This window comes from Juglans regia, chromosome 16, assembly GCF_001411555.2.
Source record: "Juglans regia cultivar Chandler chromosome 16, Walnut 2.0, whole genome shotgun sequence".
Classification (NCBI taxonomy): Eukaryota; Viridiplantae; Streptophyta; class Magnoliopsida; order Fagales; family Juglandaceae; genus Juglans; species Juglans regia.
This window is the reverse complement of record NC_049916.1, coordinates 21,903,452-22,005,805: the sequence shown is the minus strand read 5'-3', so window position 1 is coordinate 22,005,805 and position 102,354 is coordinate 21,903,452. Positions and strand designations below refer to the sequence as shown.

Genomic DNA, 102,354 nt, shown 5'->3' with positions numbered 1-102,354 from the left:
TTTAGTCATGAGTATGATTAATTATCATACAATGCTGTGATGATAGAGTTGGTGTTGATTCATGGGAGGCTGTAATGAGGGATCTAAGAAAGTGGACTTCATTTTATATGTGGAAGAAGAGCCTCTTGATGTAGGTTTCTTCATTTTACTTCATTTTCTCATGAGTCAAACAACTAAAACCACAACAAATTCTAATTCTGAGAAATACTGTTGTGTTGAACCCATTTCATTTTCTTTAGGTCATATCTGCAACATGTATCTATCCTCCACAACAATAGCCCATTTCATTTTATTTACTCAACGCCAAAACTTATTTTTTCTTTCGTTTTCTCATGAGCCAAACAACTAAAACAACAATAGATTCTATTGAAATAGGGAGAAAAAAATCAACAAATTTCAGAAACTTGAAAACTAATTGAACCAAAAAATTAAAAATACCCATAGAACTCCAAATCTATAGAAAAAAACCCACAAAAGCCATATCACTTGTCAGATCCATGTAGAAATTTCTTGGGAAAATAAAAACTCGAAGGCAAAAAAAACGAAGGGAAAGAAAAAGACCCGTGAGATTGCATAATAAAATTTCCAGGTCAAGTGTGTCGACATTGAAGCTAGCTTCCAAGTAGTACTTGAAGTGACCAAGAGAATCGACAATCTGGTGAGTTGCCAAGCAAGCTATTCTTCATGCATTGTCGGAGCTAGAGAAACGGGCCGAGAGCTAGGGTTGGAGATGGGAGGCTAGGGCCGAGAGAGTTCTGGAGAGTTGGAGATGGGAGGCTAGGGTTTCTCATCCGTTCATGGGACTTGGGCGGCTAGGGCTAAGAACTGAAGAGAAGTGAATTTTTATAGTCAAACGGGTTGACACCTAAAATACAAACTCGTTACTAATCGGATTGGAGACCCGAGCAAATAACAATCCGATAGAAGCTGGTTCGAATCGGGCCATTTTAATCAGGCCTAACGGGTTGGCGGGTCATATGCACAACCCTACCACCAGATATACAAGTGGGAAGGTTATATGATTATGATCATCGATGGCTCAATTCGATCGATCTCTGCGATGTCTTAATTAGTTTTTTGTTTTAATATGTAATTCACACAAAGATAGCGTGCAAGTTGTAGTATGTGTGGTCTTTTCACTGCTTTTTGTTGGTTACTTCATATGAATATGCATGATACCGAGAAACAAAGCTATCACCTAATCTGTTTTAAAGCTTGCTTTTGCCTTTTGCATGTCGCTTCGTGCATGCTTAGCTTGTGATTCAATTTAATCTCTCTCTCTCTCTCTCTCTCTCTCTCGTTATCATAAAGCATATGTCAGGTGAATGACTAAACGCAGATAAATACAAATTCTTCAAATTCGTAAGTAAAAATAAAAAGAGGGTTGGCCTTTTCCCTTGCCAAAAAGGAAAAGGAACATAATTATTTGATTTCTTCCTTATCCCTATTTATAATGTGGAGAAGGTATAGATCAGACTGCGTGTAGGTGTACGCCATGCATTTGGCACGGCTCTTAATTTCTCTGATTATCCTCTCTCCACCTTTGCTTTCAAATCCAAATTACCCTAATTAATTTGTGTTATCTAAGGCGCTAAAGTAATGGGGCATCTCGCATTATGCCTTCGCTAGCCCACCACGTGTTCTGATCTGTGATCCACAGCCTAATCCAAAATCCAACGCTCGATTTACAATTTTTTTAATAATTAGCTCCTTAATTCAATCCGCATCCGATACATTTTTAGGACTTATTTGGGATTGCGGTTAGAATCTTAAGAAGTATTTAAATAGTTTTAAAAGTTTTTTAATAGAAAAATTAGCTTGTTTGGGTGTAACGTATTAAAGTACTTTTAATCTCAAATAACCTAACAAGTACGTTTGAAGTTTTGATGTTTTTTCTCAAGCGTGTTTTTTCGGATAATGCAGAACGCAATTCAAATTTTAAAGAAATTGTTAATGGACGAAAATACTCATACAACTCTCAGATAATTACAATTTTTAAATTTTCTAGGATATGGTCATAGTTTTTAAAAATTTAAATAATCTTCATTCCTACCTCAGAAAGTACTTTTTTAATTTATTTTCAAACAAACGTAAAGTGTTTCAAATGTATGGTTATCAAACAGTAAATAACTTTTTAATAGTATAATTTATTACTTAAGTTATAAACTGTAAGCTCTAAAGTTATAAGCTATATTTTTTACTACAATCTCAAACATGGGAAATAATAATAAAATCATAATCTAATTGGAAAAGATCAAGAATTATTGCGAGATTATCGAACCAATATTATTGAAGTGAAATATAATTTAAATGTATTACGTCTTTGACCCGCGAGTTTGATTAAACTCGTTTTAAGTTAAGGCATGCACGATATGCATGCCTCCTAAAACAATATCATTAAATATATAAATGTAATAAATTATTAATCATGTTTGTCAATTGTCACTTAAATTGACAATTAATTTTAGAAAACAATTAATTTCATTAATTATATAAGAAAAATTAATGTATGTGTAATGATACATTTTAGATGTCAAACCGTACGTATTTGCTGAATTATTGACATATATCCAAGCGCAAGGAATCATCGTGTGGTACGTAGTATTTTCACCAATAATTTCAGCAACTTAATTAGGAGCAAATAAAATTCATTTGTTTATAAAAGTATGTTAAAAAATGAGAATGAGATATTGGTAAACTTGAGATATATAGTCCAACCAAGTTAGATCGATGCCGTGCTGTTTTTTGCTACTACTACTTGTCGTCGTTGAAAAAAAAAAAATATGCTGATTGAAAGCTTAATTGGGATTAAGGTCATGATGATGCCTATAATTTTTTCTCGAATTATTTGGAGTGTCGAATATAATAATCAAAGTTTTGAATACTGTTTTTGCGATTGTTTCGATCAAGACACTCAAACGAAATATTTTGGTATCGATACCATTTCGAAATAGTCTATATATAGATAAATTAATTATATATGTATAAATTATATTTTAAAATAACATCAATACAAGTCTTAAAAAGTTAAAACACATATTTATAAAACTCAATAATATTTCTAAGTTCTCGATACAACTATTAAAAAAATTAATCACCCATCTTCATCACGAAAAGGGGAGTAGAGATTTGATTTTCAATCCTCAAGAAAAGAGGATAAAAAAAAGTTAAGAAAATAGTTTTCCGATATGAGAATTGGAGTAAAAATTATGAAAATACACTTAAAATATAAAATTTCGGGCAGCACATTGAAAACAGGTTGGTATTGACCAAAACGTATCAAAATGACCGATATTTGATCCGGTACGAAACATCTAGCTCCTCCGTGTTGGTTAATGGTCCGACAAGATAAATAATGGTCGGTATGGCACGGTATTCAAAACCTTGCTAATGATGAATATGTCTTATTAAACTCGTGATGAGGGATTGTCTTATTATATTTATTATATATTGTTTATATATATATATATATAATATTCATGGTTGTTTGGTTTCATCCATAAGAAACCTCTTATAAAAATAAATTATAGTTTATTGCCGATTGTAGGTTATATTATAATTTTTTATGTAAAGAATATATGTCCTATTACATCTAGTAAATTTGATATTTATATAAGAAAATATTACCTATATTTTTATAATCATGCTACTGATGCTTGTGTCATCTATTAAAATTTATGAAAATTTTAAAATTTAAATTAAAAAAGAAAATACTTAACCGTCATTCGTAAAAATGTACACGGCTTCGTTAGATTCCCGAACTCAGCTAAGCTCAATTAAGTTTAGTCTAACTTTAAGCTGAGTCTAACATCTAAATACTCAATTTTCAAACTATTAAATTCATCTCAACGCAAAACTTTTTTACATGTAGGACTCATAACATTTTTCAACTTAAAACATTTTTATACGTGGGATCCATAATCTTTTTTAATTTCTTATAAAAAGTATTAAATTCATCTTAATATCTAAATACACTTTAAATTTAATTTAGATAAACTTCACATAATTTTTTCTATTACTCAATTCATTATTATTTATAATAAATTCAACTTATCTGAGTTGAATTCAACGTCAGCCTAAATTTGTTTATAAAACTAACATTTCTAAATTAAATATGGGAATAGGCAGTGGACCATGTGATATTTGACACTTGGCATATATTGTTTCCTTAGTGAGCACGCAATTTTAGTTACGCCGAGTCCGAATAACGGAAGGTCGGCTACGCTGATTTGGAGGGGCTATCTATTAATTTGGTAGGTTGGCAGCATGAATAGAGTCCCTAAACTTCCCTTTCAACAGTTAATACAGTACCTTCCACCCTGTCCTGTTTTACGGTCCTACTTTCTTTCTCGTCCCTTCCAGAATGATCCCATACAATATACGTATCAGATATATATGCTCTTTATCCTCTCTCATTTTTCCTGTCTTATTTTTTATTTTATTGCATTAATTATTAATTATTTATTTTAAAAACTAATAATTGATAACATATCATCATAATAACATAAGCGTACTACTATTGTGCTGCCTTACATGCATTAAACAATTGTACGTTAGGAATCTTAGGATTTTGAGTGATACAAATTTATTTATTTGCTGTTATGAAATGTGCTTCGTAATTAATTGATTTAAGGAATATTTGAAGAATGAGATGAGAAAATAAATTAATAAATAGTAGTGAAATGGTTTAAATTATAATATTTTAACGGGTTTTAAAAAATATGAGATAAAAAAATTGAATAAAAATATTATAAAATTGTTTGAATATTATTTTTGTTTTAAAATTTGAATAAGTAGTATTATATTTTCTGTCTTGATTGGAATTTTTATAAAGTTGTAATGAATATAAGAAAATATTAAAAATTAAAAATTAAAAAATATTTATATTTTAATAATATTTAGAAATAATATTAAGAAAATTTTTAAAATAACACAAGATGAGATGAAGTATATATTTTCCTACACATCTCCTTAGTTATTCCAACAAAAACTGGACACCCAAAATCTTAAAAGATAAATAGTTTCCTAATCTTAACCAATAGATGAGTGCCACGTATTTGTCAAAAATTAATACGTTACTTCAAGTCCCGCCACATATATACCCAATTCGTTTAACTTATACCCACTGATTTAAGGGTACTGCTCAAAGGGGATACGTTGGGCCCTCGAGGTATGGCAACTTAAACATGACCACTTGAATTCGTTTATTAATATGTTTGAATATAAAACGGATGAGTAATTCTATGAGTTTTAAAATCTTGACCTATATATTAGGTACGATGTTGATGGCCTCAAAAATCTAAATATAAGGTAAAATATTTTATAGTTAAAAATAAATTCACAAAATCACGTGACTGGACATGAGGCATTAAATTTTAAATTTTTTTTTAAGTAAATCTAATTAATCAAATAAAATCGTTATTTATAAATTTATTTTTATATAATATATTTATATATGTAACACTTCTCAAATAAGTAGGGGTTACTTCAACACAACACGCCCAAATTATAAAAATGTAAAAAAAAAAAAAAAAAATTATCCAAAAACATATTTAAAAAAATTTCTAAATATTAATAAAAGGATTTTTCTATACAGGTTCCTACACTACACATCTCACGTGTTTTAGGGGGTGAATGGAAAGTGGGGTAAGCATTGAATCTTTGAAAAGAAAAGAAAACATGGATGACATCGTCGAGCGTTTTTAAAAAAATTGTTTATTTGTCGTAAGAAAATTAATCATGAACGTCACCGTTTGAAGTGAAGGGAATTGTTAATTTTACGGCGACGTGACAGCACGCCGACGTTTTCACGATCCTTACGCGATCCAAAATCTAGAACTCTTGGAATTTCAATAAAAACGTTGGGGAAACAAAAAAAAAAAAAAAAATTCCCAACGAGTGATGATCATAATAATAGAGTTCGTAGTGTTAAAGAAATGATTTGGTCAAAACACGAGAATTCAAAGAAGAGGGGCGAGAATTAGATGATCAGCTGTAAAATGGCAATTGCTATATGGATAATCGAAGCACTAGTCTTTGTAAGCAACCAACATATATAGGAATTCTTAATGGGGGCAAGTGTTCCCACGATGTGAGTTTGGACGGCTAGAAATTAGTGGAACCCCACTAACTTAAGACAGGTTTGAATTAAATAATCACTCAATCTATCTTATTTTATTATTATAATTTTTTTTAATTTTTACATAAAATATAATAAATAATTTAATTTTTTCAAATCTCAAAACAATAAAATGTATCATAATTTTTTGTACAGATTTTGTTAACATCTTAGCAATATAACCCTTTTTTTTGGAGGATATAGTCGTGCAAGAAAATATAAATACAAAAGAAATACGTAACGAAGAAATAAATATAGCACGTGCCTCCATTCATGATTTGTTAAGTATTCTATGATCATAAGATATTGAATATAAGCATGTGCCTCATTTAAAATTTAAAATTATTTTATAAGATATGTATGTTTTATTAATTTTCATAAATAGCGTACATGCACATACTTACAAATTAAATCAGGTTAGAAATGATTCCATCATGATTTAGGGTGTCGATTCTTATAGTTGAATTAATTATAATATGGGCAACATGCAATAATACTATTATATTTGACAGAATTTAAGAAAATGATCTTATCAATTATCTTTAGAGCTTGTTTCAAACATAGATTGTTTTTTTTTTTTAAATAAATCTTCATGTAAAGTCTGTTTTGAAACCATTTTTAACCCTAAATTGAAAACATATGAGAAACTTTACCTACTTCCTCCACGAAATAATCGACTTCAAAAGATTGTTGCGCTCGTTATGATTTCTTATCATCAATTTGAGTAGATGATGCAAATTTTTTCTTGGATAAATATGCCTTTCAGATCGACCATGGAGACGTCTATCTTGATCTTTCCCTCAATTATATTGCTTTCATCATTATGTAAATATATTATTCTTAGTGGATCTTAATTTATTGGATTTGGATCCTATCAAATTAGTGTCTAAACCAATGTTTTGAATGTCATATTGGTGACCGTTTCGGTTGAGATATTGAAATGAGATATTTTGATATCGGTACCGTTTTGGATACTGTTTCATAATAGTCTATATATAAATAAATTATATATATAAATTATATTTTAAAATAATAGTCCATATGTATATGAAAAAAAAATGAATGTCGAAATATCGACTAGTACGGGCCGAAATATAGCCAATACAGGTTGAAACGGTCAAAATTCTGACCGATGCGAAACTATACCTTTTTTTGTATCAGCTATGCTGCAGAAATAATATATTTCATCCATACTAGTCGATACGATATAAAATTCAAAACTTTGATCTAAACTATAAGACCTAAAGAAAGAGAGATACATGCCACTTATAACTGTCCTAATGAATTTATTAGACAACATTAAATGCTTAATAAATTTTATGAGTCTTATTTTATTTTATGTGTCTACTTTATTTTTATACAAGATTTATACTATACTAATATCTAATTATATGTTATTATACATTATTATTACATGTTATTATATTTGCATCGTCTAATCATTTTAAATTTTGAATTCTCATTTTTAAATTAGTGGATGGTTTTTAAATGAGCTAAATATTTTAAAACCTTTCAAATATTTTAAAAGTTTAAAATTATTTTAAATGAGATATTTTAAGTGTTATTGAACCAAATCTAATTTTTAAAGGTTAGCCTCTTTAATTGTTTTTAGCCCAAAAAATAATATAGTTTTAGAAAATTATTTTATTTAAATTATTTTATTTCTTTAAGAATATTATTTAGTATTCCTCATTTTATTTTATGTTAATAACTATATTTATTTAGATGGATTTATTTATCGAATTAGAAATAATTATTAAGACACTTCATTTTACTTTACATGAAAAATACTATTTTTTGGATTTGGAAAACAAAGATGGATTTTTATTTAGGACTAGTTTAGATTCAAAGATGAGATGAGATAATTTTATATGAAAGTTGAAAAAAATATTGTTAGAATATTATTTTTTAATATTATTATTATTTTGAGATTTTAAAAAGTTGAATTGTTTATTATATTTTGTGTAAAAATTTAAAAAAGTTGTAATGATGATATGAGATGAGATTAGAGACTTAGATTGCGTTTGGATGTTGAACTGAGTTAAGTTGAGATGATAAAATATTATTAAAATATTAATTTATAATATTATTATTATTATTTTAGAATTTTAAAAAGTTAAATTATTTATTATATTTTATGTTAAAATTTAAAAAAATTGTAATGATGAGTTGATATGAATTAAGGTAGGTTTGGGATCCAAACGTACCCTTAATATATTTAGCACAATTTTATGAATCCAAACGGACCTTAATGTATTTTCATTTTTCTCTCTTATATATTTCTCCATATTTTATTTCCACCTTTAGATTAAAGTGAGAACCACATGTAAGGTTAGGATCAGTTGCCCAAACCATAATTTTCCTTTTCCTTTTTTTATTTTTCGGATTGGTCACAAGGATTGAGTATTGACAAATCGGATTAGAGTCGGAGTCAAAATTAGAGTCGAACATTTTATGTGCCCTAGGAAAAACTTTCCCATCCATGCAAAGCCTATGTGGTTGCTATTGCCTATCATCTCTACAGAAAGCAAGAAGGAACGGTTCTTTACGGAGAAAGGAAAGTGATTTCTGTACGGAGATAAGATATTGAAACCGAACTTTTGTTTTTAATAAAATACTGTACATAAAACGGCTATTCCAGTGTGATGAGCAAGATCCACGTTTCAAAGGCAAATCGCATGTGTTCTTTTTTCAGTACGGCTACGGATCAAGGGAGGATCACGATTCTTAGAGGTACAAGACACATCTCACGATACATAGTTGCAAAATAAAAGCATTTTTATAAAATGATTTTTTTTATAAAATATTTAATGAAAAAAATTATTATTTTAAAATATTATAAAAAGTCATTTGTTTATCATTTTTCAATTATAAATAAGAAAGTAAAACAGAGAATATTAACTAAAGATCTGTAGTCTGATAGGCATAATTCCCGACCTCTAAAAAAAGTAGGTAAAAGAAAAACTGAACCTCTTTGCAGATTCATACGTTTGACTTTGAGTTTGACCTTCAAACGGAATGGTCGTCGCAGGGTGCCCAGAATTCGCTACCCGAGTTTGTTAGGAATCAGGATGCCTTCCACGGAAACGTGGTTGGGGGTTGGCGAATACAGGAAATAAATGCAGTTGATTGTTTAACCGCCAACAAAATAAGTTTTGTAATATTTATAATTTTCGTTATCAGTATAGATTTTTTTAAAAATAGAAACAAAATATATTTTTTTATTTTTTTTAGGCCCCGAAATTAGAAAAAACGAATAAATTTTTTTTACCAAACCGCAGGTATGTATATTTAGAGAGAGCGACGACTGCCACCTGTATCCAACGAAACAGGTAAATAAATAAATTCAAGAGTTAAGGCTTTTTGGCTCTGTTTCCTCTAACTATCGGCGACCATTTTATTTCATACCATTGGCAATGATTTCATTAAAAATCTAATTAAATATAAAATATAATAAATTTTATCAAAATAAAATTACATTAAATTAGTCAAAAAATAAATGTGAAATTTTAAATTACAATAAATAAATAAGATTTTTTAAATTTAAAATATTACTATTTACTTATCAAATTTATTTTTTATTTATTTTTAATAACGTTTAATTTTTAACCGTCTTATAATAATAATATAATAATTAAATTAAATTATTAATTAATATATAATTAGTATAATTATAAAATATGAAAAAAATAAAAAATAAAATTATATTATTATTTTAATAAATTTAATAATTAATTTTAATGTAAAATTATGGTCAAAGGGATTTTAAATTTATAAAAATTATATATTTTTTATCAAATTTTTAAAATAATTTTGACGAAGTCAATACTCTCAGTTGGAGAGAGACGGTACAAGATTTTCAATTTCGCAGCTCAGAGAGAGAGAGAGAGAGAGCAAAAAGAAAACCGACGTCGAACAGATGGATCTTGGTCAACGACGTCTGACCGCAATAACGACAACTTAAGGGGTAGAACTGGAAAAATACCCTCCAGCGTCTAGACCCTAGTTCTCTCTCTCTCTCTCTCCTCTGTTGGGGAGGTTGTTCGTTCATTTATTAATTGATTTCTTTATAAGCATTCGGCTCTGTCGCTGTTCCGGTCTCCTTGAACCCTTCCTCAGGCTTTTTTCTTTTCTTTTTATTTTTTAATCTTTTCCCAGTTCCGTATCTCCTATATAAAGGTCTATCTGGCCTTTTTCTCTCCTTATCTGTCAAGACAAGAGATAAGGGAGACACAAACTGAGAAAGGGAACGATTGAATTCAGATAGGCTTAGCCATGAGAACGAGGAGAGGGGGTTGTTACCCTCGAGTTGGAGACGTCTTTCTGCCCTCCGAAAAGAGAGTAGTGGCAAAGAGGAAAGATTTCGACGGAGAACACATGGCTTGCCGGAAAAGGAAGCGGATTTCGCCTGATGTTCCCGGAGAGTCTGACTTATTCGATGCCTTCCCTGACGATCTTGTCATTTATATTCTCTGTAAACTCAGCTCCACCGCTACATGCCCCTCCGACCTCATCAATGTTCTGATAACGTACGCGGTTCTCTTTCTCCCTCCCTCTTACCTCGTTTCCGTTTTCCATTTCCGGGATCCCGACTCTTCCACCGGAATTTTGATTGGAATCGCGGTCATTGGTTTTCTTGCCATTTGCCAAAGTGTCATCTTTTGGATGAATGCTTTTCGTTTTAAGTTGCAAATTATGAATTTAACGCTGTCGTTTTCTTGTTTTTGGGACTGAATCTGACGTAACTGATTGCTTTTGAAACAGGTGCAAGAGGTTAAACGGCTTAGGTCTCCATTCCTTAGTCTTATCTAAAGCTTCCCAGAAAGCGTTTGCCATTAGAGCGAAGAACTGGTCGGAGTCCGCTCAGCGCTTCCTGAAACAGTGTGCCGATTCTGGAAACACCGAGGCCTGCTACACTCTCGGCATGGTTAGTCTCACAGTATATTAATTCATACATACATATATATAATATACTATCCAAAACAACGCATACGTATTGATTATTCATAAAAATAAAAACTGAATATAGATTGCTGAAAATTCTTCTCTCATATCACAAGCTTTCAACATTCCGCAAACAATTGCAAACAAACTGATTCGAATTAAATATTGTCTGTTACAGATTCGATTCTACTGTTTGCATAACCGGGGAAGTGGAGCATCGATGATGGCCAAGGCAGCGATTAGCTCTAACGCGCAGGCCCTGTACTCCCTGGCCGTGATACAGTTCAACGGCAGCGGGGGATCCAAGAATGATAAGGATCTCCGAGCCGGCGTAGCTCTCTGCGCACGGGCTGCCTTCCTTGGTCACATCGATGCACTCCGCGAGCTCGGTCACTGCCTACAGGACGGATACGGTGTGCGTCAGAACATCACCGAAGGGCGCCGGTTTCTTGTCCAAGCTAACGCCCGCGAGCTCGCTACCGTAATCTCCTCCTCTGCTGCTTCAGGTGTTCCCACGCGCTCTTGCTTCACTTGGAACCCACATCCACATCCACCTCCCCGGAACATGAGCTGCGGTAGCTGTCCGTTGCTGAGCGACTTCGGGTGCAACGTCCCGGCTGCGGAAGCCCATGCGGCGAACCGTTTCATGACAGAGTGGTTCGCCGTTCGGGGAGGGTCTCCGGGTCCTGGTCTAAGGCTCTGCTCGCACGTAGGTTGTGGGCGACCAGAGACTAGGAGGCACGAGTTCCGTCGATGTTCAGTGTGTGGGACCGTCAACTACTGCTCACGCGCGTGTCAGGCCCTCGATTGGAAGATGCGCCACAAGGCTGACTGCACGCCTACTGAGCGGTGGGTGGATGATGACGGAGAGGTTGAAGGTAATGGTAATGGCGACGCTGAAGAGGGCGACGGCGGAGTGAATGGGAACGACGACAACGTCATTGGTGAGAGTTAACTGTAACGTTTACGAGGAAGGAACGGTTAGGGCAGATCGGATCATGTGGTGCGAAACCTCAATGAAAAAGTCAGAGAACGAGGAAAAAGAAGAAATGAAATGAGGCCAATTTTGGTAAAGTATTTTTTTTTTTTTTTTTTTTGGTGGTTGGGTAGCACGAAGTTCGATCTGCTCCCCAGTCGTTTTTATTTTTTATTTTTCTTTTTTTATATAGAGAGAGAAGGGGGGTGGTTTCGGCCCAAATTGTGGGTGGTGGTCTTCTTCTTCTTCTTCCTGTTGCTTCTTGTTCCTTTGTACCTTTTGTACTGTAGAGAACTCGTCAGCCATGACTTTCCTCCACCAAAAAAAAAAGAAAATGAAAAAGAAAGGAGTCAGCTTTAAAAAAAGTTGCTCAATTTTCAGAAACTGTTGTCATTTATATTAATTTCCCTCCAATGCATTGTTGATGTTGTTATATCATATGTATGTAAAAATTAGTGGACAGGACATGGTTTTACTTGGAATTTTCAGAAAGTGAAAATCATCTTGGTACGATGTTTTTATCGTTTCTCTTTAGATGTGAAAGAAAGAAAGTAAAGTTGGAGTTCAACATTCAGAAATAACACCTACTGGTGGATGCTTGGTTTTTGGTTGTGTAAAAGAGTGGCAAGTGAGGGACAGGACAGGACAGGTAATATTACCGATTTATTTTGTTTGTGGTTCTACTAGTGTTGGGCCTTTTCTTTTGGGTCAAAAAGAAAACAAAGAAAATAAGATAATGTAATGGAATTGTGGGGAAAGGCAGCCAGTCATCAGGCATGCAATCCGCAAGTCGAGGTTGTAGTAGTTGGCTTATAAAGAGCTTTATGCCTGCCTGGTCAGGATCCTGAGAAACAGATGGTAACAAAAGGAAACAAATTCAAATAGTTTTGTTTCTGTGGGAAAACTCGCGGTGGAATCGTCTTTGGCTCAGTGTGGGTCTGAGGAGGGAAGCTTCAAGGGGAGGGACATGCGGTTGAGGGAAGGGAGGGGGAGGGACGGAGGAACAAACGGTGTGCTTCGGTTTGTAGAAGGTTCGAGAGAAGAAATGCTGAGAGGGAAATTGAGGAGGGAGATGTCTCAAACGATGCAGTTTTGGTTAAAACAAACGGTGTATTTTCAATTTTTCACATCAACACCGTTTACACACTGACTATATGGGTCGACTGTATCCAAAATTTTTGTTTATAAATATAAACAACAAAGCTCATCTCAATTGTGGGTGGGAAATGGGATTGGCTCCGTTTAAAAAAAAAAACAGAAACTTTTGAATCTCCATGGCATTGTTATGAAGACAAGTAGAGATCATTCCGATAATGTGTTAGGTTGGTTTGGATTTAGAGGTGAGATGAGATGAAAGTTGAAAAAAATATTGTTAGAATATTATTTTTTTAAGATTTGAAAAAGTTGAGTTATTTATTATATTTTGTGTGAAAATTTAAAAAAAATTGTAATAATAAGATAAGATGAAACATTTTCCGAATCCAAACGCGATTATAATAAAAAATGGCCATTGCTTTATGGTCAGGCTTTTGAACCGTAGTAGTTTAAATGGGCCCGACTACTGAAGCCCAATTACGTGAGTTCTTGGAAGTATTGGGCCTCGGCCTTTTACATTTCCGAACTTTTACTTATGGGTCTCGAGTCTCGACCTTCCGAAAGAATTCACTTTCCAATGTTCTGCTTCGTAAGTTCCAAATCTTTATCTTCCACAAGGTAATATAAGTATTACTGCTCCTTCGATAATTCTCCGTAAAAGATATTGTTTTCATACGCATAATTAGTGTTGCAGGGTTCCGTTTTTGGCGTTCTTTTCTTCTTTTTAGATCTTATTACATTATGCAAGGGGTTTTTTCCATTTCGTAGCCACCTGATATGTTTGGTACCTGAGAAAATGCTGGATAGGAGAGAAATTTTTCGAGTTTATGAAATATTATATTACATATATAGATAAATAGTTTGTAAAACCCAATTATCATCGGGTTGGTTTTGATTAGTCTAATAGTTTGTAAAAATATTAGACTAGCAAAGAAAACATGAAGGACTCCTGTTGAACTGTTGGACACGAAAATGAACAAAGACCAAATGGAATGAGAAACGTTTCTCTTTATCTAATGGCATATAATTTATTGAGCTTGAAAAAAAAAACTATAGTAGTTTTGGGATGATGCAGTCGTTCAAAGTTGAAACACTCGGTTGAATTTTGGTGGTGCACATACTGTAGAAGGCTGTGTATTGAAATTTGCTAATGACTATCTGATGCATACTAAACATAATACTGTTACAGTTTATTGAAGGGATATCTCTGTGACGACGTGATTTTGAAATTTTTTCATGATTTTGTGATCCTTAACAAAGATGGTGCATGCGACTGTGCTGCTTTCAATAATTTTACTTACAATGCCTGAATTATTTCCAAACGCAACTTTATTGGCAGAAAATCCTTTCACTCACTGTGTTTTTGCTCAATATGACTCCTGGGATGCTAATCATTTCAATCCGTCACTAAGCATCTCCAGCGGGCTCTTAGTCCCACTGGAAAGACAACGCAGACATCGTGTGTAAAATGAACAGAAAGTTGAACTTATTTCGTATAAACTGTAGCATTGGTTATTCATTACTTTTGTTTTACTGATACAGAAATCTCACGAGCCATTTGCAAGAGTGAACAAGCTTTTCAGGAGGAAAATGTGGAGAAATTTTAGATTGTTATTCTGTGAAATTTTCTTGCAACAATTGTGCAGGAATAACAGTTGGTTTGTGTAATACCCCGCTCATTCTTCTTACGTACGCTTCTCATTTCTGACGTATGTTTCGTCTTTATGACGTAAGTAAATCCCGAAGGCAGAGATTATGTGATCATCTGCCCTTCTCATTAGCGACTGCGGGTCACGTTATGCGTGTCGAATCATGATGGCATGTCTCAGAGATATCGTGTGACTTTTAGGACACGCCCAATGTTTTAAATATGCTGGAAATATTTATAAGGAGTATTTCTAGTATTGTTGAATTAAGATTTTATCTTAAATACGACAATCATAATATTATTGAAGAGCTCCAAAAATATTATAATTGCTGGAAATCATTTTAATATTATTATTAAAATGATTTCAATTATTTAAGATATTATGAGATTTAAATTATGTTGAAAGTTTTTATTAATTAAATGGTTTAATCATTTTTAAATATGTTAAGTGAGACTTCATCATTTTATTAATGATGAAGAATATTATTTTATAAACTAAAGTTAGTTTAAAATAATATTTACCTTAATTCCTCTAAGTGTTTTTAATTAAGTTAACGTTTACGCATTTTCAAATCAGTGTTTTAATCCCTTGTCGTTAGATCGCTGTGTAGATCTCAAGACGAAGGGATTTGGTTAAATATCCAGACCCCCTCTCTTTTCCCCTCATTTCCCCCGTAGCTCTCTCTCTCTCTCCTCCCTTTCTCATTCGGCGTACGTAGTACGCAGCCCCTACGCCGAACGGCTTAAGGCCTCAACCCGGCGCAGTCGTGCGCCACCAGCTCTCACCGCCGGCACCATTGGCCCCCTCTCCCTCCGGCGAGCTCAACCATACCAGCCTTTCTCTCCCACGTTCCCTCTCTCTCTCCGCTGGCCATGTACAGCCCGTATGGGCTTAGTGCACGTAGCGCCGCCACCACTCCCTCGGCAGCTTCCTCTACCACCGGCCACCACTCACCAGCGAGCTTGGCCTCTCCCATGCAGCCACCTTCCCTCCGTCACACACACGCACGCACAAGGAGACCCACGCACTGCTTCACCGTGCGCGGCCTCTAGCGCCGCCATGCGCAGCACCCACAGCCACTTAGCGACACCATGGCTCCTCCCCGAGCTCCTCCACGTGACCCATGGCCAGAAGCCCCCTCCTCCACCTCACAGCTTCTTCCTCATGCACGCACGGGTTGCACGCCGTGCACCATCGAGCACCGCCACCCACGGCTGGTAACCACCACCATCAGCCTCCTCAGGCTGCCACCAAGCCAACCCAACCTTCCATGGCCCCGATCTGCCACCCACGAGAGCACACTCTCTCTCACTCTCCCACGGCTTCTCCTCCATGGTATGGCCAGATCCGCCACCGTGAGCCATCGTGGCGCCATCTCGACGCCACCACGAGATCCACCGCACCTCCCTTAGCCGAGTCCTAGGTCCAAACCATCACTTTATGTGGTGGGTAACCACTGCATGTGATGGACAGTCACTGCGTGTGATTGACCGCCACTGCACACGGCTAGATCTGCCGTGTTATGCTCCTTGCCATAATCACAAGGCCATCACGAGCCCTTCCAAGACCACACTTAGCTATCTAAAGGCCTAAACAGTCACCGTATGTGAGTTAGCCGCCACATATGACTCTTCCGACATCATCGGCTGTGACGATCAATGAGCAACGCACGGGTTATCCCGTCGATAGTATAACACTCTATCTCTCATTAATTATGTTGGATATTGATTAGTTGACTAGGTTGTGGACTGTGCTGTTAGTATTAATGGAGTTGTGATATTGTGATGTGGTGTTGTGTAACGAAGTGTTGGGCATTCGGTGTAGTGAAGTATTGGGCTTATCTGTGTTGTATGGAGGTGCATTGTGCCGTGTAGTGTATTGTGTTGGGTGTAGATGGGAAGTGTTGTGGACTGTGTCATATCGTGTGATTGGGGAACATGTGCTGTAATGGTGGCGTGGTGTATGTGGAATGGAAACAATACACACTGAACTCTGTGTGTATGTGGCGTAGTGGATGTGTATGAATGGAGTACATGTGGAATGTACTCCGTATGGTAGAGTAATGCACCATATGGCGGATATATCATAATGGTGATGTGGCATGTGGAACGGGAATAGTACACGCTGTGTGTACTTTGTGTGTGGCGTAATGTGAGACAATGAGAGTATATGTAAAATATGCCCTCCTAGGGTAGTGTGGAACGGGATAAGTACAAGTGGAGTGTACTTTATGGCGTAGTGCGTGTGAATGGAGTACATGTGGAGTGTACTCCATGTGGTGGAATGATACACCATATGGCAGAATGATGCACCATATGGCGGGTACGCCATAATGGTAATGTGGTGTGTTGTATATGTGGGGATTACAAGTGGAATGTACTCCATGTGATGGTGAAATGCACCATATGGCGTGTATGCCATAATGGTGATGTGGCGTGTTGTACTCTCATGAGATGGTGACGCATCATATTCCATGCAGACTGTATTCCATGTAGTGGAATGACGCATCATATGGCGGATATGCCATAGTCGTGATGTGGCGTAACGTGCATTGAGTATATGCAGAGTGTATTCCATGTAGTGGAGTGACGCATCATATGGTGGATATGCCATAGTGGTGATGTGGCGTAACGTGCATGGAGTATATGCAGAGTGTATTCCATGTAATGGAGTGACGCATCATTTGGCGAATATGCCATAATGGTGATGTGGCGTAATACATGTGGATGGAGTACATAAGGAGTGTACTCCATGTGATATAGTGATGCACCATATGGTGAGAAGGCCATAGTGGTGATATGGCATACGTGAAGGGAGTATACGTGGAATGTACTTCACGTGGCAGCGACACTCCGTGTGACGTGTCGTAGAGATAAGGATGGTTATGTGTTTGATGGGCGTGGAACGTGATGGATAGTGTCGGGAACTGTGGAACAGTGTCCCGAAGTAGTTATGGCGTAGTCTATAGTCTGAGGTGATAAGTGTCACTGTGATAGACTTATGGCCAGGAGTATGTGCAAAGTAGTGGAACAAATATAAGAGTGTGCAGCGGAAGCATGACTGAGGAATGTTACGAAGTGACATGACTACTAACAGTCGTGCTTGTGATGGGCGAAGTAGTGGAGCAAGTGTAAGAGTACGCAGCGGAAGCATGACTGGGCAACGCCACGAAATGACGTGGTTGTTGGAAGTCATGCTTATGATGGGTGAAGTATTAAAGTGTAGGAATGGCGTAAAGGGAACGTGATGAGATGTCACGATGTGACAGGAGTACGTGAGGAACTGTACCCGTGATGAGTCAGGAGTTGACGTAGCAGAATGTTGGGTAACGTGACAAGGTCACAGTATAGCTCTGGAGCAATCTCGGGCTATGTGACGTGACATAAGGCATAGTTATGAATGAAGTCTTGTCGTGTTAAGTATTGGGATGAACTGTCAAAAAGGATGAATAGCGTGAAAAGTCATGCTAACCGGGTTAAGAGAAGATTGGTATCGGAGTATGGCTCTTGTCCCTACGAACAGGTGATCAACGTGTTATATATGTTGATCTTAGGTGATAAAGGGGTAAGACACATGTGTAACATGATGAGACATGTGTCGGATGGATTCACTATATGTAATGGGTAATCTGTCATAAGTATAGTCGCACGGTGCTTAAGCCTCAGAGTTGGCTTAGAGTCGTGTGTCTTGTATAGATGGAAATGAGGATTTAGTATGGGCTAAGATGCATGAAGGCAATGATGGGTGCATCGTTAGGATTGGGATGCATGATTCCATCGGTCAGAATCATACGTCGGAATGTGGTTGTAAGAAGAGTAAGATGAATGTCTTAGTATCTTAATCCTAAGGTGAATAATGGGTTCACCTTAGTGGATGAGCACTCGAGGCAAGACCTTGAGTTGGAAGATATGGTGATCGCAAGTGGTCCCCGAAGGGTTTAACATAGTAAATGGCACGTAAGTGCACGGGATAGAAGGAGAGTGTTTTAAGTGATATGTAGTTCTATTTCTAGTTTAAGTTGCTTATGCATTAGATAGAGAATGATGCTAAGGTTATGTGTATGCATATAGGTTGCCATTTGACAAGCACATGAATGGACTGAATGACATGCAAGTAGCGTGGAGTCCAGGTAAGTATTACGTTCATACTCTTCTAAAGTCTTTATAAGATAAAAGAAAATGAAAACGAAAGTTTTTCCTTTATGACGCTTTAAGAAAAGACTAAAGACGTTTTACGAAAGAAAATGTTAAGTGTTCAAAGGTATAAGTATGTACAGCCCCTACTTGACAGCCCCTTTTTATGCAACCAAAGTATTAATTGTACGTATGTGAATGGATGAATATACGCTGAATCTATTGTATGTATTTTCTGAGAAAATCCATAAACTGATGAACATGCATGAAAGGCATGAAAGCGGAGGCTTTTGTGAATCCTACGAACCAACGCTCTCATGTGCGTCACGAGGTAATGCTCGTGGATGCCATGATTGACGACGTTCAAGGTGACGCTTATGGATGCCACGAAAGCTAACGTTTAAGCCCATGTATGTTCTTAAATGAAGTTTTCCACAAACGAACTGTTAAAGAAAGGATAGAACTGAAATGAATTGAAAGACAAAAAGACCATTTTCGGGCTTACGCCCCAAACGATATTTTCTCACGAAAAGAAATATTTTCTCATGAAAAGAAATGACCGTTAAATGAAAGAACTTACTGAATGAAAGCTCCAGCTCTTTCGAGCTATTATGAACGAATGAATGAAAAGAAAGAAAGAAAGAAATGAAAGCATGAATGTATGAAGATACGTAACGGCCACATGACATGAATGAAAGGGTACAGATGAATGGGCAGATTGCAATGCCGGGTAAGTAGTACTGGAAGTGCACCCAATGCTGCCCCCTATGAAAAGGGGTTCCCAACCCGTGGCGACGGGTGGAATCCGGGTCCAAAGGAAGATCGCTAACCCCAAACACACGGGAGGTAATAGTGTGTACTGGCCTATGAAAGTGATAAGAACAAATATATGTATGCATGTATGTACGAACGCATGAATGTATGAACCTTTAAGAAATGAAGGCACTGAAGGGGGACACATTTTAAAGAAATGAAAGCCTTTTAAAAAGAAAAGCTCCATCAGTGAAGTTTTCAAAAGAACGCACATATGCACATAAACATGCACTCACTCTTGAAGAAATGAAGACACTGATGGGAGAAACGTTTTACAAAAATTATGTCCATGTTTTAAAAGAGAAAAATCCCGTCTAGTGACGTTTTCAAACGAACGCACGTAAGCACGTATGCACGCATGTAATAGTATGTACGAGTGATGAATGCATGAATGAAAACCTATATTGTTATATTTTAACTATATGAAGTAATGATTACGAGTCTTCGACTCTTTTTAATTTTTTATGCATGTCCCTCCCCCCACAAGAACAGGATGATCGGGACGGATACAACTCATGGGGAAGAGCACGGAAGTCTAGGCACGAGTTTTAAATATATGAGAGACCTTTTTATTATAAGATTTATGTTTTCCGTTGTAACTCTATTTTATTATCAAATCACATTTTATTTATAAACGTGGAGTCTCGCACCCTGGGTATGTAAGTGAAAAGTTTTAAATAGGACAGTAATTTCTGTCGTTCTTTTTATAAAAATATTTTAAAAAAAATCCTACTACAAAGACGAGCGTTACAATTTGTAATACAAAAAGCACTCTTTTGGAGTGTTTATTATAGTACCGATTTGATTGTATGGTCTTTTAGCAAAATCTCTTTAGAAAAATGATTCAAGTTTTAGGTTTGATCCCGGGCTGATTTGTGTACGTCCTAGCTTCCAGTTTATTTACTTGTAGCTTGAGATTGTCTCAAGCTTGGAGAAGCGTTTTCTTCGAGGATTTTTTCGCTTCCAGAAGGAATTGTCAGCCGATTGCTAGCAGTTAGTTATATAGGTGCTTAATGAGCCATCCAAAATCATATTTGTATAATATGATTTTAAAATTTTTTACATTGATTTATATTAAATATTTAACTAGCTATAAATAATATTTATCTATAAATATATTTTAATTATTATTTCTTTCTATTCTCTCTCACCATCTTTTCTTTTTCTCTATCTTTCAACAATACAATAAACATTTACATGTACATTTATTTTATTATTATAATATATTATATTAAAAATATAATATATATATAAAAAAATTGATTTTAACAAAAAATTAATAATAATATTTTATTATTATTTTGTCACAAATATGCATAAGCCAATGTAAAAATTTTGCTTAAATGGCAAAATAATTATACAAAAAATATGATTTTATATATGCATGGAACAATGTTAACTTATGATATTGATTATACCCTTCTGCAGAAATCGCATAATGCTATTTACATCTCAAAAACTGATGGTTTCAAAATACAAACGCCCGATATGAATATTAGAGCAGCCGTGAATGCTGAATGGGCTCTAGTAGTCATGCATTTAGGTGTGAAATTGAATAAACAAGAACTGAACTGGGGGTTTGTTAGGGGAACGCCTGTTGGAGAACCAGATTCTGTCCCCAGAACACAAACACCAACATTCATCAGGGCCACAAAAACCAGATACACCAAAAACCATTCACGTTTATTCATACTTGGAAAAGAGTTTAGATATCTAAGTTATTCACAGTCAAAGCCTAGCTACATTTCCCACACCCATTCCCCATTTTCACACAGAACAGGTTACTTAGATATGCGAGCAGATTAAACCAAACCGAAACCATTCTAATCTGAGTCAGAAGAATCAGATTTATGCTCAGAAGGTACTGTTGCATCTCCTTTATCAGCATCACACTGCTCAAATGCCTTGGATATGTCCTCAACAGGAACTAAAGGCAAATAGCCGAAGAGCGGATAACCTTTCTGGGTCATGTCCTTCACCACGTTATTGTACTTATCCGTCAATTGACCAGCTGCGGGCACAGCTTTATCTGCCACCGTATGGAAAGGTGGACACCGGTTCAGTGCAACCCACATCTTTACACTTTGGGACAGAACGAACTGCTTATACTCTGTAGCAGCATAATGCACAGCAGCACGAGGGCCCCCATGTTGAAGCACATTTACCACCTTCTGAGCCTTTTGGGATGCCTTCTGAATCAAATTGTGAGCTTTGCTCACAACCTGCTTCGCAAATGGTGGTGCATGCTCATCAAACTTGTGCGAAGCTTCATCTACCTGCAGTAATCAAACAAGAAATAACTCATCTAAAAAGACAACGTCATTGACGGTGAAATTCGTCCATGCCCATCATAAAATGAAAAAATATATATATTGATGCTTGCAAGGCCATATAACACAACAAGCACGAATACTCCTAACGCTAAACAGTTTGGACTTTGGAAACTTTTGTTCATTAAAACCTCCGGATGCATGTTGGTTCCCATACCTTCTTCAGCTCTTAAGCTTCTCTGTGTTCCGGTCCATATAAAGCCGTTGAGAGATTTATTATAATGGAAAAAGAATGGAAATAATTCAAAATTCAGACCCAATCTAAAATCATTCAATGATAAGAACTCCATCTCTTAAGAAATCTAAGAGGAAGATAACCGTACCAGTCCAACGTCGTAACCTAAACAACTATATATCAGATCCACATCATACACTCCAACATCTATTAAGATCCAAATAGAAAGAAGAAACGATCAAAACCAAATTCGGAATTTCGGTACCTTCTTATCGAGGAAAACAAGGAGATCATCAGGCACGCCCTTGAGCTTTTCGTACACCGGGCCGACAACGGTGGTCACGGCACCCTCTACGCTCCCGACGGTGGATCGCAAAGTCCCCGAGTTCTCCTTCGCGTAGTTGTACAGGTTCGACGCACACACCAACGTGTGAATCGCCGCCATCCTCACGAACCCTAGGTGCTTCAGGTGCTGATTTTCTCTTTCGGTCTCCATTTCCTGCCGTAACGATCAACAATAACAATAGCATCAGATATCAAGCAAAGAAATGTCCAAGATTTTGAATTAAATACATATGAAATGATAAAAGAAAAGATGTGGAATTTTCCAACGAAGGAGGAGCTTACAGAGGCCATTGTTTGGGAATCCAGGGAGATTTCCTTTGCGTTTGCTCACAGATGATCTAGTGCACGAGTCGTTACTGACAAGCGGGCAAGGTCTGTGGTGGAGTCTTATTTATAGATAGTAATGGCGAAAGGAATAGCCTTTTCCGACTTTAGTTAGATCGGACGGTTGAAATGAGATCGAGGCGTTTAAGAGGTGCCTGATGTGTGGATTGTGAGTTGATATGAAATCAGATGATTTGAGATTAAAAATAAAAATATATTAAAATATATATTTTTAATATTATTTTTATTTTAAAATTTTAATTTTTAATTTTATTTTATTTTAAAATTAAAAAGAATTATAATAATTAAATGTAATGAATTGATAAGAAATATAAAAACAAACCAGACTTATTCACTCGGTAATTCAGCCAAAGACGGTGAGGTTCGTCAGCTTGCGTGGGTGGGGCCTTGTGAACGGGAGGTTTCCGGAAGAATCGTGCTACACCCTCAGAGTCGGCGCACGAGAAAATTCATCGAAATGGCCTTTGATTTTGTTTTTCATGTATATATATTTTTAAATATTTTAAAAAAATTAAAATATTATTTTAAAAAAATACTTACTTAATTACTAAATAAAATAAAAATAATACTTCAAAAAATAATAATAATAATAAAAGCTGTCGGAATCCAAACTTTTTCCTTTCGAAAAAGACGCGTCTTGATGAATGAACCGTTGGTGGGAGCCTCTAATGAACCTTCGTTTATGTTATGCTATTGTCAAAAGGAAAATACTAGATCTCTCGTTCGGAGCTCTAGCTGAGATCTAATATTTTATTTTTATGTATTTTTTTATAATTTTTTATTTTATTTCGTGATTAAGAAAATATTTTTTAATAATATTATAATTTTTTTTTCCGTAGCATGACCCTTGTCAAAAACTCCAGAGTATTCTATTATTTATAAGTTTTATAAAATATATATATATATTTTTTTTTTTATAAAAAAATTCTATTTTAAGATTGATGCGTAAAGCATAACTTCCATGTCATTGCATAGTAAAATTTAATTTATTAGAAAAATTTAAAATTTAAAATTATTATAAATCAAGTGCTATCGTACCAATGACATGAAAAGTGTGCTTTACGTATTGAGTAGAACTTTTTTTTTTATTAGCATTGAAATAGTTTCGGTAATGAACGTGTTTTTGGCATTGATTTTTTAGTAATGGCTCGTTTGGTTTTATAATTTTTTTTATCATTATAATTTTTTTAAATTTTTATATAAAATAAAAAATTTAATTTTTTCAAAATTTAAAATAATATAATATTAAATAATATATTATAATAATAATATATTTTTTAATTTTTAACTTTTATCTTATCTTATTTATAAAAACAAAGGACTAAGTCTACGTGTAATTTATAGAAATTTTTTGCGAGTTCACCATCAGTAATTCAATGAGATATTTCCTTAATCTAATGCCCTAAAAAAATGTGAAGGCAGACGTCTGATCTTCACTCCAAAACTACCCCACCTCTTGAAATTTTAGAAGTCGATTAGTTGAAGAAACTGAAGTGGCCTCCTTTCCATAATGCATGGGTCACCTAGTTCCCTAGTCAGCAAGACTTGTGGACAGAGTTGAATTAAATCGTGAAATGGAATGGGAAATAGGCCCCATAGGTATTGAAAATGGGTCAATTGATTAGATCAGAAGTGTCTATCCTAAGATTCCTATTCCTGTTTTTATTCCTTTGCATTCTGATTCTACTCTCTGGACCCTAAAAGATTAAGGTGAAATTTCCATTCAATAATTCACCTTACCTAACTCGATTCTAAAAGGTGGGGCTGCAAGTTGCTCATAATAATTATAAATTGTTTTAGATGTAATCAATCATCATTTGTTGGTAACTTTGGTATCAGGAAAAATGGTATCTTTTTTTTTTTTTTTCCTACGGTGTTGCTGTTGTTACATTTCCTACCAAGTAAATCCTTACTTAGCATCCTCAAATGTTAGATTTTTCAAATTGTGCGTGAACACAGCATTTTTCACAGCTAATTCTGCCCATGTTTTCAAGGCCTTTTCCCCCCAACTCTATGATGGGAGCCTGGAAATCCGATGGGCACAGTAATGGTAATAGAATAATATTATTTGATTTTTTTTTTACCACAGAATGACTTGCAATTGCTTGTAGTAATGGAAACTAAACGAGCGCAAGAATTTTAATAAACCACAAATGGTAAATAAAACTTACAGTTTCCACTTTATTAAAATCAAATTACCTCTTACCAGTCTTCAAAGACCAAGTTTTCATCATTACAAACTTCATCATCTTCCCAACATAATACATATATAAGTTAAAAAGTTGAGAATACTTATTGTCAAGCTAATTCGTCCATGGAGCAGTACTGAGTGCCATCTTCCTTGTATACAAGGTTTTGAGCTGTTGGTTTGATTACATCCTCTTATCGCATCTTTTTTCCTGGTTGAAATCAACTTCATATTGAGTACAATTGGGTTAGAGAAACAGTCCAACAATGCAGGACAAAAGCCAGTACAGTAGCTACAAACCGTATAAACGAATTCACATTGAAGCTCATCTTTCATAAGGATCTCCTCTAGTTGAGTTTAGAGGACAAACTGCAGCTGCTATTTTCGCCCGAAGGTTGAATTTCTTTGCAATCAATGGCCGGACGTCTTCGACTCCTACCAGGCTCTCCAAAAATGGAAGCAATAAAAGCAGTTCTTTATCTGAGCGATCATCAAACCAGCTTTCAATTGGTATTCCATTGTCGACTTGGAACCCAAATGCCTAAGACGAAGATCCAACATACTTGTTAACAAAATTTACATCATTTATGGAGCATACCCACCATTTAAAGAACCAACATAAATGTGTGGCACATTGCATAATTGGCATACTTTCAATGTTGAATTTTAGTATCAAAAAGAAATAATTTTTCTAAGTTCATGATGTTCAACACTTGCAGAATTGTTTGTAGAAGAGTCAGGTTACAACAGTACCTGTGGAGAGTTGTCGATTATGATAACACGAGCCAAATCACGACCAAGAACTGACAAATCTTTGAGGTAATTTCCATACACATAAACACAGGACTCACGGTAAACACGATGACGAAACACCTTTCTCCTCGGATCAAGCACATTAAGTAGCTGCTCTGCATAAATGCTTTGACTAGCTGTAAATATAATAATCTCAAAAAGGCTGGAAACTCTCTCCATGAAATCTCTGAGATGAGGACGGCATCGAACATAGATTGTATGCTCTTGGAGATTAAAACTAACAGGAAATGTGAAGTCTGCACCATCACAAGGTTCTAGTGTGGAGTGCACCAAAGTTTCTGCAAATTGAACTCTCTCTCAGCATACAAGGATAGATATCAAAAGTTCAAGGGATGCCTCAACAGGTAATCGCAGTTCAAGAACACGTTAAATCAAGCATGAGCATGTCCACACTTAAGCAAGAAAACAGGAAAAAAATGACAGGCACCCTGGAAGTTGGGGTGAAAGAAGGTCAAGCGGCACTATCTTTCACTCCTAAACTTCAATCAGATGATTATCAAAATGCAGAGAACCACAGGCAATAGTTTTGCCTGGGCTTCTACTCACACCACACATCCTACAATTTTAGAAGGATAAAACTCATAATCAATGCTCCATCCATCAATTTAATTAATGGAAAATACAAGGATAAATAACAGACACTAAAAAGGTAAAAAAATGTAGAACAGATTCATCCATCACTAGACATAAACAATGAAACTGATACATTATAGAAAAATACTTCCATTTTTCCCATTTTTCCTTACCATCCAAGTCCAAAACAAGAGTAGTAGGAGGGCAACTCCGTGTTTGTTTTGGTAGTAGCATGGAGCGAAAAGTTGGGACAACTGATGATAAGTCTGGTAAGTTCCTTATGAAAACATAAGGATCGAAGTCATCAAATTCCTCATATTGATCATCCTCCACATAAACATCAGTTGACATAGAATCGTGACCGTGCTCATCAACACATTCAAGCTTAGAACTTTGCATGGCAAGATATATAGATGAAACTTCAGATGGAAGACTTGCTCCATCCAAATCCACATCACAACAAGAATCTACATTTCTACCAATTGAATTCATCTGATATCCATGTTTCTCTGAATTCAAAATTCCGGATGACCCTCTTGCATCTACTTCCATATCAACTGGGAATGTTATTGAAGTCATAGTGTTCTTGGTGTAATTCTTCTCTTCCCCAACAATGGATTTGGAAGTTTCTTGATCAATATGAACATTCAACACATCAACCTGGTCTCCAGTCCTGAAGTATTGGACAAAATCAACTAGAAGGGGAAAAAGTAAGGTTAATGAACTAGTGAACACATAGGAAATCATTAGATTATATTCTGAGATCTCCATAGCAATCATTTGAAGGAAACAAAATTGCATTTTGTAAACTGAAGAGTCAATTTCAGTAACCTACCTCTATTTGGAATATCCCCCACAACATGTTTAGAAATGTGAAAGTTTGGAGAAAATATGGTGTCCATCATGCAATGAGCAGTTTCCTCACTGCAACTCTGCAATATTTTTTAGGAAATTTCACACAAGAGTCTTAGACATTTTGCAAATATCTCATATTAATCATCCTATGATTTTATTTTATGGAAGAGCGTGTGCATGAAAGACTGATACATGATCATGCCTGCATGCATGGTATGGATGAATAATTACCTTACAATCCATGGAGGAACCATTAACCCCATCATGCCCCAAACAGACATCAGAAGCCTCACTACGCAACAACTCATAATTATCATTTAAACCTGTTGCCAAAACAGGCTCCCTCTTCTTGGGAACAGCACCAGCTGAAAGTTATGGTGGCAATATGAAAATTAAAATTTAATGATAAAGGAAGATGAAGAAAGGAAAAAAAAAAAGTGCACTGAAAAGACATGTAGAACCATCTTGTAGTAACATTATTCGTATGTGATTGTGACTTATGTACTTCTACATCTCGTAGTAACACTATTCATGTGTGATCATGATTTATGTACCGATAGATGGAAAAAAGAAACTTATTTCAAAAAGAAAAATCAATGTAAACTGACAATATGACACAACAAAATAAACAGATTAAAAAATTAAGAAAATAACAGGGATTGATAAATGAGATGACACTGAGAGTGGAATACTCTCTCTTAGAAATGCTTCTGAAGCTATTAAGTAAACAAGTAAGAAGGTAGCAAGTTACCAAGTCTCTGCTTTCTAGCTGAAGATGTAATCAAGTCTTTAACTTCTTTTTCTACAGCTTGTACATTTTCAGATGCCTTCTGCCGAGCTCTTGAAACCCTGGGATTGGCATGCTCTTGAAGGGCACTTCCTCCAGACTTTTTCTTTGTTTGCATTCTATTCTATATGGGAAGAAGACTCCAACTTTGAAATGACTATCAATACCACCTTGGCTTCAGTGGAACAGTTCAAAATACAGCTTCTCAACAAAAGTCGTCATGTTTCATGATAATATCTAGTTGACAACAGCAAAGGATAGTATGAAACTTCTTGATATCAATAACATTTAACAAAGTAATTGTTCAAGAGTTTCAAAAAAATAAAAACAGGATTCTCCAGACAGTCAGATTAGCAAAAATCAACATGTATACAAGCATATGTTTAGCAGCTCATTAACAAGAATTTCTATACTATATGTTATGATCGCTAGTTCATACTAGATCTAGTCTTGTTTTATGTATAAAAAAAAGTCCCATTTTATTGAACAAGAGAATAAAGCAAATGGTTTGATTTTTTTGTGTCCAAATAATTTTCTTCAAATAGCACTAGCTCGATGTGAGCTTTTAGGAATAATTCTTCAAAATTCTTATATCTAAAATAATAACATTCACTTCATATAATTCCCTATAGATACATTGACTCTACACTCCGAACATTTTCCTTGATCCTCATTTTCTTAAACAGAATTAATTCATTCACACATATCATGTTTACACACACATAATAGCTTATTCTTGGGGGTAAACACTTCAAATATTTTATTGGAAAAAATCAACATTTCTATTATGGCCCAACTCTCTGTCATCAAGAAAAAACAGATGAGTATCTAAAAAAATATTTTTTTGATATAGAAAAAACCATCACAATTGCTGGAAAATTATTGAACCTTATAAAATGGATACCGGGATTGATAAAAATTGATACCTGTAATTGAGTTAAACGGTATGAGAATAATCATTAAACTTCATACTTAATATTATTAACTGTAGCTAAAGGACTTTGAGTGAGTATGAATTGAGTATATGCAGGCACATAATATTAAATCCATGGCATAAGAACATAGTTTGCGATCAAACACACTTTAAATGAAATACAAATAATAGATTAAAAACCCCTCAAAATTAAAAGTATAATAAATATTATCTTGCAATATTGATAAAAAATTGTTTTTGGGGGGGTTGCGTTTGAAGCCTGTAATTTATCTTTCATCAGCAGAAATAAATTAGCTAAAGCTAAGAATTTTATGTTCTCTATGACAGATTCTCCACAGTCATATAAAAACTGAAAAAGATCCCCTCAAGTTCTTGCCCAAACTTGAGGGCCTCAAGTGGGAGCGAGTGACAAATGAAGTGGGCCCTACGGCATTTACTGCTCGTTTATGCTGCCCAAAATATTTATATGTGCAGAACCACTTCATTTGTCACTCTCTGCACTCGAGGCCCTCCAGTTTAGGCTTGATCCTATAAAAACACTCTCCGTATGTCTTCTTGACATGTATAACCATTTGAAAATACTTCCAACAGAAATTATAAGGGAATATAGAATATAGCCTCTTTTTAATGACAAGATTTCGATTCTGAAACAGGAACACTGTTCTGGTTGCCAATAATTACTCGAATCTAGTCATAGATTCGTAAATGCTCTCATTTTCGTGGGATCAACATTGACCACTAAACAGGCCTGAGAGCTCTAAAATTAACTTTCTTAAAGATCACTCCAACCATCACATCCAATCTCATTTGAAAATACTGATATAAATGTTTTCATTATGCGTTCATATGCCTCTTTATCTGTATAACACAAGCACATCTCATTAATTATGAATTAAGAGCTTATAAAACCTAGACCAAGCTTTCAAAATCACAAGTTGAGAGATTCAAAACGCCAGAAACCGCAACGAATCAACTGAACCCGCATTAATTTCCAAACACAAAACGCCATATCAGCACCGGAATTCAAGCATCCAATACAATAATAAATCATCAATCACGGTACAAGCATGGGACTATAGTTAAGCAAACCCTAAACAAAGAAAATCTTCTAAAAACTAACATATCCAACTCAAAAATAACAACTAGAGCTACAACCTCAGCTAAAAGCAACTAAAAGACAAGAACTAGTACCTGATACGCAATCAAATGCAAGAAGATCAGAAAGCTGGGCATCACAAAACCTTTCCGGTAATCAGGAAAAAAAAAGGAACGGTAAATTGGTTTCAGAAAATGAGAAGAGTGGAACTCGAGGAACAAAAACCACATAGATTCTGTCTACCAGTGTGAGCACGGGCTTTTTGGATTTGGAGTTTCCGGGTGTTTTTCCCTCCAAAGGTTGGGAAAAAATGAGAGGGAAAATGATGAGCGATAGAAAATTATGTTTCTCCGAGAAAATTTTTGAAAGTTTCTTGCAAAGGAGTCTAGTAGCATTTAAGTTCGCGGATACAGAATATTGAATACTCGCTCAATCTAGTAGGCACGTGTCTTGTCGGACGACACGACTGCTCTATAGGTAAGGTGTAGAATAGGGAGAGCGAGTACCTAAAAGTGTTTGTAACTTTGTATTTCTTTGAAGTAAGGGGGTATTTGAAAATAATTTTTATCTTATCTTATCTACTTTTCAAATATATTCAAATCAAAATTTTAAATACTGTTTCAATTAAAAGACTGGAGTAAAATATTTTGCTATTAATATCATTTCGAGATAATTTGTATATATATAAATTAATTATATATATAAATTATATTTCAAAATAATATCAATACAAGTCTTAAAAAATTAAAATACATATTTATAAAACTCAATATCATATAAGCTCTCAATCTAACTATTAAAAAAAATAATCATTCATCTTCATCAAGAAAAGAAAAATAGTGATTTGATTTACAGTCATCGAGAAAAATAGATTAAAAAATTTTAAAAAAATAATCTTTGGATATGAAAATTGAAGTGAAAATTATCAAAATATATTGAAAAATAAAAATTCACTAATTTCGATCGGCACACCAAAAACTGGCCGATATTGACCGAAACGCACCTATACAACAGGTATTTGACCTGGTACGAAACACATACCTTCTCTGTACCGATCACTACCTAGCATAGTAAATAACAGCTGTATCGACCGGTACAACATGTCGTTTAAAACTTTAATTCAAATATAAATACTTTTAAATTAATCCTTACAAATTTTTCAAACTAATCATTATAACTTTTTCAAACTTACAAATAAAATACAATTCAATTTTTTCAAATTTTAAAACAAAAATTATATTAAAAATTTATATTCTAATAATATTTTAACTTTATAATATTTGTATTCAATTGTTCTCTCTCATTTCCTAAAATTTAATAAAAATTTAACTCAAACTATCTCATTACTATTCAAAAATTATCTTATTATTATTTACAAAATTATCATCTCATCTATTTCTCTAAGCATCCCCTAAAAGTATTTTTATTTTCATGGTTGTATTTTAGGGGAGGTTTAGCCGCATAGATATTATACAACATTTTTTCAAAATTAATCATAATTTCATTTTTAAATATCATTCAAATACAAAATATTTTTTAATTTCAAATTTTTAAAATTCTTATATAATCATTACTTAATAATTATCTAAATACAAAAATTAATACAATTTTTACAAACTTTATAACAAAAATTATATTCAAAAATTATATTCAAAAATTATATTCAAATAATTTGTTTACTTTATAATATTTTTATTTAATTTTTTCTTTCTCTTTTATTAAAATCTAATAAAATATTTTAATTCAAATTATTTTACTACTATTTACATAATTATAAAATGTCCAAGTGTCAAATGAGCCCTTCATTTTTAATTTATTGGAGTACCGGATTTTTCTTAAAATATTTATGCAGCAATTATGAAGGTAAAATTCTTGAAATTGTGGAGGAATTAAAACAACCTGACTAGAAATTACGAAGCAATCGCAAAAGAAAATACTAGAAATTCCATCATCGTTCATCATTTTCCTTTTACATTGCTTAATAGAATTGAATTATTCCTAAATGGAAAATGCTACATGCCCTGCTGTGGGCTCCGTTGGGAGCTCCCGCTGTGCTGTAGCATTTTTTTATTTATATTTTTAGTTTTTTTTATATAAATATTTTTAATAATTTTAAATATTTTAAAAAATAAAATAAAAATTATAATATTATTAAAAAATACTTTCTTAATCACGAAATAGAATAAAAAGTAATATTTATTCTTCTTCATAATTAAGGAAGTATTTTTTAATGATTTTTTTTTTTTACTTTCTGATTAAGGAAGTATTTTTTAATAATATTTTAAATTTATTTTATTTTTTAAAAATATTTAAACGTGTAAAAAATCTATATAAAAAATTAATTAAAAAATACACATAAAAAAGTACATGCTAAGCCCAACTGGAGCCCCCAACGAGGCTGTAGCATGTCCATTTTAAATATTTAAAAAAATCATAATATTATTAAAAAATATTTTCTTAATCATTAAGTAAAATAAAAAATTATAAAAAAAATATATTTTTTATTTTACTTCGTGATTAAGAATATATATTTTTAATATATATTTTTTTACTTTCTGATTAAGAAAGTATTTTTTTAATAATATTTTAAATTTATTTTATTTTTTTAAAATATTTTAAAATATTAAAAGATGTATATAAAAAATTATTTAAACAAAACACATATAAAATAATACTATAACCCCAACAGAAGCTCTCAACGGAAACTGTAGCATCAACCTTCATAAATCAATTCTTATTATAAAAATTAAATGATTTATAAGAATTCCTTTCTTTCAATTCTGTTAGGTACAGGCATACTTGCGGAGGCACTGCATACTCTGCTGACGTGGAGGAGTTCCACATCAACGTTAATTATTTAAAAAAAATACAAAGAACATGAAAACACAGAGTGAGCTTTGAGATCTCATTTATGCCATTCCAACTATTGAGAATCTCTGGTTTTCTTTCCTCCTCCTCTCTAGCGCTCGATTGAAGTACTTTCTAGTTTCTATTATGAATCTATTAGATAGAATTTATTTTTAAAAACTAGCTTACAAATAATGAAATTATTCTTTATTAATAGGATTTAATTTTTTACAAATAATTTGTATAAGACTTATCTATTTAAAATTTGTACCTATCATTACTCGTATGTGTATATTTTTTAAAAAATATACTATGTTTTTAGCTAGTAAAATTATTTGTTTGGTGTTGTGGAAAACTTAATAATACTAACAATGTGGTGGTTGTCATTTCATGAAAAAAAAAAATATATTTTTTAATTTTATATTTTATATAGTTACCCTCCATCTAAAATATAGTTATAAAAGTAATTATAAACAGCATTGTTATGTGTATCATTGCTTAAATAAATTGTTGCTTCTAAGGTGTGAACTATCCAACCTCCAGAACTTGAGTTTAACTTGTCAACTTTTTTATGATGGTCCAAAAATGATAAAAAGTGTTACATTTTACATAATAATATGAAAGTGAGATAGAAATATGTTGTATAACATTGTTTCTAATTAAATTATGGTGAGCTATATCTTCCACTTTATTGGTATCTCACCACTAGTACACCTTTGGCTTTATCAACCTTCTTATAAAAGAAAAATGATCGTTTTTAAGTGCGAGCGATAAACACATTAAGATAGATCTCATACACATGATGAGATCTGAGAGCCTGGGTTCTTTTCTTTCTCTATGATGAGTTATGGTGAAGGGATTTAAAAGATCTAGAATTTGAAAGGTTGCTTTTGGGGGTCCAATTAGAGGAAGGTAAGAAGATGAAATGGATATTGAACTGAGTTGAGTTGAGTTGAGTTGAGTTAAGTTGAGATGATAAAATATTATTAAAAATAATATATTTTTAATATCATTATTATTATTTTGAGATTTGAAAAAATTGAATTGTTTATTATATTTTGTATTATAATTTAAAAAAATTGTAATGATGAGTTGAGATGGATTGATTAATAGAACTTCTCATTCACTTATTAGTTGTTATTTTAATGCTCTCTCTTTTTAGTTTGCAATTGTATTTCTTGAAAATATTTGTTTTCATATTGTTGAAACAATTATTGGTACAAAGTGGTGTACGTTGTCATTATCTGGTATATTGTTGAAATAATTCTTTGGTGAATAACTATTTGCATCCACTGCCAATATATTGATCTTATCCTCTTCAACTCCACTAGTTTTGTTAAATTTATATGTTTCTAAGCATACACAACACATTCTAGCCGAGAATTATGATTAAATAAAATTGTTCTAGTAATCACTTTCCAAATTCATCAAATTAATGTAAATGTCAGCTAAGTCATATTTTTTCTTAGCAAGATGTCACGTGGAAAGAAATAATTTGTTATGTAGCATGAAATTAAATACTCTTCTGTTAGACTGTGACTGACATCTTGTCTATTGGAAATTTATCCGTAACATTCCATGTTTGTTTTAGGTTTCAGTTTTTTAAAATTTTGTAGCAGATTAAAATAATACAAATTTTGTATATTGAAACGAAAGAAACTATGGCTTCAAATATGTAATATTGTTTGCAACGATGGTTCTATTTGGGATTGTTTAGTTCCACTACCCTGTCTAGTTCTGCTTTACCCCCTCTTGTTCCTTGTCCAAATGCCAACTCATATCCATGTGGAAGTGAAGTGCTGAGTTGGATTTGCAAATGCAATTTACTATAATTTTTTACAAGAAATATTTGGTTAAATGATTTATGTTTTTTTGGTAAATTGCAGCAAAATACAGCATACCCACTTCACACTGTTGTTAGCCCTCCGACTATGCACAACGCTACAAGTTCAGGACATGTCGAAGAAATTAAGGAGGCCACACCATTTTCGAGAGAAGTTGAAGCGATGTCTAGTTCCTCTTTGGATAATATTGTTGAAACTAAAAAGGATGGCAATTTCGAGACATGTGATGTAGGGCATAATGGGGGTAATAGCAATGAGGAGCCAAAGGCATAGATATGCTTCAAATTTGAGAATAAGTTACTCTCTTATTATAAATAGTACGGGAAACGATGTAGTTTTGAGGTAATGATATAGAGGAGTAAAAGGGACGATGATGAGTGTCAAGTATGTCACGCTGGGTTGTGTTCGTGGTGGCAAGGCACGAAATCATACGTCAAGTGTCTTTAAGCCTCATACAACAAGCAAGACAGACTACAAGGCAAAGATGTACATGATGTTGGTCAATGGTATGTTGCATGTATACACACAATCATGAGCTGAGTTCACGAAAATCCTAGTTCTTTTGATGCCATAGAGAAGTGAACGAGAATGTCAGGAGGGTGCTAGGGATATTTAGAGAGAGTAACATGTAATTAGGTTGAGAGCTCATAATTTTTGGGAGAATACAATGTTACAAGGGGGAGCACATAAGTTTTTGGGTAAGGACAATGTATTATATGTTTCTTTAACTCACGAGCATTTGCAGTTCAAAAATAATATTTTCTTAGATAATTTATCTCCTTGTAATGTAAATTTGCTTTCAATGGGTCATTTTGTAGTTGTAGTACTCCAAACATTCGTTTTTCTCAAATTTAGTGAGGTAAAAAATTAATCATATCGAAGCTTAGTTTGACATTATGTTCATATTAGATTCCACTGAAGCTAATTCTGCAACTAAATCATGACAATTCACAAAGCTCTCCTCCTCTGATCACTTACAGAAGGGTGATCTTGCTTTAAAAAGTTATATAGCATGCAGGTTTCGAACAACAATTAGAAAAGAATGTACAAGAATATGTGTGGCCTCTTTCACATGTTTGCATTCCAAGAATGCACAAATTTAGTGCTTTTGATAACAACAAGGTCCCAAGTAATTTCCCTAACAACAAAGTCCAAAGTATATAGCATTCCTATTACAAACACTAAGTCCCTAACAACAAACTGAGCGATTAGTTGGTTGAGATTATATACAATAGCAGACCAACAAAGTCACCAACATATGATGTACAAAGTCTCCATTAATTGTGGCTTCACTTTGATTGTATCAAATACAATGAAATAATTATGCAAATTAGTCAATGCAAACGAAGTAGTGTACGTAAATGCTGCATGTCTGCTTCTTGCCTTAGTAGCTTGGCTTGATTGTTGTGGAGCCCTAACTCCCTCTTCCACTATCTTCTGAATCTCTTCCTTCTTCCTTAACAATTTAGCTTATCTCTTTACAAGTTATTTCTCTGTCTTCACTACCATCTGCCAACTTGAAATAGTTGCAATATGATAAACCCTAATCATATTCATAGATTCACAAAGTCACAGGTTCATAAGCACATATTCAAAAAGTACTATAGCTTAAGGAAATTGAGAAATACAAAGTTTCTAAAACATGAAAGAAAATTCACGAAAACATGTAGAACCAATATAATAGAACGAGCGAGATGAAATGCAAGAAATTGATAGAGGAATATGGTTCATATCAGAATTGTAGATACGGGTTTTCTTGAGATAAATGTCTATTAATTAGGCCATAGACAATGAGTCTTAATGCTATAGTTTTTTTCAAGAGATAGAATGATATTAGAGTCGAGTTTGCCGATGCAAAATAGAAAATGATGAAAAATTAGACCGTGGCCATTATACAAATGCCACACCCACACCAAATCCAATATACAAAAAAACAAGAGAGAACTTCAAATTAAGAATGTCCTCAATGTCCATGGGTGTCAACAATCCTCTCTGATCGATTGGTGTTAACAAAACCTTCCCTTCATTTCAAAAAACACAAAAAATTCCTACCCACCCATTAGAGCTAGGCGGCGGGGCTTCGTCTCCCACCACCCCGTCATCCACTACCCCACAGGGGAAACAAGGGTGGGGGCAAGGGGCGGGATGGGCCCATGCCCACTCCCCTCGGCACCCCACCCCCTAAGCTGGCCTAAGCTCAGCCCAAAATGTATATATATACATACATATTAAAAAATATATATATATAGGTAATCATTTTTTTTTTTTTAAGGAATGCCAAAACAACGTCGATTTTTTAAGTCTTTCATTAAATGAAAAAAAAAATTATTTTAATAAGGATATTATTATAATTTTAAAAAAACTTAAAGGTAAAATTAACTAAAATAATTTGCCTTTTTGGACCGTTTTGACTCAATTTCCTATTTGGTTTTTATTTTTTTTTATGTGGTACAAGTACTGTTTTTGAAGTATTTATTGGGATCTTCATTGCTTATTTCGGTGATTTTGTCCTTATTATTACGAAATGTCATATTGCACATTAAAAAGAAGGTGTACGTGTATCTTACATTAGGAACGAAGCCTGCAGGCAATTGCCTCTTTATCTTCTTCATTTTTTATTGGTATATCCCATATATGAAAACAAAACTATATATATTTAAACAAGATGGGGCCAGGTTTATTTGGGTTTAATTTCCTTTGTGAGAAGAAGCCCTATCTACCTCTATGAATGGGCCGGGAGTGATCATCATCCAAGCTGGAATTAACCATATCTAACAATGAATTGCCCCCAAATTCCAAACCCATCAAAAGATGAGTGGGGTTAGACTATGATCACTTGGAATCAAGAAGTAACGAAGAGTTCTCGTTACAAGAAAAATGAATATTTATGACAAATTATTTATAACAATAATAGATTTATTTAAACAGAAAATAGCTGATTATAAATAAATAATTTTTTTATAATACATACTGCGTATAGTATGGCCTAGGGGGCCTAGGGTGAAATTATGTAGCAAAGTCTATGAGGACAATATCGCCAATTCGCCATGCATATGGAAGTATGAAACACAATAAATAAATAAATGGGTCTAAGATCTATTTAAAGTTTTTACTCGAATTTGAGATCACATTATATAAACAGATGAAATGGGCGTTATCTAGTACGTACTTACTGAGTATTTAATGTCGTCTAAAAAATTCATAAAGGTATATCAATAAATGTATAGACCTATTTTCATGTGTATATTTCTCTCTTTCATTCATGGCCTTCAACTTTAAATAAGATTTTTTTTCAAAGTTAAGCAACTTGGAAATTTGAAAGTTACAAAAGTAAATATATGATTAAAAGCAGAAGTACATGATCATCATGATGGTTATAATATCATGTCACATTTATAAATATGAATGGATCAGCAAAGTAATTAAAGATATTGGCTTATATCATGTCACATATATTTATTTAAATATAGCCGGATCAAAAGTAATTAAAAGACATCTTACTTTTGGTATAAGCTAGATGCCATTGCCGGCCGGCGGGTCCCAAATCAATCAGACTTTGGATTTGTGGAGCATTAACAATTAATTAATGGAAGTGTGTACTGTCTGCATGCCAAAACCCTAAGTCTAGAGTTTTGGCTTCACAACAAATGAAAGGAAATAATAAAAGAAAAATAATAGTTGTAGTCGTGAGTATATAAGTGTTGTGTAATTATTTTGAAAAAAATTAATAAATACGCGATCTGTATAAAAAAAATTAATTTTTTAATAATAGACCTCACTTTTTTTAAAATGACTAGTATTTATACATTTCATGATTGTATGTAGTATTAATAAAAATAAATTAATTAATTAAAAGATAGAGATGTTGATCTAAAAAAGCCGAAGCTTTTGGGGGCATTAATTTATGTGTTAAATGTCTTAGTTACTTAAGGTACGAGTTTAAGGAATAGGGTTTGTCCAAAACAGAATATTTTCATGAGCCATGATCTCATGCATTATTAAAAAGTAGTTGTGCTTTGGAATCTAATGATTTGCAATAAAGTCTTCGTGCTTCGTGGGGCTACCGACCGACCGATCGATCTCCATTTGAAAACAAAAGATGATCAGAAAGTGTAAATATATATGTTGATTTATTTGTTTGAAAACAAATGGGTCTAAACCTCTTGTCATCTTCACTAGAAAAGCAGCCTTAAAAAACACCATGATTGGCAAAAAAATAAAAAAAAATAGATCGGCTTTTGGCCGTAGAACTTGGGAGGGAATCGCTTAGCTAACTTTACAAAAAGAGATCAGAGTAAAGAGGTGAGCTTACATGCAGTATTTGACGGCCCATAAGAAACTTTGGGGTTTGGTTTGGTTACACGATTTAAGTGAGATGAGATTAGATATTTTATTAAAAATTAAATATAATATTATTTTTATTTTAAAATTTAAAAAAATTATAATAATTATATAAGATGAAATAATTTGATTTCGTGTAAAACTAATCCTAAATATAATTGCAAAAGAAAAATAGAAAATAAATATTGAGATTAATAAATTAGGAGGTTAAGCCCAATATCACTTGGAGTTTGTACTTTTTAATATTTAAAAAAACAGCATATTATAGCCATGCTAGCTATTAAAGCATAACCTGGGTTGGTGGTGGGACTTTTGTTTGCTGAGTAAAGGCTCTAACAGCTTTATATTGATCCCCACGATATCGATCAATTCGAAAAGGATTATTGATGTGATTTCTACGAGTGGTAATTTGTGTTCGTGGTCGTATTCGTGTCCTGTTAAAGTTTTAAATATTCGACTATATAAATTAATTTATATTCGATCACTTAAATTAAACGGGTCAATTTTTTAAACTCTAATCCAATTCATTTATATAACAAGTTGTGTCATTCGTTTAATAATTAATTAGAAATCAATCAATACAATATGATTCATTTTAATTCGTTTCATGTAAATAGGTGGAACTAATATCATAACCCATTTGACCTTATTAATATAATTGAACATAAAAATTAAAATTTATATTTATTAGTAGCTGTAGTATCTAAAAAAACTAATAAGACTACCTACTAATAAAAAATATTAATATTTTCCAAATTTTAACAAATAATAAAACTAATATTATAAACTCTACAAGAACAAATATAAGTATAGATCCAAAATTATAATCTCAACAATAAAAACATAAGCATATTAAGAAATACTAATATTATAACCTAATAATGATGAAATTGTAATTTGAAATAAATTTAAAACGGGTTAATTTCGGCTTAAGCAGATTGATCTATTAGTGACTCGTTTAGTAATAGTATTTTGACGGGTAAAACCGTTTTGACCTATACTTATATTTATATATATTTTTTAAATTTATTTTTATATAGATATTTTTAATAATTTTAAATATTTTAAAAAATAAAATAAAAATTATAATATTATTTAAAAATATTTTCTTAATTACGAAGTATAATAAAAATTAATATTTAATGATTTGTATTTTACTTTCTGATTAAGGAAGTATTTTTTTTTTTTACTTTCTGATTAAGGAAGTGTTTTTTAATGATTTGTTTTTTACTTTCTGATTAAGGAAGTGTTTTTTAATGATTTTTTTTTTTTACTTTCTGATTAAGGAAGTGTTTTTTAATGATTTTTTTTTTTACTTTCTGATTAAGGAAGTGTTTTTTAATGATATTTTAAATTTATTTTATTTTTTAAAAATATTTATAAGTGTAAAAAAAATCTATATAAAAAATAAATTAAAAAATTACACATAAAAAAGTACATGTTAAGCTCAACGGGAGCCCCCAACGGGGGGCTATAATATGACTATTTTAAATATTTTTAAAAAAAATCATAATATTATTAAAAAATATTTTCTTAATCATGAAGTAAAATAAAAAATTATAAAAAATATTTTTTATAATATGACTATTAAAAAATATATTTTTTACTTTTGAATTAAAAAAATATTTTCTTAATAATATTTTATTTTTTTAAAATATTTTAAAATATTAAAAAATCTATATAAAAATTATTTAAATAAAATATATATTAAATAATACTACAGCCCCAGCGGGAGCTCCCAACGGGGGCTGTAGCACTACCCTTAAGCAAGTAGTGGTGGATACTTATTTTATTTGAAAAGTTTTGCTTCAAGTAGCATTTCAAATCATGTTTATCTATCTTCCAAATTGCAAACAAATCAAGTTGAGATCTGCTTGATTGGATTGATCTCATTATATACACTATTATCAGGCATTGCACATAAACACAAGTTAATTCAAACGCAACCAACACCTCTAAGTAATAGAAAAAACACAACTTTACAATGCTCCTCCTTATCCTCAATCTTATATATGTTACATATATTTCTGTTGGGATTGAGAGTTGAGTCTGGCCTTTAAACACTTCCTGGCCGCACAAGCATTTAGCTTACTACATCCTTAATCAAACCATTTTTTCACAATTCTTAATATGCAGAGTTTTTAATTGGAATAACTGGCTTCATGAGTGCGCTCCTAATACCTACGAACCATGCGACACATCATCGGTGTCTTTAGTTCAAGAGAGAGCCTCAGACATTCCGAAAGATCTATAGACTGTGTCGGAAGCCACCTAAATTGGTGGAGAAGCCGCCCGAGCCACAAATGCACTGTGGCTAAACCTAGTGCTTTGCCAGGACACACCCTGCGACCGGACCCAAATGGCGCGAGCCTTAGATCAGAGCCCATTATAGATACCTCCTCTTCGATGAATCGTTCGGGCTTGAACGCCCATGGGTCCTTCCAAATGGATGAGTCATGGGTTATGGCCCACATGTTCACCATTGCTGTTGTGCCAGATGGCACAAATACCTTTCCGACGTGGATGTCATGGACTGCAAGACGGGCCCACGACAGTAATGGACCTGGAGGGTGCATGCGAAGGACTTCCTTGACTACGGCTTGGAGGTAAGGAAGGTTTGGAATGTCGGAGTCTTGCACATGTCGATGATTGCCAACGCACATGTCAAGCTCTTCTTGGACTTTTGCTTGAATGTCTTGGTGTAGAACCATCCTGGCCATGATCCATTCGAGAAGTATTGCAATAGTATCTGTTCCTCGAAATATCATTTCCTGGATGATGTCATGGGAAAACAAAAGCATAAGCAAAAGCTTCAAAAGTGACAAATATCTTGGCCCCAAAATGGTATTTGTTGTTTTAGTTATCATCTTTTCTTTTGCTCGGGGTACAACATTGGATCATGATCCTTTATTATATGATTTTTTTATCATGTAATAGTGATAAATATATCATATCTTATATAGTGGAATGAAAGTTTTGTGTATAGCATTATTCTAATTATCGAAATCATTAATTAGCAATCCATAATCAAATTTAATGCATGGTATGTTAAATAAGGCAAAAAAGAAAAAAAAATACTATCTAGAAATTCAACTAAGGAGGAATAAACCCAATAAGGCAAAAGGGTGAAATCGGATGTAAATAAGAGGAAATGTGAAAATATAGCCAAAGCTTCATTTGGACAGTACTCTGTGGTATTGGCGTCATGCCATAAAGTACTCTGTGCTGTATCTAAAATGATCCAATAATAGATAGACTATATGAGTCAGTAGACAAATTAAGGTTGGTATATAAAGAACTTTCTATGATCAAAACTGGAAAACAGCCTCAAATTAATCATTGAACCCCCAAGAAAAATATAATAATCTGTCAAAACCAGTTTAAAATAATTTAATCTCAAACAATCTTTGGGAGAATATAAATATATTAGATCTAAGGGAGAAAATTCTATCTTATAATTAATGACTTCTTGCATGCATATATATATATATAGATAGATATATTAGAGAGAGAGAGAGAGGGGGAGAGAGAGAGAGAGAGAGTCCTAATTATTACCCACAAGACAGCAACCATGTCTGAGTCACTCAATTGATCCTCCATGGGCAGAGATAACAAAGCACTCAGAAAATCATTACCAGCAATATTGAACTCTCCAGCTATTCTTTTTCTTTCTTTTATCATCTGACCCACGACACTATTAACCTTACCCGCCAATCTATGACACTCTCTCTTCACCCCATGAAAGTCCAAAAACCTTAGAGGCAAATGGTCCTCCCAATTATATTTTGCAATAAGTTCGTACCCTTTTCTAACCATATTACCTAACTCTTCTCTTTCAAAATCCAGGCTACTCCCAAACACACTCTCTAGCATGTTACTCAGTGCACCTCTTTGAAGCATGCCTCTCAGTTCCACAACCCCAGCTCCCTCCTCCATCTCCTTCCACAATCCCTCCAACATTTCATCAGCCACGCGTTGCCTTAGTGCCTCTAGGCTGGAAATTCTCCTCGGGGAGAACATGTGGTTTGCTGCGATTCTACGAAGTTGACGCCAATAGTTGCCAGAGGGAGCAAAGCCAATGGCACGCTCAAACATGAGCAAACGAGCCGAGACTTTTATAGGTCGGTCTGAGAAAGAAGACCCGCACAGGATTTCTTTTGCGGTCTCGGGATGGCTGCTGATGATCGCACGCGAGGTTCCAAGGCTAAATGCCATGAGCCGAGTAGCGCCATGCGACGCAGCCATGGTAGCCAGTTTGCGATGAGCGAGAGTGCCCATCAGGTCAGGTAAGGTGCCCAGGATAGGCCAGCCGCACGGACCACGTAGTTTGGGAGAGCATCGATGGTGGTTTCTCCATGCAAAACCTCCAGGGACAAGCCAATAGTTTAGAAGGATTGCTAAGAAAAGCAAAGATGGTAAAAGGATAGTGAGATCAGGCCATGGAGTTTGGCTTGTCGTGGCTCCAATTATACAAAGGAATAAAAGACACAGGCTGGCTGGCATGAAAGCTGGCTTCATGTTTTGTTCAAATAACTGGAAGTTTGGGGTTGATAACAGTTGAGAAAAGACGTCCTTGTGATCGAGAAAGCAAAAGGAATTGTGTAGAGATGGACGTCTGTCGTGGGAGAATTGCATATTGGGGATTTGAATATATAGCACGCGGAAAGTGATCCGGGATAAAGTGTGGTTAGTTCGCTAACCATGGTTAGTTAGCATATTCATGTCATTTGGGGGCTCCTCCAAAGCCCTTGGAGAACAGCACTCAAGCTTCTTCTTCCTTTTCATTTCATGAGATGGTTTTTTTTTATATATAATTTATCAAACAGCAATCGTGGTCATTAGATCCACCATCCATGATTGTAAGGTCTACGATTTCTGCCCTTTTTTTTAACAAAGAGGCGACTACTCCACGGAGTCTTGGAGATTAGATTAATTAAGAACTCAATCTCCCCTAGGTAGTAACGAAGAGGAAAAAAATATCACTTGAATTACAAGTCAATCGATCGGCATGAGATCAAATGAATTCTTAGGCCTAGTTTGAATTTTAGTGAGTTGAGTTGAGTTGAGATGATTTGTGAATACTAATTGTGAGATATTTGAGTTGAGATGAGATGAGTTAGAAATATTTTGAGTTAAAATGTTTAATGGGGTTTTGAAAAAATAGAGAGAAATAGTTGAATAAAAATATCTTAAAGTTAAAATATTGTTAGAATATAATTTTTATTTTGGGGTTTGAAAAAGTTAAATTGTTTTTTTTATATTTTGTTTGGAAGTTTGATCATAAAGTTGTAATAATATTTAGGTAATAATTAGATGAAAAAATTAAAAAATTTAAAATTTAAAATTGAAAAGTATTTGTACTTGTAGTGTTTTGATATTGAGATGAGATAAAATAGAAGCATCTCTCTATTCAAACAAGCCTTGGATATTAATTAAGCACAAGCTTCATGGATCTAGATTATGTATACAACTTACTCCACCAGTTAAAAAGAAGAAAAAGAAAAGTGGAAACTATTTAAAGGACGGAAAATGGAACACTCAAACATGAATATTTAAAATGCCTTTTTTAAAAATAAATAAATAAAAGTTTCAATTTGTTGATGAATTTGAATTAAGAAAAATTCTATACACCACGCTATCATTTCACTTTAAAATGTAGTATATTTATCACTATTGAATGATCTTTTAAATATGATAAATGTGTCGTAGTGAGATGAAATTGTAGTATATAACATTATTTTTAACTAAATACTTCATTATATATAGATGCCAAGACATCTGTGGAAGAGGAGATGAGGTTTTGAATTTAACTCTTACAAGATTAGATATAGGTGTTGTAAGGAAACAAAAGACTAATTCATTACTTAGCCAATGATTACCATCTCTATCTTTTGAAAAAACTTTAATTGCATAAGTACTAACCAAGTTTAATATCAAGAATAGTAATACAAATAAATGATAAGATTACAAAATTTTGTTACTCATCATTTTCACGCACTACACTTATTTTTATTTTATTTTATTTATTTATTTATTTTGTTTTATTCTTTATAAACTAATTGATTTCTTCTACTCATCATTCATATACCACACATTTGGTAAGAGAAAAAAAATAAAATATAAAAAAATTATGTGTGGTGTGTGGTGTGAGGACGATCATCAGTAGAATTTCTCAACAATTAATTCAACAAAATCCATGGCTAAAATCATATAGATTCTTATTTTTGGTACATGTTGCTTCTTTAATCTACTATAATTTGAGTCTTTTGGATTCCTTATAAGATCCCCCAGAGACCATGGAATCTCATTCACCACTCGTATTAAATGTAGGATATTGTACACTACAAAAAAAAAGAACATTTATGACGAGTTATTTATAATGAAAATGATTATTTGTAACGAGTATAGACTCATTTTGACAATAAATAATTCCTTTTATAAGAAATAACTTTTAATAAATAAATAATTTTCTTGTAATGTTACTTATATCATCACAATCAATTACTTCATAAAATATCTTATATAATATATATATATATATATATATATATGATACACATACTACATGTCTTTTCATGGAGATATAAGAAGGCTGGATGCAGAGCACGTACATAGAGAAATACAAGCAAATAGAATACATTAAACATATATCTATATGCATCTACCAATGCTGCAATTGGTTTGCTTAAACGCCATGATTGCAGTAAAGCATCCAATGGCAGATTTCATTCATTAAACTTCAACGCGCGCCCTTCATGCCGTTAGTCCAATATCATCGAGGCCAAGCCGGCCAATACAATATTACGAGCTAGCTAGGGACCAGTAGTCATGTTCCAGAATATTCAGATTAATTATTATTATTATCGGTATCACTGATCACATGATCTCATTCTCACGACACAGCTATTTCCATTTCTTTTTAGGATCATAAAGGACTCAACTTTGCACAAAGCAAAGCTCCGGAGGAATATGAAAATTGAAAAAACCACCACTAAGTTTTGTGCATGCAATGGCACAGCCAATGATGTACCATTGAATAAAAGAAGAAAGAAGATAATGGCTGCGCGCCCATAGGCGTGGCACAAAAACAAACACATCTACTACAAAAAACAATGAATAGGAATTCCACCAACAGGAATGTGACAAAAAAAATTATAACAAAGAAGAAGAATAAAGAAATGCAGAAAAGCAGGTGTTCTTTGCCAGTTTGCAGGAAACTATTGATTTATTCTGATTTCTGTGTTAGTACCAGCAGACCCTTCTAGGAGATATGAAAAAGAAGAAGGAAGAAGAAAAGCTAGTGGAATCCTCTCTGCAAACACTGTTGATAGTTACAATTCACCAAATGACACACCAACCACTGCGTATCGTTGGGTGATTTTATTATTATAATTATAGGTACTGGTTTCTGGGAGATTCTTTCCACTAATAGATTTTTTCCACTAATAGAAGGTACAGATATTTGCCAGCTTACCCACTACTGCATTCCCATTAGAGAAGGCGGTGGTGGGCCTGAGGTGAGCCTGGCCTGAAGCAGCAGGACAAGCTCTGTTCCTGGGGATGTACATGTTCTATAATTCAATACAAATACAAATACAAATACAAAAATTGGACGTACCTTTCTTTATGGTGACTGACGTAGTGGAAATTGGAAGAACTCCTGAGAAACTGACGGCTAGATAATCCTCCTGGTTATTGCAGATCAGGTTAGTAGATAGGGGAGTAAAAATACTGATATTTTTGCCTATTCTACAGGTCCTCGGCGTGTATTTATACTTGTTTTGGATGGCAAAAGGAAGTTTGTATCTTGAATCCTTGCATCCCGTCACCGAAATTAGTGATTAAGATCATCATCTCCTTCTATATCCTCATTGATTTGTTCCATCTTGCTACAATTATGTTACCCATTAAATAAAAAAACACCGCCGTCAGTTGTCATTGTTCATAGTTCGGTGTCTTATTTTTTGTTTGATAAATTTTTCAGAGTTAAATCAAGTAAATATTGACCTTTAAAAAATATCTAGGCTTGCTTGAACAAAAAAGATTAATAGACACATAAAAAATTAATTTTTTAATAATAAACCGTACTATTTTTCAAAATAAAATTACACAACACTTATATAATCCATAACTGTATCTAGTATTATTCTTTTTAAAAAAGACAACGCAAATCTTGCACACCCAGAAACTAAACAAAATCCAGATTACTTTTCAAAAAAAAAAAAATCTCCATCCCCTTCTCTTTTTATGGCAAGTACTTGTATCATATCCTTGTAAAGCCAAAAAATATGAATCACTAATCAAACCACCCCCCTCCCCTTTTCAGGAGTGTACCGAGGATGATCGAAATTAAAATAGCTCGAGATACAAACTACAAAACAAAAAATGAGAGAGAATCTGCCTAACGAAATCGGCAGGAGTGATACACTATGAGTCAAAATCAGAATGTGGATAGCACACCCCATGAATTACTGAATTCACTACATCTCCAGACTGTTGAATCTATCAACCCGAATTTGAAACTTCCAGCTTGTACCGGCAAGGTTGCCTTGAACATGAGCAAAAGGCTTATCTTGGAGGAGGTGGAGGAATGTGGGATTTCGCCATTCCCACCCACGCAACAATTCCAACTGCCAGGATAATCCATCCAAATATGTCATATTTGAGATCACTACTCTTCTTCTTTGAACCCTGGAAAAAAAAATTATATAGCAGGCTCAATAATCCAACAAAAGTGAAATGGAGTAAATTTAAACCTATAAAGAACTTGACAAGAAATTTATAGATCATCTCTCCTGCCAAAGGCTGGTAAATTGGTGAATGATGCAACAGCAACCTCCATGTGTGTGCGTGCACATCTAGAGCAATTTCGAAAATTAGGATTCAGTTTAACTTAAATTACCTACAATTAGCAAGTCTTCCCACCCATTACAATAAATTTCCACACACACACGTCGTAAGCCCCTCTTATTTCATTAGAGCACCAACCTCCCCAAATGCTCCCATATTTAACATCAATAATTTCCCTCTAAAGGGCATCTCTTTCCCTATGATACCGCCATAATCATTTTCCTAGGAGAGCCTTATTGAAAGTTCTCAAATTATGAACCCCCAATCCGCCATTGGACAAAGGTGTGCATACCTTATCCCACTTGATCAAGTGAAATTTTTTCACGTACTCAAAACTGCCCCATAGGAAATCACGAAAAATCTTCTCCAATCTATATGCCACACCTACAGGCAAAGGAAATAGAGATAAAAAGTATGTGGAGAGATTAGATAATGTGCTCTTAATTAATGTGGTTTTGTCGCCTTGGGACAAATAAAGTCTCTTCCATCCCTCTAGTTTGTGCTCGATCTTCTCAACAATCTCATCCCACATTGCCTTGGATTTATGAGGGTCCCCCAGAGGGAGTCCAAGATACTTCATTGGCAAGGATGACACCTTGTAGCCCAAAATGGCAGCCAAATCGCTTAAGTTATTAACCGAGCCAACTAAAACTATTTCAGATTTTGATAGATTCACCTTGAGATTGGAGACAGCTTCAAAGCAGAGCAAGAGGGCTCTCAAGGAGTAAATATCGGGATTCGGCTCAACAAAAATCAGCGTGTCGTTAGCAAAAAGTAGATGAGAGTGATAGACTACCATGTGAGGAGCCACCTACCAAGAACCCCGTGATGAAACCCCTATCTATCATCCCTTTCAACATTCTACCCAGAACATCCATTACTAAAATGAATAGGAGAGGGGATAAGGAGTCCCCTTGCCTCAAGCCCCAATAGCTATTAAAGAAGCCTTTTGGGGTGCCATTAACCAAAACAGAGAATCTGACCGTTGTGATACAATGCTTCATCCACTGCACCACCTTTCCCCAAAGCCGTACCTGCCAAGTATATACACCAAGAAATCCCAATTTACATGATCAAAAGCTTTCTCCATATCCAATTTGCATAAGATACCTGGAATACCAACTCTAACTCTACTCCCCAAGAATTTATTCGCAATGAGGGAGTCTAGTATTTGCCTTCCTTTTACAAAGGCGTTTTGGGACATCGAGATGATCTTCCCCATGATTGTGCTCAACCGCTAGACTAGCACTTTGGAGATGATTTTGTAAACCCTGCTCACCAAACTTATGGGACGAAAATCTTGCACCTCCACTGACCTTGCCCTTTTTGGAATAAGGGCAATAAATGAAGCATTGAGGCTTTTCTCAAATTTCAATAATGAGTGAAATTCGAGAAAGACCTTCATGATGTCCTCTTTGACAATGTCCCAACTAGCCTAGAAGAAAGCTATTGTGAAACCATTTGGACCCGAGGACTTTGTCTTTTTCATCCCCTTTAACACTTTAAGCACCTCCTCCTCTTCAAACGGTCTCTCCAACCAAGCTGCACTTGGTGGATCAATAGAATCGAAAATCAGTCCATCGACCTTGGGCCATGTTTGCTCCTTTAGGAGCTGGTCATAATAGTGGACAATGTGATCCTTTAGGCTTTATAGTTGCTTTGCCTGAAAGAGCCCTCACTTCCAAATGAAGAACCTCAATGGTGTTGGTTCTTCGATGGGAATTAACTACTCGATGAAAAAACTTTGTGCTCTTATCCCCTTCCTTCAACCAAAGGACCCGAGATTTTTGCCTCCAAGATTTCTCCTCCATGAGTGTATTTTTTCCAGCTCAACTACTACAACCATTTTCCTTGCCTTCTCATCATCCCAAAGGGCCCCAGTCACCTCTTTTACCTCGAAACGCTGCAATTCCTTAACTAGATTATTCCTTTGGTCCTTTATGTTCCCAAAAACTTCCATATTCCATTTTCTTAGGTCAAAACAAAACTGGGAGTACCCAAGATCTGATACGAGGACCACCACGATCTTCTGCCCCTCATGAAGACCCCTGCAATCCAATAAGAGGGGAAAGTAATCCGAACAAAGCCTGGGGAGGCATTTTTGGCATAGGTTGGGGACATGTGCCTCCCATGAGGGAGAGACAATGAATCTGTCTAGCCTAGATCATGCCCTCTCATTAGACCAAGTGCAGTCACCCCCAGCTAGAGGTAGGTCAATCAAATCCAGCTCAAAAATTAAAGCTGAAAAGTCGGCCATAACTGACCCCGAGCTAGAAACCCCCGACCTTTCACTCGAAAATCAAGTGATGTTGAAATCACCTCCAATGCACCACAGGCCATCCCACCAGCTACACAAACCAACGATCTCATCCCAAAGAAGCTTTCTATTGTGGTCTTCATTAGGCCCATAAACTCCTACAAATCCCCACCCAAAACCATCATCCAGACTTGTGAAAGAACAAGCTACCACAAACTCTCCAATAAACTTCTCCACCAAATCAACTACTCTCTTGTCCCACATCACCATGATGCCCCCTGAAGCGCCCTTTGAAGCAAGGCTAGTCCATCCCACATAAGGACAATTCCATAAACTACAAATTGCCTTCCTATCAACATACTTCAACTTAGTCTCCTGCAAATAAATAATGTCTATCTTCCAATCCTGTATTAAGTTTTTCACTCTAAGGAATTTGTTTGAGTTATTCAAGCCCTGAACATTCCATGAAAGGATCTTGGGCTTCATGGGACACCTGGGTTCTCCCTGTCATTATGCCTCCCCACTAATAGCACTTCCTTCCCTTGCGTCATAATTTATGAAACAAGATAGCCTCTTAAGCTCCCTTTCTTTTTTAGAGGCGGATCTAGCTATAAGGAGATGTCATGCTTCAATGGCCGTAAGTAGTGCTTTAAATTGATCCTTGAATCCTTCGCAGGAGATCCCTATGTAGTGCCGGATTTCATCAACCTTCTTCAAGACCCAATATGATTGTGGATCAGTCCACAGAAGCACGGGAGGCAGAGACCAAATAGGATTGGGGTCGTCCCCGTGGCCCCCCAGATCAGAAAAGGGAACAATATCTCCGGACACTTTGCAAGCCAAGTATAAATTTGACCCAATTGATGCCTCGTCATCTGAGAGTGCCTCATCTTCTGAAACAGTCTCCTTTTCTTCTTCCACTATTACATAGAACCCTAGAAGGGGTCTCCGTTGCTGCCATCGTGAGTGGCCCCTTGGATGCATAGAATCTTGGGCCCTCGGTTGCTGCCACCGTTGGATGAGGGTCCAACGGGAGCTTCGACATGAGACAGCCCAAGTGAGGCCTCCACCTCATCGCGGGTGTTAACTCCCTCTAAGGTCAAGGGGTGGTCCAAGTTATGTATTGTGGGGTCGCCTAAGGATGATGGCCCACTCTGTGTCGATGACGAGCTTTTACTGGCCTGAAAACAGGCAGCAACTTCATTATGAGCCAACCCTATGAGCGTCGTCGCCGCTGTGTCCTTTGGGCGTACTCTGTTTGGGCCTGTAGGGTAGGCAGCAGTCGACGGCATTTTCTGTGATGCCAGCAGGGCAGTCAATCGGTTTGGGGCTCTCAAGCCCGAGGTGGATGAGACTCGGGCCCGAGATGAATCCTTAGCCCGCCACATAGTGTTGGTGGGCCTAAGAGACTCCAATCATCGAGGTCCCAGCCCATGTGGCCCTTCCACATTCATTAACAAGCCCCTTTCTGCTCAAGCCTAATCCAACGGGCTCTCCACAGCGGATGTGTGCTTAGAAAGATGATAATCCACAGACACTTGCACAAATAGCTAGCATCCATGTATCTAATCTTTAAGAGGGTTGTGAAACCTAACATCTCTTTCAAATGTGACACACAATAATGACAACATTTTTTTTTTTTTTTGGGCACCGGGTGTCCAGGAATAGCGTCCTGACTAATCCCAGGGGTGCACAAGCCCTCGACAAGGAGTTTCCCGCAAGTACACCTCAAGTAATTCAAGAGAAAAATCTCTCAATCCGATGGGCCCTAGAGATTGTTTGCACCCAAAGGGATTTGAACCTTAGACCTAGGGGGAGCATACCCCCAAACCCAATGCCTTTACCACTTGAGCCAAACCTTAAGGGACATTAGCTCTAACCAAGACAATGCATGTTGTCTCATGTTGGGCCACAACTGAATTTAGTGATAACCCAAATGATATCCAAAACAATCGTTTGCCATGGATTTTGAATTGCAAGATTTACCAAGTAAATTCAATAAATCATTCAACTGCAAATCAGACCAAGTTGTGGCCTCGTTACTTCTGGGTTATGTAACTACATGATCCTATTTGTAGGATGAGAAGCTGGAAGTATGACCAATAGGTGAAAGGAGGGGCACATTAAGATTGTTCAATCATGTGCAGCGAAAAATGGGACTGATTAAGAAGTATGGGTAAGAGCAAGTCATGGCTGAAAGAACACAATGAATGATGATTCCATGATGGTGACCCAAACAACTGACAAAAGGGGCACCCCAATCAAGACCAGACCCAACCACAACCAGCTTAACAATCCAGTCAGAATCTGTTTCAAAATTCAATGCGAAATGTATTTAGTAATGCATCAAGATATGATCCAAATATAGACGTTTATTATATGAATCTCAGGCTTTCTCCCAAACCAGGAACCTAACAATATCGCATCTCACATAGAATAGGTGTGATAGTTGAAGTACTAGACATTATAACCACATCATATCATACACATCTGGGAACAGAGTTGACGAGTGGCAGCAATGAGCAAAAAGAGCTATTGACTAAAACAGGCATCTCAAGCCCCATAAATTCTGTTAACTAGACTATGCCTGCAATACAGTAGGACTTGACATCCAAACACAATCAACAAATCAAAGAGAACAAAAAGCCAACAGTGACTTTACAAGTTTAGAGAAATATTTTATGTTATTAGAAATTTTGGAATAAAAAACGAAAGGCATTGGTCAATGATTTGTTCAACACTGAAAGGGTGTCCAGCCAAGTAAACAGGCTCTACACAATTACAGCTTACAGAATCCTCTTGCATTAACTATAAAGTGAAGGAAAATTTTGACAATCTAACCTTTTCATTAACAGAAGCAGAAGCAGAAGCAGAAGATGCCCCACCCATAGTCTGTTGACCAAGCCCATGCTTGTGGATCTCCATGTGCAACTCTGGTGCCTAAGAACAATAAACAACGAAATCAAATTAATAGCATGAAAAATCATCAAAAAAATCAATTGACACTTTGGTTTATGAGGTAAAGACTAGACAATTTGAAGTAGCAAGGATATCAGTGGGGGCAACACAATCCCACTCTCCACCGCACTTATGCATGGCCCAAACACTAAAGAAGCACTAAATTCTCAGCTAGATAATAAGTAGTACCACACAAGCTCACAAAACCATATATACTCTTTTTTCCCAAGCAACATTGAGACAATACAATGTCAGCATCTTAAAAAATCATTTAAAAATGCAGTGCAAGTCATTAGATTAAAATTCAGTATAGGATCATTGCTAATAAGGTTCAAATGAAATAAAAGTTGAAACTTGAAAGTTACCTTATCTGTGACTTCTAAGGACTTGCGATAGAGCTCATTAGATGGATCCTACAAAAACAACATCTACCATCAAGCTTCTACGAGATTCTCTGACCTCAAGAAAAACATAATTTAAAAACTCAGAAACTGGAAATTTACCTCGTCTACTGCCTTTTGGAAACAGTCACGTGCCTTATCAAAAGCTACCTTTGCGTCATCAACGTCAGGAGTGAGAAATGCTTGGGAGGTGTGGGCATTTCCCAGGCACCACAGAGCATCATGCTTCACTGGATCGATAAGCAGAGCCTCCTCCAACTTCGCAATGGCCTCTATAAAATTCAAATTTCAAGCACATCAAATATAAAGTTCAAAACTTTTTTGCAACAGACGTTCCAATAAAATTATGAAGTCCTAAGAATACCACTAATCATCTTCTTCGAATCGGAAACATTTTGAAGTTGTGATAATTCAAGCAACGCTCCTCCCCATTTTGTCAGATTCTGCAGAGATTTCACGTATCCAATCATACAATAATTTCATAACTCACACCACTAAAACTAAAAAGCAACAAAAATAGCAGTTTAAAGCCGCTACAAAAAGCCAATAATCAAGTATCCCAGAGGGTTCATAACACATAAAATGGGAATAAATTCCAACGAGTATTTTAACAGATAAAATAAAAAATATATATAACTAACATATATAGACAAAACACGTACTAGAATGCGTGCGCAATGAACATTCATAATGATCACTACTCCTAGAACATTGATATTAACAGAGAGAGAGAGGAGGAGATACGAACATCGGCGTCAAGGGGGTTCTTGACGTAGTTGGCTTCGGCAGTTTGGCGGGTGTGCTCGGAAAGAAGGAGCCGATCGAAGTCCTCCTGAGAAAACTCCATGATTGAGAAATGAGAATAGTCTTGTGTAACTCCGACAGACAACAACCAAGTCCTAGGGTTTCAAAAACTTGAAAGTTCTAACCGCCCCCCACCGAAATGCGGTCTTTACTTCCTTGGCCTCAACACTGACGCGTGTTTTTTTCTTCACAGCTAACTATTAACAAATAGAATAATATTTTAATTTTATTTTAATTATATTAAATGATATGTGATATATTTATACTAAAAAATATGTAAAAAATAATTATTTAATAATAATAATAAATATGTTTTATCATATAAAAATAAAATAATAATATAATGTATAAGATTTTACTAACAGATAACGTAGGATTTTTTTTTTCTTTGTGAGTTTTGTTATCATATACCAATTTAAAATAAAATAAAATAATTAATACTATTCAAAATACCCATTTATTATTCAAACTGTAAGATTTAATTTAGGAAAATGATTTGTTGTGCAAGTTTTGTCAATTTTTTAAAAACATGATTAAATCTAAAAGTTACATAAAAAACTCATTTATTAATAATAAATTTCATTTTTTTCAAAAAGAATGTGCGAGATTCACACAATCTAAGATTGTATCTAATATTGTTTTAAATAATACATTTTAAGAAAATAGTTTATAAAGTTTTAAGACGTGCAAACTTTATGTATTCTTTCTGAAAAAAATGAAAAATTTAAAAAATATATAAAAAAATCTATTTTTTAACAGTAAATCATATTTTTTTAAATATATTTTATTTTACTTAATATTTAAAAAATTAAAATAAAAAAGAGATAGTGTAAAATGATCAGAAAATACTATTTTCACTGTTAATTTCTACCTCTATGAGTTTTTTATTATTATTTTTTATTTAATGATTAAGTAAATATATTTTAATAACATTATGATTTTTTTTATTTTTTTAAATATATTTAAATGTGTTAAAAATATATATATATATAAAATAATAAAAAATAAAAATACATTTTAAAAACACTAACAAGAACTCCAACGGTGGGAGTAGGACCGCTCAAAATATCAAATATTGGTACCTTTCTACGTAACGATACTGTACTTGCTGCGTAGCACATCAGGTGGGCGCACCTCAAAACAAATATAATGCATTAACGATTAATTGATAGAAATAATTAATTGTATCTCCTCATGTAAATATATATTTTTTCATTTTTACTGGTAATATTTTATTAACAAATAACAATGACTGTAAGTTTCTATTTATTTTAATTCATTAACATATTTACCTGATACTTGGGTAGAGAGACTCAATTTCCACAAGAGAAGTGTTGATGTCTAAATATTGCACAACTAGTCAAAAGGAGAGAAATAGTCGTTCTCAACCTGTCAAGACCGTGTAGCCTGGAGCCCTCGACAGTAATCCGGTGCGACTGTGCGTGCCTCCATGACAGTGAATGAAAAATAAATACAAAGAAAGTAAAGAGAGAGAAATACTCAAATTTACATGATTCGATATAATGTCTACGTCCACAAAAGTTTGGAGAGAGGATATCCATGACTATAATACAAGTATTTTACAATCTATCATAATCTCTCATTTCTCATTATATAAAGGAAATCGACGATCTGTTTGTTGAGAAAATCTTCTCCCTGAAGTGTTCTTCGAGAGTTTGAAGAAGCTCTCTCTTGAAATCGTCTGGCCACTTGCTTTTTTATCTAACCCTCTTTTCACGTGCGCTTCGCTAGTGATGAGGAACGTCTGCTTTGCGCATCTGACATCTTCCTTTCATTTTTACTTTTTCCCTTCCCCTCCTATCCTTTCCTGGCTTTTCTTCTGACTTCATCTCTCTCGTTGTCCCCATTTCCTCTCTCTCTCTCGTCTCCTAGTGGTGGCCTTTAGGTGGGATAGGCCTGATTTTGGACTTGAATATTTTATCCCCTTCAATAAGTGTCATGGCCATAAAAAGATTTTATAATTCATAAAAATAAATTCACAAATTGACATAATTTAATATATTATGTTAAATCTACCCTACAATTCATCTCAAGATCTCAAGGTCCAAAGCCAGATAAAAATGAGTTACAAAACTCATCTCAAGATCTACCCGTGAACACAAAGCTGTGGTTGTAAAGAACTTTGTTATTGCAAATAAAAGTCTCTCAAATCAAATTTTCGAATAGAGGACCGCTTGAGGCCGAGAAAGCAAAACAGATTGATATATATTTTAGGTTTGGCATAAAGATTTAGAGGTTGACAGAACTTCAAAAACACACCCACCTATTTGATTTGATTTGATACATCTTACTGCAAATTGTACATATATTTGGTACTGATACAATGATGAGCTAAATGTTATTTTGTTTGCCTTTGGAATCACATATGTCATCATGTCCTGAGGTCGTAGACATCCTGGTATATGCAACGAAATACATAAATATGTAGCTATTTCTATCTCAATAAACACCTGAATTTATCCATCTATGGGATTTATTACAGTTTTCAAGACAATAAACTTTCTCAAAATGTCTGTCTTCTGTCTCATCATGCATGAAGATCCATGAGTCAGACACAAATTTCAGGGAGATATTGGACCAGAAAATGTTGACACCACTGAGGCTGTTTCATCTCTAAGATGAGCAGCAAGGCTTGGTCGGAAAAACATCTTTTCACCTGGTGCCTTCCTTCCCTCCTTTATGAAAGATATGCCTTGTGTTGCCGAATTAATGTTATTTGATCCCAAGTGTTGGATGCCCAGAGAAAGTCTTCTGTTTAAAGGCATAACATTGCTGAATCCTCCATTTAAGCTCCTGTTTGAAAGCCGCCGGCTGCTGGTTCCTGGCCTGGATACAAACAGATTTTCCTGCTCAACTACTACTTGGCTTTGTACCTTCTTCTTTTCCTGTGTGGAAGAATATATCAGAGAGAAGATGAGGAAAAACTGGTTACTGTGAAAGTTTGAAGACGTACTAGGGAAAGGAGAATGCTATAGATATGTGAACTTGATTAGGAAAAAGGGAAAAAAAACTTGAACTTGCTATTGCATTGTTTTATTACACCAACCCTTTGTCTTTGCTTCTCCTCCTCCTTTTCCTGCCTTAACATGTTGTACTCTTCCAACATTGCCAGGAGAGGTACCTAGACAGCAGAATATGTCATTTTCAATTTAATGGCTTACCAAATGAGTCTGTCCAGATGCATAGTACCATATTGACACAGGAAATTGCAAACTTTTAGGAGTTTGAAAATGTCAGGCGTTAAAAAGAACACAGGAGTTGGAGTGCAACTGATTTGATGAGTTCTCAACTAAACTCTTCTTGTCAGGTTTTTGGTATTTAAATTTGTTATGTTTCTTAACAAGGTTCATTTAAATTACAATACTTAAAACCATCCATACAAAACATTTTGCAGTTTGAAATTGCTGCGTGACAAGAGAAATTTATGACAAGCAGCTACATTTTCACGTTTGATTTATGACAAGCAGTTGCATTTTCAGGCTTGAAGCATCGGCAGTAACGTTTTGCTTGATTGCAAAAGAGGCCTATAATATAATTGACAAAATCCAATTGATCCCATAGGAGTGTGGGAATTCAGGGTACGTTTGGGTAGTGAGGTGATCTAAGAATGTTCTGTCAATAGTAGTGAAAAATTGGTGAAAAAGTAATGATAAAATATTGAATAGTAGTGAAAAGTAGGTGAAAAGTAATGATAAAATATTGTATAGTAGTGGAGGTCACTCCACTATACTTAGAACGAATACAGTTGAGCAAGTCAGAACCTGCTGTATGAGCATGGTTATATAGGCATATGAAGTAATGGGTTGCCATTGACTGGAAGAGAAGTATGGAATCGATGATTAACAGAAGAAAATCTCCAGAAAATGAGAGTCATCCTTAATGTGAATTCAAAATAAATGCTCTTGCTTATGCTTGATTTCTATTTTACTCCAGATTTTACTGTCTCTAAAACTCTAGTCGACACTATCTTCTATTATCTCTGAATATCAACTCTCACTAAAGGTGAAATGATGTTTGTTATTTACATGTTTAGCCAATACTCCATGCAATATTTTATCAGAAAATAGTACGAGCAAGAGAATATGTACCTCATCATACAAGAAAACTTTGTTTCTTTCTTCTTCCCAGCTCTTAGTCTTTGCTATTAGCAAATCTAGCAAAGCTGCAGTTGAACCATGTTGAAGTCGCATACAGTCAAATATTTTGTAATGCCTTGTAAAGTGTCTTAAGCTGTCTAAAATTAGTAGATTTTTCTATTTGTATTTTGTTAATATTTTCTATTTTACCATCTACTTGGTTAGTATTTACATGGAAAAATGTTTCAGCAAAATCAGCATCGTTTTGTTATGAGTCTTTAAAAGCTTTCATTTATTTACACGGCCTGGCAATGCAGTCAGGCATTCAAAAAACAAAAAAAACAAAGCTTATGAATATCACCTGGGATTTTGTTGGCTGTTATTCTGGCACGTTCTGCACGTCTCAGGTTCTTGTGAGCACCTCTGCTGACTGAGTATCGATTCTCATCCTGAAAGCATACTTAGATTAAGAAAAACATGTAATGGAAATGGTAAAAGGTTGGAGGAAACTTGTCATCTAAAGCAATATATGTATCTGATAACCCTGTTATATTCTTCCAACCAGAGCTCCTCATCACGTGCCAGTATCCACTTTTCCACCTTCTCCATTATCATCTTCCTGCTAAAAGCTTCCTCTTTTGCTCGTGATATCTGTTCATCCAAGCTCATGAGGAGATCGGCATGGTCAATCTCCCCTGTTTCACATTCAATTCAGTTTGTGGGATCCTTTAATTTCAAACAAGAACATCACCACACCTCTAGAAAACAAGAGCAATGCTACTATTCATCTTAAGTTTTGTCATCTTCAGTCATATACAGTTGATGTGGCACAATTTTAGCAACTTAATAAAAGTCAATTAAAATACGCCACATTAGCTGGAATGACAAAATCTGAGATGAAAAGTATCATTTCTGAGAAAAACAGTTACATATTACTCAGAATCGCACCAGAATTTATGAGGTTTATTATGTTATCCATATCTGACTGTGAAGGAATCTCCATGTGTGTCTTACTGCATATCTCCTCCAGCTCATTCTGTTTCTTGAGGAATAGCTCTTTCATCTTGCTTGCTTTTAACTGATCCAACCTCTTGACTTCAGCTTCAGCCTTGGACAGTTTACTACATTGTCATGTCTTGTCGTTTCCAAAACTTTTTTGAGTGACATAAAAGCATTATATACTGACCTGCTGAATTATAATTGAGGTAAGGCTTCCTGGATCTGACACTTCTCCAGACGAGACTGATAATAAATCGGTAACATGTGAAAACAAATGTCGATCATCGAAGGGTGTGTCCATAAGATTCCACAAGTTTGTCAATGCTCTACCAAGTTGGCACAGCTGCAAAATTATATGAAGACATATGCTGACTTTATCTATCAGTATATTGCATCTCTAAAGAGAAAATTAAATAAATAAAGGAAACTAGGCTGAAGCTGGAGGTGATTAGTACCACTATTATTCAATTTGTGTGATTTAACCTCGGATTAGGTCTGTTCATCATTGAGTTCAATTTACATGTCATTACATACACGGATAATGATACACATACAACATTTTTTACGATTCTCTTTTATATGGAGGATAATTAGGTAAATTTTAAAATTGAAATTAAAAAAATTGTTTTAGTTTTTATGGAGTGATACTATCACATTAATAGGTCATAAAAAAAAGTTGCATGAATATCATTATTCATGCTTCAAATACAATGATCATAGCTACATAAGTATTACCTTCTCAAACCGCTTCTGCTTTTCTTCCTCCAGAGACTTTACCGTACTATTGAGTTTAGCCAAAATACTGTCGCTTATATTTTTTGACATCCCAGATAATTCATTCAGGCTTGGATGAACTTTGGTGATGATCATCGAGGAATCCATCCCCAATATTGAAGATAGGTTGTGGACTTTGTCTGTGTACTTTTCTACTCTTTGGAGCCTTTCATTCTTCAAAGAAAGTAAAAGAGTAAAAATAGTAAAGCAATAACTAATCTGAAAAATGTGATCATTGTCCACAAAACAATTTCTTATACTCTTAATGGTACCTTCTCATTATGGAGTCTTTGTAGCTCAACCTGATACTCCTCTAGTTTCTTTAATGAAAGATCATTCTCGTTCACCATGACAATTGATGATGAATCATGGTTCTCTGATTGACCTGATATTTCTGCAGAAATTTTCTGAATCTGTTCTTGCAATGCTCGGAATTGGTTCACCCTCTCTTCTTTTTTCAGCCGCATCTCCCGCAAAGCAGGGGTGATCGAGTCTAGCTGCTCTTTCAGTGTTCCCCTAATTTTTTCTGGCTGTTCAGACGAAATTCAGTATCAGTCCATTTAAGACTCAACTAAAAGCATATGTCATGACTGGAAGTCAGCCATGAAACAGTGATCAGATGGCCAACTGTCCATTATAACTAATTCAATGAAATTCTGAATTCTTTCTCAATAAAACAAGACTTTTCAAGTAGGGTACCCGTCCAGGGAGAGATCTTTCACCAAGAGACAGAAGAAGATGGGTGAATTCAGCCTCAGCTTCTGCCAACTCCTGATGCAGGCGAGCTCTAGATACATTTGCGCTATCAACTTTTCTCCTGTAAACTTCTAGACACTCCTGTTCTGAATCCAGCAGAACCTTCTCTCTTTCAAATTTGTCTTCTCCGACTTCATCCCAGATCATCTGTTTCCCAAATTATGGTAAAAGAAGACAGAATGAGAAAGATTCATAAACATTACTTTTGTATACAATTCATAGGAAAAAAAAAGGGCTTGCCTGCAGCTCCTGAAGTAAATATCCACATGAAGTTTCTAACAATGCAGAGCTTCTCATTCTAACTGGCATCTGGAATGAGCCTTTCTGATTGTCCATTTGATATGGGTTAATGGAGCTTTCACAGACACACAAACTACTGGTTCGTGAAGTTCATTGATGATGCACTCAGGATTGAGGGAATATGGAGGAAGAAAGTATGATGGTTGGGAGCTTTGAACGTGAGTTATTGCTTAAAAGGCAAGGGTGACAGAGTTAGGTACTGTTGAAGCTTTCGGTTCAAGGATAAGGCAGTTCTTTTTTATTCTTCAGGTTGGATCTTCCCTCTCTGGATATTTGAATTTGAATAATTTTAGAAAAAAAAAAAAAAAAAGGCGTCTCTCCTTTTATTTATGGTGTCTTATATTGCTAAAAGAAAAAAGTATTACACATTAGTCTTTAGCGAACTTGATTCGTAAGCAATCCATGCCCAAAATGTAGACAGCTCAATTCCTGCTTTTCTGCAACCAATATCGATTACACCCTCAGCAATGGCCCAATGTGTGCCAACTAACCACTTGTTCTAAAAACTTAAATTTAAACTAATGAAAAAATGTAAATTTTATTATTTATTTTATATCTTAATATTTTCTCTCACATGCGAGTCAACAGGTAAAATATTTAATTAAATGGGATAGAGTGTAAAGTCAGAGTTGAACTCAGGACCGCTACTTTGATACTATGTAAAATTATCACTTGTCTCAAAAGATTAAACTGATGAAAAAATATATATTTTATTATTTATTTTATGTCTTAATAATGTGATAAGCCAATAGTCATCTCGGATCACACTTGTTGATTTAACACGTTCTAAATGGTTTAACATAAGATATTGGTGATTGATAATGACAAAATCTAAGATTTTAAAATATCATATTTTTCCGTGTAGCGGCCATTGATTCTAGAGAGTCGTTTAAATTTAGAGATGAGTTGAGATGGTTTGTAAATAGTAGAATAAAAGTTGAATTATTTATTATATTTTGTATAAAATTTTGATAAAGTTATAATGATGAGATGAGTTGAGGTAGGTTTTGAATGCAAACGAGACTAACTTCGATGCTTTTTTATTGTATTTGATTTTGCTGATTGAGAATCGTGGTGTGGGTTATCAATATTTTTAAGTTACTCAACGTTTAACCCCGAAAAAATTGAAAGGTGGCATGCTTCTTTCCTTATAGGTAGAACAAAGTTTTACAGCTTTATTAATGTTTGTTTTTATATGAGTCTAATTTATAAGCATCATTATCATTTGATTTTGAACTTAATAGTGTTACCATTTTCAGCAAAACACTACTCTTTGTTCAGATTAGCAAAATTATATATAACTTGCAGATTTATGGGTGTCATGCTTCTTTCAATATTGGTAGGAAAAAAAAAAGAAAAAGTATTTTTGCCATCAGTTTCAATACTCTCATTTTCAACAAAACACTACACCTTGTTCACCTTCTTGGTTCTTCCCAATATACTGTTTTAAACAGTGGGTGGTCTATTTTGTGGTTGAAGACAGCATTTGGAGAGAGAGAGAGAGAGAGAGAATCTGATACCAAGAGTGTTAAGGATGGATTAGTAACATAAAGATGGAGTTGAAATGAACTTGTGCACTTCTAAGAATTTTGTCAAGAAAAAAGGAAAAGTGAGATTTAACGTTTGGATAGAAGAATCATTTTATCTTATCTTATATAATCGTTATAATTTTTTTAAATTTTCTTTAAAATATAATAAATAATTACAAATATCAAAATAATAATAATATTAAAAAATAATATTTTATTCAACTCATCTAAAATTATTTTATCTTATTCTATTTCATTTCATTTCACTATCCAAACGAGTCCGGACTAGAATCCCAAGAACAAGAATACTTAAATTTTTTACAACCAATCAATGTGATAGTACTACTTAAGCATCGTTACTCATTTAAAGATAATAGCCTAACAATCCATGAGCTCTTTACAATTTTCGGCCTAACGCTTGATTCATTTGATTTGCTTGATGGACTGTGTTAGGACTTAGGAACATCTTCATATGGTTCTTCAAAATGATTGTAATTGTAGTGTCGCATCAACCATGAGAGACTACCTTCTGTTGAAAAAGGTTGTTATATGCTGGTTGAATAGCAGGTCTATTTCTTAAGACGTTATGAATTAAATTTATGTGCTGATTACCATGGTAACGTCAAGTGGCAGTGGGTGTAAATAATTTTTATGAAGTTCTTGAAATCTATGCAAATTCTTGTAAATTTGTGATTTTTCTTACTATTCCATCCATTAAAAATTATGTATGTTTGGCAAGTGTCAGGTACTCTCACTTCTATTTTTTACTTTATTATTACTTTTTATCTATTTTTTTACTATTCATTACTTTTCATCTACTTTTTACTACTATTTAATATTTTATTATTACTTTTTCATTACTTTTTTACTACTATTCACAAATATTCTCAACACTTCTCACTACTTAAACGTATTAAAATCTTAGATCCAATTATATGATGTGCAAGTCTAGTACACTTTATTTAATAAAATTGGAATTTATCATTAAAAAAAATTATTTGTTTCATGTAGATCTTAAATTTTTTTATTTTTAATAAAAAGAATGTACGAAATTTACATACAGTAAGATTATAAATATTATTTAAATTATTTTTTACTAACTTTTAATACATTGATATATATTTTTTATTTTTTAAAAATATTTAAAAATATTAAAAAATATAAAAATAAATTTATACTAACGGCAAGCCTAGCACTACTCAGCAGCATTCATACAGATATCATAAGCAGATTGAGATTGGTGAACAGTGACGACTGATGCGTGGAAGACCAACCCACCAAAAGCCTAACCAACTAAACGGGCTTTTTAGTTGGGAACAAACTGAGTCCCACATTGTCTAGTTACATGACATTTTAAACGTTAATAAGCGCAAACGAGCGAAGACAAGATCGTCCCTTCGGGGACATCCGATAAAATTGGAACGATACAGAGAAGATTAGCATGGCCCCTGCGCAAGGATGACACGCACAAATCGAGAAATGGTCCAAATTTTTTTTTTCTCCTTTCCCAAATTTTGCTCTCTGATTTTGCAGCAATGTACACTCTCTCCGATCAAGCTGCGCCTATATGGATTCCGCTGCGGTTGTTGTGCTTGTGCGCGGAAGTAAAGCTGGGACTTTTCTCTTCTTTTGGGATTCCCGGCAAGTCCTACTGAAACTAGGGTTTCTTTTCTGTAAGGATGGTTTCTTCTTTAGGTTTTTGGGCGGAGTCGTGATTTTCAAATTCCGAGTCCTGATAGTTGATATTCTTTAAAATTGAAGCTTGGAATGTCTTTAACGTTTAAGTAGTTTTTGAAGGTGTGAAAATCTTCTTTTCATTTTTCAGTAGCTGTGTTCGTAATGAAGGTGCGCACACACCATATATGTAGCTACCTGGAACTTGGGGATTGCATTTAGACTGGCTTAAAACTTTATCGGGTAATTTTCAACCATTTTTTGTGTTATTTTCCTTTTTCAAGCTTTGGTGCTAAATAATCAGAAGCCTCTCATAATTTTTTCATTCATAATTCGGTACCAAAGATCTACCGAATTACTTGCATGATGGTGGCAATGTAATGCAAAAATAGGACCCCAAATTTCAGTTTTGGCCTTAACCCAGAGAGAGCGAGGCATGACATTCTCACTCACAGGCCCGCAAAACACGATCACCTCTTTGTCTCTAATTGAAGCTCAATAAACTGATGGGAGTTGCACTTGAGTCTGCCTTGAATGTCATAGAGTGATTATAGGAGGAACCATTGCCGTAACTTGTCATTGTAAAGTTCCAAATGATCTCTCCTGCTCTGGCCCAAGGCCCCAAACTGTGAAAATTTCCCACACACGAGGCATTAGTGTCCCCCATTGTGAATTCCAGAGAATGGGTTGAACCCTTTGTGAGCATTGGTCTGGTTAGGATTCCAGATGGACCCGCTGAGTTGATCTCAATTGCTGCCCTACCTTCGGGAACCAAGTCGTGTGCGGAGTAGATGCATTTCACGACCATTGCTGGAGTGGTTATTGAGCTCCAGTTTGATGGTCTTTTTTCTGCTTTAGATAGTCAATCTAGCATCCACACAAATCTTGGTGCCGCTTGTGGTTCATGTAGTTTTAGTTCGTGTGCTAAATTTCCACAAAGATTTAAGGTTTAATCTGACTCTATAAACAAGCAGTTTTTTAGGTACGAGTGCTTGTTCTGACTAGTTTTCTAAGAATGTGCTTTAACCAATTAATTTTGTAGATGGGATACTCTTAGCATTTTAGAAGCTGCTAAGGAATAATGTTGGCCCAACTAAGGATATCATATTCAGTAAGTTTGGCCAAAAAATCGGAAGAGAAAAAAGAAAATTAAGTGAACGGATGGATAGAACCAAAGATTTAGCTATGCAACACTTTGGTTTTGGTTTGGTTTGAACGTGGAAGTAGATTTGCTCGTCAATATTCATGATGTTGACCATGCTTATGGAGTTGTGGTGTGCCATATTTCTTCAAATTACTTCAGATTTAGAATTTCTTTCAAAAGAGAAAAAAAATCATGATAGTTGCTCACATAGGAAAAGATAGTATAAGATTCATTGGTTTTCCTTCCTGTAGATTAGATAACTGCTCAAGAGTTTTGATGATTCTAGCGATTAATTTAAGCTTCTTTATATTATTCTGATTCTCTGCTGTTCATTTTTTCTTTTACATTTTTCTGTTCTTATTTGATTGCCATTTTATTTTGTATACATGGTGCATTTCCTCCATTTAATCGCGAAAATTACAGCCCACATCAAACCCTGATATTGCAGAGTCGAAAATTACGTACCTGTGTAGCCAATTCATGTTGTCCCAACTTTTTTTATGAGGAATGTATCCACCACGGGTGTGCACTTTCACTTTCCTGTGGTAGTATATAGTTTGATATGCTTTGGAATTCCAGGTTAACGAGCGCTTCTTAATCTCAACCAGGAAAGTAGCAGGCATGGCTCTCCCACAGTTCATTCCCACAACATTGAAAGGAAAAACCCATCCTTCAGAAATCAGAAGTCAAGACGCTTACAGCAGTAACATTATTGGAACAGTCTTCGCTCCCAGGAGCAAGGATGAGTCCATGTACTTCCTGTAGTTGTCACCCTGACCCAACTGCACCACATGCCATATCCTGGCGATGAGGTCTGAGGACCTTGAATTAAATGCCAAACTGTGCCATTAAATGACCAACCAGGAATGCGCTGTAGTGGTGTTTGTAGACTTTGTAGCCATGGTAGTCGAAGGAGATTCGAAGTCAGATTCTGGACTATATTTGAGAAGGAAAATTTGTGATTAGCAGTAAAGTTTTCTAAACGTGATGGTGCAGATGACATTGAAGTGAAAGAGGAATCACAGGAGAAGAACTTCAAGAGCCATGGAAAGGGAGAGTGCTCCGTTTGATTGCAGAGTTGCTTTGCACACGGTTCTGTACATACGAACATTGCTTGAATGCAAAGTTGTAAAATAGCTTGGTTTACCATTTCCCATTTGCGATTGCTTTGGTGGGTTTGAATTTGGAATGCATCGTTGCTTTGCACTGTTTTGTACATATGACCATCGCATTAATGTAAAGGAGCGAAATACTTTTGACTTGATTTTAGTATTGCCAACTCGTCTTGATTCTTAGGATTACGCAGTCAGAAAAGGCTGAGACTACTCTCTCTCCATTCACTTAAAATGCATAAAATGACAGTTTTGGTAATTTTACTTAAATAATCTAATCATTTTTATAAATACAATAACTGAAATATTTCATGCTTCACAGTACTATCCATTATCAAAGGAAATAGAAAGAATCTTATTCTCTCCTGAAAAACTAATAAAAAAAATTAGTTGTGATAATCAAATGATGGGAAATTAAAGTTTGATATCAATTTTAAATTGAATTTTAGAATTTAGTTATGTGAATATTAATTTTATATATTCAAACTATTGCAATGATACCAAATCTTCTTTCCAGATGGTATTTTGATATCAAAGAGTTTCGTGGAACAACTTATCAATTAGTATATGAAAGTTGTGAGAAATAAGTACAGTTTTATAAGATACATATTTGTTAGAGCATTGGCATTGGTTTCATCAAAGTTATCTTTAAAGTTTGATGAAAAGTATATTATTTCTATAAATCTAAAACTTTTCTAACCATAACTCCATATTGAATTAGCCATTGAATTCATCAAAATAATAATATAATATTATTTTTTTAATAAAAATATTTTTATTTTTTTATATATTTTACAATTACACTAATCATATATTGATTAATAATTTAATTTGATTCTTACATTATTATTACAAGACGGTTGGAGATTAAACGTGAATAAAAAAAATCTTGGATATTAAAAGTGAATAAAAATAGATTTGATGAATGAATAGTAGACCTTCAAATTTAAATAAACCTTTACATTTACTGTAGCTTAAAATTTTACATTTATCTATTTGATTAATCCAATACAACTCTATTTTGATGAAATTCATTAAATTTTACATTTAGTTAGATTTTTGATAAAACCAATGCTAGTATTGCTGCTTATTATGTATGTAAATTTATTTTTATTTCATTATTTTGTAGTTGTTTTTTAAACTAAAGTATAGATTGATGTTTAGTAATTAAGAAATATTAGTATGTCATCTAAGTTTATCTTCTCATTTTGATTATTTATATATTTAATTTTTTTTTATTTAATGATTAAGAAAGTAATTTTTAACGTATTAATATTTATTTTTTAAATATCTAAATATATTAAAATAATATAAAAAATAAAAAGATAAATTTATACTAACGGCAGACCCAGCTGTCATCACTACTCAGCATTCATACAGATATCATAAGCAGATTGAGATTGGTGAACAGTAACGACTGATGCGTGGAAGACCAACCCACCAAAAGCCTAACCAACGAAACGGGCCTTTTAGTTGGGAACAAACTGAGTCCCACATTGTCTAGTTACATGGCATTTTAAACGTTAATAAGCGCAAACGAGCGAAGACAAGAGCGTCCCTTCGGGGACATCCGATAAAATTGGAACGATACAGAGAAGATTAGCATGGCCCCTGCGCAAGGATGACACGCACAAATCGAGAAATGGTCCAAATTTTTTTTTCTCCTTTCCCAAATTCCATCCATGGCTTTCTCTCAGTTATCTTCTCCGTTTTCTGGGCTCAAATCACCAGGTTTGTATTCTTCTAGTTGTTCTCTTGTTTTTTTTTTTTTCCTGGTTTTTGTTTCTATTTATATACTGGGGAGTGAAAATTTTTGGTAATCTAGCGATTTAGCTATATGATATTTTCTAGTTTTTTGTTGGGCTAATCCGTTGAATCAGGTTCCAACAGGATTGGATTCCCACCACAAGCCATTTGTTACATTGGCATCAATCTCCATTTGTTTGATGCCATTGTGAGCCACTGTGTTCCTGTCAGACTGCAGTGCATGGCCATTCTCTCAAAGGAGATCTTGGGATCTGAAATTGCATACCCGATGAATTGTGTTGCTCAGTGTCCGGCCCCAAATGGCGAGAGTTTGGATTCTGGAGGCGTTTTGTTTGCAATGTTTTACTCGAGATCCATAGTCCGGACTATTGGGTAAAAAGCCATGGAACAAGTTTGCTTTGAAGAGAAAAATAGTTGAGAGTTTCGCAGGTAAGATGAGCTGCCTTATCAGCAGGCGATACTTCTGTGAGAAGGAACGAGAGAATCTATGCAGATTGAAAGAGCCATGGAGAGGGGCATCTGTTCACTTGGTTTATGAATGCAAACTTGGCCCTGTACGTTTGTGATTGAGACACCGATCTCTAGTTTGAAATTTGAATGATGCCATTAACATATACAAGGAAAAATTAACATATACAAGGAAAAATTCAGGTGTATCTGTAGTTGTATATATTGAACATGGAAACACTGTAAGTGCATGTCTGTTGAGATTTCGGTGGAAAATATTACTTATAATTTTAAACTTATACCTTAAATAATAACTTCTGCTATTAAAAAGTTATTTACTATTTGGTAACTATATGTTTAAAACACTTTCAAACATGTTATTTCGGAAGCAAATTAAAAAAGTGATTTATAAGGTAGAAATAACGATTATTTGAATTTTTAAAGATTATAACCATATTCTTAAAAGTTTAAAAGTTGTAATTATCTTAAAGTTATACAAGTATTTTCGTTCATTAACAGTCTTTTTAATATTCAAATTACATTACGCATTATTCAGAAAAGCATTTTGATGCGTTTTTTCAAATGTATTTTTTAACTTATTTGAGATTTAAAATATTTTAATACATAACATACAAATAATCTGATGTTTCTATTAAAAAAATTTTAAAAACACTTTTTACTACTCGTACCGCAACCCCACAAACATGATCTAATGAACTTTTCAGTGAATTACTTGTATCCGTTGCACATCATATTTTTCCACTTTCATCCAGTTTTGCAGGAAGGAGGAAATGATATATTTGCAGGTCAATTGAAGAAACATAAATCTTCATCCCTTCTAAGAACACCTGGTAATAAAGCTGATACGCGTTGTGATAGCCTATATAAAAAAAAATGCATAGTTTCCTCAGATTACGTTAAATTCCATGTATGTAGCATTTCTATCGAGCTGATGCTCGTCCATTACCACAAAACGAAGGCCACACAATAAAGCAAGTCAAAGACCCTCTCATTTTCTGTGAAACCACCTAATCCGAGTCTGCAAATGTACAAACAATTCTTCTGATTACATATTAGGAACTAACTTCTGCACTCTTTAAAGTCAGAAACACCAGCGCCAACCCAAGCTCTTCAATTTTTTCTTTAACACAAAGAATGTCACCAAAATATGTGGACAGAGGAGCGTGTCATTCAGTGTAGTGAACCAAACCACAAGAAAAACATGTCAACCTCTGGATTTAACTGACCTATTGTGGTTTGTAACTAGCTTTGGTTCTTTCCCTTTGAAAGTTGTCATTATAAATGATGAAATGATTATGGATATACAAAATCACAAAAGCCGGCTTCTTAAATCATCTTCTCCTCCGCCACCAGTCTGGGACTTTCAACCTCTGGCTTCTATGTACAGCAAGTTTGACTCCAGGAAGCTTGTGTTTTACCTGCCTCCATAGCATATTGACAGCATCTTCTTTATTTGGGGGGTACTGGAATTCATAATGATGGGAGATGTTCTTAAGCCGCTTCCACATTTCAATCCATCTCTCTTTTGGAAAATTCCGAAGCTCATTAACCATGTAGCCAGGTTTCAATGCCTCTTTGAAAGAGAAGAATATTGAGAATTGGGCATAGTCAATTTCATCCTCGAACGGGAGCTCAATTTGATCACTTACGATGACAGGAACACAGTGGCTCACAATGGCATCAAACAGGCGACAAGATGAAGGCGTGTCACCAGCAGGATGCAGACAAAACTTTGACAAGCGCATTCCTTGCGAAGACTGGTACAGCAGAAGAATAAAGGAGTAAGGGAGACAGGAAAGTATGCAATTAAGTTGAGGAATTTCCATGGTCAATGTTAGATATCATATGCCGCAAACAATATACAATGCTATATTATCCATCTAGCAACATGTATCCAGATATTCAGAGAGTAGTTATAAGAACTAAGCTATGTATCAGGAAGTTGGGCTAAATTCATAATTACAATGAAAAATAAATAAAAATTAAAATACTCTTTCACAAAATCACTACATCTTTCTACTGTCAGGAAGAAGCATTGACTGATGAGGACATTACAACTGGTGATCTCTTATGGACAGAAATAATATGCAATATCCAAATTCTATGACCAATACATGCAAACAAAATATCATTCATAGGTTAGCACCACATACCACTTTTATATTTTCACCTGTTGCGACACTCCGCTCATAATGAACATCATCATAACCAGCCAATATCTTTGCCAATTTAACACGAACAATTCCTTCCTGCAGCATGACAATATTTGTGCTAATTAAGTAAATTTTTGTAAAGATTAAGAACTAGACATTGTCTTTCATGCAAACAAGATTCAGACTGACGCACATCTTTCCTGTATGTCCTCCCACGGAAGAAAATAAGTGTTGTACGTGATTCAAACGGTTCTGTAGTGTCATCGTCAGTAAATGAATCCACAACATGCACATATGGGGCCACCACATCTTTGCTTATATTTGACATTGTTCTAGGGTAGCGTCCAAAATCTACAACAATCTGAATAGATGCATTTACTTGTTCTCGCAGAAATCTGAATGCATTGGGATGTGTCATAGGAATCACATGGTCTCTGCCTCCAGACCGTTGCCAGTACTTGGATTGCCGCAAGAATTTCAGTAAATCAATCTGAAATCAGAAGGAACCCATACTGAACTGTAAACAAAAATACATAACTTCAAAAGGGGGTAGCATTTGAAAAATATTGAACTGTAAACAAAGATACACATGATACAACCTGTGGGTTCCTGATCACACAACCGGTTCAATATGTCAGTTCTGATAAATGACTTGGAAGGGGGGGATCCAAATTTTGCATAAAAATACCTGATCTATCCATATAATCTAAAATTAGCTACTTTTATTTCATCCAAGAATATAATGCTACAAACGTTGGCAATATTTTTCAGTGTCCAAGAGATTTAGCAACTTAAGCACACTGCTCAGATCAGTTCTTTAGCAAATTGAGCAAATGATTTCAAGTGTTATACAATCAAGCTTAGTTCAACCAAAAGAAGACACGCAAAAAAAGAAAAAATTATAAGTAAAATCTACCAAATGATTGCGCTACACCGCTATATATCATAGGGTTTTCTCCCCACGGACTCCTTTCCTTCATTTTGGTGCATAATAGAGATCATTAGGAAGTTATAAAACCACTCAAGAACTAAGCAAAAGCAACCGATTCAATACTATTAACGATAAAACTCAATGCCCATTTTTCGAATTCTCCAAAACTTAGATCAGTAGCTAACACAAATATTTACCCAAAAATAAGTAACCTCAATCAAACCGATCACGTGCCTGCAATTGGTGATCTTTCTCGGTCTCCGGATCCGTCATGACATGCCCGTGGGTATTGAAGCTCAACGAAGAGAAAAACGGCACGAAGAATATGTCAGCCATTTCCGGATCCGAAACCCTAACCGCCTCTCTCTCCTCGGCACCGTCTCCTTCATACAAAAGCGAGCCCATCATCCAGTACTCCACGCTGTGCTGCCTTTTCAGGCCCGAGTTCTTGGGCCAAGGCGGCCAATTACCGCCCGTCACCGGGGTCTGGTCCGGGTTCCAGCGGTTCAGCATGCCCACGTTGAACCTGCGAGGGAGATCGTACATGTAGACCCGGAGAGGCGGGTTGGGTGCACAGAGTGGGCGCGCACCAGCGGGTGACTGCAGCAGAGGAAAGAAGTAGGATCTAAAATCGACGGTCCCCATGAAGATGGAGTACGAGAATAGAAGGAGGAGAACGAAAACGAGAGAAAGCGTGGCTTTCCCGTACATCCTCGGAGATCGGTACGTCTGTGACTCTGTATGTCTCTGAGTTGGTCTGATCTTTGTGTTGGTGCGAGTAATTCGCAGTCTTTCTATCTTCTACTCCGTTGCGTCAAATATACAAACCAATAAAGAAAAACAACAACCCAGAGGAACAGAGACATCCATCCAATCTGTCAAGACTTCGACAGTACTATTTAGGCAAACGAGACCTTAGGCAATTGGAACGTCATGCGTTGGGGATGTGCTTGATATCGAAAAGAGTAATATTAGATATAAAAATAGATAAATTTTATATAAAATAATAAGTTTTATTAATAAATAATAATTTTTTTTATATTTTTTTAAAATAAGATCTATTTTTTTACAATGATTTATATAAAATTTATCTATTTAAAATTTGTATAAATTATTTTTTTATCGAAAATGATAGTTTGCTGATCATCCCATGTCAATTAAAAGAAGATCAACACTATAGTTTTGCTTCTTTTTTTTAATAAATAGTTTTGCTTATATGTATTTTAATAATTAAAGGTTTAGGCATTTGATATTGGTTCGGTAGTTTGGCTTGGTCAAGGTCATTTGGACCATATAGTATAAAGTCCGGTCTCCAAATAGAATAATTAGATTCGAACTGCCCACGTCTATATAAAATAATAATCATTTGGCTTTCATCTCTTAAAAATATTACTAACTATGTAGTCTATATTTTATTATATAAAGAAGTATTCTATTTTTAAACTTTTACACCAAACATTACTTATGTGACATAATTTAATTTAAAATATCAATATTATTAGAAGGATCATATCGATTAAAATGAATAAATAAATAGATCAAAGCAACATATATCTGATAATTTTCTCACTAGATGTAGACCCAAATCTTGATTTAGTTGGGTACTCGATATTGAGCCATTAAAATCGTTGTAGTGAGTAAAATCTAAATAATTTTTATGGATGGTGAGGGATTCAAATCGAATGTTCTCAATCATGCATACAAATTACAAAATTCTCACTCTTCAAGCCAACGGTATATTATAATTGGAATTATACTGCGTATCAGTCGGAAGCCCCAGTACATTATAAGTAAATTTTTTTTTTTTCACTCAATAGAGAGAGTATGCGGTAGCTGATATGCACAGTAGGCTGCTATTTATATTTTCTCTTATAATTAATTATGTAATTTTGTGTGGATTTTATATGATATTTTAAATAGTTAGTAAGGAATAAGGACCCACCCACCCACAACGTTTTAATATTATCTAATGGCCACGTTTTAATTAATTCCTATAAATTATTTCCATAGCTACTAATTATAGAGAATATTTAAGTCAAAAACATATAAACAACCTAAAATCATCCTTTATACAGTAGCCGCTAACTTTATATAGGCTGAGCACGTGAAAATGGAACGAAGTACACTTAACAATGCGGTTTTTATTTTTTATTTTTGGAATAAATAATAATATCTAAAGCTAGACCGTTGGAAGTTGGCGAAAGTAATAATTTTTTTTTAATGAAATTGGAAAGCATTATTGTATTAGGGAGTAAGGAGATGAAAGAAATATACGGCTCTTCCAAAGTACGCTGTCCTCTCACGTTGGCTCTATACGGTTTACATCACCCTTACCTACCCACAGTGGTCACTCTATCGGTGGACCAGTGTGATGGTGACATGAAAGAAAAACTATAATGTGCAGCAATAAAGACGAGAGTTATGTTAATTATTCTTCTCATTTACACTATATATCTTATATTTTATAAAAAAAATTTTATATTTTATAAAAAAAATTATTAAGTATGAAAATAAATAGTGATTGATATATAGTAAAATCTTAACTATAATCAATTGTTTTTTTCGCTAAAAGAGTTGGAGGAGTGACCAGATATAAATTCTTTATCAGAATGTGATCATAATAGCACTCAATTTGCTGAAGAACCATATAGAAGGGGTTTAGATCACAAGAATCGCAAGCACTCTCTACAAGTCGAACTTGAGCTATAGTCAGACTCTAGCCTCATGAGAACGTTAATGGTCCATGAACCAATGGATCACCAATAACTATGAGTGCTTCCTGTTGCGAAATTCGATCCTAAGACCTAGTGCCCAATGACAAACTCATTAACTATTGAGCCACCACCCTCAGTGGTCCGTTATTTTATTGTCCTCATGCAATATTGTTTATATATTATTGAATTAGTTATTTTAAAAAATTAGAATTAATCTAATAATTGATACATACCATGACAAGTGAAATAGAAGTATAACATAACTCTTATACGAAAACTGTTGATAAGAATTATATATTTTGTAAAACTTAAAATGAAGGAAAAGCTTAAAAAATATTCATTTTTGCACAATCATTTCGCACAAAAATGACATGGTGTGCCACGATGAAAAATGAAACGATGCATTTCGTGGCATTCTGAAGGAAATTAGATTGTTTTGGGTGGGAGAGGAAAACAAGCGAAAATGACTACAGAAAAAAAAAGAGTGATGAAATGATGCATTTCGTTTCATCATTTACCTAAAGTTTGGAGCATAATGGTTAAAAACATAGATCAAACAAGTAAAAGAAAAAGAGATATGTCTATATCAAAGTATTTGAATATCAGACAGGCTCCAATAATTAGAGGAATAAGCAGTTATGTAGACATATACTCGTAAAGAAGTATCGATAAATTTGGATAATATCAAACGTAAAATTTGAGTTTCGACTTAACAATTAACGAATAATTTTTATTGTTAAGAAATCAAGGTATAAGAGATTTTAACTTTAATGGTTTATTAGTTTTGGGAACCGGATTGGACCGAATCGGATCGGCTGGAAGAAATATATATATAAAAATTAATTTAATATATTATATAAAATATTTCTTATATATAAGTTTTATATATAATATATAATTATATATCATATACGAAGTAATTTCATATTATAACTTATAAATTATAACATGAAATGTTAATCTTAAATATGAACATTTGTAATTTGTTTAATTATATGTTATTAATATAATTATATATAAGATAATATTTTTCTAATTTATAAAATAAAAATTTAATCTTAAAGCTGAAAATTAAATGATCATATGCTTTAAACATAAAATATATATTAAATTATTAATAACATTTTATCATAAGAAATAATATTTTATTATATATTTTTTATATTTTAAAAAAATCAAAAAATTGGACTAGATTGGACTTAAAACTGGTAAAATTGAAGGTATCTGTTTATAAGAGTAATTGAGGCGTAATCTGTTTAAAAAAATATAAAATTGATATATATCAATACGGTCCTAAATTTTATTCAAAACTGGATTAGACCGAACTGGTTATACCCTTAGCGGTATGCGCAATTTTGTGCATAAAAATGATTGTATATAACATAATTTGTAAAGGAAAGCTCAAACTTAAGCGACGTTCTAGTCGATGGTTTAATTGGAACTAATTGAAGTCCTTATAATTAATAGTAAATAATACGAGATCTTATGTATATATACCAACCATCATTCATACAAAAGTATCCCAACGTCTCTGCTGAATTTCTTAGATGAACAATATACTCAACATGAGACGTGACAGACAATCCATCTAATCGGATCAAAGGCCAAATGGAGGAATCTATTTTGTTGAGAATATAAAACTCGTTATCTTTTCCCTAACATTTTTCTTATAATTTATGCCTCTTGAGAAGTATACATTTACAACAACCAAAGCACCTCGTATCTTGTACCGAGTAAATACTATATAGATTTCGAGTGAGACAAAGAAGGCGTGGATCATAAGACTCTTGATGCGTTTTACATTTACAACATCCAAAGCACCTCGTATCTTGTACGGAGTAAACAGTAAATACTATATAGATTTCCAGTGATACAAAGAAGGCGTGGATCATACGACTATTTTATATGTTATATGGGAAAATGACACGTATCTTCCCACCGACTCCTCTGAAAATTCCACTATATATTCCACGAGCAGTAAATTCTTTTCTTTTCGACGTCCATCAGTCAGCCACCCTCTCGAGTTCAGAAGTCCCAGCCCTCCCTCCCACGTTTGTCGCCAGACATACCGGACTCATTTCTCATAAAATCTATCCGGCTGTGTAAAATCTCGTCCGGTTTGTGCGTTTAGGCTCGCAGGGAAAGGAGGAGGAGGAGGATAATGGCTTGGAGGTTAAGCACAGCGGATGTGTGCGGGTTCAAATTCTTGATCTCTTTGGCGGTTATGTATGGCCTCATGGGGATGCTCGCCTACTCCGTCCTCCATATGAAGTTCATTAAGCCGCTCGGCATCCAGGCGCCTCTCGATCGCTTCTCCGAGGCAAGGGCGCTCCAACACGTCAGAATTTTGTCCAAAGAAATCGATGGCCGTCAAGTGAGACCATTTCTTTTTTTGGCTTATTCGTTTTATTTTTTCAAATGAAAATAGTTCTACTTCTTTTATTTCTCCAAAGTTATTCCTACTTTTTTTTTTAGATTAAAGTTATTCTTAGGTGACAGTGAGTGACAGTGAGTATTTTTTATTTTTTGAAACGGGAGTGAAGTGAGATGAGTTGTGATTATTTAAAATTAAAGTTAATTAAAATATTATTTTTTAATATGATTATTATTTTAAAATTAAAAAAAATTGAATTACTTGTTATATTTGTGGGTAAAAATTTAAAAAAATTGTAATTATGAGATGAGATGATTTACTGTTAAGTAGTAAAGTTTTGTTTCAAAATAAATTAAAATTTTGAACGTTAATGCTCTGTTTGGTTCCCTGGATAAGACACAGTTGACTTGGAATTGCGAAGTTCAAATTTTAACATTTTCGCCAGTGTATTTTAGCAACCAAAGAAGAGAGGGAAACTGTCAACCGTTGGAGAAGAGCCTTTAAAAACACGATAATGCTGTATACACGGACACAAGCACGGGTTCAACACGGAGACAGGACAAATAAAGTCACTGTTCATACGGACAGTAAAGATATGAAAAAAAAAATTATAGACATAAATCTCACACATTGCACATTCATTTAAAAATATATCATTTTACCTTTTTACCCACGTAATGAAAATAATTTCAAATATATTTGTAAGTAAAATAAGATAAAAAGATAAAATGACATGTTTTTAAGTGGGTGTGCAGGGTGTGAGGCTTATGGGTAGCACTGCTCTATGAAAAATTATAAACATAAGCTCCACACTTCTGTACACCACTTCAAAACATGTGATTGTACCATTTTACTCTCATATTTCATGATATTTCATGTTTTATGAAATATGAGAGGGTAAAATGATAAAATCACATGTTTTTAAGTGATGTGTAGGGTATGAGGCTTCTGTGTAGCATAACTCTAAAGATATTATAACTTAGAGAAAAACTTCTAACTGGTCTTTCTATTTATCCCCAAATAACAGCTCTCCATTGAGGAAATGCCACGTATGCGTCCCATTTTATCTCCACTATACCGCATCACAAACCAGTCTTCATGGGAACAAAAAAGCACCCCCACCAAATCCTCCACCCCCTTCTCGCAACCGACGACAGACCCTCGCACTCGTGTTGTCAGAGCCCTTACCTGTGACGCTCCCCCTCGCAACCAAGCCCTCCCCTCACATCGACGGAAACCCACAATCTGTCGAAACGAAGCTCTCCACCTGCTCTGCACTCACTTGATTCTTTGGAAGCTTTCCTACTAAAATCACCAAGATACACACATGAGTCATTTCAGTATATGCATAAGATCCTGGAAAACTTGATGAACTTTAAGATTATAAACTCTCGTTGACTTCTGACATTCAAAATGGAGCAACCATGGATGATTCTAATTATTTAAACCCTGATTTATGATCTATTTTAATGATCAAACCCAGCTCCTGAGCATGGGGCATGGTCAACCTTCATCAAGTACTTTATCTTAATTGGCCCAAAAATTTCCTAAAACCAAAGCTTTTGTTCAAATCTTGGCCCTTAAAAAAATGAATTTCAACTAATAGAGTCTGAGGAGACACAGATCTCTATCATTTTTCCTGTGATTTATGCATGCCATTAGATGTTTTGTCGACAATGACATGTTTCAAACGAAAACCAGTTTTGAACATCTAACGAAAACACACTCCCTTCAAACTCTTCTTTGATAAATCCCATCGGCGGCACTTCATGGTCAATCTTGAAGATTTAGCTCGTACTCTCTTCCTCAATCTCGCACACACTATTACTGCTATATATATGGCTTGAATTGGTTATGGTACCTAGTTGCAGCACCACTTGCCACTGGTGTTGTTGTGGATTGACAGTTTTTTCTGTTTGAAAGAGGATTTGGATGATTATTTAGAAGCCTTCAAGATGTTAAGGTATAAAAAGCATAAATGGGTTGTGGTTCCAAAGTTGGATAGAGATGCTAGAGAGGACGTCGGTGATGGACACTATTGTGGCTAACGCACTGCTGTGGATGACGGTGATAAATCACTGTTGTGGACTCTTGCGGTGAAATTTGGTGGCTAAATCACTGCTGTGGACTCTTGCGGCAATGGACCTTGGTGGTTGACAGACCTTGGCGGGCAACAGAACTAGGTTTGGCGGCGACGGAACTGGTCTGGCACCGACAACGAAACTGGTTTGACAAATAGCAAAGGATTGTTGGGAGACAGAATGAAAAAGATGATAATGAAATCTTGGAATTATCGGGTGTGATAGTATTATGTTCATTTGTATAGATTTGCTGACGTGGCGGCCTTTAATTGGGGGTTGTTAAACGTCCAATATCAGCCCGACCGTTCCAAAGAGGAACTGTATAACTTATATGCTTGTTTATTTGACAGGAAGGGCGTCCTGGCTTGCAAGAAGCTGCTCATTATATCAAAGGCCAGCTAGAAATGACAAAGGAGCGGGCCGGGTCCCATATTAGGTTGGTCTACCATCTATTCATTTCCATATTGTCATGAAGTTTTGTCATTCAATTTTAAAGCGGTTATATCTTTCATTCTGTGTCCAATGCGAATTATAGGTTGATTTCCTCGTCTTATTGCAAGTAAGCTGGAGGAATTGGTTGTTGATATGAGTTCTAGTTTACAGTTTTGTCTTAATTGTTTATTTTGCAGAGTAGATGTCGAGGAGAGCATTGTTAATGGCTCCTTCAAAATGATATTCTTAGGCCACAGCATAACTATGGCGTATAGAAACCACACAAATATTGTAATGAGGTACTTCATTCTGCTGATTGCGATTTTGGAATTTGCCCTTTTGTTTTGCTCATTTTGGAAGGAGTCCTCCCCCCCGAGCACACTTTTTTATGCTATTAGGTAAAGTTTTAGACATGGTGAGAAAACAAAACCTTTTGACCCCATCAGAGGAAAACAGAAAAGGAAAAAAGGAAGAGAGGCTGGTGGAGTAACATCCCTAGTAACAATCTCAAAATGTGGTTTACTAGGAGAGAATGAGGAAGTATCTGGACAAAGACTCTACTGATATAAATTTGTTGTGTTTGATACTGGTAAATTGTAAGAGGAAATCTGTCAATCTGCATATCTTATGAGCAAATGAAGTATAATTTATTTATAGTTTTTTATGCATCTGTATGGATGAACTTTTACCCAAAATGACAGGATATCATCTGCAGACTCAAAAGATACTGACCCATCACTTTTACTGAACGGCCATTTTGATAGTCCGCTTGGTTCCCCAGGTGCTGGTGATTGTGGTTCATGTGTTGGTGGGTACAATGAAAATCCAAACTTGTTTAGTGGCCACGCTTGCTCGATTTATTCATATTCTCATCATTACTTCAATATTTTTTTAGCATCAATGTTGGAAGTAGCAAGACTCATTGTAGATTCTGGCTGGGTCCCTCCTCGACCTATTATTTTTCTTTTCAATGGTGCAGAAGAGCTATTTATGTTGGTAAGACACAATGGTATTGCCCTTTCTGGAAGAAATATTATCTTACTCGGGAATAATTTTCTCCCTGTTTTTTATTCCAGTCTTGTAAAAAGTTCTCTTAAGCACATGTGCCTTACCTGGTGTTCCATTGTTTTATTTAGGTGCTGTTTGGATAGTGATTTGAGATGATATGAGATGAGTTGAGATGAAAGTTGAATAAAATATTGTTAGAATATTATTTTTTAATATTATTATTGTCTTGGGATTTGAAAAAGTTGAATTGTTTATTATATTTGTGTGGGAATTTGAGAAAGTTGTAATGATGAGATGAGATGAAATACTTTCATTATCCAAGTGGGACCTTAGATGTACAACGTTGTTTTGATTTTTAAGTGATCCACCTATTAGAATCTTTGTTTATGCTTCTATTAAGGATATACATTACAAATTATTAAAAATTGATAGAAGCGATAATTGCTTGAATTTTTATCTCCCAATTTTTCAGTGAGTAAATCTATATCTCACAAATTAACAAGTTAAGAGAAGAAATTTGAAATAGGTGGCACAGCACCCTCCTAAACAATTACATAAAAAGGAAGGCAAACCAAGGTGCTGCACAAGAAGAAAAACCAAAGTGAAAAAATCATGTAGTTAATTTGTACCTGAACATTTATTTTCTTCTTTTTCTTTTCCATGTAAATTGGCTCACAGGATATGTAGCTTATGAGATGGAGTTTATTTGCACCTGTTGTTTCAGGGTTCACATGGTTTCATGAAGACACATAAATGGCATGATACAGTTGGAGCTTTCATAAATGTAGAAGCATCTGGTACTGGAGGTCTAGGTAGGATATGATCCAATGCTGATATTATTTTCACAAAAGTTTTAGAATGTACACTTAATATGGCTGCATGAAGCAATGCAACTATGCAACTAACTTGTTGGCGTACCTTTTTCCATTTAGTGGATAACTTAGAGAGTAGTCAATAACCTAGAAAACATACAAAAAACTTTGTAGGATTTTTTTTTTTATAAGTAAAAAATTATTAATGTTAATAGGCGTAACCAAGTACATTTGATGTATACAAGAGAAAACACCTAGTTGGGATGCAAAAGAAAAAAAAAAGAGAGGATAAAATCCATCTAGGAGAATGAACCTAACAAAGCCCTAGCCCAAGCCCAAAGACGTGCCTGCCCCAAACCACCACCAATGCACCAAGCCTATCCTACCAAATCAGATTTTGCCCTCAAGCCTATCCCACCACCAATTCCCCAACACACTCCTCAGTACTTGTAAACTCCGAACTAGCCTACTAAAAATATACAATTGGTTATGTCTTCCCTCTGGTCCTCCTTCGACTTGAACTACCTCCCTTATCGTCATAGTTGATTGCCCAAGTAAGACGCTTTAACTCTTTGCTCTTCTTAGATCTTGATTTTGCGCTAAGTACATGACCCGCCTCTGTTACAATAAGTAGTGCTGTGAATTGGTCCTCTAATCCTTCACAGGTAATCCCCACACACTGTTGTATCTCATTTACCTTGTCCAAAACCCAATCCGATGATGAATCAACTATATCGTTAATCAGTGGGAGAGATATCAGGAGAACAACATCTTCTGCAGTCTCCACTCCAAACTGTGGACCAAGCCCTAAAAATGCCCCCTCTCAAGGCACCAATGACAGCTCCATCCCTTCCTCCACACCAGTTCCTAAAACTCGCATCTCCTCCACAGTGCTATTGATGTTGTCATCACCTTGACCAAAGTTATGTGTTGACCCACAAGATGCCTGAAGAGGTACACCGGTTACCTCTAACATGGGTGGTGGAACCATGGTCGCCATTTGAATTTTTTGGTTAGCAAAAACTCCTCCAAAACTCAGCAATACCACAGATTCCAACACGGGTGCCATCGATTCGACGAAAAAAGCATTGACTGTGCAACTTGTCGGCGATTTAGTCACCGTTGGTGAGGGGTGGTCCGTTTCGGTTGTCTCCACGCCAATACCCAATGTAGAACCCTCTTCAAATGTAGATGACCCGCTTCTCCTTTTGACCCTCCACACTCGCCTGGGTCTAAATATTGAAATTGGGCCAAAACCAACTTTCTTTTGTCCTTTATCTATTTTTTTAGCATTCAGCCCATCACTTAACACGCCAAGCTTGCCTTTATTGGGCCTTATAGCAGCACCATTACCACCTCTTAGCTCACCTAGCCTCTCAATTTTTGCTGATAACATAGCAACCGCTGCCTTCAACTCAGCAAGCTGGTGTTGCATCTCTTTTAATGTACAGTGCATACCATTGGGAAGACCCAAACCATCCAAGTCGGACCCCTTCTGACTTGGAATATTTCCATGTACAATCTGTAGAGGCTGCAGACCCCTTTCACTGCTTCCCTTCTTGCCCCTATTAGCAAACTGATTAACCGAAGCAGGACCCATTGCCTCACGACTGTGGTTGCACTCGGGTCTTTTTGTTTCAGGCCCATATTGTTGTTCTCATGGGCAGATAAATTCTGTTTACCTTCTAGGATAATCCAAATGCAATCTTGATTAACTAAAAAAAACTAGGTACATTACTGTGTTATGAAATGTTCAACAAAATCAACAGATGGGAACTGTATTGACAATAAATATTAACACGTGCTTGATTTCCATTACTAATTACATGCTCAGTGAAATAGAGGAACGATTACAATATTGAGAATTGTCTCCTTTGTTGATAGAGCACAAGAATAACTTCTTTATTTCTTCCCAGTCTATATTTGCTTTTGTAGTGCTGTAACACACTGCTGCTGTTGTTGTACTCTTAATTAACAGACTTAGTTTGCCAGTCTGGACCTGGTTCATGGCCTTCTCAAGTCTATGCCCAATCAGCAGTATACCCAATGGCACATAGTGCTGCTCAGGTGTTTATTAGTCTTTTATTTTTTGAACAACTTTCTTATAGTCTTAAATTCACATCCAGGTGGTGATCATTTCATTTTTATGATCTACGAGTACTGAGTATTGACTTTCATGATGTCAAAACAGCACAATTTCTGCTAACTTCCTCTCGAACCATTTTTTACTTGATTTTATTTAAGAATCCATACTTAGTGATGATACTGAGGTTGGGGCAATGCATTATATTTACAATCTTTCCTCGACCTGTGTGTGTGGGTGTGTGTGGTATGTATGCATGTGGATATGTGGATGTGTTTGTATCTCCTCAACATTTTAATGTGCCTTGGCTGCAGCTATATTCCGTTTCAATATTACTGATTTAATTGCAAAGGATCTTTTTGTATGCAGGATGTTTTTCCTGTTATTCCAGGAGACACAGATTATCGAATATTTTCCCAAGATTTTGGCAATATTCCTGGGCTGGATATTATCTTTCTCCTGGGTGGTTATTTTTATCATACCTCCTATGATACAATGGAGAGACTATTGTATGCATTACATCTTCTATTTTGGTACATATTCACTTAATTGGAATATATATTCTATTTTGTCCTTGAAGACTTCCTCTTATACATCCTAATGTCTCCAGACCTGGAAGCATCCAAGCACGCGGAGAAAATTTATTCAGCCTAATGAAGGCCTTCACCAATTCTTCTAAGCTACGAAACCCCCACGATAGAGAACTTCTGGTTGCTACTGATGCAGATGAACGATCTGTTTTCTTTGATTACTTAACATGGTTCATGGTATGCTTATAATTTGTGGTTTATGATGCAATTATGATACATTAGTTGTCTTAAAAGTATGATCCTATGTGATTAATAATATTGCTTCTCTCTCTCTCTCTTCTGTGTCATGAATCACTCAGATATTCTATTCAAGAAGGGTTGCTGTGGTACTTCATAGTATTCCTATCGCCATCTTCCTTATTGTGCCATTCATTTTGTGTTTACTGTGTTCTGGGTTGCATTCTTGGTATGCAATCATCTGTGATTTTTCAAGAGGTAAATGGTCAATGTCGATCTATTGAAAAAGGATTCCCACGGCTCTTTCCATGTTCTTCAATTTATTATAACATTTTCTTGTTAAGTACTCATTATCTCAATACTCAGCAATGACATAACTTGGAGATTTTTTTAACCTGAAAAATTGTTGAGTTTCAGGAATACTATTCCATTTTGCTGGGATTATTCTTGCAATTATTGTTCCAGTTTTATGTTCCATCCTAAGGTTGCTGTTCTCTAGTCATCCAATGAGCTGGTGGGTTGATATATTTTTTGGATAGCCTCTTCCTTTTAAATTTTGTTTTGTGAATATTGTTCTTTATATTATTATTGAAATGAATAGCTTTCTGATTATCCATGGGTTCCTATTTTTTCTCTTCTTTGTAGTTTTGTTTGATAATATTTGATTTCAAGGCACTTCAGTTCTGCTGATAAAACGTGTTGTCATCAATGCTGCTCTTCCTTATGCTGGATGATACGTTGTCTGTTTCTCTGGTTGAACCAGTAGCATATTACAGCTATATCAAGTCATGGCTATATCAAGTGACCAATGCTAGCATGTAATTTCTCACATATCAACCCATCTAACTTTGTCCTCTGACTCTACTTACTCGAGAGTCTTGATCATGCCTGAGAGGAGATCTGGTGGGATTCGGTTAAGAACTAATTGATAAATTTGGCAAGATTCCCGATGATGTATTGAAATAGTATGGTTTTTTTTAAGAAAAATTCCATCTAATGTTCTGGTGTTAAACTTATAGAATCTTCCGCAAAAATAACCCCAGCTCTTTCAAATATCTCTAGTTCCATTTCAAGATCTAAGTTTTTGAAATCTCTGGTATTGGTGCATTTGCAAGGTTCTTGACATGTTGAACCGTAATGCAGGTTTGCTCATCCATACTTGGCTTTCATGATGTTTGTCCCTTGTTCACTTGCTGGTCTGTTAATTCCAAGATTTGTTTGGAGTTGTGTACCCCTCTTTCAACGCATTTCACTTCTTAAGACATCTAGAGAGGTACACTTCTGTTGAATGTTTTTATACACTCCTTGATCAAGGCCAATATTGTCATATATGTCTGTCATAGATCCTATCTTTTATTTTTTCTAAATATTTCTGGCTTACTGGCTGGATCTCTCTCTCTCTCTCTCTCTCTCTCTCTCTCTCTGATTTTGTAACGGTTTCAGCACAATTAGCTGTAGTGGATCTTGCGAAGATTTAGGGCTCGTTTGGATACATAAACCATCTCACCTTATCTCACCTCATCTCATCATTACAACTTTCTTAAATTCTCACACAAAATATAATAAAAAATTTAACTTTTTCAAATCCCAAAACAATAATAATATTAAAAAAATATTCTAACAATATTTTATTCAACTCGTCTAAAACCATCTCATCTCATCTCATTTCATTATCCAAATGAGCCTATCCATTTGTTCATTTCCTTCAAATGTTCATGGGATGGAATCCAAAGTGTTGGACATGTAATGCTGGTATTTGAAAACTGACTTAAATTTTGGTGGGATCATTCCCTGGTTAGGGTTTATGTATCTACTACAGATGCTTAATGTGGTTGTCTTAGCATTGATCTGAAAGATAAATCTTGTAGGTATTATCTGATGAAGCAAGATTTTGGGGAGCATTTGGGTTTTATGCCATAATAACTTTGGTAAGTATTGGCAACTTTGATTAATTTTATTACTCAAATGTAGATATCTTGGAACAGAAAGAAAATTTAAAAATATCTAAATACCCTTTATAAAAAGCAGGCTTATCTTTTAGCTGGTCTGTGTGGAGGCTTCTTGACTTTTTTTGTGTCCGCTTCTATGCTTGCTGCATGGGCTTCCTTTTGCTTGTCAAAATCTTATAGTTGTCAACCATTCAGGTATGCATTTAAGGGCGGTCAGTTTGATTTCTTTCTTCTCCGAGTCTTCTGTGAATTTTACCAGCTGTTCATTTGAAAGGCTATTATGTTAGGGAGGTTTTCTCATGTGTAGCTAATTTCCTACTGCATTATGCAAATGTCCTCTAAAACTACTCCCTCTTTTTTTTTTTTTTTTTTGCAATCATAGCAAACAATGTTTCTAAGATCCCACATCACCTATGGCAGTTTATTTAGCTTAGAAGTCTAATGAGCTTCAGCCCAGCCAAAGAAGGCAAAAAAGAATGTATTGGGCTTCCCCGGGGTATGAACTCTTTGGCTTCTAAGTTTTGGGAACCTTGTCTTGAAAAAGTTAGGTAGTTGACCTATTGGGAAAACAGCCATGTATATATTGTGGGAATGGTGACGGGTTGCCAGTTTCTTTATTGCTACAATTTGTACCTAGTTTTGACAACGGCAGTGAAATGATCGAGATGTATCAAAGGACTTTCTATGTTGTCCTCTGGAGTTATGGGACAAAACCTTATTGGTGGATTGAATGGTCAATTGTGTGTGAGGCTTTCCATTGTTCTAGACTCATCTCTCCTCTGTAAACAATATGGATATAATTAGCAGAATTACATACTTTTTTGTATCTTAAATAGATAAAAGTTCTCCTTACTAATATTCCTGATGGATAGATTTTTTTTATATAAATGAAAATATCCTCTAGTAAATCCAGCAACGGAACTGTTGCAATTCTTGCCATGAACTGTTGCACCATGCCATGACTTTTATTTCAGCACAGAGATTGTGGAGTTAAGTCATTGGTAAATCCAGTTTATAGCTGATTGTTAAATATGAATTTGGGACTTTGAAACTTTGTCATACTCTATCTCGTTCTGTTTCCATTTATTTGTTTGTTCCTTTGTTGATTTCTTCTTTTAAAATAAGAAAAAAACCTTAATTACATATTTTGGGACACATTGTTCTCTCTCCCTCCCTCCCTCCCTCCCACTCCCTCTCACCCTCTCTCTCTCACATTAAGGTTCTATATCTTATGACCAGATGGAATTAAAAGTAATGGCATATTTAAAAGTGGGATCTGATTAATTTTGTTTTTATCAGGTCAACAGTGTTTTACATGATACCTCTGATTCCATTCCTTACATACTCTGTTTACTTTGCGGGTTTTCTTGCTCAATTTTTGATTGAGAGGATGGGTATGATGGGCACTGTTCCTCCCCCTTTTGGTTAGCGTTTCTGAACTCCTATATTTTTCTTCACAGCTAATTATTTGTTGACCTTTCATTCCCAACAAACATGCTACTCTTGAAGTGTGTGCTGTGGCTACACTGTTTGTACTAAAACGATTACACCCTCCATTGTTTTGATTTACTGGAGAGTGCAGTTTTGTTTGCATTGCTTAATTTATTTTTAATGAAGAGCCTGCATCCCTGGAAATATTTCTATGCGTGTACTATTAGTTTCCCAACTTTTTTTATGGTTGCGCTACTCGGTGTGCACTTGTATAGATGTGGCAGTTAAAGTTAAGCAATCAGATGTTTCCACTTGAAAAATGGATCTTTTCATACATTTTGATGAAAAATGTGTAAAATATTTTTGTTAAAAGTTCAATATATCAATGTAAAGTTTGAAGTCTGAAGTTTAGAACTTCTTATGAAGGCTTTAAATTGTCTTATATAAGGCTGTTTAAATGCAAATGTTTGAGCTGATAAGGAAAGATGAATTAATCATTTAATTGTGGGACAGATTTGCCTTTAATAAGTCGTCTAACACGTTGAATATTAATTGAGATGGGGCAAAGTGTAGAGTTAGGGTTCGAACTTAAGACTTTTGTTCAAATGTCAAGTTAAATCATCAATTGTCCTTTAAGCTTAAGGGAATATATGACTTTAATAATTATTTTAAGAGTAATAATCATAGCGACCATAACCATATAAATCTTTGCAAACTTAATGGTACTGGTAGTAGTAATGATTCTAATACTTATAAAAAAATTTAGCAACCTCAATGAGATAAATAATAATGACAAGTAAACTCTTGATTGTCACCATAGCAAAATTAATGGTACTGGTAGTAGTAATAGTAATCAAATATTTTGCTTTCAGGATATTTTCTTCCAGATATAATAGTGGCAGCATTCATTGGAGTTGCAACTGGTTTCTGTGTGGGCCCCCTAATACCTATATGCGGTCATTGGTTAGCAAGGTCATCAATTTTTCAATTTTTGCTGCATCTTAGTGTGCTTGCCTTGGCTGTGTCATCGCAATTCTTTCCATACAGCATGGATGCACCTAAGAGGATTATCTTTCAGCATACCGTCCTTACTGCAGGTACTGAAGCTGCCAGTATTTTATTCTACTGAATGAAATAGTAAACACCGTAGTTTAATAAATTATTTCCAGAAAAGAGATTTTAAAAACTATTTCTTTGAAACATCATAGTTCAAACAAAAATATCATATTTCGAATGAACTAGAGAACGTCATAGTTTTTTTTTTATTCCCTGAAGCAGGCTTTTAAAAACTATTTCCAAAAAAGGCTATCAAAACAGGACTTCTAAGCTTTTTAATATCTGACAAGTTAGATACTGTTATTCTTAGCCTAGCATTACACTTTCAACCCCTCATGTTTACTGTTTCCACACCTCTTATGTTACTACAGTGGTCTCAGCTATGTTTTACTCCATTGGTTATCTCATATAAAAAAGATGTTTTACTTTGGGATTGCAGATGGAAATCAGGTTCTGGACTGCACTTACGATTTTTCTGTACTGGATTCGAATTCTTTAGCTTTTGTTTTCAACTATGCGCCTGAAGTGGCAAATGAATTGCACATTGGTTCGGAGTTTTCTTTTGAAGCTGCAACATTGCCTCACCAGGAGACTTGGATGGTATGTGACTATAAAGTTTTAAGCTAATCTGAAGTCATGGGATGAATTAGATGGCCTTGTATGCCTTGCAAAGGCATGAGTTTTGGCCTTTTCCATTTCGAACATAGCTAATTTCTCAAATGGCAGTCCCCTCATCCCTGCACACAAGCAATGTATTATTTATACCCGAATCAATTATGTAAAAAATTGATTCGAGATCTGAGCAATATTAGTATACTATCATGCAAAGAAAACTCTCTCTCAGATAGCATATTTGTCAACCAAATGTTTTGTTGCAACAAATGGTCATGGGATTAAGCAAAAGCTACTTTTACTCCTCATTGATACTTAAACTGGTCTTCTTAACACGTGACTTCTGGCCAAAGAAATAAAACAAAAGCACCTGGCACAAATATTGGGGTTTGCTATTCTTTGTTGAATTTAGGAATGTTGGCATATTCCCACCAAGGATAATTTCATAATATAAAGCAACTTTCAATATTGCTTCATATAATTTCAAGGTTTATGTTGACTCATGGGTGTTAACGAGTGAAATGAAAAAAATCAGAGGATCTGTTTCTTTTACAGGCACTATTTCCAGTTTCTCTTTTGTCCTCAAGAAGCTTGAAGCTTCCTACAAAAAGTGATGATGTCCTGAAGCAGTATTCATACTTCCCCCATTTGTCTATTCATAAGTCACATATAATATCTAGCGATGGATCTCGAAGGGTTTACTTGGAACTTTCTTTAGGGTAAGGCATTGAAATGTAGTGTTATCTATAAAGTTACATTGATCTGCATAAACATGTAGGAACATTTTCATGTGCTTTTAAAAACAATGCCATAGTTAATATTGGAAGTCATAAAGTTTCATGTTTTTATAATAAATGTAGATTTTCCTGCACACAAAATCGCTTAATGCAAATCTGTTGGACCTGTGAAGATTTTAAGAGCTATACTTTTTGTAGACTTTTGGCTGTTTGAACTTTGTATCCCTGTAATCTGGTTTCATTCAGTTGTAAAGATTATGCTTCCATGCACAGATGCTCATCTACCCTGGCATTTGTGTATTCATCAGTGCAGAACTGGTCTTGTAATCTCTGAAGACTTCAAAAGTCGACACTCTTTGTAACACATGATTGGTACATGTATGTATGGTATGCACCCAAAAATAGGGGAAGAACCAAAGCATGCAACAAGGTGTCTTCTATGTATGACTTTGCTTATCAGGCAAAAAAGTTCAGCATAATTTTGTTATCACTAGAGTCAAAGTTATTCTTTCACATGATTGAAACATATGAAATGATACCAAGTGAACAAAGTTAACTTTGGAAGTGGGCCTCCTCCTCTTGCTTTCCCCTGATTTGATGGGGCATTAACATGCAGTACATAGATAGATGCAGATGGTCCATTAGTTTGTTTAGAGATCATTGAAAACGCAGATTCCATGACGTCTCTGACTATGTTTTCAGTGTAAGGATTTAAACATCTTTATGGGTTGTCTTCCTTTCAGTTCCTTAGAGGAGGTTTGGGTTGCAGTCCTCAACATTACTGGTCCTCTATCCAGTTGGTCGTTTGCAGATAATATTCTTCCAGGTACAAAAATTCTCTCCAGTTCCACCTGATTTTGGTCTAAAGTAATTTCTCTTTTGTTATATAACTTTTGACCTTGTGAATCCGGTACAGCTCCTGAAACATTTGACGGCAGTCCACCTTCATATATATGTCGACTTAGCGGTGCCAGCCATGAGAATTGGACCTTTTGGTTAGAGGTAAGGTTTGGTCACAACTAGTAGTTTATTTTTATCCCCATCTTCCTTACATCCGTTTGCAAATCATTCTCAAACCTTTTGATCTTGGCAGGCTAGCAGTTCTGAGGATTTAAGGGTGGAAGTTGCTGTATTAGAACAAAAATTAGTTGATGCAGCAAAGAAGTTGAAAAGCCTATTTCCGGACTGGGTGGATGTTACTGCTTATTCTAGCTTTATGTCCAGTTATATCTTTTAGTTCCACAATGGCAGTTCTGTTTTGCAGAGATTCAACAATTTTGTATGAGAATTCAATAAAACCAATCTCAGCTTTATAATTTGTCCCTTTTTTTTTTTTTCTCTGGCTGTATATAACTGTGGACGGCAACATCTCCAGGAAATTGTATCCAATGATCGATGAAGCATATTTCAAAGGTAGAATTCATCAAGAAAATAAAGACGCCTGATGGGGTGGGTGTATGCAGTGAGGTGGAGACTGGAGAACTTGCCACGTTAGGCAGCTGAAATAAATAATCTCAGAGGTCTCTCATATGCTAAACACGAAAGAGAGAATTTATTCATCATCTTAACTTTTATCATCTTTCTATTATTTTATGATGTGGTATTAGATGATAGGTTTATAAATGAAATATAATAAATAATCTCTAATAATCTAATGACACATCATAAGATAATAGAAAGATGATGAAAATTAAGATGATGAGTAGCATTACTCGACACGAAAACATCTCTCTCAGAAACTTTTTCACAAAACATATTTTTGTTGTTTGGTTAAGTTGCATTTGGGCAATGAGGTATTATGTGAATAGTAGTGAAAAAATAATAATTAAATATTAAATAGTAATAAATTGTAAGTAAAAAATAATAATAAAATAATAAATACTAGTAAGAGAAATACTCAAAAAAAAAAAAAAAATACAACCACTGAGGGTGGCCATCACCATGTGGCCTGTGCGGCCTTCCAAGATCAGGCCACCCAAGGGATGACTTGTGAGGGTCCCTCAAACTCATTTTTTCTCCCAATTTTTTTTTTAAATATTAAGGATTTTTGAAAAGAAAGTTTACATACTTCAACAATCCAAATATATTTGAAGTAGGATTCGTGACTTTTACGAAAATTTATAAATTGTTCATCTCGACTTTCTTTCAGATATTTTCTTCATTTATTTAACTTTCAAGCATCCATGCCTTTCATCACCCAAGAGAAAAGGAAAAAACAATTCAAAAAAGGAAAAAAGACTTTTTTTTTTCAAGAAAAAAGTGGTAAGAAAAGAAAGTTTTAAATTTCCTGAAAATAATAGGATATAATCAAAACTAGATGGGCCTCCAAAAGCCCGGCCCAAGTCCAAATTGCCATTAGGTCACGGATGATTAGGGTTTCATACTTCACCCCCTATAAAAGAGATTCCGCCCTCCGTTTCCTCGCCTCCCTCTGCTTAGAGCAAACTAAGCAAGTCGAATCCTCAGCCGAGGCAGCAGCATCGTCCCCATCCCCTTCAGCGGCCATGGTAACGAAACTTTTGTCCCCCTTCTTCTCAACTTCATAGAAACGCTGTTCGTTCTCTGATCTTCGATTATCTGATAAAAAAAAAATTCTGTTTTTATTTGGTTTTTTCAGGTGAAGTATTCCAGAGAGCCTGACAACCCCACCAAGTGTAAGTATCCTTTTCATTTTACCTACTCGGTCTCTTGGTTTTTCTCGTTAGCTACCAATTTATTTTCTTTGTTTGCTTCTTCCGTTTTTGGATATGGTTTCAGCGTTTATCATTTCGGATCTAATAGTTTCCTTTTATGTTTGTATTTAATGCAGCCTGCAAGGCCAGGGGTAAGGACCTTAGGGTTCATTTCAAGGTACGTTCTAAGATCTGTCGCTGCCTTGTTATAATATATTTTTTGCAAGTTCAAGTCTGTACTTTAGTTGGATTATATTTAAGATGTGTGAGGTATTGTTCTATTTCCTTTATTTACTGTTGCTTTGTAATACCTGATGAAAAAAGCAGTGGCCTGTTGCCTATGTGAATGGGCCTCTCGTAAACGTCAGGGATATCATTCTCATTGTTATTGGGTGAACCTATGTTAGTTGTTTGTGACTGAAGGTTCAGTAAATGATGGGACATTTACTATTTGGTTGTTGTAGACTTTTGTATAATTATTCACTGGAATACAAGGTAGCCGTGGTGTCTTTTAAGATTGCATTTAAAGACCCAATGATACAAGCCAAGGTGAGGTCAGTTGCCTACAGGACAGCTCATCTGTAGGCATCAGATAACTCAGTCCAGTTCTAGTAAGCACACGGTTAATTTCGAACCCATTTCCGAACTCATTGATTGTCAATGTTTGACTGTGTGGCATGTCAATATGTCTTGGATAAAGCCTTATTTGTCTCCACTACCCGCCCTGCAAGCAAGGAAATAGTTTTGAGGAATAATTTTAGGTTTGTTATGAGGGAGAAAGCTTTTAAGTGACATACAGACACTCCAGCTTATCAGCTAAACCTCAGTTGCTGAAAATTAGAAGGAACTAGAAAACCAGTGCAGCTAACTCATCACAACATATGCTACTTGACAGGTGAGACTAACTGGCTTCTACTACTACTATCTAGAGATTATAGGGGCAGGTAACAAGCTCTATGTTCTCAGTAGATTTCTTAAAGCTCGCTCTTGTAACCATCCGAGCTTTAACTTCCTAAGAGATAATCTGCACTGCCTTTTCCTCCTGTTTCAGTTTATTATCAGCCTCAATGGAATTTGTGTGCCCCCAAATACGATTAGACGCAGTCTCTCCAAGCCAACGTGCATAAAGTAGCCCTCTCATTTGGACTAGGATCCTTTGGTAGTACATTCCTCTAAATTATTCTGCTGAATCCATCCACATTGGAAAAGTTTTGGATTTGTTAAAACTCTAAATGATGTTGAGGAGTAATTTTGGATAGTAGTAAGAGTAATGTGGTGATCTTAGGCACAAATTTTTGTGAAGGCTACAAAGGTGGCGAGATTTTGCAGATTTCAGGTCTATCTATATCTTGTGATTTTTTTTCTCCATTTTCTGGAACCTGATTAAAAAAGCAGTGCCTTTTTGTCTTTTGTGAAAAGGGCTCTCGTAAATGTCAGGAAAAATACTTGCATTGTTATTGGGTGAACCTCTGTAGTTGTTAGTGACTGAAGGTTCAGTAAATGATGCCACATATGTTTAACAGTTTTTCTCTGCGTGCCTATTTTTGGTCAATTAATGTAGTCTCTCTCCTTGTTCTGATTTTCTCTTTGAGCTGGTCCTTCTAATTCTACTTCTTTTGTAATTGAGAATTGACTGGTCCTTGTTTCCTTATATATTATATATATTATTGTTTATGGATATTAAACTTAAAATGTGGTTTCTATCTATAGAACACAAGGGAGACAGCTTTTGCAATCAGAAAGTTGCCATTGACCAAGGCTAAAAGGTATTTGGAGGATGTTCTGGTCCACAAACAAGCAATCCCCTTCCGACGCTTCTGTCGTGGTGTTGGACGGACTGCCCAAGCGAAGAATAGGCATTCAAATGGACAAGGGCGCTGGCCTGTGAAGTCTGCTAAATTCATCCTAGATTTGCTCAAGAATGCCGAGAGTAATGCTGAAGTATGTAACTTCTGGCCATTCCCTTTTTTATTGATTCATTCATCCCCAATTCCTAACTGACTCTGGTAAAATCTTCCAGGTTAAGGGTTTGGATGTGGATTCTCTCTATGTATCTCACGTTCAGGTGAACCAAGCTCAAAAGCAAAGGCGTCGTACCTACCGAGCTCATGGAAGGATCAATCGTATGTGCTGAAGACATGTTACACAATAGTTTGTCTTTCTTGGTTTGTTATGATAGTTGATTTTGCATCCTTTTATTTTTCTTGGCAGCCTATATGTCATCACCCTGCCATATCGAGTTGATCTTGTCTGAAAAGGAAGAACCTGTGAAGAAAGAGGTAATTCTTCATTATTGCAGCAACTATTGTCAGAAAAGTAGGAAATGTGGTGGAGAATGAAACATTGGTGATTGTATTTTGTTTCTGTTTTGCTTATTTACCATTGTTGGTTTGCAGCCCGAGACCCAGTTGGCAACTAGCAAGTCTAAGAAGTCTCAAGCTCTACGCAGTGGTGCTTCATCTTGAGTGACAGTTTTAGAACTGGCAATTGAAAATGAGTGCCCCGAATTTCTGGCTGGCTGCACGTTTTGCCTTTCGATGGAAGTTTTTTTTATGCTGTTATGTAGTTGATTTGGGTCGCATTTGTCTTATTTCAAATTATGGTTAGTTCAATCTTCAGTGATATTTTTGTTGGATATTTTTGGTTGGAAAGACTATTAATTCAAGAGTTCTATATACAAGTATTCTGAGATGCATAATGCCCAAAACTGCAATTAGTTTGATTAACATTTAGTCATTTCCGTGTACATAACATTCTCTTTTCTTGATTTTGACCCTGCTCCTTGATAATAATGATTTTACATCCTGAGTTAATTATCAAGGTGTGATGGACCTTTTCCTCTGTTAATGTTTTCCTTCTTTTTCTCGACCCGGTAGGAATAATTATTTTTTGAAGATCGTGTTTTTAACCTATTTGGGTTTTTTACTTTTTAACTCCCCTAGAATTCCTCGATGCTTCCCTTTCTGGGGAAGACTATTTATCGCTCGAGGACTGTTACATCTATAAAAAGAAATTATATAAAAATAATTTTACAATCTGACTTGGTTTTATCTGATCTGTTAAATTTACTTTACAATAACAGTAATTTTTTTATAATTTGATGAATTATATCAAAATCACATTAAATTATAAGATTATTTTTGTGTAATCTGACTAGAGTATTTTCCTTATCGATTACGTCAAAACGTTGCCCTCTGTTCCTCATTTTGACAATTGTCCTTTTAATGAGGTGTGGCAAGTGTTTTCTTGTTAAATTTATAGTTTGTTATTGCACACAAAATTACATTCCACTTTGAGATTACCGAGGGATATGAAAATTTGTTCAGTTTGCAAGTCACTGAACAAATTGTAAGTCACCTCGTAGAATGGAACTCCCCAGACATAAAACTGGAAGACAAGACATAAAATAAAGTAAGAGAAAGAGACTTAAATAGGAAGATAGGCAATAAAGAAGGATGAGGATTCATTTTCAAGATTTGAGGATCGTTCGAGAGAAGAAGATAACTAGAGAGAGCTTCAAATCGACTTTTGGGGGCTAAGTGATTGTAGGGAGTTGAGTGAAAAGTATTCGATCATGTTTATAGTAGATTTTACATCCAAGATTTATGGACGTAGGCTTCACGACCGAACTACGTCAACACCGTTTTCTTTACTCCTATCATTTATAATTGAAAAATGATATAAGAACAATTATACTACAAATTGTTTACAACTAAGTATAAAAAAATTATTATTTTATCTATTTAGAACTGTTGCAAGATTAAAAATTTCGAATTAAAGTAAAAATTATTAATATTTTAATATGTAGCAGTAGTTGAGTTGTAATATAGTTGGTGGTATATCGTTGTCCTTTATAATTAAAGCCAGCCATGAATGAATGCCCTAAATACACTACTACCAAAACCATCATTTGAGGCCAAAAAAGGCATCAACAAAATCTAATCAAAATAGTTGAACTTTATCATTTTAACATCACCTTCGTGTATGAGATGAAATGTAGAATCGGATTTCAAACTTTAATTGTACGAGTCGAAATTTACACACTCACGGTGTGTCCTGAAGATAAGAACGTTGCAATGAAAACAAAGAAACAGTTCATATAAACATTCAAATCTGTTAGAAAAATTGTACAAACAAGTAACAAAAGAAGGCAGCCATATCTCTCTTTTTTCTTGCTTTAATTCTTACTCAATCAGTTAAGGTCAGCCGTCAGCGTGAAAACGGTACAGGTGGAGGCAGTCAAAGCCAATGGTCAAGGCTTTGAAGCATTCAGAACACGAGTCCCACATCGATTGCGGAGATAGATGTGCGAGAGATAGCTGCGTATAAGTAGGGGAAGCATGCCCGATTCTTAACCATCTTTGCGCTTGGGGCAATGACGCAGCTAGTGAGGTTCTAACCGAGGCGCGTCTATTGCTGGTTGAAAACTATTTCCAAACCCCCTCTTCGGCCTGGGTTCAACCTTGGCCGTCGAGAATTTCTGGAAGGGCTCCCCTCGGGGTAAAGCTCTACATTACTAGTTCTTAAAACGTTCTGGTCTTTTTCCTCTGATGCGCTCTTCTTGCTTTGGACTTGCTGGTTGGGCTTAGGGCCTTTCGAAGCCACATACTTGTTTAGTCAAGAATTAGAGAAAAACCGGCCCAATACTTTCTCAGGCCCAGATATATCCGGTCCACCCTAGTTTTTATTGTTTAATCACAAAATTATTATTCGTTTTTATGTTCTTAAAATGATTTTATAATTTTATATTATTTTTAGATTTTGCCTTATATTTTTATGTTAGATTTTCTATGCGGCACGTCCCCATAGAAATGAGGGGTCTTCAATTTATTTCAAAAAAAAAAAAAAAAACAAATATGATGATCGAAACGATAAAATTGAAAATCTTGTGAGCAAAATGATAACTGATAAAATCTCAAAGGCTGAGTATGGGTACTTATAACTCAAATTCTTGTGCGTTTCTTTCTATCACAGCCAAAGAAATAGTGCATGCCGACGTGGGATGAGAGAGACTACTTGAAAATCATGAGTCAAGCTGTAACAATTTACAATAATTATAAGTACTTTTGAAAGAAATCGAAAAGGTAATTTATAGATATTAACTTAATTATCTTCTCACAACTGTTTTATGATGAGAAATGCTTTAACTATAAATAATTTTAGAAAAATAAATTTATAAATTAATGCGATTTGATATTATAAGTGAAATTGTAAAGTTTTTTTATTTTTATTATAGAGTAGATCTAATGTATCATATAAAATCATGTTAATTTTTTATTTGATAGAATGCCCTTGTCCAGACGCCGGGGGTGGATTGGTCACCACGATCGCCCACCCCACCCCACCCACTATTCACCCACATGGAAAACATCAAAACAATCTAAAACAACCAAAACAAATCCAAATCCAAGATAAACCTTGGCAAACCCACAACCATTTGCGCTTGAAGAATGAGGGGAATTGTAACACACCGCAGGGGTTAAAATAAAATAATACTAATTTGCTCTTTTCGAGGAGAGCTCTACAAAGAAAATGGAAAAGAAATTGAGAGAAAGTGAGGGAAAGATAAGAAAACTTTCAATAACATTTCAGATGATTTTCATAGAGCTCCTTGGCTCCTTATAGTCTGCAGATTTCCACTCACCTATGGGCCTAGACTAATAATATAATAAAATTGAAATGATAACTACACTAAGGGCCTAAGTCCATTAATTATTACAACCAACACCCCAGTAAAATAGTCTTAAGGCCTAACACATAAGGGTAAAAGAAGTAAAAGGATAAATGCAGTGCATGGCTTGGATCGGGCCCAAGTTAATTGGCTTGTTAAATTGCCGTCCCCTTCAAAGAACCTTGTCCTCAAGGTTGGAAGCACCGATGCAACTCTACGAGTCCTTGTAATAGACTTTCCAATATATGATTCCACAATCCCCAAATGAAATCCTCCCTCTTACTCTATTGCATCAAGAATCAGCTTGATCGTCTCATCAGCAGCCTTGTAAGGCACAATGGTAACATTACTATCACCAATGGGCTTCAGCTTATCACTACACGAGGCTACCATCAAACATAAGTTATTTCCATAACAACCCATCATGAAATACATGCGGCCACCACTAGGGTCAAAATGAGGATGCTATTTTTCCTTAATTTTTCACACTTTTCTTCTTTAGTCCCTTTCAGTCCCGGTGTAATTAGTTTTCGGATAAAATGTGAGGGTGCACGATTACAATGTAATCGACTAAGTGACTCCAAAGATTTGATTCTATTACTCCACTGGCTGCAAGGTACTTGCAGAGGAACACGTTTAGTTGATCTAAATGATTTTCTAACAAGTACTCTTGCTCTGGGTACTTGAATGCATGAGCCCAATAAATCTTCATATCCACCAATAATTTTCCAAGAAGATTTCAGACCATGGAGGGCATTACTATTATTACATTCTGCCATAAACTTTACCACCACCATTATTAGCGACATTGATAAGAACGCACCAAGAAATACACCCTCAGTTAAGTTTTTTCCACATATTAGAATGGACCAAAAATCACCTGAACTACCACATTTAGCCTTCACTAACATTTTCGCAAACGAGTGAGGCGCAATTACTGCCTCTTTCAATTCCATTTTTATAATCTGGTCATGTATGCATGTTCTAATTTGCAGAGCCTTTTTAGGCATATCATCAAACAATTGAGAGATAAAAAGTTTCTTACCCATATGCAGGAGATTTGTAATTGCTTTCTCGACATGCCCCCTGTTATACACGAGGTTTTGCTCTCCCTCCATCCTCTGTCTATGGCATTCCTCATAGCCTCGCTTCGATGCGACCACCAACTCGAGCGACCAAAACAGGTTCGCATTACTCAACTCTTTCACAACTTCTGCACCAACCACCCAACTCACTACCAACTTGCCTACCCATTTAGCAAACTTGCAAATGACGTCATCGAGATGGAGACAGGCGTGGTCGGAAGAGCAGCTAAGACAAAGGACAAGGACCTTTATTTTTGGGACTGGCACGAAACCATGACTGAAATCGCTTGTAAATAGTGCTTCACTTTTGCAAGATGCAGAATCAGAGGCGCATTGGCAAGAAACAACTTTCTCGACCCTAACACAAGTACTACACCCGTTACTCTCATTCTTCCTAGATTTTAAAGAAATTAGAACCTTGAGTATCAAAAGCAATACCCAGTTTTTTTTCCAATAACAAATCCTAATCGTAGGCGAGCAAATTCGGGATTACCATACAACACCGCAACAGAAGCACTAATTCTTCAAGAGCGTCGGCACACATAACTGTATCCGATTTAACATCATATAAATCCGACAAAAACCGCTTGAATCTCCCATCGAGTTCTTTGAACAAAATCTCATAAAGCTTCTATACGTCTCTGAAATCCATTTCCCATAGGAATGATGTTGTATCTCTCTTTCCCACAATAAGATGAGAAACTTCTAGTGCCTTTTGGGCTTCAGCAATCGAGAGCAACCTGAGGCGACTCTTGAGACCAAATAAATCCCTTTGAAACTCGTACGGGGTTAAATCAAAGAACTGAGTCACGCAGTAAGTGGCCGACGGGTCCAGACTCTGGTGGCGTCGAGAACTTAAACATAAGCTTCCAGAATTGCCTTCCAAAATTGTGTTGTAGGTCCAAGTAGTAGATGGAGCTAAACTGCCATGGCCGTCGTAAGGAGGTTGAGAATGGAAGATATGGCATTGAGACTGACGAGGTCGCTGCAAGCTAGGTTCATGCATCATTCCGTATCTCTTGTGAGTCGTGCCTTAGCTTCTGGTATTTTCTCTGGCCTTTTATCAAACACATTACATGCAGCTCTCACATTGATGATCTTTCGGCAATCAAGAAAATGGAAATGAAGAAAGACAAGGCAAAGAAAGGAAATAAACGAGAAAAAGATAGAAAGGAGTGGAAGAATAGTTGTTGGCCTTGAAAATATGTGTTTGTTTCTCAAGAAAGTGTAGGAAAAGAAATAAATATGAGGAATCTCCTTTCTCATATGCTCGAAAGTTGCTTGAGGAGATGAGGATTTTGATTTAAGGAAGTGAGAAGCTCGGTTTTGGGAGTTTGGGAATTGTTGGACCGTGGGTGAGTGAGTGACGCCTCCTAGCCATGGAGGATGCCAAACTAGACACTTTTGACGGAAGGGAACAAGAGGAGAAATAATTTCTGGAAAGTGATGGAAACGAAAGCCGGAGACGGGAATTTGAGTGTGAGAAAATTAATTTCAGAACTGTAAGAGAATTTCTGAGAAAAATGATATCGATGGGATGACCCCTGGCTTGTTCTTTCTTTTCCTCTTCCTGCAATGCATGGAGCTCTTGTTCCAGATAAGTGAACTCTTCATTAAGTTGTTCCTAAAATTTTCAAAGTTATTTTTGAAATTTTCGAATGTCTGTAAAATAACTTCATAATGTTGTTGCGACTGCTCGACCATCTCTTTAATTTTGAGTAATGATGAGATAATTTCGTCGATTTTCATGGATTGAAGTCGATGCTAAAGAAAGATTGTCTCTGAATACCACTTGTAACACACCTCAAGGGTTAAAATAAAATAATACTGATTTGCTTTCTTTGAGGGAGCTCCTCCAAGAAAATGGGAGAGAAATTGAGAGAAAGTGAAGAAAAGATAAGAGAAATTTCTATAACATTTCAAATGATTTTCGTAGAGCTCCCTAACTCCTTACATATATAGTCCACAGATTTCCACCCACCTATGGGCCTAGACTAATAACATAATAAAATTGAAATGAGAACTACACTAAGAGCTTAAGTCCATTAACTATTACAACCAACAAAAAGAAGTAATATGATAAAAGGATAAATGCAGTCCATGGCTTGGATTGGGCCCAAGTTAATTGGTTTGTTACAAGAATAAAAAGTGGTAGAGGAGAAGAAGAAGAGGAAGAGGGTGGCATTGCATCGGCGAGAGGGAGAGAGAGACAGAGACAGAGACGGGGGGATGAAATGAGAGTGAGAGAGCCAAAGAGGAAAGAGAGGGGAAAGAAAGAGATGGGGAGATGTGGAGTGAGGGTTAAGTTTTAAGTTTTCTTTTTTAAGAGAATAATGTTGTTTTATTAATGAATTTTAAAAAATATATATGTATATATATATATGTGGGTTGGGTTGGATGGACGGACGAAGTAAACCTTGGACATACTTGGCCTAGCCAGGGCCCTAACTCCACCTCAAAGCTTTGTGTGGGGCATCCCCGCACATCCCTTATTTGAGAATGGGGGCCCCAATCCAAGATAAGCAGATACTAGACGGGGTGGCGCCCTGCAACCTAGCCTTGTAGGCAAGGCTTTGGATATTGGTTGGAGCCATCGTTGCAACATCATCTAAATGCATCATAACATTTCCTAAATTACACACCTATTACATTAAATTAGAATCTTTTATAATATTTTTGTTGAGGACTTATATAT

The 102,354-nt window shown here is 35.0% G+C and overlaps 10 protein-coding genes, 1 long non-coding RNA gene and 5 other non-coding genes across 17 annotated transcripts; 10 read left to right on the top strand and 6 right to left on the bottom strand.

Moving 5' to 3' along the window:
- The first annotated feature begins 10,230 nt into the window (after window positions 1-10,230).
- LOC108980375 (F-box protein At1g67340-like) lies at window positions 10,231-12,559 on the top strand. Its single transcript, XM_018951277.2, has 3 exons — window positions 10,231-10,647; window positions 10,883-11,045; window positions 11,241-12,559. Exons 1-3 carry the CDS (start codon window positions 10,394-10,396, stop codon window positions 12,015-12,017), a joined length of 1,194 nt encoding a protein of 397 aa, XP_018806822.1. The 5' UTR covers window positions 10,231-10,393; the 3' UTR covers window positions 12,018-12,559.
- Window positions 12,560-21,390: 8,831 nt separating this feature from the next.
- LOC109009806 (REF/SRPP-like protein At1g67360) lies at window positions 21,391-23,048 on the bottom strand. The gene is made up of 3 exons (XM_018990422.2): window positions 22,861-23,048; window positions 22,499-22,732; window positions 21,391-22,004 (listed from the first exon to the last, which is right to left on the bottom strand). Exons 1-3 carry the CDS (start codon window positions 22,867-22,869, stop codon window positions 21,552-21,554), a joined length of 696 nt encoding a protein of 231 aa, XP_018845967.1. The 5' UTR covers window positions 22,870-23,048; the 3' UTR covers window positions 21,391-21,551.
- Window positions 23,049-25,078: 2,030 nt separating this feature from the next.
- Window positions 25,079-30,516, bottom strand: LOC108980373 (probable C-terminal domain small phosphatase). 2 transcript variants are annotated; one of them, XM_018951275.2, is made up of 8 exons: window positions 30,265-30,516; window positions 28,104-28,376; window positions 27,584-27,717; window positions 27,333-27,429; window positions 26,671-27,192; window positions 25,865-26,202; window positions 25,412-25,652; window positions 25,079-25,322 (listed from the first exon to the last, which is right to left on the bottom strand). In XM_018951275.2, exons 2-7 carry the CDS (start codon window positions 28,255-28,257, stop codon window positions 25,437-25,439), a joined length of 1,461 nt encoding a protein of 486 aa, XP_018806820.1. In that variant the 5' UTR covers window positions 28,258-28,376; window positions 30,265-30,516; the 3' UTR covers window positions 25,079-25,322; window positions 25,412-25,436. The 2 variants fall into 2 exon arrangements, with proteins under 2 accessions (XP_018806820.1, XP_035542431.1); XM_035686538.1 differs by having other exon boundaries at window positions 25,079-25,652; window positions 30,315-30,507.
- A 10,610-nt stretch (window positions 30,517-41,126) lies between these two features.
- On the bottom strand, window positions 41,127-43,817 carry LOC109020571 (cytochrome P450 78A5-like). The gene is made up of 2 exons (XM_019003060.2): window positions 42,757-43,817; window positions 41,127-41,972 (listed from the first exon to the last, which is right to left on the bottom strand). Exons 1-2 carry the CDS (start codon window positions 43,717-43,719, stop codon window positions 41,376-41,378), a joined length of 1,560 nt encoding a protein of 519 aa, XP_018858605.1. The 5' UTR covers window positions 43,720-43,817; the 3' UTR covers window positions 41,127-41,375.
- Window positions 43,818-47,443: 3,626 nt separating this feature from the next.
- Window positions 47,444-54,646, bottom strand: LOC109014566 (mitochondrial import receptor subunit TOM20-like). Its single transcript, XM_018997079.2, has 6 exons — window positions 54,416-54,646; window positions 54,032-54,110; window positions 53,770-53,939; window positions 53,632-53,679; window positions 53,150-53,248; window positions 47,444-47,892 (listed from the first exon to the last, which is right to left on the bottom strand). The coding sequence occupies exons 1-6, from the start codon at window positions 54,512-54,514 to the stop codon at window positions 47,770-47,772; spliced, it is 618 nt and encodes a 205-aa protein (XP_018852624.1). The 5' UTR covers window positions 54,515-54,646; the 3' UTR covers window positions 47,444-47,769.
- Window positions 54,647-56,738: 2,092 nt separating this feature from the next.
- Window positions 56,739-61,608, bottom strand: LOC108982514 (65-kDa microtubule-associated protein 8-like). The gene is made up of 11 exons (XM_018953914.2): window positions 61,338-61,608; window positions 61,041-61,244; window positions 60,614-60,871; window positions 60,303-60,515; window positions 59,755-59,910; window positions 59,517-59,676; window positions 59,112-59,263; window positions 58,930-59,017; window positions 58,581-58,654; window positions 57,539-57,613; window positions 56,739-57,377 (listed from the first exon to the last, which is right to left on the bottom strand). Exons 1-11 carry the CDS (start codon window positions 61,431-61,433, stop codon window positions 57,054-57,056), a joined length of 1,800 nt encoding a protein of 599 aa, XP_018809459.2. The 5' UTR covers window positions 61,434-61,608; the 3' UTR covers window positions 56,739-57,053.
- A 2,684-nt stretch (window positions 61,609-64,292) lies between these two features.
- LOC109015773 lies at window positions 64,293-67,008 on the top strand. Its single transcript, XR_001999980.2, has 3 exons — window positions 64,293-64,599; window positions 64,752-64,843; window positions 66,324-67,008. It is a non-coding gene; the product is annotated as an uncharacterized LOC109015773 (long non-coding RNA).
- On the top strand, window positions 64,318-64,420 carry LOC118344923. The gene has a single exon (XR_004798652.1). It is a non-coding gene; the product is annotated as a U6 spliceosomal RNA (small nuclear RNA).
- Window positions 67,009-68,403: 1,395 nt separating the features above from the next.
- LOC109015772 lies at window positions 68,404-69,365 on the top strand. The gene is made up of 2 exons (XM_018998225.2): window positions 68,404-68,587; window positions 68,737-69,365. Exons 1-2 carry the CDS (start codon window positions 68,539-68,541, stop codon window positions 68,997-68,999), a joined length of 312 nt encoding a protein of 103 aa, XP_018853770.1. The 5' UTR covers window positions 68,404-68,538; the 3' UTR covers window positions 69,000-69,365.
- LOC118344924 lies at window positions 68,411-68,513 on the top strand. Its single transcript, XR_004798653.1, has one exon. It is a non-coding gene; the product is annotated as a U6 spliceosomal RNA (small nuclear RNA).
- A 693-nt stretch (window positions 69,366-70,058) lies between the features above and the next one.
- On the bottom strand, window positions 70,059-73,130 carry LOC108982516 (probable arabinosyltransferase ARAD1). Its single transcript, XM_018953916.2, has 4 exons — window positions 72,410-73,130; window positions 71,438-71,734; window positions 71,245-71,340; window positions 70,059-70,848 (listed from the first exon to the last, which is right to left on the bottom strand). The coding sequence occupies exons 1-4, from the start codon at window positions 72,884-72,886 to the stop codon at window positions 70,423-70,425; spliced, it is 1,296 nt and encodes a 431-aa protein (XP_018809461.2). The 5' UTR covers window positions 72,887-73,130; the 3' UTR covers window positions 70,059-70,422.
- A 3,538-nt stretch (window positions 73,131-76,668) lies between these two features.
- Window positions 76,669-91,678, top strand: LOC108982520 (endoplasmic reticulum metallopeptidase 1-like). Its single transcript, XM_018953921.2, has 21 exons — window positions 76,669-77,263; window positions 79,695-79,780; window positions 79,974-80,075; window positions 80,478-80,584; window positions 80,672-80,772; window positions 81,509-81,596; window positions 83,575-83,663; window positions 84,049-84,188; window positions 84,290-84,446; window positions 84,569-84,704; window positions 84,864-84,960; window positions 85,590-85,719; window positions 86,315-86,374; window positions 86,475-86,590; window positions 87,695-87,819; window positions 88,699-88,923; window positions 89,322-89,482; window positions 90,050-90,213; window positions 90,975-91,057; window positions 91,148-91,233; window positions 91,325-91,678. Exons 1-21 carry the CDS (start codon window positions 77,051-77,053, stop codon window positions 91,466-91,468), a joined length of 2,610 nt encoding a protein of 869 aa, XP_018809466.1. The 5' UTR covers window positions 76,669-77,050; the 3' UTR covers window positions 91,469-91,678.
- A 904-nt stretch (window positions 91,679-92,582) lies between these two features.
- On the top strand, window positions 92,583-95,629 carry LOC108982519 (60S ribosomal protein L17-2-like). The gene is made up of 7 exons (XM_018953920.2): window positions 92,583-92,738; window positions 92,849-92,885; window positions 93,041-93,081; window positions 94,614-94,844; window positions 94,924-95,026; window positions 95,115-95,182; window positions 95,300-95,629. Exons 1-7 carry the CDS (start codon window positions 92,598-92,600, stop codon window positions 95,366-95,368), a joined length of 690 nt encoding a protein of 229 aa, XP_018809465.1. The 5' UTR covers window positions 92,583-92,597; the 3' UTR covers window positions 95,369-95,629.
- LOC118344914 lies at window positions 93,221-93,349 on the top strand. The gene has a single exon (XR_004798644.1). It is a non-coding gene; the product is annotated as a small nucleolar RNA snoR74 (small nucleolar RNA).
- LOC118344915 lies at window positions 94,289-94,417 on the top strand. The gene has a single exon (XR_004798645.1). It is a non-coding gene; the product is annotated as a small nucleolar RNA snoR74 (small nucleolar RNA).
- Window positions 95,630-97,260: 1,631 nt separating the features above from the next.
- On the top strand, window positions 97,261-97,411 carry LOC118344922. Its single transcript, XR_004798651.1, has one exon. It is a non-coding gene; the product is annotated as a U4 spliceosomal RNA (small nuclear RNA).
- Window positions 97,412-102,354: the final 4,943 nt, after the last annotated feature.

Excerpts from the sequence above, each read along its gene's own strand:
- LOC108980375 (XM_018951277.2), top strand. The coding sequence starts at position 10,394 with ATGAGAACGAGGAGAGGGGGTTGTTACCCTCGAGTTGGAGACGTCTTT. Across the intron at positions 10,648-10,882 it reads CTCATCAATGTTCTGATAAC|GTGCAAGAGGTTAAACGGCT; the intron begins GTACGCGGTTCT and ends CTTTTGAAACAG. Across the intron at positions 11,046-11,240 it reads CCTGCTACACTCTCGGCATG|ATTCGATTCTACTGTTTGCA; the intron begins GTTAGTCTCACA and ends TGTCTGTTACAG.
- LOC109009806 (XM_018990422.2), bottom strand. Across the intron at positions 22,005-22,498 it reads TTGTTTTCCTCGATAAGAAG|GTAGATGAAGCTTCGCACAA; the intron begins GTACCGAAATTC and ends TGATTACTGCAG.
- LOC108980373 (XM_018951275.2), bottom strand. The coding sequence starts at position 28,257 with ATGCAAACAAAGAAAAAGTCTGGAGGAAGTGCCCTTCAAGAGCATGCC. Across the intron at positions 27,718-28,103 it reads AGCTAGAAAGCAGAGACTTG|CTGGTGCTGTTCCCAAGAAG; the intron begins GTAACTTGCTAC and ends CATAACTTTCAG. Across the intron at positions 26,203-26,670 it reads TCTTGTTTTGGACTTGGATG|AAACTTTGGTGCACTCCACA; the intron begins GTAAGGAAAAAT and ends TTCAATTTGCAG.
- LOC109020571 (XM_019003060.2), bottom strand. The coding sequence starts at position 43,719 with ATGAAGCCAGCTTTCATGCCAGCCAGCCTGTGTCTTTTATTCCTTTGT. Across the intron at positions 41,973-42,756 it reads ACATGGTTGCTGTCTTGTGG|GAAATGATATTTCGAGGAAC; the intron begins GTAATAATTAGG and ends GACATCATCCAG.
- LOC109014566 (XM_018997079.2), bottom strand. The coding sequence starts at position 54,514 with ATGGAGTTTTCTCAGGAGGACTTCGATCGGCTCCTTCTTTCCGAGCAC. Across the intron at positions 53,940-54,031 it reads TTCGAAGAAGATGATTAGTG|AGGCCATTGCGAAGTTGGAG; the intron begins GTATTCTTAGGA and ends TGAATTTTATAG. Across the intron at positions 47,893-53,149 it reads CTGCTTCTGTTAATGAAAAG|GGTTCAAAGAAGAAGAGTAG; the intron begins GTTAGATTGTCA and ends TTTTTTTTCCAG.
- LOC108982514 (XM_018953914.2), bottom strand. The coding sequence starts at position 61,433 with ATGGACAATCAGAAAGGCTCATTCCAGATGCCAGTTAGAATGAGAAGC. Across the intron at positions 60,872-61,040 it reads AAAGATCTCTCCCTGGACGG|CCAGAAAAAATTAGGGGAAC; the intron begins GTACCCTACTTG and ends TCGTCTGAACAG. Across the intron at positions 59,018-59,111 it reads GGTTGGAAGAATATAACAGG|GATGAGAATCGATACTCAGT; the intron begins GTTATCAGATAC and ends GTATGCTTTCAG.
- LOC109015772 (XM_018998225.2), top strand. The coding sequence starts at position 68,539 with ATGGCTTTCTCTCAGTTATCTTCTCCGTTTTCTGGGCTCAAATCACCA. Across the intron at positions 68,588-68,736 it reads TTCTGGGCTCAAATCACCAG|GTTCCAACAGGATTGGATTC; the intron begins GTTTGTATTCTT and ends CCGTTGAATCAG.
- LOC108982516 (XM_018953916.2), bottom strand. The coding sequence starts at position 72,886 with ATGTACGGGAAAGCCACGCTTTCTCTCGTTTTCGTTCTCCTCCTTCTA. Across the intron at positions 71,341-71,437 it reads GGAGGACATACAGGAAAGAT|GAAGGAATTGTTCGTGTTAA; the intron begins GTGCGTCAGTCT and ends GTCATGCTGCAG. Across the intron at positions 70,849-71,244 it reads CAGGTGAAAATATAAAAGTG|TCTTCGCAAGGAATGCGCTT; the intron begins GTATGTGGTGCT and ends CTGCTGTACCAG.
- LOC108982520 (XM_018953921.2), top strand. The coding sequence starts at position 77,051 with ATGGCTTGGAGGTTAAGCACAGCGGATGTGTGCGGGTTCAAATTCTTG. Across the intron at positions 80,773-81,508 it reads CAGAAGAGCTATTTATGTTG|GGTTCACATGGTTTCATGAA; the intron begins GTAAGACACAAT and ends CTGTTGTTTCAG. Across the intron at positions 84,961-85,589 it reads TCTAGTCATCCAATGAGCTG|GTTTGCTCATCCATACTTGG; the intron begins GTGGGTTGATAT and ends ACCGTAATGCAG.
- LOC108982519 (XM_018953920.2), top strand. The coding sequence starts at position 92,598 with ATGATTAGGGTTTCATACTTCACCCCCTATAAAAGAGATTCCGCCCTC. Across the intron at positions 93,082-94,613 it reads ACCTTAGGGTTCATTTCAAG|AACACAAGGGAGACAGCTTT; the intron begins GTACGTTCTAAG and ends TTCTATCTATAG. Across the intron at positions 95,027-95,114 it reads AGCTCATGGAAGGATCAATC|CCTATATGTCATCACCCTGC; the intron begins GTATGTGCTGAA and ends TTTTCTTGGCAG.